The sequence below is a fragment of the Rana temporaria genome, chromosome 10, assembly GCF_905171775.1.
Source record: "Rana temporaria chromosome 10, aRanTem1.1, whole genome shotgun sequence".
NCBI lineage: Eukaryota > Metazoa > Chordata > Amphibia > Anura > Ranidae > Rana > Rana temporaria.
Window position 1 is genome coordinate 119,257,980 of NC_053498.1, and position 138,161 is coordinate 119,396,140.

At 45.7% G+C, this 138,161-nt stretch overlaps 2 protein-coding genes and 1 long non-coding RNA gene across 4 annotated transcripts; 1 reads left to right on the top strand and 2 right to left on the bottom strand.

The window, feature by feature from the left end:
• The first annotated feature begins 2,188 nt into the window (after positions 1 to 2,188).
• LOC120916097 lies at positions 2,189 to 4,224 on the top strand. The gene is made up of 2 exons (XR_005743960.1): positions 2,189 to 2,231; positions 4,012 to 4,224. It is a non-coding gene; the product is annotated as an uncharacterized LOC120916097 (long non-coding RNA).
• A 50,258-nt stretch (positions 4,225 to 54,482) lies between these two features.
• Positions 54,483 to 93,770, bottom strand: LOC120915519. 2 transcript variants are annotated; one of them, XM_040326090.1, is made up of 8 exons: positions 93,295 to 93,763; positions 88,947 to 90,036; positions 71,196 to 71,330; positions 68,581 to 68,755; positions 62,519 to 62,617; positions 58,917 to 59,008; positions 56,281 to 56,418; positions 54,484 to 55,095 (listed from the first exon to the last, which is right to left on the bottom strand). In XM_040326090.1, the coding sequence occupies exons 1-8, from the start codon at positions 93,447 to 93,449 to the stop codon at positions 54,826 to 54,828; spliced, it is 2,154 nt and encodes a 717-aa protein (XP_040182024.1). In that variant the 5' UTR covers positions 93,450 to 93,763; the 3' UTR covers positions 54,484 to 54,825. The 2 variants fall into 2 exon arrangements, with proteins under 2 accessions (XP_040182025.1, XP_040182024.1); XM_040326091.1 differs by lacking the exon at positions 62,519 to 62,617 and having other exon boundaries at positions 54,483 to 55,095; positions 93,295 to 93,770.
• Positions 93,771 to 104,840: 11,070 nt separating this feature from the next.
• KIAA2013 (KIAA2013 ortholog) lies at positions 104,841 to 121,228 on the bottom strand. The gene is made up of 3 exons (XM_040326092.1): positions 119,532 to 121,228; positions 110,806 to 111,659; positions 104,841 to 104,909 (listed from the first exon to the last, which is right to left on the bottom strand). The coding sequence occupies exons 1-3, from the start codon at positions 120,481 to 120,483 to the stop codon at positions 104,892 to 104,894; spliced, it is 1,824 nt and encodes a 607-aa protein (XP_040182026.1). The 5' UTR covers positions 120,484 to 121,228; the 3' UTR covers positions 104,841 to 104,891.
• Positions 121,229 to 138,161: the final 16,933 nt, after the last annotated feature.

Below are 138,161 nucleotides of genomic sequence, written 5' to 3' on the forward strand. Positions count from 1 at the left end.
CCTCAAGGCCCAAGGACGTTCGAATACATATTGCCCTTTAGATGTTGCAGAACTACAACTTCCAGCATGCCTGGGAATGCTGGCACTTCTAGTATTGTAAGTTCTGCAGGCCCCCATTTTTCAGGCCTTTATGCACGGGTCTCTAAACTGTGGCACCCTAGATGCAGCAAAAGTAAAATTCTTAGCATGCACTGACAGACCGTGGCTGATGGGAGTAGTAGTTTTGCAACAGCTGGAGGTGGACTGGTCTTGAAACCCAGAGTTAAGTAACAAACACGTAGTGTTTTGCAACCATTCTGCCTCCAGCTGTTTTTTTCCTGTTGAAAAGCCTGTGGCGTGCAAAACACAACCCAAAAACTCCACCCGGATGCAGTGAAAAATGTGCACACACCTAAAGAGTGACATCACAAAAAACTGCGACGGGTACATACGTCAGTGGTCCTCCGAAAAAGGTCCCGTCTCTGACCCCCCGGGGCGTTAGGCTCCTGACAGGGAAAAGAGTTAGCAACGCATATCTCCCCTATACGTGTATCCTGTGTTGTTAATAATATATTCATAATTATGCAAATGATAATGGCTGCTATATTTATGCAAAAAAGGTGGCGACCGAAATGGCAGGATATAAAATCTTTCATGTTACCCCTGTCATTGATTAATAAGGCGAGAATGCTTCCAATTGTTGAATAGCATACATTTACGTCATATATCCATAAGGCTGTCAACAGAAGTATTACAATATACTTTGTTCTTCATCTTGCAGAAGTTCCTGGAAACAGGATACGATGAGCTGCGGAGGCAGCCAGAGAAAAGGGCTGTGGTCAGCGCCCTAATCGCTGACTTTGGCGGCCAACATGACCACAAGGCCATTGTTAAGAAGTGGTCTGACATGAAGAGGCGCCAAATGGTTCATGTCAGACGTCTTCGGGCTAAATATCATCCAGGTAAGTTATTGTTGACAGTTATGTTTTTTTTTAAAAAAGTGTATTTTGTGCGTGAACTCGAAAGAGAGAGGAGCCGGCCTGCAGGAGTTGGGAGGCCTCCCCCAGAGGCAATCTGCCACCTTTCTCCATGCCCCGGTTGGCAATGGCGGGTGTGAGGGGGTCCTCCCAACCCAACCTCGCATAGCACACCCACCAGGGGCGGGGCTGAGACCACCAAACTCAATTCACAGGTAGCCGAGAGCGGGATCCGAACCCCTAGCTGCAGAGGTGAATCAGTTGTCAGTGCAGTGGCAATCGCGTGGAGCCACCGCAGCTCCTTTGGTGACAGTTATGTAAGGTCATATGTAATTCATGTAAGGTCAGATGTTGTTAACCAAGATGCCATGTTGTGCTAACATATATCACCACCGGCCAAGGTATTCATAGTACTGTTGAAAAAAGACATGGGGCAGCAGACAGGAACACAGAAGTTATGTGGGAACATAATTTTCCCATTGCTTTGCATGGGACTTTAAAGAAAAACCCCGACCATGGCAAGTGGGGGTGGGTAAGGTTTAAACCACCTATCCTATGTTTGTGGCTGACATATAAGTAACCTGTGTGCCAAGTTTCATATAAATATCTTTAGCCGTTTGTACGTGATGCTGGAACATACATACATACATACATACATACATACATACATACATACATTTATGCACACACACACGTTGAGTTTTATATATATAGATTACCACTAAATTCCTGTGTTAGGAGTGGGGTTGTTATAGTAATCCCGTGTGCTCCATCAGGCCCTTTTTTTAACATGAGATGGTCTGAACAAAACAAAGGAGACAAAAACAGCTCATTTTAACATGGTTGCATCCCAGCTCACGCTCAGTCCCCTGTAGTGCCCACAAGACCCTTTAATATAACATTGTCCCATTGGTTAACTGTCTATATAAATCAATTTGTATTCATATACAATACAGCAGAGTACACAGAATTTGCATACGTCATTAGAAAACATTTTTATAATATATGAACATTGTGTTATTATAGGAGCTCCAATGCCAGTTATCCGCGCCAAGCGCAGAAGGCGCCAGGCCGATGAGGAGGAGGAGGAGAATGCGGCAGAGGAGGATGCGGCAGAGGAGGAGATGGATGAAGAGGAGCAGCCAGGGCCCTCCCACTCCCCAACCCCAGCTCCTGCTGAGGAGCAAGCTGAGGAGATTCCCCCCCCCACCACCCCAACTTCTCAAGCGGAAGAGCAGGAGGAAGAGAGCGGTCCTGTGAGCCTCGCTCAGGAAGGTAAATATGTGCACAATGATTAATAACATTTCAACAACAAAATGTAGATATAAAAATGGACAACATATAAAGCGCACCTGTCAGATTGTAGAACCATAATATGGTATTGATGCTAGAAGTATACAGGTAGTGCATAATTATTAGGCAAGTTGTATTTTTTGAGGATTCATTTTATTATTGAACAACAACCATGTTCTCAATGAACCCCAAAAACTCATTAATATCAAAGCTGAATTTTTTTGGAAGTAGTTTTTAGTTTGTTTTTAGTGTTAGTTATTTTCGGGGGATATCTGTGTGTGCAGGTGACTACTATTACTGTGCAGAATTATTAGGCAACTTAACCAAAAAATAAATAGATACCCTTTTCAATGATTTATTTTTAACAGTGAAACCAATATAACATCTCAACATTCACAAATACACATTTCTGACATTTAAAAACAAAACAAAAACAAATCAGTGACCAATATAGCCACCTTTATTTGCAAGGACACTCAAAAGCCTGACATCCATGGATTCTGTCAGTGTTTTGATCTGTTCACCATCAACATTGCGTGCAGCAGCAACCACAGCCTCCCAGACACTGTTCAGAGAGGTGTACTGTTTTCCCTCCTTGTAAATCCCACATTTGATGATGGACCACAGGTTCTCAATGGGGTTCAGATCAGGTGAACAAGGAGGCCATGTCATTACTTTTTTTTATTTAATACCCTTTCTTGCCAGCCACGCTGTGGAGTACTTTGACACGTGTGATGGAGCATTGTCCTGCATGAAAATCATGTTTTTCTTGAAGGATGGTGACTTCTTCCTGTACCACTGCTTAAAGAAGGTCTCTTCCATAATCTGGCAGTAGGACTGGGAGTTGAGCTTGACTCCATCCTCAATCCGAAAAGGCCCCACAAGCTCATCTTTGATGATACCAGCCCAAACCAGTACTCCACCACCACCTTGCTGGCGTCTGAGTCGGACTGGAGCTCCCTGCCCTTTACCAATCCAGCCACGGGCTCTTCCATCTGGCCCATCAAGACTCACTCTCATTTCAGTAGTCCATAAAACCTTAGAAAAATCTTTCTTGAGATATTTATTGGCACAGTCTTGACGTCGCAGCTTGTGTGTCTTGTTCAGTGGTCGTCGTCTTTCAGCCTTTCTTACCTTGGCCATGTCTCTGGGTATTGCACACCTTGTGCTTTTGGGCACCCCAGTGATGTTGCAGCTCTGAAATATGGCCAATCTGGTGGCAAGTGGCATCTTGGCAGCTGCACGCTTAACCTTTCTCAGTTCATGGGCAGTTAAGTTTGCGCCTTTGTTTTTCCACACGTTTCTTTTGTTTGATGATCACGCTTCAGAAGCTTTGCAATTTTAAGAGTGCTGCATCCCTCTGCTAGATATCTCTCTATTTTGGACTTTTCAGAGTCTGTCAAGTCCTTCTTTTGGCCCATTTTGCCAAAGGAAAGGAAATTGACTAATAATTATGCACACCTGATATAGAGTGTTGATGTCATTAGACCACACACCTTCTCATTACAGAGATGTACATTACCTAATATGCCTAATCGGTAGTAGGCTTTCGAGCCTATACAGCTTGGAGTAAGACAACATGCATAAAGAGGATGATGTGGTCCAAATACTCATTTGCCTAATAATTCTGCACTCCCGGGATGTGTTAGACACATAACAAGTGTATACACATGATAATGATTGATTAATAAGCAAAAAAAATATTTTATTTATTTGGTAACGTTCTTTGAAATCCAAATGTTTTTTTATTATATCCTAACAGTAGCAAGAAAGATGATGCAGCAGCACGCGCTGCTAAAGAAGACACATCTGAGGATTAAGGGAAATCATCAACAAATTCGCTACCTGGTCCAGCAAAATACGCAGCTAGACCAGCAGCAATTAGAATATCTTGCTGAGCTGGAAAGGCTTCAGAAGCTCATGCTCAGCTATGTCTGAATTAATTTTTTGAATAAAAAATGTTATTTTTTGGAAATGTTTCATTTCTTTTTGAGATCGATTTTTAGGTTTTTCAACACATCTAACTTCACATCGAACAAATCAACATCAACACATCTAACTTCATAATAAGCAAAAACATTTTATACTATCATTTTATTTAACACAAACCTAGGACAAACTAAAGCACACGGACACAGACACGACGAACACAAAATAAACTGTTGAAAAATGAACATAACAAAAGCAACAATATATATATATATATATACAAAGAGAGAGAGAGGGAGAGCAAGAAAGAGAGAGAATGCAGATGAGCTCTTGCAGTCAGCCCAATGGTTGCAGTATAAATGCCGCAAAACAGGGTTTAACATAAGGTTCATTGTTAAAGTTACACTTGCTGTTTAGATCCGGTCTGGTAGTCCGGTCTGGTAGCTTGTAGCGGAGGCTGTTGGTGGATCCGCTGTGCCAGAAAGGTCATGAAGCTTTACTCAGCATGGAGGCAGCAGCAGGAGTATTAAAATATAATATAACTAGACAATGCATTTCCTGAGGAAAATGCGAGTGGGAATGCTGAATAGCTTAATTGGTGAGCCCCTTGCCAAAGACATTCACCATAACCACTACACTATCTTTAGGACACACAGCTTCTTTCTCTATCTGCAAAGTATAGAGTATGCTGACTTCCTGGTCGCCCCTCCCCCCTCAATAGGTTTCCCCTCCCCCCCAGGTCAGTGAGGAGGAATATTGTACTGAGGTCAGGAAAGTTATTTATGGAAAGAAATAACATTACAAACGCTTTTAATTCACAGATCTAATACATGATTTAAGCCTCCAAACAAAGCTTAATAAATCCTCAAACGTACATGCAATTGATACAACGACTACACCGTTTGAAATACACGGCCCTTGTAAACGCATCGATATGAAATTTATGTAGATAAACTTAAAAATGTGGCCATTTCTGCGATTTAGAAAAGAGCGTCTTTGTGAGTTCTGCAGCAACATTTTTTAGATAATTTCACATGAGAGTCTATGAGACATAATTTCTGGCTGTTGCTCCAATAATTAAAACTAAAATACGTATCGCAGAATTGGTCACATTGCCATAAACCAGACAAGCATAGCTACGTTTTAAAAAAAATTGTGTATGAAAAGTAGATCTTGTGGGCGTGAGACCAATTTGTTTCCCCTTTTTGTAAAGATATTTTTAATTACAAAGATCTCCAATGTTAAGGTCACATGACAGACTCTAAATCCCCTCCATAGGATTACATTATAACCTATTGCATTTTTGTGAAAAATTCGCAAAACGTAAATTGCGTTTTCACCAAAAAATTGTAAACGATAACGATCTGAAAAGTCATAGCCGGATAGCTAAATATTTTGTGACCGCTTTAAAGTTTTTTCAGTGTCTGTAAGTGAAAGTATGAAGTAGCTGAAACTTTTGGCATGGCATGTGAATTCAAAGGGGAAAAGGATGTTCTCATTGACTTCAATGTTTAAAAAAAGGGTCTAAAAGCTTAAAATTTATAAAAGTGTAAAAAGTAGAAAAAAACTTGAAGAAGTCCCATCATTAGCTGAACGAGACGAACATTTTTACAGTTGAATGGTCTCAATAGCTGAAAGTATGCCGAAGTTACGCAGAACCAAAAAACTTAAGGAATAATAAGATTACTAAATTTACGGATATCAATACTGGAAATGTTTATTAAAGCATTCACACTAATTAAGATTAATACATTTACGGGTATCCATACTAGGAATGCTTATTAAAGCATTCCCACTAAGTATCACACAGGCATGATTTACAAGCAGTAGTGGTAATAGTAATACATAGCATAAAAACACTTGGGGAATACTTTACAGCATCAGTAGTGGTCATAGTAGTCAATAGTGTACCAAAAAATTGGGACACAGGTGTCTTGACTGAGCTGTAATAGTAGTAGTAGACATTGACAATACAGTGTCAAATCACTCGGGCAAGAGGTGCCATGATGAACAGCAGTCTTAATAAGAGTATATAGGGTGTGAAATAACTGCTGACATAGGTGTCTTGACTGGGCAGCAGAAGCAGCAGTAGTAGTATTAACAGTAGTAGTTGATACAGAGTCATATCACATGGGCAGGAGGTGCCATGATGAACAGCAGTAGGAATAGGAGTATATAGAGTGTCAAATAACTGCTGACATAGGTGTCTTGACTGGGCAGCAGCAGCAGAAGCAGCAGTAGTATTAACAGTAGTAGTTGATACAGAGTCATATCACATGGGCAGGAGGTGCCATGATGAACAGCAGTAGGAATAGGAGTATATAGAGTGTCAAATAACTGCTGACATAGGTGTCTTGACTGGGCAGCAGCAGCAGAAGCAGCAGTAGTATTAACAGTAGTAGTTGATACAGAGTCATATCACATGGGCAGGAGGTGCCATGATGAACAGCAGTAGGAATAGGAGTATATAGAGTGTCAAATAACTGCTGACATAGGTGTCTTGACTGGGCAGCAGCAGCAGAAGCAGCAGTAGTATTAACAGTAGTAGTTGATACAGAGTCATATCACATGGGCAGGAGGTGCCATGATGAACAGCAGTAGGAATAGGAGTATATAGAGTGTCAAATAACTGCTGACATAGGTGTCTTGACTGGGCAGCAGCAGCAGAAGCAGCAGTAGTATTAACAGTAGTAGTTGATACAGAGTCATATCACATGGGCAGGAGGTGCCATCATGAACAGCAGTAGGAATAGGAGTATATAGAGTGTCAAATAACTGCTGACATAGGTGTCTTGACTGGGCAGCAGCAGCAGCAGAAGCAGCAGTAGTATTAACAGTAGTAGTTGATACAGAGTCATATCACATGGGCAGGAGGTGCCATGATGAACAGCAGTAGGAATAGGAGTATATAGAGTGTCAAATAACTGCTGACATAGGTGTATTGACTGGGCAGCAGCAGCAGAAGCAGCAGTAGTATTAACAGTAGTAGTTGATACAGAGTCATATCACATGGGCAGGAGGTGCCATCATGAACAGCAGTAGGAATAGGAGTATATAGAGTGTCAAATAACTGCTGACATAGGTGTCTTGACTGGGCAGCAGCAGCAGCAGAAGCAGCAGCAGTAGTATTAACAGTAGTAGTTGATACAGAGTCATATCACATGGGCAGGAGGTGCCATGATGAACAGCAGTAGGAATAGGAGTATATAGAGTGTCAAATAACTGCTGACATAGGTGTCTTGACTGGGCAGCAGCAGCAGAAGCAGCAGTAGTATTAACAGTAGTAGTTGATACAGAGTCATATCACATGGGCAGGAGGTGCCATGATGAACAGCAGTAGGAATAGGAGTATATAGAGTGTCAAATAACTGCTGACATAGGTGTCTTGACTGGGCAGCAGCAGCAGAAGCAGCAGTAGTATTAACAGTAGTAGTTGATACAGAGTCATATCACATGGGCAGGAGGTGCCATCATGAACAGCAGTAGGAATAGGAGTATATAGAGTGTCAAATAACTGCTGACATAGGTGTCTTGACTGGGCAGCAGCAGCAGAAGCAGCAGTAGTATTAACAGTAGTAGTTGATACAGAGTCATATCACATGGGCAGGAGGTGCCATCATGAACAGCAGTAGGAATAGGAGTATATAGAGTGTCAAATAACTGCTGACATAGGTGTCTTGACTGGGCAGCAGCAGCAGCAGAAGCAGCAGTAGTATTAACAGTAGTAGTTGATACAGAGTCATATCACATGGGCAGGAGGTGCCATGATGAACAGCAGTAGGAATAGGAGTATATAGAGTGTCAAATAACTGCTGACATAGGTGTATTGACTGGGCAGCAGCAGCAGAAGCAGCAGTAGTATTAACAGTAGTAGTTGATACAGAGTCATATCACATGGGCAGGAGGTGCCATCATGAACAGCAGTAGGAATAGGAGTATATAGAGTGTCAAATAACTGCTGACATAGGTGTCTTGACTGGGCAGCAGCAGCAGCAGAAGCAGCAGCAGTAGTATTAACAGTAGTAGTTGATACAGAGTCATATCACATGGGCAGGAGGTGCCATGATGAACAGCAGTAGGAATAGGAGTATATAGAGTGTCAAATAACTGCTGACATAGGTGTCTTGACTGGGCAGCAGCAGCAGAAGCAGCAGTAGTATTAACAGTAGTAGTTGATACAGAGTCATATCACATGGGCAGGAGGTGCCATGATGAACAGCAGTAGGAATAGGAGTATATAGAGTGTCAAATAACTGCTGACATAGGTGTCTTGACTGGGCAGCAGCAGCAGAAGCAGCAGTAGTATTAACAGTAGTAGTTGATACAGAGTCATATCACATGGGCAGGAGGTGCCATCATGAACAGCAGTAGGAATAGGAGTATATAGAGTGTCAAATAACTGCTGACATAGGTGTCTTGACTGGGCAGCAGCAGCAGCAGAAGCAGCAGCAGTAGTATTAACAGTAGTAGTTGATACAGAGTCATATCACATGGGCAGGAGGTGCCATGATGAACAGCAGTAGGAATAGGAGTATATAGAGTGTCAAATAACTGCTGACATAGGTGTCTTGACTGGGCAGCAGCAGCAGAAGCAGCAGTAGTATTAACAGTAGTAGTTGATACAGAGTCATATCACATGGGCAGGAGGTGCCATGATGAACAGCAGTAGGAATAGGAGTATATAGAGTGTCAAATAACTGCTGACATAGGTGTCTTGACTGGGCAGCAGCAGCAGAAGCAGCAGTAGTATTAACAGTAGTAGTTGATACAGAGTCATATCACATGGGCAGGAGGTGCCATCATGAACAGCAGTAGGAATAGGAGTATATAGAGTGTCAAATAACTGCTGACATAGGTGTCTTGACTGGGCAGCAGCAGCAGCAGAAGCAGCAGCAGTAGTATTAACAGTAGTAGTTGATACAGAGTCATATCACATGGGCAGGAGGTGCCATGATGAACAGCAGTAGGAATAGGAGTATATAGAGTGTCAAATAACTGCTGACATAGGTGTCTTGACTGGGCAGCAGCAGCAGAAGCAGCAGTAGTATTAACAGTAGTAGTTGATACAGAGTCATATCACATGGGCAGGAGGTGCCATGATGAACAGCAGTAGGAATAGGAGTATATAGAGTGTCAAATAACTGCTGACATAGGTGTCTTGACTGGGCAGCAGCAGCAGAAGCAGCAGTAGTATTAACAGTAGTAGTTGATACAGAGTCATATCACATGGGCAGGAGGTGCCATCATGAACAGCAGTAGGAATAGGAGTATATAGAGTGTCAAATAACTGCTGACATAGGTGTCTTGACTGGGCAGCAGCAGCAGCAGAAGCAGCAGTAGTATTAACAGTAGTAGTTGATACAGAGTCATATCACATGGGCAGGAGGTGCCATGATGAACAGCAGTAGGAATAAGAGTATATAGAGTGTTAAACAACTGCTGACATAGGTGTATTGACTGGGCGGCAGCAGCAGCTGAAGCAGCAGTAGTAGTATTAACAGTAGTAGTTGATACAGAGTCATATCACATGGGCAGGAGTTGCCATGATGTACAGCAGTCTTAATAAGAGTATATAGAGTGTGAAATAACTGCTGACATAGGTGTATTGACTGGGCGGCAGCAGCAGCAGAAGCAGCAGTAGTAGTATTAACAGTAGTAGTTGATACAGAGTCATATCACATGGGCAGGAGTTGCCATGATGTACAGCAGTCTTAATAAGAGTATATAGGGTGTGAAATAACTGCTGACATAATTGTCTTGACTGATCCAAAGGAGTCATGGGAGAAAATCATGTGGTCAGATGAGACTATAATATAATTTTTTGATCATAATTTCACTAACCGTGTTCGGAGGAAGAATAATGATGAGTACCATGCCAAGAACGCCATCCCTAATGTGAAGCATGGGGGTGGTAGCATCATGCTTTGGTGGTGTTTTTCTGCACATGGGACAGGGTGACTGCACTGTATTAAGGAGAGGATGACCGGGGCCATGTATTGCAAGATTTTGGGCAACAACCTCCTTCCCTGAGTTAGAGCTTTGAAGATGGGTCGAGGCTGGGTCTTCCAACATGAGAATGACCCAAAGCACACAGCCAGGATAACCAAGGATTGGCTCTGTAAGGAGCATATCAAGGTTCTGGCGTGGCCTAGCCAGTCTCCAGACCTAAACCCAATAGAGAATCTTTGGAGGGAGCTCAAACTCCGTGTTTCTCAGCGATAGCCCAGAAACATGACTGATGTAGAGAAGATCTGTGTGGAGGAGTGGGCCAAAATCCCTCCTCCAGTGTGTGCAAAGTTGGTGTAAAACTACAAGAAATGTTTGACCGCTGTAATTGCAAAGAAAGCCTACTGTACCAAATATTAACATTGATTTTCTCTGATGTTGAAATAGTTATATTCAGCACTGTAAATACATCAGGTCCGGGGCTTCATCAGGGAATGCATGGCAAGGGACCCTTCAGCGCCCTGAACCGACGACGGGTGCCAGAAAGTCACCGCCGATCCAGGACTCATTCATCTTTATGAATGTGAGTCTGTCCACGGAGTCTGTGGACAGACGGGTCCTCTTGTCCGTGACCACCCCACCTGCCGCGCTGAATGTCCGCTCAGATAGTACGCTGGAGGGGGGGCAAGACAATAACTCCAGCGCATACTGAGCGAGCTCGCGGCAGGTGTCCAATCTGGCAACCCAGTACTCCATGGGGTCGTCGGTGCTCATACTGTCAGAAGCACCGACGGACGCCATGTAGTCTGCCACCATGTGGGCCAGCCGCTGGTGGTGACTGCTGCTGCTGCTGCTGGTGGTGGTACTGGGTCGCTCGGTTTGAAAGAACATCCTCATCTCTTCCATTAGGTCCCCTGCTCGGCTGCAGCTGGGTGCAGCCACCTGCTGGGTGAGATGAGGGGGGACAACTGGAGGCCGGGGAGTTGCCTGCTCCAACCGTCTGACAATGGCTGCCTGCAGTTCCTCCATCCGGTGCTGCCTCCGGCTGGCTGGGATGAACTGCTCCAGTTTCCCCTTGCACCTGGGATCCAAAAGGGTGGCCATCCAGAAATCATCCCTCGTCTTGATGGTCTTAACCCGGGGGTCCCTCCTGAGGCATCTCAGCATGTGGGCAGCCATGGGGAAGAGCACAGCCCGCTGTGACTCCTCAATGCTGGCCAGGTGAATGAGGTGCGACTCTTCATCCCTGAGGCGCTGCTGGTCAAACTCAGACATGCCCAACCCCCGGACTATCGGTGCCCCCAACACCGGCTCTCCCTCCTGACCAGGCCCTGACTCCGGGACGACACCAGCAACCACCTCCTCCTCCTCTTCATCATCATCCTCCTCCTCCTCCTCCTCCTCCTGGTCCTGGCCCTGGTCTCGGTGGAGCATTGCTGACTCCTCCTGCTCCACCAAGGCACTCTCCCCAGCCTCGAGCAGGCGATCTAGTGTCCTCTCCAGCATGAACAGTATTGGCAGCACGCTATTGAGGCCAATTTGCTCACTGCTGACCATCTTGGTCGCCTGCTCGAAGGAGGACAACACTTGGCAGACCTGGTTTATCTGCCCCCACTGCGCACAGGCGATGAAAGGGAGTTGTGGTGAAGCCCTCTGAGTGCCTAGTTCCATCAGGTACTCCCTCACCGCCCTTTGCTGCTCCCACAACCTCTTCAGCATGTGGAGGGTGGAGTTCCACCGCGTCACACTGTCCACAATCAGCCTGTGAAGGGGCAGATTGTACTTCCGCTGCAATTTGGACAGGGACGCGGGTAGCGGTTGGGGAGCGCCTGAAGTGGCTGGCAATCCTACGCGCCTTTGCCACAATGTCACTCAACCCTGGATAAGTGCGCAGGAACTTCTGCACCACCAGGTTGAGGACATGTGCCAGACAGGGCACGTGCGTCAGACTGCCAGCATGGAGGGCGGCGAGTAGGTTGCTGCCGTTATCGCAGACAACCATACCTGGCTGGAGCCTTCGGGGTGTCAGCCACTTCTGGACCTGAGCTTGAAGTGCTTTCAGCACTTCTTCTGCAGTGTGTCTCCGGTCCCCTAAACTAACAAGCTGGAGCACGGCCTGACAGCGCACGTGCCCCACACTTGAGTAGCTACGGGGGCGCTTGCTGGGAGGCTCAGCAGCTGCGGAGACAGTGGCTTGAGGGAGACCAGCAGTTCTCCCCTGGACACCCCGGGGCGGCACCACAAGATCGGTTGCCGACGATCCCTCACCGACGCCTCGGAGGGAAACCCAATGGGCCGTGAAGCTGATGTAGCGTCCCTGCCCATGCCTGCTGGTCCAGCCATCCATTGTCAGATGAACCCTGTCGCTGACAGCGTGATCCAGCGACAGGGTTACATTCTGCACAATGTGCTGGTGTAGGGCAGGGACACCAGTCCTGGCAAAGAAATGGCGGCTGGGGACACGCCATTGGGGTTGGGCCTGCTCCAACATCTGCCTGAAGGGGTTGCTGTCAACTATGTTGAAGGGCAGCAGATGTTGGGCAATAACCCTTGCCAGGAGCCCATTGAGGGAACGCACACATCGGTCTCCAGGGGGGAAGGGAGTGGTGCGGTCAAAGGCGTCTGAAATCGACGCCTGGCGCCGGACGGCAGTGCGGGACACAGACGTGGAGGGTGCTGTGGAAGTAGAGGTCTGGCTGCCGGTACCAGTACCTCTACTAGAGGGAGCGGGGGGGCATGACCTGCTGGAAACAGATGAAGATGTGGCAGGGGCTGCTGTACCCTGCTCACTTGTGGTGGTGGCGCTGCTACCACCACCACGCTTCATCTCGTCATACAACGCCCAGTGGTTTATCCTCAGGTGCTGGTTCAGGGCTGTGGTACCCACCCGAGCCAAACACTTCCCTCTCTTCACCCTCACTTTACAAATCCGGCAGATGGCCACGGTAGGGTTGTCTGCCACCAGGGTAAAGAAATTCCAGACAGGTGACTTCAGCACCGCCCTCCTGTCAGATGGGGTGACGCTTACTTGCACCTGCTGGGATTCGGTGCGCACAGGTGGAGCTGCCTGCTGCTGCTGCTGCTGCTCCTCCTCCTGACACCTCCTGCTGCCATCACCAGTGGAGACCCTGACGATGGTCTCCCTGGTGGTGACCTGGCGCACCGTTTCACCAGGGTGCCTACCTTCCCCGTCGTCACTGACGTAGTGAGCCGACGCGTCAGATGGCAACCATGATGGGTCACCCTCTTCGCCCCCAGAGATGTCAGACCAAGGGCTGAGATGTGTTGGTCTGAGGGAACCACGTGACATGGAGCCTCTAGCCTGGCTCCGCTGTCCCCTCACCCACGCCTGGGTCTGACTAGGTGCTGCTGTTTCCTGCACCAAAACAGCAGCACCAGTTTGAAGGGATGTCTCTGGGATACTGCCAGCAGGTATCCCATCCTCCTCATCCATCCCTTCAAAAAGGTCCTGACCATCAGGACAGAGCTGGAGGTCTGCCTGATGCATGGCCTCCCCCAAGAGATCCCTATCACTGTCGCTGTCGAACAGTAAGATGCTGGACTCTTGGGGGCTGGGGGGGGGTAGTACAGGCAACGGTGTAATGGTGGTACTACTGTGAGTCGGGACCGACGACTCAGTGGCACTGCTGTGCCCCATGTAGTCCACCACTACTTGAGCCTGAGATGGCAATATCGGGCGGCTGCCCGATGGGAAGAACTCCCGGATCAGGCGTACTCCCCTTGCACCCGATCCTCTACCACTAGTAGGGGCACGAGAGGTACCCCGTGCTGGCAGCGATCCAGCACTGGGAGTAACTCCCCTACCCCTGCTGCCACGGCCACGGATGCCGCTCATTATTGCTGATATGTGTGTGGGGGGGTTAAACTTTATTGGGGGGGAAAATGTGAACAAAATGTGTTTTTGTGTTTTTTTTACAAGACAGGCACGCAGACAAAGACGTACACAGACAGCTACTAAACTATAAGAAAAGTAGTACACCAGACAAGGACTACAAAATTAAAGAAAAAAAAAAAAGCACTAAACAAACACTAACTTTTTTTTTTTTTTTTTTTTTTAAACACAAAACACAGACACTAAACACACACTAAGCTAAGCTAGATGAAATAAATGTACACTAACAGTGTGTACACTTACTACACAAAATTTAACTAAACTGAACACAAAACTTAGCTTTTATAAAAGCTCTTTAGGGAAAACTAAACAAAATTTGAACTGAGATGCCTATCAAATATCACTGAACAGCGAACCTGCAAGATCTAACAGTAACACAAGATGAACAAAACTTAGCTTTTAGAAAAGCTCTTTTATAAAGCTCAGCAAAACGTGTTCTGAAATCTCTTGCAAATATAACTGAACAGGGAGGATTGCAGGATCAAACAGTAACACAAATGAAAAAAACAGCACAAAACAGCACAAAACGTAGCTTTGAAAAAAGCTCTTGGGTCTATTGCTTTGAAAAAAGCAGTTGATATACTGGAAAAGATCCACTGGAATCACTAAATAGCAATGCTGGTGATGATCTAAATCAATCAAGAACAAAGACACAGGAAACCAGGAACACAGAAACAGCCTCCACACTCTATAGCCAGCTTCTGAATCTGCAATGAAATGGTGCTGGGAGTGAGCTTATATAATGTCCATGCAGGCAGGTTCCTATTGGTTGCTAACCTGTGACGAGTGTGGAAGGAGAACTCTGATTGGCTCTGATGCAAAAGGGAGGAGCAAATAATCGCGCAATATTCCTATTGCCGAATATTCGCATTGCGATTATTCGGCAATATAAAATGATCGCTTCAGCTACTCGGCCCAATGGCTCTAATCATACCAGCAATGCTTTCAGACGTCTATGGAGATCACTAGGATGTGATCTGTTTTAAAAATGAAACTGTAAAAATCGCTCTGATGCGGAAGATCGGGGCGAGGAAAATAATCGCGCGATATTGCGTTTGCCGAATAATCGCATTGCGATCTTTCTGGAAAATTCAATGAACGCTTCAGCTACTCGGCCCAGGGTCTCTAATGATACCAGCAATGCTTTTAGACGTCGATGGAGATATCTAGGATGTGATCTGATTCAAAAAAAAAATTGTAAAAAATCGAATATTCGGAATTGCGAATATTCACCGCGAATTTCGAAATATAGCGCGATTTCTCGAATATGCTATATTCGAGTCGAATATTCGCAATGCGAATATTCGTGAGCAACACTAGTACAGAATAAAGCTCATTACATCAGCAATCTGTGGAAAAGGAGACTTCTCATATCTGAGCGATACGAATGCATGTGAAATTTCCATTACAAGGGTTTCAGTGGAGGAATTTACAAAGGACATCCGTGAAAATCATTAAAATGAGGAGAATTCAGAAATGACGGCGCTGGAGTTCTAGGATATCGATGAGAAAAGAGTCCAAATGAGGCCTATTTTAGGGGGCAGATCACAACGAGCGCACGGAGGAAGAGACGCAGAAAATGACAGTCAGCCGGAATGAGAAAAAAAAAAATGGGAAAAAATTGAAACCTTTATCATTATGCTTCTGTTATTTCTACAAGATTAAAGAAAGCCATTTATTCCCATCAGATGGGAAATTCAGATAATTGGCGGGTGATCTTCGTCAGCTGTGTGCGGGGGGAGGGAGGCATTCACACTAAATGTCATGTGAGGATATTATTAACGGTCTTCTCTGTGATTTAAATGGAAAGTCTATTATCTTCTGCGTCTTTTTAGGGAAATTATATTAAAGCTGAACTCCAGGCAGATATAAAAAATGAATGTAGATATTAAAGTGGCCCTGTAATCTATTTTTCTTACTGTGTTTTTAACCACTTAAGCCCCGGACCCAGTGGCGGCTGGTGCTCAAAATATTTGGGGGGGCGCAAAGGAAAAAAAAAATTGCAGTCTCACTGTGCCCAAACGCAGCCACTGTTACATGCCATCAAACGCAGCCACTGTTACATGCCATCAAACGCAGCCACTGTGCCATCAATTTGCACCACTGTGCCATGCCATCAAATGCAGCCACTGTGCCATCAATTCGCACCACTGTGCCATGCCATTAAACGCAGTCACTGTGCCATGCCATTAAACGCAGTCACTGTGCCATCAATTTGCACCACTGTGCCATGCCATTAAACGCAGTCACTGTGCCATCAATTTGCACCACTGTGCCATGCCATTAAACGCAGTCACTGTGCCATGCCATTAAACGCAGTCACTGTGCCATCAATTTGCACCACTGTTACATGCCATCAAACGCAGCCACTGTGCCATCAATTTGCACCACTGTGCCATGCCATCAAATGCAGCCACTGTGCCATCAGTTTGCACCACTGTGCCATGCCATCAAATGCAGCCACTGTGCCATCAATTCGCACCACTGTGCCATGCCATTAAACGCAGTCACTGTGCCATGCCATTAAACGCAGTCACTGTGCCATGCCATCAAATGCAGTCACTGTGCCATCAATTTGCACCACTGTGCCATGCCATTAAACGCAGTCACTGTGCCATCCATTGTCACCACTGTGCCATGCCATTAAACGCAGCCACTGTGCCATACATTGTCACCACTGTGCCATACATTGTCACCACTGTGCCCTTTAATGGTCGCCGCTGTGCCAATTGTCCCCACTGTGCCCTGTAAATTGCTTTCTTCCCCCCCGGCCCGGCACTTACCGTTACTGGAGTCAGGCATCCACGTCCCACGATGTCTTCTCCCGCCCTCGATGACTGACAGGCGTCTAAGTCAATCAGGTTACTGGTAGCCAGAACCGGCCAACCTGATTGGCTGAGGCGCCTGTCATCTTATTCAAGGGGCGTACAGTCTGTGCGCTCCGAGAATAAGCTTCCGGGACCCGAGGGCTGTATTGGGAAAGCCTATCAGAGCTGTTGGCTTTGATAGACATTTCCCTACAGCCAACCAGCTGGCGTTATTCAGATGGCCGGACATTGAGCGCCGACCATCTGAATAAAAGCGGCAGCGGCGAAAATAACATAGATTCGTGCAATGGATGAATCTATGTTATTTCACTCAGTGGCGGTGAGAGCCAGAGGGGGCGGCGCTCCAGCGCCCTCTATGGACGAACCGCCACTGGGGGGGAGGGATGGTGGGATGAGTGCCTGGGGGGAGGGATGGTGGGATGAGTGCCCGGGGGGGGGGTGGTGGGATGAGTGCCCGGGGGGGGATGGTGAGATGAGTGCCCGGGGGAGGGATGGTGGGATGAGTGCCCGGGGGGGTGGCGGGATGAGTGCCCGGGGGGGGATGGTGGGATGAGTGCCTGGGGGGAGGCATGGTGGGATGAGTGCCCGGGGGGGATGGTGGGATGAGTGCCTGGGGGGAGGGATGGTGGGATGAGTACCCGGGGGGAGGGATGGTGGGATGAGTGCCGGGGGGGAGGGATGGTGGGATGAGTGCCCGGGGGGGGGGGTGGGATGAGTGCCTGGGGGGAGGGATGGTGGGATGAGTGCCCGGGGGGGATGGTGGGATGAGTGCCGGGGGGGGAGGGATGGTGGGATGAGTGCCCGGGGGGATGGTGGGATGAGTGCCCGGGGGGGGATGGTGGGATGAGTGCCTGGGGGGAGGGATGGTGGGATGAGTGCCTGGGGGGAGGGATGGTGGGATGAGTGCCCGGGGGGGGTGGTGGGATGAGTGCCCGGGGGGGAGGGATGGTGGGATGAGTGCCCGGGGGGGGGGATGGTGGGATGAGTGCCTGGGGGGAGGGATGGTGGGATGAGTGCCCGGGGGGGATGGTGGGGGGAGTGCCGGGGGGAGGGATGGTGGGATGAGTGCCCGGGGGGGGGTGGTGGGATGAGTGCCTGGGGGGAGGGATGGTGGGATGAGTGCCCGGGGGGGGTGGTGGGATGAGTGCCGGGGGGAGGGATGGTGGGATGAGTGCCCGGGGGGGGGGGGGTGGTGGGATGAGTGCCTGGGGGGGGGGATGGTGGGATGAGTGCCTGGGGGGAGGGATGGTGGGATGAGTGCCCGGGGGGGATGGTGGGATGAGTGCCGGGGGGAGGGATGGTGGGATGAGTGCCCGGGGGGGGGTGGTGGGATGAGTGCCCGGGGGGGAGGGATGGTGGGATGAGTGCCCGGGGGGGGGGATGGTGGGATGAGTGCCTGGGGGGAGGGATGGTGGGATGAGTGCCCGGGGGGGAGGGTGGGATGAGTGCCGGGGGGAGGGATGGTGGGATGAGTGCCCGGGGGGGGGTGGTGGGATGAGTGCCTGGGGGGAGGGATGGTGGGATGAGTGCCCAGGGGGGAGGGATGGTGGGATGAGTGCCCGGGGGGGATGGTGGGATGAGTGCCTGGGGGGAGGGATGGTGGGATGAGTGCCCGGGGGGATGGTGGGATGAGTGCCGGGGGGAGGGATGGTGGGATGAGTGCCCGGGGGGAGGGATGGTGGGATGAGTGCCTGGGGGGAGGGATGGTGGGATGAGTGCCCGGGGGGGGATGGTGGGATGAGTGCCCGGGAGGGATGGTGGGATGAGTGCCTGGGGGGAGGGATGGTGGGATGAGTGCCTGGGGGGGGGGGGGGATGAGTGCCTGGGGGCTGGGGGGTGAGTCCCTTAACATTAGCAGCCCCCCCCCCCCCCTTTAGAGATCCCATTAGCTGAGTGAATATCAGTGCTGTGGCGGCAGGACTCTGAGTGAACTGCGGGGGGAGGGGGGGGGCCGCTGCTGGATTGTAGCTGAGAGCCCACGGCCAACACAAACACAGGTATGCTGCTGGAATCCCCCCCACACAAACACAGGTATGCTGCTGGAATCCCCCCCCCCCTCCTCTCCCCTCGCAGCGCCGCATACCTGTGTTTGTGTTGGCCGTGGGCTCTCAGCTACAATCCAGCAGCAGCGGCGGCCCCCCCTCCCCCCCCCCACAGTTCACTCAGAGTCCTGCCGCCACAGCACTCACCAGTCCGGAGCACAGTGCGTGCTTGAAATTCCCCCCTCCATCTCAATGTGCCGCTGCTGGAAGAGAGCTCACGGTTGGCCACAAACACAGCTATGCTGGTGGTGGCGGAGCTGGCTGGCAGTACTAGCGGCGGCGGGACTCGGGAGTGCTGATGCGGGGGATGGAGACGGGAAGTAACACTTACCTTCTTGGCGCCGCTCCTCAATAATGCCCCCACACGCTACAGAGAGATGCCGCCGAAAGTCATGTGACGATCCGCCCACTGACCTCTGCTCCGGTCCTGCCAATCCCATGATAGCTAGCGGACATGCTAGCAAATCAAATGAAGTGGGAGTGTGTACGGGCGCACAGCTTGCGCCCTGCACACGCCCTAAACACGGGCAAATCAGCTTCCCAGCCTGCGATCAGCTGATTGCAGGCTGGGAAGCTTCCCATAGACCGCCGCATGTCCGGCGCCTGGTCACTCTTAAAGTGACATTTAAAAAAAAAAAAAAAAAAAATTTTTTTTTTCCTTCCACAGCTTGGGGGGGGCGGCGCCCGAGCGCCCCCTATGGGCGGGCCGCCACTGCCCGGACCATATTGCTGGTTAAAGACCAGAGCACTTTTTGCAATTCGGCACTGCGTCGCTTTAACTGACAATTGCGCGGTCGTGCGACGTGGCTCCCAAACAAAATCGGCATCCTTTTTTCCCCACAAATAGAGCTTTCTTTTGGTGGTATTTAATCACCTCTCCGGTTTATATTTTTTGCGCTATAAACAAAAATAGAGCGACAATTTTGAAAACAAAAACACTATTTCTTTTACTTTTTGCTATAATAAATATCCCACATTTTTTTTTAAAAGCCAATTTTTTTCTCAGTTTAGGACGATACGTATTCTTCTACATATTTTTGTAAAAAAATTGCAATAAGCGTATATTCATTGGTTTGCGCAAAAGTTATAGTGTCTACAAAATAGGGGATAGAATTAGGCCATTTTTATTATTATTATTTTTTTTTTTACTAGTAATGCCAGCGATCAGTGATTTTTATCGGGACTGTGATATTATGGCGGACAGATCGGGCACATTTGACATATTTTTGGGACTATTGACAATTTTACACCGATTAGTGCTATAAAAATGCACTGATTACCGAATTTATCAACGTATAACACGCGCCGGCATATAACACGCACCCCAAGTTTAGGAGGGAAGTTTAAGGAAAAAAAAACTTTTATAAAAAAAAAGGGGGGGTTTGCCACATGGGGCCCTGTGGACCTCTGAGCCCTTTAATAATAATAATAAAAAAATATATATATATATAAAGAAATAAATGAAAAGAAAAAAAAATAATAATAAAAAACACTATTTTTTTTTTATAAAAAAGGGGGGTTGCCATCCGGGGCCCTGGGGACCTCTGGGCCCTTTATTATTATTAATAATAATAATAATTATATATATATATATATATATATATATATATATATATATATATATATATATATATATATATATATATATATAAATAAAAAATAAAATAAATAAAAAATATATTAAAAAAAAAATTTTTTATGAAAAAATATGAAAAAAAGGGGGGTTGTCACCCGGGGCCTTGGAGATCTCTGGGCCCCTGGGGACCTCCAGACCCCTAAAATAAATTGGCCCTTTAATAAAAAATAATATAAAAATATATTAAAAAATCTCTGAGCTGGCCCCCTGGGGAACAGAACATTAGGCAACTACTTCCCCCACACTGGGAGTGGCATGTATCTTGCACCATAAACAAATCTTCTCAACCAACCCAGCCAACAACCAACTGTCCAACCCCAGGTTTGGCGCCAGGTGCTGGAACGAATATCATGGGACACAGCCCAAGTCCATGGGATGGCGGGATTCCTTTAAAATCCAGCAGAATCAGGGATAGTTTGAGAGGTAGGCCTGCCTGCAAGGCTCATAGCACTACTGGCAGAAGTGCCTGGATCACAAAGCAGGATGAACAGAATCAGAAATTCTTTAGCAGGTATAAATCTGTATAATAAGAATCTGAACAAGCTATATGGAGGGCATACCTGCAGCACTGCAAGGACACAATAACAAACACCAAGCGACCATGTTACCAGCTAATAATGTATTATTTACCACTAATAATAATTTACTGAAGAGATGTGAATTTGAGTTTGCTTCATTCATGCGCAAAAAGGAACTGCTATTGTTTTATATTCCCCTAAGTCTGATTGGATGCATTGACAGGTCCGTTTCCCTTCACTTCAGATTAGTACATCTCCCTCCATTGTGTAGAGCAAACAAACCGATTAAAGAGTTTAGCTTGTCAATAGAAAACTATTTGTAGTATTTGGCACCCTCAGTGCCCCTACACCCCCTCTCTGCGACAGGCACAGCAAATAACATCACGCAGCTTGTGACCGCAGACCCGAGTGCAGCACATGACCCCACGTGGGTGGACACAAACCTTGCCCTAGAGATAAGGAAATTCTGCCCGATAACCACATGAAGATACAAAGTGACAATGTTATGAGCGTATGCTCCTGAAATAGGACTGTATATTATTTTTATCGTTATTAGTCACTTTTTATCTGCCTAGAAGTTATATCTGGAGCAGCAGCATGTTCTGACACTAGAACTTAAGGCTTGATTCACAAAGTTTTAACACGGTTCTTTTAGCCACGTAGCTGTACCTTGAAGGGCCCATTCACACTGTGTTTTTGTAGTAATGCAAGTGTTAACACATGCTTTAGCATAACACGTAACAACGTACGTTAAGAGCATTGGTGCAAAGGGGTTGACTTTCATGCTGAACGGCACCCCAATGTACCTACAGGCTACTGTGCGTTGCGGTAAGTTGCCCTTTCACTCCATCTTTTTTGAGGTAACATGAGTGATACCTTGTGCTTTAGCACAACAATGCACACTAAGTACATTGGTGCAGTAGGGTTGTCATTCATTACAAATGGCACCCCAATGTACTTTCAGGCTGCTGAGCAACCTGACTCCAATTCACTACCAACTGTGGGGGGGCCCCGAAGCCAAGGGAATGCCAGAGCGTGGTTCACGCTGAAGGCCAGTGCATGGTCCACGTTGAAGGCCAGAGCATGGTCTACGCTGAAGGCCAGAGCATGGCCTACGCTGAACGCCAGAGCATGGTCTACGCTGAACGCCAGAGCATGGTCTACGCTGAACGCCAGAGCATGGTCTACACTGAAGGCCAGAGCATGGTCTACGCTGAACGCCAGAGCATGGTCTACGCTGAAGGCCAGAGCATAGTCTACGCTGAAGGCCAGAGGATGGTCCACGCTGAAGGCCAGAGCATGGTCTACGCTGAAGGCCAGAGCATGGTCCACGCTGAAGGCCAGAGCATGGTCTATGCTGAGGGCCAGAGCATGGTCTATGCTGAAAGCCAGAGCATGGTCTACGCTGAAGGCCAAAGCATGGTCTACGCTGAAGGCCAGAGCATGGTCTACGCTGAACGCCAGAGCATGGTCTATGCTGAGGGCCAGAGCATGGTCTACGCTGAACACCAGAGCATGGTCTACGCTGAAGGCGAGAGCATGGTCTGCGCTGAACGCCAGAGCATTTTCTACGCTGAACACCAAAGCATGGTCCACGCTGAAGGCCAGAGCATGGTCTACGCTGAAGGCCAGAGCATGGCCTACGCTGAACGCCAGAGCATGGTCTACGCTGAACGCCAGAGCATGGTCTACACTGAAGGCCAGTGCATGGTCCACGCTGAAGGCCAGAGCATGGTCTACGCTGAAGGCCAGAGCATGGCCTACGCTGAAGGCCAGAGCATGGTCCACGCTGAAGGCCAGAGCATGGTCCACGCTGAAGGCCAGAGCATGGTCCACGCTGAAGGCCAGAGCATGGTCCACGCTGAAGGCCAGAGCATGGTCTATGCTGAACGTCAGAGCATGGTCTACGCTGGGGGCAAATGATGGGGACTTTTATACTGCTTCTTTTTTCCTCCCACTAACACCGGTACAGTAAAAAACAAAATATGCCACTGACACCAATGCAGTGGCATTTTTTCTTTCAGTGATATCACTGACGCAACAGCATTTTGTTCTCTACTAACCCTGATGAAGCCGCATTGTATCTCTATTAATACTGACGAAGCAGCATTTTTTCCTCTACTAACATCGACACAGCAGCATTTTTAATGCTACTAGGCACAGCACAGCAGCATTTTGCTCTCTGCTAACCCTAACACAGCAGCATTTTGTTCTCTGCTAACCCTGACACAGCAGCATTTTGCTCTCTGCTAACCCTAACACAGCAGCATTTTGTTCTCTGCTAACCCTGACACAGCAGCATTTTTAATGCTACTAACCCTGACACAGCAGCAATTTGCTCTCTGCTAACCCTGACGCAGCAGCATTTTGTTCTCTGCTAACCCTGACGCAGCAGCATTTTTTCCTCTAGTAACACTGACACAGCAGTATTTTTCCCTCTACTAACCCTGACGCAGCAGCATTTTATCTCTACTAATGCTGATGCAGCAGGATTTTTTCCTCTACTAACCCTAACGCAGCAGAATTCTTTCCTCTACTAACCCTGACACAGCAGTATTTTTTCCTCTATTAACCCTGATGCAGCAGTATAATTTCCTCTACTAATCCTGACGCAGCAGTATTTTTTCCTCTATTAACCCTGACGCAGCAGTATTATTTCTTCTAACACTGATGCAGCAGTACAATATATATATATATATATATATATATACACACTCTATTTCATCTGCTCATGATTGGGTATTCAATGTCAACAAGAATTTGCTTTCCACATGCCTGGTTAATATTTACATAAATTTAAAGTGAAGATTCTCAACTCCTTTGGTAAGTCAGCCTGATTATATCAGAGCTCTGTACCATCTCTTGAATGTATTTTGGAGAATCTTCACACAATGGGGTTGATTTTCTAAAGGCAAAGGCAAATAAACTAATCTTCCCCAGAGCGTAGTGAATGTGGTGACATTTTTTAGTAAAGAATACCCAATTGTGTGCAAGGTAAAAAAACAGTATTTTTGCTTTGCACATGATTGGATGATGAAAGTCAACAGAGCTTCACCTCATTTACTAAGCGAAGTGTAAAATTCCCTTGCAAGGTGAACGGCCTATTTGCCTTTAGTAAATCAACCCCAATATATTGTGTGAATATTCACTTTAACCACTTGAGAACCACCCACCATACAGCAGAACGGCCGCTCTGCACCAGATGACGTATCTAGTATGTGATCTGACACTTCCGGACCTGGGGCGGGCGTGCGCACCGCCAGCAACTTGCTGCCACTGTGATCACACACAGCGGGATCCCAGTAGTGGGTACCCCGGACTCATTGTCTGTCGGCATGCACTGATTACACAGGACACAGGCAGAATGACAATCTGCCTGTGTAAACAAGGCAGATTGTCGTTCTGTCCGAAGGGAAGGTATTGATCCTTTGTTTCTGCAAAGCAGGAACACGGATCTTTGCCTTCCCCCAGTCAAAGCACCTCCCCCACAGTGAATAAGCACAGGCTAGGCACACAGTTAACCCTTTTACCGTCCCTGATGTTAACCCCTTCCCAGCCAGCGCCATTAATACAGTGGCAGTGCATATTTTTTTAGCACTGATCACTGTATTAGGGTCACTGTTCCCAAAAAAGGGTCAAAAGTGTCAGTTGGTGTCCGATTTGTATGCCGAAATATCACAGTCCCACTATAAGTCGCTGATCACCATCATTACTAGTAAAAAAAAATATCCCATAGTTTGTAGACGCTATAACTTTTGCACAAACCTATTAATATACGTTTGTTGGGATTTTTTGCTTTACCAAAAATATGTAGAATGCCTCGTACACATGACCATTTTTCTCGGCAGGAAAAAAAACAAAGTTTTTCCCGACGTGATTACTTTCCAGCCTGACTTGCATACACACGTTCATGAAAAAAAACGTTTGATCAAAGCGCGGTGACGTACAACACGTATGACGGGACTTTAAAGGGGAAGTTGCTTTCAAATGGCGCCACCCTTTGTGTAGCTTTTGCGCTGCATACTTGATTCTGAGCATGCACGTTTTTTCCCCCCGGAAAAGCATATACACAAGCGCCCAGAGGCGATTCAGTTCGCATGTGCAGCGCTATATACGTTTTTCACTCACTCACTCACTCACACAACCGTTTTTCGCGACGAGAAAAAAAGCAAACACGACGAGAAAAAAGAGAGCTGGTTTCAATTTTTTTTGCGGGCAGTTTGTTTGTCGAGAAAACTGCTAGGGAGCATACACACGACCGGTTTTTACGACCAATATAAAAAATGGCAGTTTTCTCGTTGTGAACAAGGCAGAAGAATACATATTGGCTTAAATTTATGAAGAAATTCGATTTTTTTTTATCTTTTTATTGGATATGTTTTATAACAGAAAGTATAAACATTGTTTTTTTTTTCAAATTGTCAGCCTTTTTTTGTTTATAGCGCAAAAAATAAAAACCAAAGAGGTGATCAAATACCACCAAAGGAAAGCTCTGATAAAATTAATAAAATGACGCACAATTGTCAGTTAAAATAACACAGTTCCGTATCGCAAAAAATGGCCTCCAGAGGTCAAGTAGTTAATTATCAAGTCATCTGAAAAGCATATTCCTGTTTATTTCATCCACATATTTTATTTATTTATTTTATTTTTAATCAGTTTGCATATTGCAGGTGCATTTGCCATTTTTCAATACATGTTTTTGATCCATTGAAGACTATTAGGTAGATTCAGAAAGAGTTAGGCCGGCTTATCAGTAGATAAGCCGACCTAACTCAGAATCTACGCCGACTTATGTTGAGCATATGCTCAAACAGAGATACGCTTAAACATATCTAAGATACGACGGCTTGCGCCGTCCTATCTTAGATTGCAACATTTTGGATGGCCGCTAGGTGGCGCTTCCATTGCGGTCGGCGTAGAATATGTAAATGAGGAGATACGCCGATTCACGAACGTACGCCCGGCCGACGCAGTACTTTTACGCCGTTTACGTTAGAGATAGGCCGCCTAAAGTTAGAGGTTAGCCCTAGTGGAATAGTAACGTCAAGTATGGCCGCCGTTGCCGCGTCGAAATTCGATTTTTTTACGTAGTTTGCGTAAGTCGTCCGTGAATCGGGATTTACGTCGTTTACGTCCACGTCAAAATCAATAGGCCCGTGGCCGCTAGGTGGCGCTTCCATTGCGGTCGGCGTAGAATATCCAAATGAGGAGATACGCCGATTCACGAACGTACGCCCGGCCGACGCAGTACTTTTACGCCGTTTACGTTAGAGATAGGCCGCCTAAAGTTAGAGCTTAGCCCTAGTGGAATAGTAATGTCAAGTATGGCCGCCGTTGCCGCGTCGAAATTCGAATTTTTTACGTCGTTTGCGTAAGTCGTCTGTGAATCGGGATTTACGTTGTTTACGTCCACGTCAAAATCAATAGGCCAGTGCGGCGTACTTAGCCGCAATGCACACTGGGAAATGTAGGCGCCTGGCGCATGCGCAGTAAAAAAAAAACGTCAAAAACGTAAGGTCAAGCCTTATTAACATAAAACACGCCCCCCTCAAACACATTTGAATTTGGCGCCCTTACGCCCGCTTTAGGCTACGCCGCCATAACTTAACAGGCAAGTACATTGCGAATCATGTACTTGCCTAGCTAACTTACGGCGGCGTAGCCTAAACAGGCTAAGCTACGCCGCCTTAACTTTGCTCCATTGTACCTGACTCTACCTATATGGAGCCAAAAACCAGAATGTCCCTCATTTTGGTCTGATCCATAGAGTTGTATATAAAATGCACTTTTTATCTATCAAAAAGTGTTTCCCAGTGCTAAAACTTTCATCTGATTTCTAAATTGCTGCATTTGTAAATCTCAACAGCCAATATAAAGGAATAGTAGTGGTAAAAAAAAAACACTTGTGGGTTTAACCAATCTTGTTTTTTGTACCATTCTCCTTTAAGAGGGCGTGGGAAGGGGTGTGTCCTATGCCTACATACTTTTGCCGATAGGTGTCCCTCATTCCCATCTCAAAAAGTTGGGAGGTATGTAGATGTGAACCAGGCCTTAGGTATGACAGGAGTGCTATGAGTTGTGCTTTACGGACTGACTAATAAACTGATTCCCCCTCATTATCCTCCACTTCCTACGGGCCTGTAGCAGCAGCCTGTGCAGTCCTTGGCGTTGGCGATGATTCGTCACTTGAAGCTGTAATCGCAGGGATGACAGTTCATTTGGCGCACAGAGTCTGCAGAGAGCTCCTGGGATTCGCTATCTACTGCTCTGAAGTGTTAATTTAAAGCTCTAGTGCCTTATCGGGCGGTGATGACAAGCTACACGGCATTCCTTGGTAGCACATGATATTTCACACTTACACTCCGCTAATGACCTGCGCGCAGCCTCAGCTACCGTTTCCTGGATAGAGGACGAGGCGGACAGTTTGTATATTCACATTACTGTCTGCGTCACATTATTATACAATGCACCAGCACAGCACGTCCTGTCTGCACGCTAACTTCCCAGTAAGACCTGTGATAATTCTGAGAAACGATGTTGGAATACTAAAGTGGTTGAGAATTTTCGCACAGTAAATTTTCGAAAAAATTTGCTTTAATTATCCATTAAAAGTGTGCTTAGCGCAATGGCTTGGTGCAGCCTAATTAGCTTCCTTTACCTTACTGCAGTCCTCCTTCACTTACCTCATCCTTCCATTTTGCTTTTAAATGTCCTTATTTCTTCTGAGAAATCCTCACTTCCTGTTCTTCTGTCGGTAACTCCACACAGTAATGCAAGGCTTCCCCCCTGGTGTGGAGAAAGCCTCTTGAGGGGGGAGGGGGAGAGCAGGCAAGTCAGGACACTCTCTACTTTGCAGATAGAGAAAGGAGCTGTGTGTTAGTGGGTGTCCTGACTCTCCTGCTCGCCCCCTCCCCCTCAAGAGGCTTTCTCCACACCAGGGAGAAAGCCTTGCATTACTGTGTGGAGTTACAGACAGAAGAACAGGAAGTGAGGATTTCTCAGAAGAAATAAGGACATTTAAAAGCAAAATGGAAGGATGAGGTAAGTGAAGGAGGACTGCACTAAGGTAAAGGAAGCTATTTAGGGGAAAAAATTACCTTTACAACCCCTTTAACCTCCTTAGCGGAATTCCCGAGTCTGGCTCGAGGTGAATTTTTTATACCAAAAGCGGTATCCCCGAGCCAGACTCGGGATCGCATTGCAGGATACAGGGGGAAGCTACTTACCTTGTCCCTGGATCCTGCGATGCATCCCCGCTGTGTGTGCGGGCGCCTCCACTGTGTCTCCTCGTTCGATTCACAGTGCCACTGAGCTCTGTTCCCTGCGACGTTACGACGCACAGGGACGGAGTTCGGCGCCAAATTCAAAAAGTGAAAAACACAATACACATACAGTATACTGTAATCCTATAAATTACAGTACTGTATGAAAAAAATACACCCCCCCTTGTCCCTAGTAGTCTGCCCAGTGTCCTGCATGTACTTTTATATAATAAAAACCGTTCTTTCTGCATGAAAACTGTACATTGTCCATAGCAACCAAAAGTGTCCCTTTATGTTAAAAGTGATTTTAGACCAGCAAGAAAACAGTGATAATAAATTAGAATCACTTGCAGAATTGTGCGATAGCGATTTGTGGGGAAATTCATCATCAAACAATAAAAGTAATGACAGCGACAATTCTGCAACTGAGAACATTTCAGTGATTTTGATTTGATTACATTATTGAATCATTTTTATTATAATTACATTATTATTTGTTATAATTATTTATAGTTATTTATTATTAGGGTTGTCTCGATACCACTTTTTTAGGACCGAGTACAAGTACCGATACTTTTTTTCAAGTAGTCGCCGATACCGAATACCGATACTTTTTTTAAATGTGTCCCCAAATGCAGCCATGTCCCCCCCATATGCAGCCATGTCCCCCACATATGCAGCCATGTCCCTCTAGCCATGTCCCTCACATATGCAGCCATGTCCTTCTAGCCATGTCCCTCACATATGCAGCCATGTCCCTCACATATGCAGCCATGTCCCTCTAGCCATGTCCCTCACATATGCAGCAATGTCCCTCTAGCCATGTCCCTCACATATGCAGCAATGTCCCTCTAGCCATGTCCCTCACATATGCAGCCATGTCCCTCTAGCCATGTCCCTCACATATGCAGCCATGTCCCTCACATATGCAGCAATGTCCCTCTAGCCATGTCCCTCACATATGCAGCAATGTCCCTCTAGCCATGTCCCTCACATATGCAGCAATGTCCCTCTAGCCATGTCCCTCACATATGCAGCAATGTCCCTCTAGCCATGTCCCTCGATGCGGCGGCAGCGGCGGGGGGGGGGGAAAGGGGGGGAAAGTATTCTATTTAGGTATCGGGGGTATTTGCGCGGTATCTGGACAACCCTATTTATTATATTATAATTTATGATTTTGTTTTTCAAATTTCATCATACCCGGGATGTCTACTAGACTCTTGTTTGGACAGATTTAAGTGAGTTATTCCTAAGAATTACAGGCCTACAATATAAAACGCCAAATTTCCATGCAAAATAATGGTGCTGCTTTCAGCACCTAAAATCTGAAATAATCATACTGCCAGGGGGATTAAAATATATTGTGACTGCAGTGATGTCATTCCTTTAACCACTTAAGGACCGCCTCCTGCACATATACGTCGGCAGAATGGCACGGCTGGGCACAAGCACGTACCTGTACGTCCTCTTTAAGTGCACAGCCGTGTGTCCGTGACCGCGGCCGCGGGACCCAATCGCCGATGGAGTCCCGCGATCGGTCCCCGGAGCTGAAGAACGAGGAGAGCTGTGTGTAAACACAGCTTCCCCGTTCTTCACTGTGACAGTGTCATTGATCGTGTGTTCCCTGATATAGGGAAACACAATCAATGATGTCACACGTCCAGCCCCGCCCCCTACAGTTAGAAACACATATGAGGTCACACTTAAACCCTTCACCGCCCCCTAGTGGTTAACTCCCAAACTGCAATTGTCATTTTCACAGTAAACAATGCATTTTTATAGATTTTTTTGCTGTGAAAATGACAATTGTCCCAAAAATGTGTCAAAATTGTCCGATGTGTCCGCCATAATGTCACAGGCACTAAAAAAATCCCTGATCGCCGCCATTAGTAGTAAAAAAATGTTTTTTTATGAAAATGCAATAAAACTATCCCCTATTTTGTAAACACTATAAATGTTGCGCAAACCAATCGATAAACGCTTATTGCGATTTTTTTGACCAAAAATAGGTAGAAGAATACTTATCGGCCTAAACTGAGGAAAAAAAACGTTTTTTTATATATTTTTGGGGATATTTATTATAGCAAAAAGGAAAAAATATTGCATTTTTTTCAAAATTGTCGCTCTATTTTTGTTTATAGCGCAAAAAATAAAAACTGCAGAGGTGATCAAATACCACCAAAAGAAAGCTCTATTTGTGGGAAAAAAAGGACGCCAATTTTGTTTGGGAGCCACGTTGCACGACCGCGCAATTGTCTGTTAAAGCGACGCAGTGCCGAATCGCAAAAACTGGCCTGGTCCTTTACCTGCATTTTGGTCCGGGTCTTAAGTGGTTAAAATGTATGTCATATATGGGTAGCAGAGATGTGGGATTACCACCAATCTGCAAAGTTACATTTTATGACAGCGATATCTCCGCTCTCAATGTTTGAGCTAGATTTGAAAAAAGTCCTCTAATTGCTTTCTAGATATAAATAATAGGATTTCAACTGTACTCCATAATTTTTTCATTTTTTACTGTTCATATATTGTATAATGTATAATATAATGTAACACACGTGATTAATACATCTAAAGGGTCAGGTTGACACCCAATATTTTTCTGTAGGGTGAGTCAGTGGAATTTATTGAAGGGTAATCTGAAATCTCCGAAGAGGTGAATGACCCCCATCTGCCATATTGCCATAGACGGGCTGGTAGCTGATAGGGGAAGTATTTCCCGACAAGTGTTGTCTGACAGAGGAAGAGCTCTGAAGTGTCAGATTCTCGGCAATGACTGAAATCTCTCACTTCGAAAAATTCTTCGCAAATCTGTGACCCTGAAGTGCGTGTCGCCTCTCCCTACTGCTCGGAACTCCGCTCAGCCACTTCGGCCACATGGGAGTCAGTGATATGTACAGTATATCTCTAATGAATGAATACAATTAAAGCACACGATCACTTTTAATCAATAATATATTGATTTGTTTCTGTAACATTGTGTGCCATTAACAATTTCCATTTCTTTAAAAAATAAAATACTTTTTTTCTAGCTTTTTTCACCCTTTGTTAACCTCTTCCCCACGAGCCATAGTAAAATGACGTCGGTGGGGACCTCTCGTCCTTCAGACTGGACGTCATATGACGTCCTGGCTTTTTTCGGCCACTAGGGGGCGCCGGGTCCCGCGCCACATTGCTCGGGACCCGGTGCACGTGCCCGGCGGCCGCGATGTCCGTCGGGCACCTGCGATTACCCGCCATTACGGCAGGACCATGGATCTGTGTGTGTAAACACACAGATCCATGTCCTGTCAGCGGTGAGGAGACTGATGTGTGTTCCCACTTCCAGTACAGAGGAACACACATCGATCTCCTCCCCTTGTGAGTCCCCCTAACAGTTAGAACACACTTTAGGGAACATACAGTATTTAACCCCTTCAGCCCCCCCTAGTGTTAACCCCTTCTCTGCCAGTCACATTTACACAGTAATCAGTGCAGTTGTATAGCACTAATCGCTGTGTAAATGTGAATGGCCCCAAAAATGTGTCAAAAGTGTCCGATGTGTCTGCCGCAATGTCACGGTCACAATAAAAAAATAAAAGAAAAACGCAGATCGCCGCAATTACTAGTAAAAAAAAACATAAAACATAATTCTATTTCCTATTTTGTAGACGCTAGAACTTTTGCGATCAAAAACGCTTATTGCGTGTTTTTTTTTTTTACCAAAAATATGTAGAAGAATACGTATCAGTCTAAACTGAGGGAAAAAAACGTTTTTTTTAAAGAAATTATAATATTTATTAAATCAAAAAGTAAAGGATATTGGGCCAGATCCACAAAAGGGATACGACGGCGTATCTACTGATACGCCGTCGTATCCCTGTTTCTATCTTTGGAACTGATCCACAGAATCAGTTTCACATAGATAGGCAGAAGATCCGACATGTGTAAGGGACTTACACTGTCGGATCTTAGGATGCAGTACCGCATCCGCCGCTGGGGGCATTTCGAGTCGAAATGCTGCTTCGGGTATGCAAATTAGCACTTACGGAGATCCACGAAGCTTTTCAGCTTCATTTTTTCTCCGTAAGTATTAGTTTGCAATCGTAAAATTAGGGCTGCTTTTACAAGGCCTAAACTGTTTAGGCCTTGTAAAAGTAGACCCTTCTATCCCGCGTCGCCGTCTTTTTTTTTTACGCCCGTCGCGATTCTCAAAACCCGGCGCAACGTAAAACCGCGCAAAGCACGTTGGGAAAATGACGTCGTGAGCATGCGCAGTACGGCCGGCGCGGGAGCGCGCCTAATTTAAATGGGACTCGCCCCATTTGAATAGGAACGCCTTGCGCCGGCCGGATTTAAGTTACACAGCCGAAAATTTCTAGGTAAGTGCTTTGTGGATCGGGCACTTAGGTAGAAATTTTCCGGCAGTGTAACTTAAATGGGAATATTTAAGTTACGGCGGCTGGCTGTGGATCTGGCCCATTGTGTTTTTTTTCAAAATTGTCGGATGGAGCGTACAAACAGTCGGATTTTCCGAAACAGCCTGTCATCACACAATTCCCATCGGATAATCTGATCCTGTGTACGAGGCTTAACATCTCAGTGCTGCTGATCTCCTGCAGACTCTTTTCGGCCAGTTCCTGTCTACATGAACTCTAGTGATGGCCATACCTGAGACCTTACCGTTTTTTGGCTGGAGATGCCGGCTTTTCCATTTATCAGCTCTCTGGCTTTTTAATTAAAATCTCAGGCTCCATCATCTGGGAGACCAAGGATTGACGATCGGAAATTCCGACAAGAAAACCGTGGATTTTTTGACAATGAAATGTTGGCTCAAACTTGTGTTGCATACACACGGTCACACAAAATTCCGACCATCAAGAACGCGCTGATGTACAACACTACAACGAGCTAAGAAAAATGAAATTCAATGATTCCGGGCATGAGTCGAATTGATTCCGAGTGCGCGTGTTGTTATGCGCATCGGAATTGCATACAGACGAACGGAATTTCCGACAAGAACTTTTCTTGTCTGAAAAATTGGGAACCAGCTCTCAAATTTTTGCTGTCGGAAATTTCGACAGAAAAAGTCAGATGGAGCCTACACACGGTCGGAATTTCAGACCAAAAGCTCACATCGAACTTCTCTTGTCGGAATTTCCGATCGTGTGTATGAGGCATAAGTGTTATTTATGTCTGCTGCTTTGTTCCTCTGCTATAAGTATGAATCACTTCTGACAAGTTTTCCTGACACCAAGAGAAAAATGGTGTAACGGTCAGGGGTTAACGCCGTTACGATATTCCATTCCACCAACCCACGACAGCTTATCCGACACTCCGACAATCCAGCAGACACGATCCATATGGATTTTCCCAGAATAAACGAGACACACAGCTCTGTTTCTGGTTCTAAAACAAATGAATGCTTTAATGGTAAACTCTCAGCTTTTTATACAGTTAGAAAGCATGCTGCAGTAATCACAGGGACAATTAAACACTCCACCCAAAACATCACACAATGGGTGCTTAACGAGTCCCCCTCAATCCACATCCCAGACAGACATTCTGGCACTGAATCTACATGAATCAATTACTATAGCTGACATGGCAGACATGACTTTTAGAGTGTGTTAACTCACAACACATATTAGCATCAATAGAACTTTCACACAATACAGGGTTAGTTAGCATAGCACAATGAAATATCTTAGGAGCCAGACTCAATTAACACCTCAACAGTATGTGTGTCCCCACATGAATGAGTCACTCTGCTATTGACCTGTTGGAGTCAGAATTAAATACCTGTAATATTCCAAGATATCCTGCAATACATGAATTATCATTATTGTCCCATCTCATGTAATCCGAGATATCATTTCTCAGTCATCCTATGCCCCTATCGGACATAGGATGACCCTAGACCCAAGAGTCATTAGTGAAGCTGGCACAGGAGTACCCCGCATCCTTCAAAAGTCTCTGGGTATCACGGGCCATTCTGTTACAAATGGTGACAGGGGAGGGATCTCCAGCTGATTGACAGCCTCAGCTCTGTTCCTGTGAGCTGTGTGAAGGTGGGAGGGTCCCTTCCCTCCAATCAGTTCTCAGAGCTCTTATCACTGATGTATCTTCAGCTCCCCGCCTCCTGCTTTATAGAGCTGAGAAATCATGTGTAAATTTGGCACTTTGAATGTAGGGGAAAGACAACTGCAGATTATTATTAAATTATGTAGGAGGATTTGTTTAATCTCTGTGTATCACCTGAGGCCAGTCATGCCACTGGGTATATGTAAGGGTTTACAAACACTTTAACCACTTCAGCCCCGGAAGGATTTACTCCCTTAATGACCAGGCCATTTTTTGCCATTCGGCACTGCAACGCTTTAACTGATAACTGTGTGACGCTGTACCCAAACAAAATTGATGTCTTTTTTTCCCACAAATAGAGGTTTCTTTTGGTAGTATTTGATCATCTCTGCAGTTTTTATTTTTTGCGGCTATTAAAAGAAAATTTTGAAAAAAAACCCCCATATAATACATATCCCCCCCAAAAAATAGCAATAGCCGTTTATTGATTGGATTGCGCAAATGTTATTGCATCTACAAACTTTGTGATAGTCCCTTTTTGGGGACCAGTGACATTATCACATTGGTCAGTGCATTTTTCTAGCATTGATCAATGTAAACATGACACTGGCAGGGAAGGGTTAATTCTAGGGGGCGATCAAGGGGTTAAGTGTGTTCCCTGGGTACGTTCTAACTGTAGGGGGGGTGGGCTGACAAGGACATGACAGAGATCACTGTTCCCGATCACTGGGAACAGAAGATCTCTGACATGTCCCCTGTCAGAACGGGGTTCTGCCTTGTTTACACTGGTAGATCCACGTTCTGCCTCAGTCTGTACTAGGCGATCGCAGGTCGCGAGCAGACATCGGGTTTGTCCAACCCGCAGGCACGCCATTGCCTGCAACTGCGCCAGCGCGAGCCGCCGTACAGGTACAGTAATTCTCGCAGAGCTGCCAACCTGCCGCAGTATATGTGCGTGAGCTGGTCTTCAAGTGATTAAGCTGGCCATATACTGCACACATTTTTTATCTTGTTCCTATTGAACTGGCCAAATTTGTTTAGTCTGTGTCACTGTCGTCCCCCTTCCAGGTGGAAAATTGTCAGCCAAACAGCAGCTGCATCAAAACACAAGCTATCGCTACCCCAGTATTTTGATAGGGCCAACTGTCAAAATACAATAGCCACAGCAGGAGATCCGTCTATCCACAGCCCCACCTCATTAGAAAGAAAATGTACAGTAAAACCTTGGATTGCGAGCATAATTCGTTCCAGGAATATGCTTGTAATCCAAAGCACTCTTATATCAAAGCAAATTTCCCCATAAGGAATAATGGAAACTCTGATGATTCGTTCCACAACCATTTATTCACAGGTCTTTCAGTTTATAGTCCATATAAAAATATTATAGCAATGTGACCAGGTTGTGCATCCACAAACGGAAGCCTCCACAAGGGGATTAGAAGCAAAATCCAGCAGGAGATACAGGGCCAGATCCACGAAGCAGTTACGTCGGCGTATCTATTGATACGCCACGTAACTTCTAGGTTGCTCTGGCATATCTTTGTTTTGTATCCACAAAACAAGATACGCCTGAAGCTGGGCTAGATCCGACTGGCGTACGTCTTAGTACGCCGTCGGATCTAAGGTGCATATTTACGCTGGCTGCTAGGTGGCGCTTCCGTTGATTTCCGCGTTGAGTATGCAAATTAGCTAGATACGCCAATCCACAAACGTACGTCCGTCCGGCGCATTTTTTTACGTCGTTTCCGTAAGGCTTTTTTTTTGGCGTATAGTTAGCCCTGCTATATGAGGCGTACGCAATGTTAAGTATGGACGTCGGGCCAGCGTCAAATTTTCCGTCGTTTACGCAAAACGTTCGCGAATAGAGCTTTGCGTAGAATTACGTTCACGTCGAAAGCATTGGCTTGCTGCGGGTTAATTTGGAGCATGCGCACTGGGATACCCCCACGGACGGCGCATGCGCCGTTCAGAAAATACGTAATTTACGTGGGGTCAAGTAAAATTAACATAAAACACGCCCACATCTTTATCATTTGAATTCCGCGCCCTTACGCTGGCAGATTTACGCTACGCCGCCGTAACTTTAGAGGCAACTGCTTTGTGAATACAGCACTTGCCTCTCAAAGTTGCGGCGGCGTAGCGTTACTATGATACGCTACGCCTGCCTAAAGTTACGATGCGCTACGTGGATCTGGCCCACAGAGTATAAAAGAGAAGAGAGGCGCCTCTAAGTGTAGCAAAATGGTTACATTTAATGAAGGTACAACTTTTATCAAATCACATGGTTGATGATTAAAAGAGGCACATCTAAGTATGCAGGGATCCGGGGTAAAGCTGTCCACGTAAATCATCCTCCGCACCGCCGGCTCTCACCTCTGTCAGTCTGCAATCGTGACCGGGAAGACTACCCTGCAGTAGAGCGATCCGAAAGCGATCACACTATTAATGTATGTACTCTAACGCAAGGCATAGTGTGAATAGAGCCTTAAGACAGACTTACAAGAAAAAAGAAAACACTTTGTCATTCTTGTGTTAGAACAAGTCTGGGAGGCCACAGATAAAATATTAAAATTTTATATTTACAAAGATATCTCACAAAGACAACTGTTACATTCACAGGTCAGCACCGACAGCCTTGATAAATACACAACATCTCTTGCCCACCGTCCGCTCCACCGTATCTCTGCCCGTCCTCAGGCTGGAATGCCCGCCACATTATTCTAGGTGACAATCGCCTGAAATAAGTCACAAGAACGGAGGTGTGAACTGGCAACTCTAGCGGCTTGTCAGCAGGCGGCTCTGGAATGGCTCACGGGGGGGCCGATATCTGCTTCCAGCGGACAGGTTTCTGCGCCCTGTCGCCTGCCTGAGTGAGACAACAGAACAGTTAACACAGTGTTGACGTGTTAGTGTAAATATAGCGTATGACATCACTCCAGCATCTGAGCAGACACACAAAATATGTGACAACATCGACTGTATAGGAATTCTAGGAATGTGTGCAAAAAAAGTTCCTGAAACTAAAGGGTAGGAGCTAACATATTGATGACTTGGTTGGCTAAAGGGACTCCTCTAATACTTTTCCTCTCTGGTTCCATATTTGCCAAGTGTTTGGGTACTGTCAGGGCCGCCATCAGGGGGGTAAAGGCATTAGGAATTTCTCCATTAATCCCCACTAAGCATATGGATAACAGGTCCGTCTCCGCTCACTGTGCAGAGACGGACCTGTCAGAGCCCCGCTGTTCTCTATGGGGAGATCGGCTGAAAGTGGACAGTAGACATGTGCAACTCGTTTAGTTTCTAATTTGTTTTTTAGCGAAAAATCGGAAATTCGTTAACTCCAAAATTTCGTATTAACAAATTTTTCAATTTCCGAATTTTCAGAGTTCCGAAATTTCGAATTTCCAAATTTTTTAATTTCCGAATCTCCGAAAATGTAATTTCCGAATTTACGTATTTCCGAATTTCGGAAATTCGGATTCTCGGAACTTCGGAAATACGAAAATGTTTTGTTTTTTTTAAATTTTAAAAAATTTTAGTTTTAGAAATTCTGAATTTTCGAAAAAATAAAAAAAACGAAAATAACAAACGAAAAAAAATGAATTTTTTGGCAGTGCGCATGTCTAGTGGACAGCCTGTCCATTTTTATCCGTTTCCATCCGATCGGATCCACTGGACAGATGGCGAATGCATCACCATCTGTCTGTTTTGAGAAGATCTTGTCGCATCGAATGGCAGACGGGTGTCAGCGGACACATCTCCGCTGGCATCCGCCTGCCCATAGAAGTCAATGGGTGGCTCGCTCGGACCTGCCTGAAAAACGGTCAGGCAGATCCTAAGGGGCCGATCCTGTGAAAGGGGCCATAGAGTGACAACACTGGCCCAGATTCAAGAAGCACTTGCGCCCGCGCAACCATAGGTTACGCAGCGCAAGTGCTTACTTGCTCCGGTGTAACGAGTGCTCCTGATTCAGGAACCTCGTTACACCGACTGCAGGCTAAAATCTGCGCGGCATAAGGCTCTTATGCCTCGCAGATTTTAGGCTGCATTCTTGCGGGGGCCGCTAGGGGGCGCTCCCATTGTGTATCAGCGTGTAGTATGCAAATTGCATACTACCACTGATTCACAAGCTTGCGCGGCCCCCGCGCAAGCCAGGTACGGAGTTTCCGTACGGCTACTTTTAGCGCAAGGCTGCCCCTTCTAATAGTAGGGGCAGCCAATGCTAAAGTATAGCCGGCCTTCCCGCGCCATGAAATTAGAATTTCACGGCGTTTGGACGCCATTCACGTTCACTTAGAAGCAAATGACGTCCTTGCGACGTCATTTGCCGCAATGCACGTCAGGAAACTTTCCCGACGGAGCATGCGCTGTACGCTCGGCGCGGGAGCGCGCCTAATTTAAATGATTCCCGCCCCCGGCGGGATCATTTAACTTGCGCACGCTTACGCCGGGCAAATTTGCCGGCGCGCCCTCGCAATTCACGGAGCTACTGCTCCGTGAATCGAGGGCAGCGCAAAATATTTGCGGGGGCGCAGGGCAAAATCGTTGCCCTGCTCCCCCGCAAATATCGCGCAATTCTACTTGAATCTGGGCCACTGTCCCTGCCTCCCAGTTGTACTTGTAGTTGTTTTGCAGTTGGTAGGATTGTGTGCACATTTCTGGTGTATTTCTTCCTTTGTCTCTTTATAGCGATATTTGTATCTTTTATTTATAAATGCTACAGAAATCCCATTGGGATTCATCTTCATAGTTTTTTTCCCAGACAGGTCAGAGAGCAAAATCCGGAAACAGCAGTCATTATCCAGACTAAGGAGACTGTGTTATGAAATTGGTCACATTATTCCGAGGTGTTCGGATCTGTGAAATAATTATGTAACGTTTGCGGAAGACTCGCAGGCAGAGCTAATTAAAATGTACTGTATGTCTGGGGAAGCCACGGCCCCTGAAATAAAGTTATACCTGCTAATAAGACAGCAGCGGATAACATGATCCATTTACTTAAAGGAACTCTCTGGCCAAGAATTAACATTTCTGCATCCAAATTAACACGGGGCTGCAGTACTATCCAGGGGCACTATGACAGGCCTCCTGAGTCCTTGAACAAATCTTTTGCCTAAAGTAGATGTAACCCCTGATTATTAAAGTCTAAGGCCCAGATTCTCAAAGACTTACGACGGCGTATCTCCAGATACGCCGTCGTAAGTCCGAATGGCCGCCGTCGTATCTATGCGCCTGATTCATAGAATCAGTTACGCATAGATTTGGCCAAGATACGAGTGGCGTAAGTCTCCTATGCTGTCGTATCTTGGGGTGCATATTTACGCTGGCCGCTAGGTGGCGCTTCCGTCGATTTCCGCGTCAAATATGTAAATGAGCAAGATACGCCGATTCACGAACGTACGTACGTACGTACGTATGCCCGTCGCAATTAGTTACGCCGTTTACGTAAGACATACGCCGGCGTAAAGATAAAGCAGGTCTCTAGGTGGCGCAGCAAGGTATGGACGTCGGAACAAGCGTATCTTTTTACGTCGTTTACGTAAGTCGTACGTGAATGGGGCTGTGTGTAGGTTACTTTCACGTCACAGGCATTGAGCCGGCGTATCTTTGGGCGTAAATACGACGTGATGCTGAGCATGCGCCGTTCGTTCGGCCATGCATCCACACGGGGTCACGCTTAATTTAAATACAACACGCCCACGACCTGCCTACTTTGAATTACGCGCGCTTACGCCGGCCGATTTACGCTACGCCGCCGTAACTTAGGACGCAAGTGCTTTGTGAATACAGCACTTGCCTCTCTAAGTAGCGGCGGCGTAGCGTAAATAATATACGCTACGCCCGCACAACGTAAAGCCGCCCTACGTGAATCTAGGCCTAAGTTTTGGCATCTTGGTGTAATTTCAACAGTTTCTTCAATCTCTTTAAATCTGCAGCTTTCATTGATATAATACCTGGTGATTGTTCAGGAACTCTTCTTTTACACGGGGCGGATCCGCTGGATGGACTTCGCTAGCTCAGCGGGGAATTTCTCCATTGATCCCCACTAAGCATATGGATAACAGGTCCGTCTCCGCTCACTGTGCAGAGATGGGCCTGTCAGAGCCCCGCTGTTCTCTATGGGGAGATCGGCTGAAAGTGGACAGTAGACATGTGCAATTTGTTTAGTTTCTAATTTGTCTTTTAACGAAAATTTGGAAATTCGTTAATTCCAAATTTTCGTATTAACAAATTTTTTATTTCCGAATTTTCGGACTTCCGAAAATTTTGAATTTCCGAATTTTCGTATTTCCGAATTTTTCAATTTCCGAATTTTCGTATTTCCTAATTTTTTTAATTTCCGAATTTTCGTATATCCGAATTTCGGAAATTTGGATTCTCGGAACTTCGGAAATACGAAAATGTATAGTTTTTTTAATTTTCAAATTTTTTAATTTTAGAAATTCTGCATTTTCGACTAAATAAAAAAAACGAAAATAACATAAACGAAAAAAAAGAATTTTTTGGCAGTGCACATGTCTAGTGGACAGCCTGTCCGTTTTCAACCGTTTCCATCTGATCGGATCCACTGGACAGATGGCGAATGCATCACCATCTGTCTGTTTTGAGCAGATCTTGTCGCATCGAATGGCAGGCGGGTGTCACATCTCCGCTGGCATCCGCCTGCCCATAGAACTCAATGGGTGGCTCGCTCGGACCTGCCTGAAAAACGGTCAGGCAGATCCTAAGGGGCCGATCCTGTGAAAGGGGCCATAGAGTGACAACACTGTCCCTGCCTCCCAGTTGTACTGGAAACTCTGGTGTATGGGGGGACTCTGCAGATCCTGTTGTAGAGGGGAAAGCTGGGGATTGAGGTCTCTTTGCAGCCACCTGTCTACGTGGACCCCAGTGATGGCTTTGTGGCATTTCGCAGGACGGGTTACCTACCAGTGTAATGTGCTTAGAAATGGCCACTTCTAGTCTTCATCAGAAGCCCACGTGACAGGGTGACAATGCAGGCATGCAAATGACAGACAGGATCAGAGCGTTGTCACCCCCATAACAGGAAGTGCTTGAAAAAGGACCCTCGTGGCAGGATCACCAAGAATTATTCTTAAAAAAGCTGCAGATTAAAAAAATAAAGAAAATGACTTTTTGAAAGGACATCAACATGTTAAAGCTTCTATAAGATATCAGTAATTAGGTTGACATCTACGTTAATTGCACATGAAAAATAAAAAAACACAAGTGCGCCAACTCACCAACCTCCATCAATAATTTAGCAAGCCATTATAATCAAAGGTTTGTTATTCATCTGACGCCCACAAAAACTCAGTTTGATATCGTTTAATTATGCTGAAGCCCTTTAATGCATTGTGTGCCGTGGCTCGGTAGCAGCTCTTGTGACGTGGTCCTTTGGGGTCCTTCTTTCTAACTACGCTCGTTCTGTTCATAATTGGACATTGAGGATGGGAATCCAGCCAACGCCAATAATGGATGACAACTTCCATGTACTAGCTGGAAGACGCCAGTGCTGGTCCATTGCACTCCACGTGTTCAGCCACTAATTAGCCAAGTCTCCAGGGAGGTCACCAACAGCCATTATTTTTTACCTTTAAAAATAAACTTCCATTAGAACAGCGGGAATTATACTAGGAGTCAAAGCAACCAGATACACTTCCATTCTGCAACCCTATGGTCCTCACACAATAGTTGGGTAAACAATACTCCTAATGGCCAAAGAGTTGGGGGGGGGGGGGGCGATCTTGTCACCTAATTTTGAGCTCTGGGTCCTTTTCAGATTCTTATATAAGCCATCTCTTAATCATTTCCGGTTTTGGGCAAAGCTCCGTTCTGCCTTCTTCTGATGGAACAATATGACGCCATGGAAGCCTCAAGGCAAGTCTTAATGAACCAGCAGGTCATCCATTATAACATCATCAAACTTGCTTTTCCAAAGACAATTTTTTTCTAATTAAGCACCTATAAATATGACATTACTGTGCTTTAGCGCTGTGCTTGTGTTCTAAGGGGAACATCGTTTATCGAAGCGGGAGGCACCGCGGGGGCTCTCAAAACTGTTAGAGCGCTAATTACCGGCGAGAGTTAAATGTTACAATATTGAGTCCTGTTTGGTATGTATGACATGTTTAGTTCCATGAAGAAAAAAACAATGGCTAATGACGCTAGCTGTTTTCTGATAGGTCAAATGGGTCATCCCATTAGAGCATTGCGTTTATGTCGGACTGTGTCAACCTAGCCAGGCTAATCAATGCCAAGTCTTCCTGATTGCTAGGGAGAGGAAATATTAATGCTTCATTAGACATTTAGGCAACATTTAGATGTACAGTCAATAATGGCCACACATATGAAAAATGCGCTCTGACAGGTGGTCTTCATCGCCTGTTTTAACCCTGTAAATGCAACACCACCACACCACAAGGTGGCACCGCCCCATTAACTTAAATGGGTTGCATTTGGCCAGCATTACTGCCCACCAAACGGAATAGAGAGAATCATTTTTGCCGGGGTAAACCCCCATCCGTCTGCCTTAGCAGCTTAAGGGGGAGCGGTAAAAACATGTTAGCCAGGTACAGTACTGGCACAAAGTCCATTTAAGTAAAAACAAACTGAATTACATCAACACTCTGCTCCTTCCCTGCTCCCCCTCCATGTCCTCCTCAGCTCCTTCTCCGCTCCCTCACCGTGTCCTCCATCGCTACTTCTCTGCTCCTTCCATGCTACCCCTTTGCGTCTTCCTCAGCTCCTTCTCCGCTTCTTCCCAGCTCCCCCTCCATGTCCTCCTCAGCTTCTTCTCCGCTCCCCCACCATGTCCTCCTCAGCTACTTCTCTGCTCCTTCCCTGCTCCCCCTCCATGTCCTCCTCAGCTCCTTCTCCGCTCCCTCACTGTGTCCTCCATAGCTACTTCTCTGCTCCTTCCATGCTACCCCTTTGCGTCTTTCTCAGCTCCTTCTCCGCTCCTTCCCAGCTCCCCCTCCATGTCTTCCTCAGCTCCTTCTCCGCTCCCCCACCATGTCCTCCTCTGCTACTTCTCTGCTCCCCCTCCATGTCCTCCTCAGCTCCTTCTCCGCTCCCCCACCGTGTCCTCCTTAGCTACTTCTCTGCTCCTTCCCTGCCCCCCCTCCATGTCCTCCTCAGCTCCTTCTCCGCTCCCCCACCGTGTCCTCCTTAGCTCCTTATCCGCTACTTCCCCACTCCCCCTCTGTGTCCTCAGCTCCTTCTCCGCTTCCCCACCGTGTACAGCTACTTCTCCGTTCCTTCCCCGCTCCCCCTCCATGTCCTCCTCAGCTCCTTCTCCGCTCCTTTCCCGCTCCCACTCTGTGTCCTCCTCAGCTCCTTCTCCGCTCCTTCCCCGCTCCCGCTCTGTGTCCTCCTCAGCTCCTTCTCCACTCCTTCCCAGCTCCCCCTCCATGTCTTTCTCAGCTCCTTCCCCGCTCCCCCTCTTTGTCCTCCTCAGCTCCTTCTCTGCTCCCCCTCCATGTCCTCCTCCGGTCCCCCCTGCCCCAGATCTGTCAGGATGGAGACCGGAGTAAGGAGCCAGTAAATAGGTAATTTACCGGCTCCTTCCTTTTATGAATGCACTGACTCACTGACACTGTTCATTCATAACTGAGCTTCGTAATCTGTGTTTACTATGCTTCAGTTTATGAAAGGAGAGGAGCCACTGTCTCCTCTCCATTCATCTTCAGTGCAGCTGAGACTACAGAGAAAGGGACAGTCCTCAGTCCCTTTCTCCATGTCCTTCCCTCAGCTACTTCTCTGCTCCTTCCCTGCTCCCCCTCCGCGTCCTCCTCAGTTCCTTCTTCACCCCCCTCCATGTCCTCCTCAGCTCCTTCTCCGCTCTCCCTCCATGTCCTCCTCAGTTCCTTCTCCGCTCCTTCCCCGCTACCCCTCCGTGTCCTCCTCAGCTCCTTCTCCGCTTCACCTCCGTGTCCTCCTCAGCTCTTTCTCCGCTCCCCCTCCATGTCCTCCTCAGCTCCTTCTCCGCTCCCCCTCCATGTCCTCCTCAGCTCCTTCTCCGCTCCCCCACCATGTCCTCCTCAGCTACTTCTCTGCTCCTTCCCTGCTCCCCCTCCGCGTCCTCCTCAGTTCCTTCTTCACTCCCCCTCCGTGTCCTCCTCCGGTCCCCCCTGCCCCAGATCTGTCAGGATGGGGAGCGGTGTAAGGAGCCGATAAAACTTCCTTTTATGAATGCACTGACTCATCGACACTGTTCATTCATAACTGAGCTTCGTAATCTGTGTTTACTATGCTTCCGTTTATGAAAGGAGAGGAGCCGATGTCTCCTGTCTTTTCATCTTAAGTGCAGCTGAGGCTACAGAGAAAGGGGCTGGGCAATCTGTGTCCTCAGTCCCCTTTCTCTGTCTCAAAGGGGAGATGTTGGGGGTTCTATTTAGACCCCTAATATCTCACCAAAGCCCCCCCCCCCCCCCAACAGGGTTGATAAAAAAAAAGGAAACATTTTAATAAATAAATAATTAAATGTAAAATAGAACAAAATAATAAACAATAAAAAAAAACACCGACAGTGTCCTCTGGGGGGTGGACATTGTCAGTGTTTATTTTATGTTATTTTATTTTTGCCCCCCGCCTCAAAAAAAAAAAAAGAAAGAATTATAAAAATAACAAAAAATATCTAAATTGTAAAAAAAATAAAGAAAAAAAAATGGTAAAAAATAAAATTGTAAAGAAAAAAAATAAATACTACACAGTCCACACCTCATCAGTGTCACCTATCAGTGCCCATCAGTTCTACTGTCACATGACATTAAAAAAAAGTATCAGTAATCGCCATCGGCGAGTACTTTAAAAAAAGTATGCAGTGCACCACAACACAAAGTATAGCAGTAATATGCATGGTATGCTGCATTCCAAACAAAAGTGTATGTTTTTTGTTGTTGGTGTGTTTAAAAAAATAAGCTGCCCTAACACAACGCATGTTGCATGCAAAGTATTGCATGTTAATGCACTGCAAGAGTGTGAACCCAGCCCTTGGCAGCAGATGTCTGATACCTATACCTCCCAACATTTGAGAAAGGAACAAGGGACACTTATTAGCAAAGGTATGTAAGCATGGATCACACACCACACCACGCTCCCTTCAATGAGAACTATACAAAAAAATGTATTTGTTAAACCCACAAGTGAATTTTTTTTTTTTTTTTTTTAGCACTACTATTCCATTATATATGCACTACAGTTCATTTATCATGGTTTCCTATGGAACACGTTCTGTAGTGCAAATCTGCAAAATGCAAAAAGCCCTAAAAATGCATAAATGTGAATCCAGCCTAAGAAACACTTTTTTAAAGCGGAGGTTCACCCAAAAATCAACTTTCTGTCACTAGATCCAGCATACTGCTGACATCTGCAGTATGCTGGATTTTTTTTTTTGTACTTATCGTTTTAGCGGTCTTTCTTCTCCGGCTCCGAGCGGGGAATCCTGCGGGGAGTAGGCGTTCCTAAATCAAGCGCAGTTGATTGACGGGCTTGGATAGCGCGTCACGCCATCCGAAAATAGCCAACGTGACTCTCGGCTGCTTACGGCGCTATACGGCGCCTGCGCCTGCCATGTAGAGCTGACTGCGCAGGCGCCGTAAATTGCCGAGAGTCACGTTGGCTATTTTCGGAAAGCGTGACGCGCTATCCGAGCCCGTCAATCAACTGCGCTTGATTTAGGAACGCCTATACCCGGAAGGATACGCCGCTCGGTGCCGGAGAAGAAAGACTGCTAAAATGATAAGTACAAAAAAATAAAAATAAATCCAGCATACTGCAGATGTCAGCAGTATGCTGGATCTAGTGACAGAAAGTTGATTTTTGGGTGAACCCCCGCTTTAAAAATAAATTGTGCATTTTATATACGACTATATAGCTCATGAATACCTGTATAGGCAATGTAAAAGGGCCGTCTTCTCTTTGCCTATTGCAACCTTTATCAATGTCATCTGAAGAGATGGGGGACCAAAGCTGCCCAACTTGCCCAGAGTCCCCATTCTGTCTCTGATCTTACCCAACAGAGTGACAGTAGTAGGGGTGAGCTTCGAGTTCGAGTCAAACTCATGTTCGACTCGAACATTGCCTGTTCGCCGAACAGCGAACAATTTGGGGTGTTTGCGGCAAATTCGAAAAGCCGCAGAACCCCCTGGAAAAGTCTATGGGAGAAATCTAAAGTGCTAAATTTAAAGGCTTATATGGAAGTTATTGCCATAAAAAGTGTTTCGGTACCCAGGTCCTGCCCCAGGGGACATGTATCAATGCAAAAAAAGTTTAAAAAAAACAGCCGTTTTTTCGGGAGCAGTGATTTTAATAATGCTTAAAGTGAGACAATAAAAAGTAAAATATTCCTTTAAATTTCGTACCTAGGTGGTGTGTAAAGTATGCCTGTAAAGCAGCGCTTGTTTCCCGTGCTTAGAACTGTCCCTGCACAAAGTGTAATTTCTGAACAATAAAAAGTCATTTAAAATCACTGCTCCCGAAAGAACTGCCGTTTTTAAAATGTTTTATTTTGCATTGATACATGACCCAGGTCCCAAACACTTTTTAAGACAATAACTTGCATATTAGCCTTTAAAATTAGCACTTTAGATTTCAAACGTTCGGGTCCCATAGACTTTAATGGGGTTCTAAAGTTCACACAAACTTTTGGTATGTTCGCAGGTTCTGGTGCGAACCGAACAGGGGGGTGTTCGGCTCATCCCTAGACAGTAGTAAAGGTAAGGTAAGAGGGGTTATGTCCAAAAGAAGGGCAGCTGGAAACTATGTATAAATGTTTCTATTTTAATCAATAATTGCAAACCCCTAAGAAAATACTACAGAAGATGAGCAGAGAAGACAGCTAACACCCAGGAATGCAGTAATATCACTTTCCACTCCACAGACACAGCTTGGGAAAGGTTTGCCAGCTAAAGGCTTAGTTAGACCCCGGTAGGTAATTCATCCTACAGTGCCATCTAGTGGAAATATTGGCTTATAGCAACTAGCAGGAACTACGTTCGCTCCATATGCGTGCGTACACCCTGTGCGCACGCATATGCTCTTTAGTGTAACCTTACATTTTTTTTCTCTAATGCCGCATACACACGATCGTTTTTCGGGTTGTAAAAAATTACGTTTTTTTTTTATGTCATTAAAAAAGATTGTGTTTTGGCTCCAGAGCATTTTTCACGATGTAAAAAAATGGGCATTAAAAATTTCGAACATGCTCTAATTTTTCACGTCGTTTTTAACGTTGTCGTTTTTTACGTCGTAAAAAATGGTCGTGTGCGGGCTTTAATGACGTGAAAAACATGCGCATGCTCAGAAGCAAGTTATGAGACGGAATCGCTGGTTCTGGTAAAACTAGCGTTCGTAATGGAGATAGCACATTCATCACGCTGTAGTGGGCACCTAAAGCTACTTGGTGTGTACTGCCCGTGTCCTCTGCAGTTTGCACCTAAAGCTACGTGGTGTGTACTGCCCATGTCCTCTGCAGTGTGTAGGCCATTAGTATGTCTGGAAGGACAGCAAGGAGAGGCAGAGAGTCACGCCGATAAAAGAGGGCAAGCAGGCTCTGCGTCTAGAGGCAACAGTGCTGGTCGTGGACACGGTGCATCCTCATCAGCACGTGGCCGTGGGACACGCTCGTCCTTTTTTCCGGCAGCTGGCCGTGTTGAGCCGCAACATGCTGAAGACTTGGTAAAGTGGATGACCAAGCCGTCCTCATCCTCCTCATCCTCTCTCACCCCGACTCAGGGTACTTTGTCTGGCAAAGCAGCTGCCAAGGCGGCCTCCTCCCTCTGCTCAATGGCATCAGTCACTCCTTCCCTAGCCCCACCATGTCCTCCTGAGGAGTCCCCCGAACTGTTTGACCACAGTGTTGGGTACATGCTGCATGAGGATGCGCAGCGTTTTGAAGGCTCCGATGATGGGGGGCGATCAAGGGGTTAAGTGTGTCCTAGGGAGTGATTTTTAACTGTGGGGGGGGGGTGGGCTACAAGTGACACAACAGTGATCACTGCTCCCGATGACAGGGAGCAGTAGATCACTGTCCTGTCACTAGGCAGAACAGGGAGATGCCTTGTTTACACAGGCATCTCCCCGTTCTGCAGCTCCGTGACACGATCGCGGGCACCCGGCGGACATCGAGTCCGCGGGATCCGCAGTCACACTCACGGAGCACGCGGCGGGCACGAGTGCCCACGATGTTGCGATTTAAAGTTACGGTACAGGTACGTCTCTTTGCACAGCCGTGCCATTCTGCCGACGTATATCATTGTGCAGTGGTCAGCAATCAATTAAAACAAATGGACATTACCAAACTCAAACCGCATACACTATTAGATGGCAGATTCTGAGGCCACATGGTCAGATAAGCCTAAAATTAAATTATTTGGCCTAAAAAAAAAACGTGTTCTAAGACCCAATGGGCCAGATTCACAGTGGAGATACGACGGCGTTTCTCCTGATACGCCGTCATATCTCTGTTTCTATCTATGCGGCTGATTCATAGAATCAGTTACGCATAGATATCCCTAAGATCCGACAGGTGCAATTGTTTTACACTGTCGGATCTTAGGATGCAGTACCGCGGCCGCCGCTGGGGGGAGTTTGCGTCGTAAACCAGCGTCGGGTATGCAAATTAGGAGTTACGGCGGATCCACGACGGTTTTTCGCGTTCACTACGTCGCTGCTAGTCTAGTTTCCCGTCGCAAAGTTAGTCGTCGTTTTTGGTGCCCTAACTTTAGTCAGCAAGTGTATTGCTGTCTAAAGTATGGCCGTCGTTCCCGCGTCGAAATTTAAATACGTTACGTTACGCCGCCGCTCTTCTATGTGAATCTGGCCCAATAATCTTTACAGATTCAAGAGAATTGGTGAGATATTAAGGCTGGGTTCACACTGCCGTGGGGAGCGGCTCACAGTAGGGGTCTGGTGCGTTCCCGTTCACCGTTTCAGGCATAGGTGTGCGCAGCCTATTGCATTAAGGTGTGCACCCCAAAGCCCAAACACAAACTACCGATCACTCACGATGTTCATTTAGAAAGGGAAGGGGCCGGTAAATTACATAATCCTTTTTTAATTTGTAACTTTTCCCTTTCCAAACTTCCTTTCACCATATGCAGAGGTTTCTCATGGTGTTTCCCTATCCCGTCTACCTGTTAGAGCCAGGGGGCCAGATTCACAGAAAACTCCGGCGGCGTAACGTATCGTGTTTACGTTACACCGCCGCAAGTTTTCAGCGCAAGTGCCTGATTCACCAAGCACTTGCGTGTAAACTTACGGCGGTGTATCGTAAAGACGTCCGGCGCAAGCCCGCCTAATTCAAATGGGGCGTGTACCATTTAAATTAGGCGCGCTCCCGCGCCAAACATTTTGCGCATGTTCCGTTTGCAATTTTCCCCATACGTGCTTTGCGCGAAATTAGGGCGCCCTGACGTGTTTGTGAATGGCGACGTGCGTAACGTACTTACGCCGTACTTACACCGAAAAACTGCCAACGCAGGAAAACGACGCAAACTCCACCCAGCGGCGGCCGAAGTATTGCAGCCTAAGATCCGAAGGCGTACGAAGCCGTAAGCCTGACGGATCTTAGCCAAAAGCCGTCGTATCTTGTTTGTGAATCACAAATTAAGATACGACGCGGCAAATTTGAAAATACGCTGGAGTATCAGTATACGCCGGCGTATTTCTTCTGTGAATCTGGCCCAGGGTTTTTATCATAGAAAGGTTGGCGTTACTATAATATAATGTGAGCGCCAGAGAGGCGAACAGAGCTCAGTGCCTGAACTAAGATACCCAACAGTGATTCTGACCATTTGATGCATACAGAACAAATCTAATGGGGAATTTCCTCCTGTCACAGCGCCAGCCGCAGCCAGTCGGTATTGTCTGATCCGGATAATTAGTGTCCTCATGGTAACAAAGCAATTTTCTGTAATTTGCTAAATTAAAATGCTGATGAAAGGCGCCTTGTGTTCAGAGAGCGGGGGGTCTTCTGTCTCATGGTAATCCGCTTTCCGAAAAATAAGTGGATGACCATCTAGCTGCTGGTTTAGAGAGAACATGTCAGCCCCTCATTTACCTGGCCAAAGCCCGAGCACACCACTGCAGTCCAAATATTAGCATTGCCAGCGGAGGTGGCGCAAAGATTTCCTCCATCTAGGGGTAGAGCCAAGTATATGAGGATCACTGGCCCTGTAACTGCATTCCTGAGAGTCTGGGGCAGTGGCGGCTGTTCCTCTTTTTTTAGGGGGGGGGGAGGCAAACAACCAACCCCCCATCCCCCAGCAGCCGATAGCATCTCAAACCCCCCTCCCCGCTCGCTGTCTGCGGGTCAGTCAAGCACTTGCCCCATCTAGGTGGCTGGGGGCGGGCATCGGGCAGCAGGCATCTAACACAGGCAGTGGCTCCTGTGTCCTCTCCTCCTCCTCGCTCCCACCGCACGTCTCCTCCTAGGCGTCCAATTCAGCCAAGCGGCCTGATTGGCCGGGGGGAGGATCAATGTTACAATAGCGAATATTCATTCGCAATTGTAATACACCTGGGTGGGTTCAGTTCGCATTCTCTGTGCCCCAAACCCATCCTGTTTTAAAGCCTTTTAGAGCCTCTGGCTCTAAACAGGTGCTTTAAACCCCCCTACCCCTAATGGAATTCATTCATCCGGTGTCCTGCAAGGGACCGTACACATGGATGGGGGGGGGGGGGTGCGGTGTTCGTGTGCCCTTAATGGATGGGCCACCCCTGGTCTGGGGGGTTTGCACTCCTACTGTTGGTTCCTCCGAAAAATAAAATCCAGTGTGGAGGTGGGAGCCCCCCATAATGGGCACAGCCCACCCAGAATCTGAAGCACTGAGATCGCACCACTGCAGTCCACAGGAGATATAAGAAAGATGTTTCAAGCCCAGCTCTTGCACAGCTGTACCAGCTCCTCTCCTGTATAGGCCATAAGGTGAACTAGGAAAAAACACAACCTGAGAAGTGCCAAGAGCTGATGACTAGGGTTGAGCGAACCTGAACTGTAAAGTTCGGGTTCGGTACAGACTTTTTTTTGTACCCGTACCCGGACATTTTGCTGAAAGTTCGGGTTCGGGTCCGGTGTTCGGCAATGTAATGGTGCGCTGCAGGGCAGCCAATCACCATTTGTTTTACCTAGAAGCCATCACATCCATGCCTACTATTGGCATGGCTGTGATTGGCCAGTGCAGCATGTGACCCAGCATGTGACCCGGCCTCTATATAAGCTAGAGGCACACAGCACAGCTCATCACTCTGCTTTAGCTAGGGTAGGGAAAGGCTGCTGCTGATCTGAGGGAGAGATTTAGATAGGACTATCCTGCTTCAGCACTGTTTCTTTTTGTGAGATACTCTGCATTAGATAGTTTAGGGCAAGGTTCCTGCTCGTTCTTATAGGGAGAGAATTATATAGGAGTCAGTCCTGGTTCACAAATCATATTGCAGCTGCACTGAATCTGTTCCTGTGAGATAATTTGCATATTGCAGCAGCACTGCATTTCTTTCTGTGAGATACTCTGCAATAGATAGTTTAGGGCAAGGTTCCTGTTGTTCTTATAGGGAGAAAATTATATTGCCATGCTCTTCCCGACATTTTGCTGCCATTTGCAGCCCTCTAGCCAACCCTAACCCTAACCCCCTAACCCCAACCCTAACCCCCTACTCCATATGGACCTTGTCCTCCTAGGTCAAGATTATTTTTATTTATGTTATTTTAAGTTATTTCCCGATCCACATTTATTTGCAGGGTACTTGCCATGCTCTTACCGACAGTTTGCTGCCATTTGCAGCCCTCTAGCCCTTTCCCTTCGATTTTTAGAGACATTTTAGTAGTCAAAAGTCCGGGTCCCCATTGACTTTAATGGGGTTCGGGTCAAGTTTGGGTTCCGAACCCGGACTTTTTTCCGAAGTTCAGCCGAACCCGTTGAACCCGAACATCCAGGTGTCCACCTTAACTCTACTGATGACACATTAGCTAAGTCAATGATGATGTTGCCCAAGTGTGGGAATGAAAATTATTTTTTTGAAAATTTTTCCTAGTGTTCCCTTTGGCCTAGTACTGAAATGACTAAAGGCCCATACACATGATCGGACTTTATGACAACAAATGTATGACGGACCTGTTTGATCGGACAATCCAGCCGTGTGTATGCTCTATCGGACAAACTTTTTCGCTTTTTCATCGGACAAATGTTCGCTGTGACAACTGAAAAACTTTCCTGCAACAAATAATCCTATCGTGTGTACACCAGTCCATCGGACTAAAGTCCAAAGTCCAAACACGCATGCTCAGAAACCAATGCTAAACATCAGACAACAATAGCAGAAGTTGCCCACAGGGTGGCGGTAAAGAGCTGAAAAACCACGTGATTTGGTGAAAGTTGGTTGAAAAAGTCCTGCCGTGTGTATGCAAAACAAGTTCACGGCCAACGCCCTTTGGACAGAAATCCACGGAAAAGTCCGATGGAAGTCCGATCGTGTGTATGAAGCTTTACTCTGATTTCACTGCACACTGTGATAATTTCACTGGGCCAGATTCAGAAAGATCAGCGGATCTTTCTGCTGGCGTAACGTATCTCCGATACGTTACGCCGCTGTAACTTTAGGGCGCAATTCTGTATTCAGAAAGAACTTGCGCCCTAAGTTACGGCGGCGTAACGTATGTGTGGCGGCGTAAGCCCGCCTAATTCAAATGGGGATGTTGGGGGCGTATTTTATTTAAATTTGACTTGACCCCCGCGTTTTTGTCGTATTTTTTGAACGGCGCATGCGCCGTCTGTAAAATATCCCAGTGTGCATTGCTCTAAAGTAAGCCGCAAGGACGTATTGGATTCGACGTGTACGTAAATGACGTACAGCCCTATTCGCGAACGACTTACGCAAACGACGTAAAATTTCAAAACTCGGCGCGGGAACGACGGCCATACTTAACATTAGCTACGCCTCATATAGCAGGGGTAACTATACGCTGAAAAAAGCCTAATGTAAACGGCGTAAAAAATTGCGCCGGCCGAACGTACGTTTCTAACTCGCCGTATCTACCTAATTAGCATATTCCTTGCGTAAACATACAGAAGCGCCACCTAGCGGCCAGCCTGAAAATGCAGCCTAAGATACGACGGTGTAAGACAATTACACCTGTCGGATCTTAGGGATATCTATGCGTAACTGATTCTCTGAATCAGGCGCATAGATACGACCTCCCGCACTCAGAGATACGACGGCGTATCAGGAGATACACCGTCGTATCTCTTTCTGAATCCGGCCCACAGTGTGTATTGGAAGCTGCAGCAAGTCACACAGAGCCTGCCTCGTTTCCTGGCCAGAGGATGTCCAGCATTATTAAAGTGTTACTAAACCCACAACAGTAAAATCGGTCTGTGTATGCAGTAAAGCATGCTTGTTATACTCAATGTGGAACCTAAGGGGTTAATCCTCTGCATTGTGGCTTCTCTTATCCTCCCAATCTTCCACTGTCCCTAATTCATCTGCTGATAGTACAGAGCCCTAGGGGGCACTCTGCACATGCTCAGTTTGGTGTTTTTTTTGGGGGGGGGGGGAGGGTGCATGTGATCAGTACAGGGCCAATCAGAACTGTCCAGACAGAAGATCAGGGGTCATGCAGCCTCATAGGACAGTCAGAGGAGAATGAAAACTCCTCCTACAAGCTGACCAGACACTGATAGAAGTCTTAAAACTGCTTTATACTGGTATTTAGCAATTTATATTTGATAAAACGATTGCATTTCCATGTTCTGTGTACTGTGAGAGTCTGAGAGACTAGATATAGTGAATGCAGGCTCCTGGGTTTGGGAACACTTTACGTTCTTTCCTCCCCACCCTGGACCATCCCTTCATTCATTGGATTTCAGTTCTTTCCTCCCCAGCCTGGACCATCCCTTTCATTCATTGGATTTCAGTTCTTTCAATTATGGAGGCTCAATATCACATGTGGGCATTACCTAGGGTGGTTTCCATGCAAAAACAGCCTGCCTAACACCTATTGGCATAAGAATCAGCCCACTGCTTGCATCAGGATTGAGGGCTGGAGAGGAGGCCGGGGGCTGTGATTTTTTCATGTACAGCACCCTACCGGTCCCCGTCCCCCCTCCATGATCTTCCTGCATTGTAGAGAGAAGCACAGAAAGCCAGTAATGGCATCAGTAGATCTAAAATAAGGTATGTAATGAACACAGAAATATTTTATTTTGTTGATGGGGGAGAAAGGAACTAAGGAAAACAAGATACAAGAAGAATAAAGTTCAGCTTTAACTCTTTATCACCCACCAAAACACTCCAATGTTATTTTTGAGTGGAGTGACCCTTTAGTTTATCCTGATTGGTGGAGACTTTCCTGTCTGGCCTCAGTATAGTATTTTCAGAGGGCAAATGTCTAAAAAACATTCTTGTATAAAACTCGTATTGTGTTCTTCTCCATGAAGGACCTCAGACAGATTCCTCCACAAAGCCAGGAAGAGGGAGATTCTTCTCCAGAGATATTTTCCTGGAGGTCCCCTGATCTGTCTTCTCGGGTAATTTCAGGGTCACCATTTGGTCACTTTTGGTATTTGCCCCTTTTTTGGCATCATGCAGAGCTTCCCCCATCTTTGTGGACAGTCCTGGAGGTGAGGTGGCACCATGTTCCGGAGCAGACTCCTCCAGGATCCGAGGTGTGGCCCCCCGGCTGGCTTCTGATGGAACGTTGCTGGATAAAGACTGAAAGATAAGGAAACACACAAATCCCACATTCACTAATAAAGCCAAACATTACAAAGAGACATCACTGTGTGTCACTCCGACAAGTATGTGCAAAACTCTCACAAAAAGTCACTAATTGTCACAATGACCATTGTTTATAAGGAGTCCTGCTTAGTGGCGGCTGATGCTCAATATTTTTTTTGGGGGGGGGGCACAAACTAAAAAAACATCAAGCGCAGCCACTGTACCTATCAATTGCCGCCACTGTGCCCCATCAATTGCCGCCAGTGTGCCCCATCAATTGCTGCCAGTGTGCCCCATCAATTTCCACCGCAGTGCCCATCAATTGCTGCCAGTGTGCCGCATCAATTGCTGCCAGTGTGCCCCATCAGTTGCTACCAGTGTGCCCCATCAGTTGCTGCCAGTGTGCCCCATCAGTTGCTGCCAGTGTGCCCCATCAGTTGCTGCCAGTATGCCCCATCAATTGCTGCCAGTATGCCCCATCAATTTCCACCGCTGTGCCCATCAATTGCTGCCAGTGTGCCCCATCAATTGCTGCTAGTGTGTCCCATCAATTTCCACCGCTGTGCCCATCAATTGCTGCCACTGTGTCCCATCAATTGCTGCCAGTGTGTCGCATCAAATGCTGCCACTGTGCCCCATCAGTTGCTGCCAGTGTGCCCCATCAATTTCCACCGATGTGCCCATCAATTGCTGCCAGTGTGCCCCATCAATTTCCACCGATGTGCCCATCAATTGCCGCCAGTGTGTCCCATCAATTGCCGCCAGTGTGCCCCATCAATTGCCGCCAGTGTGCCCCATCAATTGCCGCCAGTGTGCCCCATCAATTGCCGCCAGTGTGCCCCATCAATTGCAGCCAGTGAGCCCCATCAATTGTCGCAAGTGTGCCCCATCAACTGCTGCCAGTGTGACCCATCACCAGCCGGCGTCCCAATACTTTTGGTAATATAGTGTATATCAAAATTGGTTATTGTCCTATTTTTGGCACATAGATCGCCTTCTGCAGGCACATACATTGTAAATCATTGCTTATTTGCTGTACAGTATTAGTAGAAATGACAGAATGTGCGCTATTTTTCTCAGGACGTTTGTGTTGTATGTTGTCCTCTGTACTGTATATTGTATGATGGTCAGGTGTCCCCAGACATTTGCCCATGTAGTGTATTATGCGGGAGTGCCCACCTGTAACCCAGAGCCCAAGCTGCTGTCCACCTTCTTCCTGCGGGGCATGTTGGGGTTCCAGTGGCAGACCAGGCTGTCGTTCTGCACACTGTAGTTCTTGTTTCCCAGCAGCCAATAGGTCTTCATCTTACCTTTACCCTGCAAGACAAGCCAAGGGTTACATAAGGGGTGACAAAGGGGGTGAGCATTGTTTTATCATCTTATAAAGTAGGTGACCCCTTTATGGCATATTATTTATCGTTTCTGAAATGTCCCAATATATTTTATTTGGAAAAAGAACAATTTTCATTTTGTGTATCTCCGTCCTACACCCATCTTCCTTCCAACCCACTCAACTTTCTTTTTAAATCTAGCTCCTCCCCTAAGACCAAGACTCCACTCTTCCGCCTACCGACAGTTCTCCTCTCCTGCATGATGTTATCCTATTCACCCTCACACCACTCTTCTCCTGCCTCACACCACTCTTCTCCTGTCTGACATCACTCTTCTCCTGCCTCACACCACTCTTCTCCTGCCTCACACCACTCTTCTCCTGCCTCACACCACTCTTCTCCTGCCTCACACCACTCTTCTCCTGTCTGACATCACTCTTCTCCTGTCTGACATCACTCTTCTCCTGTCTGACATCACTCTTCTCCTGCCTCACACCACTTTTCTCCTGCCTCACACCACTCTTCTCCTGCCTCACACCACTCTTCTCCTGTCTGACATCACTCTTCTCCTGTCTGACATCACTCTTCTCCTGCCTCACACCACTTTTCTCCTGCCTCACACCACTCTTCTCCTGCCTCACACCACTCTTCTCCTGCCTGATATCACTCTTCTCCTGCCTCACACCACTCTTCTCCTGCCTCACACCACTCTTCTCCTGCATGATGTTATCCTATTTGCCATCACACCACTCTTCTCCTGCCTCACACCACTCTTCTCCTGCCTCACACCACTCTTCTCCTGCATGATGTTATCCTATTTGCCATCACATCACTCTTCTCCTGCCTCACACCACTCTTCTCCTCCATGACACCACTCTTCTCCTCCATGACACCACTCTTCTCCTCCATGACACCACTCTTCTCCCGCCTGACACCACTCTTCTCCCGCCTGACACCACTCTTCTCCCGCCTGACACCACTCTTCTCCTGCCTGACATCACTCTTCTTCTGTCTGACACCACTCTTCTCCTCCATAACACCACTCTTCTCCTGCCTGACATCACTCTTCTCCCGCCTCACACCACTCTTCTCCCGCCTCACACCACTCTTCTCCCGCCTCACACCACTCTTCTCCCGCCTGACACCACTCTTCTCCCGCCTGACACCACTCTTCTCCCGCCTGACACCACTCTTCTCCCGCCTGACACCACTCTTATCCCGCCTGACACCACTCTTCTCCCGCCTGACACCACTCTTCTCCTGCCTGACACCACTTTTCTCCTTGCTTGACACCACTCTTCTTCTGTCTGACACCACTCTTCTCCTGCCTGACACCACTCTTCTCCTGCCTGACATCACTCTTCTCCCGCCTGACATCACTCTTCTCCCGCCTGACACCACTCTTCTCCCGCCTGACACCACTTTTCTCCTTGCTTGACACCACTCTTCTTCTGTCTGACACCACTCTTCTCCTGCCTGACATCACTCTTCTCCTGCCTGACATCACTCTTCTTCTGTCTGACACCACTCTTCTTCTGTCTGACACCACTCTTCTCCTGCCTCACACCACTCTTCTCCTGCCTCACACCACTCTTCTACTGCCTCACACCACTCTTCTCCTGCCTCACACCACTCTTCTCCTGCCTCACACCACTCTTCTCCTGCCTCACACCACTCTTCTCCTGCCTCACACCACTCTTCTCCTGCCTCACACCACTCTTCTTCTGCCTCACACCACTCTTCTCCTGCCTGACATCAATTCTTCTGTCTGACACCACTCTTCTCCTGCCTGACACCACTCTTCTCCTGCCTGACATCACTCTTCTCCTGCCTGACACCACTCTTCTCCCGCCTGACACCACTCTTCTCCTGCCTGACATCACTCTTCTCCTGCCTGACACCACTCTTCTCCTGCCTGACACCACTCTTCTCCTGCCTGACACCACTCTTCTCCTGTCTGACACCACTCTTCTCCCGCATGACAACCAGGGCTGTTTTTCAGCGGGAACATAGTTCTGTCACCTTCAGCACTGAATGTATGTAATAGCAAAGGGTACAGGGGTAAGCTGGAAGGTAAGGTCTATTTTTTATGGGGGTCTATTGTTGCTGAGTATGTCTATTGTTGTATATTGGGGAAGGGGGGGGTCGATTGTTAAGGGAGAGGTCTATTGTATGTAGCTGGCTGCTGGAAAAATCTGTTGTTGTTGCTGGCGGATCTATTGTTACTGGGGTGGGATTTTGTATTATTCCAGCACTTCACTTTTATGGAACTTCTCTTTTAATATCCATAAAGCCGGAACGGAAACAGGTTAAGAGGTTTTTTAACTGCTGTGTTTTTTGTTTTGTTTTTTATCTTGGTTTTATTAGTATAGTGTTGTTTGTACATATTTGTGGACACTTTTTACTGTAAAATACTTTTTCTTGTCTAAATCAAAGGGAAGCGATGGGCGCGTTGTGGAATGAATATATTATAGAATACATCACCTTCACTTCAATCTCTCCGCGAGGCTCGATCTCGTAGGCGTTATCAATGATGAGTTCCTGGTAGGTAGCAGAGCTGATGTGGATTTTCTGTGCTGTAGAGCGGAACAATTATTAACTAGAAACTATCCCAATTCATTATTACATAGTTATCAAAAAAGACACCTTTGTGTCTCTAAGAAAAACACAAACAAATACCTGTGTAAGAAGCCTCAGATGGCAGCTGTCAGCAGAGTAAAACTGATTTTTCCATGAAAGTGCCAATTTCGACATTAAAAAATTTGAATGAACTAAAAACTCCCAATTTCGCTCTCGCTAAATGTGCTTGAAAAAAAAAATTGAGGATTTTTGGGGTGTGTTTGGTTTAGTTGTTTTTCATTGTGAGCCCGTCAACTTTTTTCTCCTGTGATGATGCGCGTTTTATTGAGTGCATTGAGTTAAGGCAGTCCATTGAAATGAAAGAGCTGCCAACGCACCAAAACATGCCAAAAATCAGCATTTATTGTAACAACTCACTTCTGTCTGTTGCGGTGTGTTACAACCAGGGGCGGACTGACAACTCATGGGGCCCCCGGGCATCAGGAAATTATGGGGCCCCCGGGCATCAGGAAATTATGGGGCCCCCAGGCAATAGGAGATTATGGGGCCACACAGTATACACACACAGACACACAATATACACACTCAGGGCCGGATTCAGCAAGAAATTACGCCGGCGTATCTATAGATACCCCGTGTAAATTTAAAGCTGCGCCGGCGTATCTTCTTTCTGTATTCAGAAAGCAAGATACGCCAAAATTAGGCTAAGATCCGACTGGCGTACGTTTTTTACGCCGTCGTATCTTAGGGTGCATATTTACGCTGGCCACTAGGTGGCGCTTCCGTCGTTTTCCACATAGAATATGCAAATGACCTAGATACGCCGATTCACAAACGTACGTGCGCCCGGCTGAATTTTTTTACGTAATTTGCGTAAGGCTTTTCCGGCGTAACGTTGCTCCTGCTTCTATGAGGCGTACGCAATGTTAAGTATGGACGTCGTTCCCGCGTCGAATTTTGAATTTTTTACATCGTTTGCGTAAGTCGTTCGCGAATAGGGCTGCACGTAATTTACGTTCACGTCGAAACCAATACGTCTTTGCGGCGTACTTTGGAGCAATGCACACTGGGATATGTACACGGACGGAGCATGCGCCGTTCTTAAAAAATGTCAATCACGTCGGGTCACCACCCATTTACATAAAACACGCCCCCCTCATCCTCATTTGAATAAGGCGCGCTTTCGCCGGCCCCATTTACGCTACGCCGCCGTAACTTAGGAGGCAAGTGCTTTGTGAATACAGCACTTGCCTCTCTGATTTACGGCGGCGTAGCGTAAATACGATACGCTACGCCGCCGTAACAATGCGCCCGGCTACCTGAATCTAGCCCACAGTATACACATACAGTATACATACACAGCATACACACACAGACACACAATATACACACACAGTATACACACATACAGTATACATACACAGCATACAGACACACAATATACATACCCACAGAACACACATACACACACTGAAAAGGTACTGGAGAGGCGAGGCAGCTTTAATCTTGGGATTTTTTTTTAAAAACACAGATTTTTACATACTGTCCCTGGTTTTACTGAGGCTGGTGGGGCCCCCTAGTGGCATGGGGCCCTCGGGCAGTGCCCAAATGATCAGTCCGCACCTGGTTACAACGCAGGTGCATTTTCCTTAGTGTGTTGGCTTGCCATTGAAAATGAATGGCACCATGACGCAATAATGCATGTTACGCTTTTTATGTAAATCAGCCCTTTGTGTTTTTTGTATTGTTTTCACCTATATTTTGTTTATAGTTTATTTATTTACTGTTCTTTCATGTTTTGTTTTTTACCATTTGTTTTATTCTTTCTGTGAAAAAAAAAAAAACATAAAATAATTCAGATGATGGTGGCTGTTTTTTGGCACAAGGATAGGTGAAAATAGGCTTCTCTAACGCTGAAACCCCATCATACCCCTATATACCAAAACAAAAAACTTAAAGCAGTATGGCCTAAGCTCTTTTGGTCATCCTTCTCCTGTGGTTCAATGGAGTGCACTTATAGCTAGATTCAGGTACATGGCCGCAACTTTGCGGCGGCGTAGCTTAAGGCATTCAAGCTACGCCGCCGTAAGTTAGCGAGGCAAGTACATGATTCACAATGTACTTGCCTGCTAAGTTACGGCGGCGTAACCTAAAGCGGGCGGGCGTAAGGGCGCCTAATTCAAATGTGTGTAAGGGGGGCGTGCTTTAGGATAATGGGGCTTGACCTTACGTTTTTTACGTTTTTTTTTTTAACTGCGCATGCACCGGGCGCCTACATTTCCCAGTGTGCATTGCGGCTAAGTACGCCGCACGGTCCTATTGATTTCGACGTGGACGTAAACGACGTAAATCCCTATTCACGGACGACTTACGCAAACGACGTAAACATTTCGAATTTCGAAGCGGGAACGGCGGCCATACTTTAACATTACTATTCCATCTATTAGATGGAATAACTTTAGGCCTGTTAATGCTTTACGGAAACGGCGTAAATGTACTGCGGCGGCCGGGCGTACGTTCGTGAATCGGCGTATCTACTGATTTGCATATTCTACACCGACCGCAATGGAAGCGCCACCTAGCGGCCAGCCTCAATATTGCAACCTAAGATAGGACGGCGCAAGCCGTCTTATCTTAGATATGTTTAAGCGTATCTCTGTTTGAGAATACACTTAAACATAAGTCGGCGCAGATTCTGAGTTAGGTCGGCATATCTACTGATACGCCGGCCTAACTCTACCTATTAGTTCTACACTCCTGTGACCCAGATTCAGCTGACAGCAGGTTAAAGTCCGCTGTCAGCTGACATCACGGAGCCGGTCCTGGCTCTGCAGGGCTCCCGACAATAATGTCAGGATCTGCCCAGATGCCTGACCGACAGCTGGCTCATCCTCAGAGTGCGCTGGTAAGAGTCTGAACCAGCTGCTCATGCTCTCTCCACAGTCCAGTGCTCCAGTGAGTGCTGAAGGGGCAAAGCGCAGAGGGGTGACTGACAGTCACTGCTCTATGCTCGGAGCGGACCAGAGAACTGAGCAATCAGAGGTCTTTGATCACTCAGTTCTTGGCATAGAACCACTGATGAACAACAGCAGCATCGGACTGATGCTGCAGATATCTAGGCGAGTATGTTGTTTTACATTCCCACACGTCTCTTTTAGTTTTGCCTTCCAAGTGACTCCAATGAATTTTGTCAAAATGGAGAAAGTTTAAAGATAAAGTAGAAACTTGGGAGAGGAGTAATTAATAATGTGGAAGAGTATAAAAAAAGTAGAATGAATGTATAAGATGGTATATTGTCAAAAAAATGTACTATGATTATCTTTGTGAAAAAGGAAAAGAATATTAAAATAAAGAATTGAAAAAAAAATGGAGAAACTTCCCCAAAATCTCTAAATTTTCACTAAATATTGTCAGGAAAATAAAAATTCTCAATTTTGCTCATCCCTTCTGGTGGCTTCTGCCTGAAGCTTCCTACACAGGAGTTATTGGCTTATTCAAACACGTACGTAGGCTGGTAGACTCCATCCGAGAAGCAGTGTTCACGGTGTCTCCAAACAGGCAGTAGCGTGGCATCTTATGCCCAACGACGCCGGCCACACAGGGCCCTGAAAACAGCAGCACATTGTCATCAATTTTCATTGCTAAATCTAAAATATACAATACATAAGAATGCAGTATATAATGATGTCCATAGTTCTCCATTATATCTTCTTCCTAAAACGCTGGCTGTATGTGGCGATCAAGGTTCGATACAGTATTATTACTTACTCACCTACAGTGAGGGAAAAAAGTGTTTGATCCCCTGCTGATTTTGTACGTTTGCCCACTGACAAAGAAATGATCAGTCTATAATTTTAATGGTAGGTTTATTTTAACAGTGAGAGACAGATTAACAACCAAAATATCCAGAAAAACGCATTTCAAACAAGTATTTGATCCCCTATCAATCAGTAAGAACTTTGGCTCCCAGGTGTCGTCTATACAGGTAACAAGCTGAGATTAGGAGCACTCTCTTAAGGGGAGTGCTCCTAATCTCAGCTTGTTACCTGTATAAAAGACACCTGTCCACAGAATCAATCAATCAGATTCCAATCTCTCCACTATGGCCAAGACCAAAGAGCTGTCCAAAGGTGTCAGGAACAGGATTGTAGACCTACACAAGGCTGGAATGGGCTACAAGACCATCGCCAAGCAGATTGGTGAGAGGGTGACAACAGTTTGTGCGATTATTCGCAAATGGAAGAAACACAAAATAACTGTCAATCTCCCTCGGTCTGGGGCTCCATGGAAGATCTCACCTTGTGGAGTTTCAATGATCATGAGAACAGTGTTGTAAGTAACGTCGTTTAAATAAACGCCGTTACCTAACGATGTCCCTTTTGAGGGTAAGGAGTAATCTACCTGATTACTCTTCCCCTCTCTGCAACGCCGTTCCCATTACTTGGGCGGCGTTATCGAAATTACATTTACCGCGTGCGGGGGGGCAGTCCGGGCAGAGGGGGTCATGTCACTGTCAGGGGGGTCATGTGGCCACAGGCCTGAGCTGGCCTGTGATTGGGTCACGGCATCGGCGGCTGGGTCATGTGACCACAGAGCTGGCCTGTCTCTGTAATCGTAGGTGGCGCATGCGCGCGCCTGGAGTCTCCTGCCCCCCTGCAGTGTCACGAGTCTGGCTCAGCTGAACCGACAGCCGCCGACATCTCCCCCGCGGAGGCTCCGCTACGGATAGTCAGCCAGCTCAGCAGCAGTGCACCGACCGTGGCCCTGCGCGTAGAAGAGGAGCGGCATCATGCATGTGTGGAGGATTGGAACTTGGAAGTGTCTGGGGGGGGGGGGGGGGAGAGCGGCCTAGTCTAGGGCTGGGGCTGGGCATGTTGTGGAGGTGGAGTAGTGTGACACTGATGAATCTGATATTGTACAGTATTGCTGGGCATGTGGAGGTGGAGTGTGATGATGATATTGTACAGTATTGCTGGGCATGTGGAGGTGGAGTGTGATGATGATATTGTACAGTATTGCTGGGCATGTGGAGGTGGAGTGTGATATTGTACAGTATTGCTGGGCATGTGGAGGTGGAGTGTGATGATGATATTGTACAGTATTGCTGGGCATGTGGAGGTGGAGTGTGATATTGTACAGTATTGCTGGGCATGTGGAGGTGGAGTGTGATGATATTGTACAGTATTGCTGGGCATGTGGAGCGGAGGTGGAGTGTGATGATATTGTACAGTATTGGGCATGTGGAGGTGGAGTGTGATGATATTGTACAGTATTGCTGGGCATGTGGAGCGGAGGTGGAGTGTGATGATATTGTACAGTATTGCTGGGCATGTGGAGGTGGAGTGTGATGATATTGTACAGTATTGCTGGGCATGTGGAGCGGAGGTGGAGTGTGATGATATTGTACAGTATTGCTGGGCATGTGGAGGTGAAGTGTGATATTGTACAGTATTGCTGGGCATGTGGAGGTGAAGTGTGATATTGTACAGTATTGCTGGGCATGTGGAGGTGGAGTGTGATGATATTGTACAGTATTGCTGGGCATGTGGAGGTGGAGTGTGATGATATTGTACAGTATTGCTGGCATTGTAGAATATTAAAAAAAATCACAGTTACTTTGCTGAGTAACTAATTACTTTTTCAATGTAGTAACTGAGTCACTAACGCAATAACTTTTTCGGAGAAGTAATTTGTAACTGTAACTAATTACTTTTTTAAAGTAAGATGAGCAACACTGCATGAGAATGGTGAGGAATCCGCTCAGAACTACACAAGAGAATCCTGTCAATAATCTCAAGGCAGCTGGCCATAGCGACCAAGAAAACAATTGGTAACACAATACGTCACGAAGGACTGAAATCCTGAATCGCCAGCAAGGTCCCCCTGCTCAAGCAGCACATGTACAGCCCGTCTGAAGTTTGATAATGAACATCTGAATGATTCAGAGGAGAACTGGGTGAAAGTGTTGTTTTGAGATAAGACCAAAATCAATCTCTTTGGCATCAACTCAACTTGCTGTGTTTGGAGGAGGAGGAATGATGCCAATGACCCCAAAAAACACCATCTCCACCGTCAAATATGCAGGTGGAAACATTATGCTTTGGGGGTATGTTTCTGCTAAGGGGACAGGACAACTTCTCTGCATCAAAGGGACGATGGAAAGGCCATGTACCATCACATCTTGTTTGAGAAGCTCCTTTCTTCAGCCAGGGCGTTGAAAATGGCTCGTGGATGGGTATTCCAGCATGATAATGACCCAAAACACACGGCCAAGGCAATAAAGGAGTGGCTCATGAAGAAGCACATTAAGGTGGAGTGGCCTATCCAGTCTCCAGACCATAATTCCATAGAAAATATGTGGAGGGAGCTGAAGGTGTGAGTTACCAAACGTCGGCCTCAAAACCTTAATGACTTGGAGAGGATCTGCAAAGAGGAGTGGGACAAAATCATTCCTCAGATGCAAACCTGGTGCCCAACTACAAGAAACGTCTGACCTCTTTGATTACCAACAAGGGTTTTGCCACCAAGTACTAAGTCATGTTTTGCAAAGGGGTCAAATACTTATTTCACTCATTTAAATGCAAATCAATGTATAACTGAAATACGTTTTTCTGGATTTTTTTTGTAGTTATTTTGTCTCTCACTGTTAAAATAATTATATTAATAATTTGTCAGTGGGCAAACATACAAAATCAGCAGGGGATCAAATACTTTTTCCCTCATAGTAAGACAGGGCAATAGAGCCTCTTCCCCTCTTCTCTTCTCATCTATATAACCTAACAGGGAGATGTTATGTAGTTCGCAAAGCGAAATAGGAAGGGCTGCAGGGAGCACCAAATCAGCTCACTGGATTTCTAGTAGAATCAACAAGTATTTTGTTGCACTTTTTCAGCAGATGTAACAAAACACTTCAAACTGTATATTATGAATTCATTGTTCATTGTTAGGATTTACATTGGAACCTCGGATTATGATCATAATCCGTTCCAGGAGAATGCTCGTAATCCAAAGTACTCGCATATCAAAGCGAGTTTCCCCATTGAAGTCAATGGAAACGAAAATAATTTGTTCCGCATTGACTTTAATGGCATGCAATACCGCATGCGGCCAGAGGCGGGGGGCGCCGGAGAACCTCGGAAACAGCCAGAAAGGCTCAAGGACAGCTCGGCTGACCTCTGTAAACCTCGGAAATGCTCGGGAACGTAGTATTTTCCGAGTCATTCCGAACGGCTCTGAATGGTGCCGATCTGCTACAATCAGCGCCGTTCAGCTCCGCTCGGCTCTGGCGCCCCACCACCTCAAATCAAACGCAGTACTGCACACCACTTTGGCCTGAATCCTGCTCGTTTTGAGAGACAACACTCGCAAACCGAGTCAGGATTTTACAAAATACAGTGCTCGTTTTGCAAAACGCTCGTTAACCGCGTTACTCGCAATCCGAGCTTCCACTGTACAAAAATTACCAAAATGTTATAACTCACAATGAGATCGGAATATGTGGAATTTTGCTGTGAGTTCTTGAAATATGAAGTTGGAGGAGAAAGACATTAAGAAAAGGGGCACATGCCAAATAAAGTACTAGATACATAGACGATGTGCAGGACAGGCTGCAGAAACTGACTGGGAACAATGACAGCCTGCAACGTCAGCAAGACCATACCGGCACAAACAGCATCCAGGAGATTGATATATTATAAATCCAAACAGGTATCATATAACAGCCACTGCCACCTCGCCTGCCAAGAGGATGATCGAGAAACCGTTCAGGGGAACAAAAACTCCTATTAATAAATCTCTGAGAACTGCAGAGGCTCCTGGAAAGAAGATTCATGGAAAGAGTTTTTACATATGATTAACGTTTAAAAGCCTATTTTATATGCAGAGAGGAAGAGAGAGGTAAAGAAAAAAATGAGAGGAGGGAGAGTGTATGAGAGAGAAGAGAGAGGGGAACAAAGAGAGAAAAGAGAGGCAGAGAGTAGGGAGCTACTGAGAGAGAGAGGGCAACAGTAGAGAGAAAAGAAAGGGAAGAAGAAATTAATAGGGAAAGCGAAAAGAGGAAAAAAGGAAAGTAAATGAAAAAGAAAAGGAGAGGAAAAGAGGAAAGAAAAAATATAAAAGAAAAGGAAAATGGACTTGAAAGAAAAGGGAAAAAGGAAAACAAAGCACAGAGGAAAGGAATGGAAAAGGGAAAGGAAAGAAAAGCAAAACTGGAAGGAAAGAAAATTAAAAAGTAAAGGATAGAGGAAAAGGAAAGGGGAAAGAAAAGCACAAAAACAAAGGAAAGGAAAGGAATAAGAAAAACGAAGGGAAAGAGAAAAAAAGGAAAAGAAAGAGAAAAGGGAAAGAAAAGGAAAGGAGAAAGAAAAGCACAAAATGGAAGGAAAGCAATGGAAAACAAAGAGCAAAAAAGGAAAGTAAAGGAAAAGGGAAAGGAAAGAGGAAAGAAAAGCAAAAAAGGAAAGGAAAAAAAAATTAAAAAGCACAGAAACGAAGGGAAAAAAAATGGATAACGAAAGGAAAGAGAAAATGGAAAGGAAAGACACAAGGGAAAGAAAAGGAAAAGGGAAATAAAAGCACAAAATGGAAGGGAAGGAATGGGAAGGGAAAAGGGAAAGGGGAAAAAAAGGAAAGAAAAGCAAAGAAGGAAAGAGAAGAAAGGAAAGGAAAGCTAAAAAAGGAAAAGTAAAAATAAATCAGGAAAAGGAAGAAAAGCAAAAAGGAAAGGGAAGGAAAGAAAGGGAAACAGAAAAGGGGAAGGAAAGAAAGGGGAAAATAAATGGAAGGAAAGAAAAGAAAAAAATAAAGGAAAGGGGAAAAGGAAAAGATAGAAAAAAGGAAAGAAAAGGGGGAAATTAAAGAAAATAAAAAAGGAAGGGAAAGGGAAAAAGGAAAGAAAAGGGGAAAATGAAATAAAATAAAAAAGGAAGGGAAAAGGAAAGAAAAGGGGAACATGAAATGAAAGGGGAAAAGGAATGGAAAGTAAAGGGGAAAAAGAAAGGAATGAAAAAAGGAAAGGGGGAAAAAAGGGGAAAAGGAAAGGAAAGGGGAAAATGAAGGAAAGGAAAGGAAAAATAAAAAAGGAAAGGGAAGAAAAGCAAAAAAGGGAAGTAAAGAAAAGGAAACAGAAAAGGGGAAGGAAATAAATGAAAAACAAATGAAAGGAAAGTGGGAAAAGAAAGAAAATACATTTAATTAAAGTAAACCTGTGCTGTAAGAAATACAGAGAATGCCGTTTCTGATCCCATTGTGGAAACTGCTAGTTGCCTGGCTGCCCCTGGCTATAAAACTTTCTGAGTAACTGACGCAGAATAAGCATTACAATTTCTAATTCCTAATTATTCTGCATCAGCAGCTCAGAAAAAAAGACTGCAGCCATTAGATCACCATGATAGCCATGTACAGGTGATATTGTGAATGTTGATGAGTACAGACAGGTTGGTTAGGTGTCTGACACATGGGTGTATTTGGCGGTTCTCCCCTGGCTGCGTCCCCTGTACACGTCTCACTTCTAGAAATCCTGGCTGGCACAGTACAGCTCGGCTCCATTTGTTATAGTCATCACACATACCGGTGTGGATTCCAGCTCTCAGCTGCAGCCTCTCGTTTGGCATGTGCGGGATGATCACTTGCCGAACGGCAGCCACCAAGTCCAGGGACATCTTAGCGATTTCATCTGCGTGCTTTTTATTACTCCTCTCCGGCAGACCGCTGACCACCATATAGGCATCGCCGATTGTTTCTACCTGTGCCAGAAATAGAGAATATAGATTGTTCCACTGAGCTTTCGTTATATCTGAACTGGCCACATAATAAATCACCATTAAACTGTGAAAGAAGCTTACAGCCACTCTGTATTTAGCTCAAAAGTGGACGTTAGAAGTCTGCAGAAATACCCAACATGTCCCAATATACAACAATAGCATTTTTTTTCAGAAGTGCTCCACCTTTTATCATTTAAAAGCCATCCTTGAGCTCCAGTCCAGTGACTTTGCCCAGGGGGCACTTTGAATATTTTTTTTTAAATATTTTTTATTTTTTTTATTTTACACTTTTTATACATATATTTTTTAATTTATTGCTATTACAAGGGGGCTAACAAGCCCCATATGTGATAGCATGGGGGGTTGACAGATACTCTTTATGGATACACTGGGGGTCTCTATTAGACCCCCAATGTTTCCCCTGTCCTTCAATGCAGCTATTCAAACACAGATCATTTTTCAATAGCTGCATCCTTGGCAGGGGCGGACTGACCATTCGGGCACTCGAGCACTGCCCGAGGGCCCCATGCCACTAGGGGGCCCCATCAGGGTTGCCAGCCTCAGTAAAATGAGGGACAGTATGTAAAAATCATTTTTTTTACATCTTCCCCTGAAATGTCCCTTACCAACATCCTTTTGGTCTAAAAATCCCAAGATTATATCTGCCCCGCCTCCCCAGTACCTTCTCAGTGTGTGTGTGTGTGTGTGTGTGTATATACTGTATGTGTATTCTGTGTGTATGATACTGCATAGCTCCCAACTGTCCCTGATTACGAGGGACTGTCCCTGATTTGGAGCAATGTCCCTCCGTCCCTCATTCCTCCTCATTTGTCCCTCATTTTGGTCTGATCCATATAGATGTATATAAAATTCACTTTTTATCTATCAAAAAGTGTTTTCCAGCACTAAACCTTTCATCCAATTTCTAAATTGCTGCATTTGTAAATTCCAAAAGCCAATATAAAGGAATAATAGTGGTAAAAAAAAGCACTCGTGGGTTTAACCAACCTTGTTTTTTTGTTTAATTCTCCTTTAAGGGGGCGTGGCAAGGGGTGTGTCCCATGCCTGCATACTTTTGCTGATAGGTGTCCCCCATTCCCATCTCAAAAAGTTGGGAGGTATGGATGAATGGGAGGTATGGATACTGTGTGTGTGTGTGTGTATACTGTATGTGTGTGTGTATATAAACTGTGTGGCCCCATAATCTATTGCCTGGGGGCCCCATTATCTCCTATTGCCCGGGGGCCCCATAATCTCCTATTGCTTGGGGGCCCCATAATCTCCTATTGCTTGGGGGCCCCATAATCTCCTATTGCCCAGGGGGCCATGACATGTCAGTCCGCCCCTCATCCTTGGCTATACTGGCCAAGGACTGACAGCTGTTCCCCCGGAGATGACGTAATACACATCACTTTGGGGGTCATTAACAGATGGGTTTGGTGAAGGGTATTGAACTGAAAGCCCTTCGCCAGCTCTTGAAGCCGGTACCAAGCTCACATTTGTCTACCATGATGTTTATAAATGTACCTTGGTAGACAAGAGGTTAAATTCTCTTCAGATTCCCCTGGAGCCCCCAAACGAAAGCAAAATATGAATCCTGTTAGCTTGCTATTGGTCAGTGAGAGGGCTTATCACACTGAATTGATAAAAATAAGGTTAAAGTGACTGTAAAGTATGAAGCAAATCACTAACTTCCAAAAGGTGGTCATTATTTCAGCCACAGAGCGCCCCCTAGTGAAGAGATCTCAAGTTATCCTTTCATGTATTCATGTAATTCCTGTGAACATTTTAAGGATCTGACCTTTACTTGAGCACAGGTACAATTTAGTGCAGTGGCTCTCATCCTTTTTCGAGACCAGGGCCCTGTAAATTCTTCCAAAACCTTCCAAGCCCTACAGTAAAAGGGAATGGGGGGGGGGGGGTTGGGTGGATGGTGGTGGAAGTAGTGTGGATTGGCAAACTGCAGTTGGCTTGGTGGCCCTTTTAGAGATGAGGTTTCTTGAGTTGGGTGGGAGCACTGTGAGAGGTTTGGGGACAATGTGGGACACTGTTGGAGTTGGAGGCAGGGGTACAATGGAGGTTTGGGGGGCACTGTGAAGTATGAGGGCTCTCTGAGGACCTGGGGACACTGTGGGCTACTATGGGAGGTTGGAGGGTGCTATTGGAGGCTGGGTGGCTGAGGGTTGTCAGAGGGCTTTGTAGCACTGTGGGCCAGTATGCAAGCTTGGGGGGTACTAAGGGAGCTGGGAGGCAATGCATCTGCAGCTGGCTGGAGGCCCAGGAGATAGGAGACCATGACCCGTGGTTGAGAATCACAGCTTTAGTACATATATCATCTTAGTGACTTTAACTGCAAGTACCGTTTCCTTAAAGCAGGTTCCCTATACAAGGTATATTAGAACAGCTGTATGTTAAGGCGCACCTTATAGACATTGAATGATTCGATCCTGGTGTCAAAACAGACATACAGATTATTCAGCATTTCTACCACCTGCAGAGGCGTGCACGAGGCCGATATAGAAGTGAAGCCAACGACATCTGAAAAGAATATGGTGACCTGGGGGGGACGAGAGAGACCAAATATTCAATGCTTGAAAATGAAAATAGAATATAAAGCAGAACTCCAGCTAAACAGTTAAATGTACAGATAATTCACACACATGGGCACTTCTTTTCCTTCTGTGTTCTATATTCCATGGACGGGAGGGTGGCCGTGACACCATGCAGACAGTCCTAGTTAACCACTTAACCCCCGGACCATATTGCTGGTCAAAGACCAGAGCACTTTTTGCGATTCGGCACTGCGTCGCTTTAACTGACAATTGCGCGGTCGTGCGACGTGGCTCCCAAACAAAATTGGCGTCATTTTTTTCCCCACAAATAGAGATTTATTTTGGTGGCATTTGCTCTCCTCTGCGGTTTTTAGTTTTTGCGCTATAAACAAAAATAGAGCGACAATTTTGAAAAAAAATTATATTTTTTACTTTTGCTATAATAAATATCCCCCAAAAATATATAAAAAAAAAAAATGTTTCCTCAGTTTAGGCCGGTACGAATTCTTCTACATATTTTTCGTAAAAAAAAAAAAAAAAAAATCGCAAAAAGCGTTTATTGATTGGCTTGCGCAAAAGTTATAGCGTTTACAAAATAGGGGGTATTTTTATGGCATTTTTATTAATATTTTTTTTTTACTAGTAATGGCGCCGATCAGCGATTTTTTTTCGGTACTGCGACATTATGGCGGACACTTCGGACACTTTTAACACATTTTTGGGACCATTGGCATTTTTATAGCGATCAGTGCTATAAAAATGCATTGGATTACTATAAAAATGCCACTGGCAGTGAAGGGGTTAACACTAGGGGGCGGGGAAGGGGTTAAGTATGTTCCCTGGGTGTGTTCTTACTGTGGGGGGGGTGGTGGCCTCACTAGGGGAAACACTGATCCTCTGTTCATACATTGTATGAACAGAAGATCAGCATTTCTCTCCCTGACAGGCCTGGGAGCTGTGTGTTTACACACACAGCTCCCGGTCCCCGCTCTGTAACGAGCGATCACGTGTGCCCGGCGGCGATCGCGTCCGCCGGGCACGCGCACGGGAGTCGGGGGAGAGCGGCCCTAGTGGCCTGCGCGAGAACTGATGTATAGCTACGGGCTCTCGTGCAGGGGAACCGACCTTCCGCCGTAAAACGACGACGGCTGGTCGGCAACCAGTTAACATAGTTTTCTGAAAACAGGAAGAAGTTGTACATAGGATCTTGGAAACAGAAAGCTGTAGTCAGGCCTCGTACACACGACGGTTTTCCCGATGAGAAATCTGCCATTTTTTAGATTGGTCGGGAAAACCGGTCGTGTGTATGCTCCATAGCAGTTCCCGACGAGAAAACTGCCCGAAAAAAAAAAAATTTGAACCTGCTCTATTTTTTCCCGTCGTGTTTTCCCGTCAGTCTTTTTCTCGTCTCGATAACCGCTCGTGTATGCTTTTCTGAGGGGAAAAAAAAACGCGCATGCTCAGAATCAAGTATGAGACGGGAGCCCCCGTTCTGGTAAAACTAGCGTTTGTAATGGAGATAGCACATTTGTCGCGCTGTAACGGAGTGAAAAGCACGAGGCTGAAAAGTGAAAGGCGAATCGTCTCACACCAAACTTTTACTAACACGAGGATCAGCAAAAGCAGCCCAAAGAGTGGCGCCATTTGAATGGAACGCAGGGGCGGACTGACAACTCATGGGGCCCCCAGGCAATAGGAGATTATGGGGCCCCCGGGCAATAGGAGATTATGGATCCTCCAGGCAATAGGAGATTATGGGGCCCCCGGGCAATAGGAGATTATGTAGCCTCTAGGCAATAGAAGATTATGGGGCCCCTGGGCAATAGGAGATTATGGAGCCTCCAGGCAATAGGAAATTATGGGGCCCCCAGGCAATAGATTATGGGGCCACACAGTATACACACACACACTGAGAAGGTACTGGAGAGGAGGGGCAGCTATAATCTTGGAATTTTTAGACCAAAATCATGTCGGTAAGGGACATTTCAGGGACAGATGTAAAAAAAACACATTTTACATACTGTCCCTGGTTTTAATGAGGCTGGCAACCCTGATGGGGCCCCCTAGTGGCATGGGGCCCTCGGGCAGTGCCCGAGTGCCCAAATGGTCAGTCCGCCCCTGATGGAACGTCCCCTTAAGAGTGCCGTCGTTCGTGTTGGACGTCACTGCGCTTTGCTAGAGCATTTTTTTGACTGCACGTGTGTATGCAAGGCAGGCTTGAGAGGAATCACGTCGGGAAAGAATTCGGGTTTTGGCATGTTGGGAAAACCGGTCGTGTGTACAAGGCATAATGCCCACATGTGATGCTGAACCTCTAGAATTGAAAGAATTGAAATCTAATTAATAAAGAGACAGTCAGACTGAGGGGGGGGGGGGGGGTGGAGGGTGTCGAGGGTGAGGCTAGGTGATACTGGACGTCCCCCATCCAAGAAATGAGACAAGCTCTATGTGACCTGCGGCAGCTTCCAATGTACACTGTGAAAAGATCACAGTGTGCGATGAAATGAGAATTCGCTATTTTAGTACAGAAGAGAAGCCTGTAAAACTGTACAAGACAGAAGGGAAGGCTGGAGTACAGATTTAAAAATACAGCCAATTTACAATATTTATTGCTAATCAAACCTAATTACCCCCCAAAAAACATCATTGTCTCATTCCCTGTGTATGGTAGAAGTGCCTCTCAGAGGAGTGCTAATCAGGCTTTGTCATTAGATGTGAGCATTGAGACTTGTACTAGACATTGTATCCTGATTATTGGCAATTACACATACAGTCACCCAAGTACAATCACCGCGGCGCACAAACACGGCGCATTGTGGAGACATCGCCAGGGGTGGGAGTGAGCAATTATCTGAAGTGGCAGAAAAACAGATGGTGATTCCCTTGAAGTTTTTATTTAAAGTGATGCCCCACTATTTGTTACAGAACAACGGTAAGCTTTGCCTGGAAAAGTCAGGACTTGTCTTTAGAAGTCGAGCTCAGCCATTTGTCCACATAGACACACCAATCAATCAGCAATCTATGTATAAAAAGTTGGCTGAATTTTTCACATTTTACAGAGCTAGGTTATCAATGTACATAGAAGTCTTTGTCCATCAGGGGCCATATTAATGTGATACTAAACTCAAACAACTAATTAAAGTGGAAAAAAAAAATAAACCTTTAGGCCCAGATTCTCGTATCTGGGCGTAAAACTGCGGTTTTTACAGGCAAGTGCTTTATTCACAAAGAACTTGCCTGTAAAGTTGCGGCGGCGTAGCGTAAATCCCCCGGCGCAAGCCCGCCTAATTCAAATGAGCCAGGTAGGGGGGCGTGGATCATTTAAATTAGGCGCGTTCCCGCGCCGAACGTACTGCGCATGCGCCGTCCCTAAAATTTCCCGATGTGCATTGCGCTAAATGACGTCGCAAGGACGTCATTGGTTTTGACGTGAACGTAAATGGCGTCCAGCCCCATTCACAGACGACTTACGCAAACAACGTAAATTTTTAAATTTCGACGCGGGAACGACGGCCATACTTAACATTGGTTGGCCCTCATATAGCAGGGGCAACTTTATGCGTCGCAAATCTAACGTAAACGTCGTAACTTCACTGCGTCGACCGCGCGTACGTTTGGGAATTTGCGTATTTTGCTAATTTGCATACTCGACCGGGAAAACGACGGAGGCGACACCTAGCGGCGAAAAAAAAAATTGCATTTAAAATCCGACAGCGTAAGAGCCTTACGCCTGTCGGATCTAATGGTTATCTATGCGTAGCTGATTCTAAGAATCAGTCGCATAGATACGACGGCCCAGATTAGGACTTACGACGGCGCACATTGCGTTTCGCCGTCGTAAGCCCTTTGAGAATCTGGGCCACAATACTTACCTGTTCTGTGCAATGTTTTTGCAAAGAGCAGCCCCGATCCTCCTCTTCTTGGGTTCCCGTTGGTGCTCCTAGGTCCTCCTCCTTGACCATTGTCCCCGTCAATGGCACCTGCTGCTGTGTCTCAGCCAATGAGAGAGACCCAGGACAGCCAAGGCTTCCATGCACATCACTGGATCGTGAGGGGGCTCAGGTGAGTATTGGGGGGAATGCATGAAGGTAAAAAACCTTCAGCCTTCACAACCACTTTAAACTAAAACATTAAAAAGGCCCAAGGCCACCCCCCGACTGGGGAGCTCCCTCCAAGGCCACGACAGCCTAGCACTCCATCTCCAGCTTCCTCCCGAACAACTCCTCTCCAGCTGGGCTGACCCTGGGTATTTAAGGAGGCTTGCCACCTGCCAATCCAAATTGGGGATTGGTCAGGGCTCCTCAGAACACCCCAAGCAGCTACACCTCCCTTCCGCTCCCTACCACATACCATACCAGCCAAGCCTGGAAATTGACTAACTCGCACAAAACATGCACTATTCTTCGAACACACTAGAGGGCTGAAGGCACAGGTGCACTGTCCAATTCGACTGATGGCAACCTGTAAAAGTCTATCAGAGGCTGATAGAGCGATCAATAATAGAAGCTGCTGGACCAGGCTAACATTTAGGGCAGCATGCGCTCAGAGACAAACGGCATCCCGTCACCATCCAGCCCCATCCAGATGCAGCAGCTTTCAGCCTCTCATCGAGTTTTATAGGCTGCCGACAGTGGGGCTGGATGGTGTGCGCCTGTGCTTTCCGCAGGGATCTTAGGCACCAGGACTAAATGCCCAGTGTGTATGAGTCCTAATACTTTGAGTCCACCTTCTGGGTTTCCGTTTATATCCCTTAAGCCCTGATATATACATTGTGGATTCACATGCAGATTTTACTTGAGCCTGGAATAAACAATTTTAGACTCCAACTTTTCTGGTGTGATTCCTCCCTTTTGCTCCAGCAGTATACCGGGCAACAGCAAAGAACACATAAAAGGGTTTATGGAAAATAAATATCATATCTAAACAAGAGAGGAGAATCTGTGGGTGGAATTTACTGAAATGTTACAACTACAAGGGTAAAACTTGGAGACGGGATTTATGACACCTTTTGTAAACTGACTTATATAAGGCAATCCACCCTAGTGTGATACCGTTTGTTGGACCATACAAATAAAAACTATTAGCTATTGCACTCACATTTTTAAAGCATAAAAAACAGCTATGTAGATTGGTAGAGTCCCCTCTCCTGGATTGTCACTGCAAGATGTAGCGGGACATCCAACCAACGTGTAACCCGATAATAGCTTACAAACCTCCAGGACACAGCTGCGGTGTGCCCGGACTACAGCGCATGCACCCGGACCAGCTGGCGCTGCGCATGCATCTTACAGTACGCAACACTGGGGAGAGTCTCACTTTTTTTTATGTTTTTATGCTTAAAAATTCGAGTTTTTAGCTAATAGCTATGGTCCAATAAATGGTATCAGACTAGGGCGAATATGCGCTCTCTTACTTCCCTTTTTTTTGTTTTTCTTTGGAAAATTATTTTTATCCCTTTTGTTTCTTTGCCTAGATATATGTCCACCACCCAGTGGATCACCATGAGCGCTACACTGCCGTATCCATTGAAGATCTGAATACATAGGACCACCATAGAATATAAATAGAGGGCGCTAGGCCCATACAAAATAAGTATAGTGCCGTGATAAAGTATCTGTTTAGCAATGAAATTGCAACATAGATAACACAAATGGTATATAAATAAGTCCCAACAGTTGCAGTCGGAGCTGCACTTGAAACCACACACAGTGAATTCAAATATGATCAAAAAAAAAAAATAATAAAATAAAAAAAAAAAAATAAAAAAAAACAGTGAACAAAGTCCAATTGTATTGATACAGTAGTTCTGTGAAAGAAGAAATGCCACCACCGCTTCAGTATAATTTTCAATTCCACCCAAGGTGCTTTAGATAAAGTTTGCTCTTACCAGAGCTCGTTGACCCCTTTAATGAAAAAGATGGTCAACTAAGCTTATGCAGGATTGTGCCTGCAACACATGGAGATACGGACAGACCACTTTGCAGATTCAGGAACCTCACACGGGATTGTATGCAAAAGAAGAGAGGCCAGGAAGCCAAATAGCGTGATACCGTTTAATTTAAAATTTTAAAATATACATAAAAAACAGCCAAATGGCTCCTTACATTGGGGGGTGCCCACCCGGCACTGAGGCTGCGGACCTGTCACCGCTCAAAGCGGTTCCTAGAGTGGGATTCGCTGGGGAATGAAAGCCGCCGCTCACATATGTAACCAAACGATCTCTCCGACAGTCCAAAGCACGGGGGGTACGTCACGTGACCAAGCTGCCTCCGACGTACGTTTCGTTATGTTAACGTCATCAGGGGGGCGTGCCTAGTCACAAAGCATGATGGTAAATGTAGTCGAGAAAACGCAATGATTGGTGGACTGAAACTAATTGCAAATACAGCCTCGGTGCCGTGTGTCATCCATAAAGTACAACACCGTAGGTAAATAACATTACATTAAATTAATCATATTTGAACAAGAAATTAGAGAGATGCACAAAAGTTTAGGATTGCCAAACAACATTAATTCAAGAGTATTACACTGTTGAAATACATATTAGATAAAATACAGATCTCGCATCCCTCCGGACGTGCAGATTCAATAATCAGTGCCAAAAAACAATATAACTTAACTCCACAAAAATTAGATCGTGGTCACTAGAGGTGATTAATAATGGAAAATCAACTTAATTAAACCAAAAATAAATATATATAAATATAAAAAATATATAAAAAATATATATATATATAAAAAAAAATAAAAAAAAATTATATATATATAAAAAAACCGGACTCAAACAGGGTAAAAAGGATTATCTCACAATAATTAGTGATGTATCACAAATGTCACTGGATCCCTCCGGACATGTAATGTGGGTGAATAGAGATTATAAAAGTATTCAAGATGATTGGGTCTTATCTACAATTAGGGTATGGAATACCTAGATATAATGATGATCTCTAAAAAAAGGGATCTCACTATTGGGTAAGCCCAGCCGAATTCCAGCGTGCAAGAATGAATTATATAAATGAAACCATTAATAAATATCTAACAATCCTAAATTGTCACTAGCGACTATAGATTATTAAAAAATAAATATAATTAGAAAAATTTGTGCATAAATAAGGAAAGGGAGATGAATTGGAGGGGTAAGGAACCCCTCCAATTCATCTCCCTTTCCTTATTTATGCACAAATTTTTCTAATTATATTTATTTTTTAATAATCTATAGTCGCTAGTGACAATTTAGGATTGTTAGATATTTATTAATGGTTTCATTTATATAATTCATTCTTGCACGCTGGAATTCGGCTGGGCTTACCCAATAGTGAGATCCCTTTTTTTAGAGATCATCATTATATCTAGGTATTCCATACCCTAATTGTAGATAAGACCCAATCATCTTGAATACTTTTATAATCTCTATTCACCCACATTACATGTCCGGAGGGATCCAGTGACATTTGTGATACATCACTAATTATTGTGAGATAATCCTTTTTACCCTGTTTGAGTCCGGTTTTTTTATATATATATAATTTTTTTTTTTTTTTTTTATATATATATATATTTTTTATATATTTTTTATATTTATATATATTTATTTTTGGTTTAATTAAGTTGATTTTCCATTATTAATCACCTCTAGTGACCACGATCTAATTTTTGTGGAGTTAAGTTATATTGTTTTTTGGCACTGATTATTGAATCTGCACGTCCGGAGGGATGCGAGATCTGTATTTTATCTAATATGTATTTCAACAGTGTAATACTCTTGAATTAATGTTGTTTGGCAATCCTAAACTTTTGTGCATCTCTCTAATTTCTTGTTCAAATATGATTAATTTAATGTAATGTTATTTACCTACGGTGTTGTACTTTATGGATGACACACGGCACCGAGGCTGTATTTGCAATTAGTTTCAGTCCACCAATCATTGCGTTTTCTCGACTACATTTACCATCATGCTTTGTGACTAGGCACGCCCCCTGATGACGTTAACATAACGAAACGTATGTCGGAGGCAGCTTGGTCACGTGACGTACCCCCCGTGCTTTGGACTGTCGGAGAGATCGTTTGGTTACATATGTGAGCGGCGGCTTTCATTCCCCAGCGAATCCCACTCTAGGAACCGCTTTGAGCGGTGACAGGTCCGCAGCCTCAGTGCCGGGTGGGCACCCCCCAATGTAAGGAGCCATTTGGCTGTTTTTTATGTATATTTTAAAATTTTAAATTAAACGGTATCACGCTATTTGGCTTCCTGGCCTCTCTTCTTTTGCATACAATCCCGTGTGAGGTTCCTGAATCTGCAAAGTGGTCTGTCCGTATCTCCATGTGTTGCAGGCACAATCCTGCATAAGCTTAGTTGACCATCTTTTTCATTAAAGGGGTCAACGAGCTCTGGTAAGAGCAAACTTTATCTAAAGCACCTTGGGTGGAATTGAAAATTATACTGAAGCGGTGGTGGCATTTCTTCTTTCACAGAACTACTGTATCAATACAATTGGACTTTGTTCACTGTTTTTTTTTTTTTTTTATTATTTTTTTTTTTGATCATATTTGAATTCACTGTGTGTGGTTTCAAGTGCAGCTCCGACTGCAACTGTTGGGACTTATTTATATACCATTTGTGTTATCTATGTTGCAATTTCATTGCTAAACAGATACTTTATCACGGCACTATACTTATTTTGTATGGGCCTAGCGCCCTCTATTTATATTCTATCATGTCCACATATCACTTGTGTTATTGAGGAGCAGCTTATAATTTATTTTATACACTTATAAATATTTGTATACACTTATAAATATTTATATATAATTTTTTTATATATAGTTAGGCGCGGAATTTCACTTTACACACATAGGACCACCAGCCTAGCTCAAGGGCCTCTGGATCAGTGCAATGTCTGGGTGTTTTTATATGTTGACCTATATGAGGACCTTGGTATGGGGAACATCAAATAAAATTCACATTGCAGTGATCATGAGTTTACCTCTGAATCTTTGTGACAGTTTGTTGACCGATTTGAATTTGTTATTGTCCCAATACCAAACGATATGCTTCTATAAGTAGGTAAGAAAAAGGAGGAGAGAGAAGCGCCAAGCCAATCCTTTAAACAGCTTAGGAATTTATTCAGTATATAAGTTAAAAACACTAAAAACTTGCATGAAAAATGTTGGAGCACTTGCAGAGTGCTAGAGCGGGTGGGAACTTCCACGTGCAGTCTCACAGGAGCACAAGAGGACCGCCGGGAAGTCTCTATTGAGGGATCCATGAGCGGTGTGTGTTAGCCGCAGCTGAAACCTTGGTAGGCCTCATGGAGATGTCAGCTCTGTGTCACTGGGTGGGAGTGGTCCAGGGCTGTCAAATTGGGGAGCCACCCACACGCTGTCTGGCCAATCAGAACACATTTCAAAGGCATGGTCTAATTTTCTTCATGCAATAAGTAGGTATCTTCTAATTCAGGTGAAAGAAACAAAAAAACAAAAACCAAGGAAGGTGGCAACTCACCAGAGGTAGTTGACCCATTTTTACAGGATGGTCAAAATGCGCATTTTGGAAAGCCAGATTGGTACCACTGCTAACATCACTCCACTCCAATGTTCCCTCAGGATAGAACTAGGATATGTGAAATGACTCCACAGGAGACACAACTAAAAGGTCTTCATAATGTAATATATTTATTGTAAGTATAAAAGCAAGTAGTAAAAGGTTGCACTCACATGTCGCTGTGCCTGAATCCCGAGACTAGGTGTTTACAGCATGTGCAGATATGGCTTATTCCTTCGGCACTAGTATGCAATTCACGCCTGGGTAATAGGCCAGATGGATTATCACACGGGACCCAGAAGTGACGAATCCCCCACTTTAACGTACGTGTCACTGTACTTGGCATCTTCAGGAAGTGATGAACCCCCATTTCCGTTTTACATTTATGTTGATAGACTGGTTTCTATTGGCTAGGTTCCTCCAATATGGAGGATGGGGACAAATATATGGGGGAAATTTTTCCTCAAGGAATGCCGATCTGCTCATGCTGACCGCACCATTCAACATTAATACACGTGTATAAACACGGCAATAAAGTATGGTTTTCTCCTGAAGCAACTTGATTAACATTCATGTCCAGTTTAGAAGCAAGCATTGTAACAAACCCAGATTTAACTGGTATGTTTGAGCATACCAGTTATGGGAAATCCCCTTCTGTGGCACCTCTACTGGGAACCAACTATATTACACCCCCGTAGTGGAGTGCATATAATGGAAACTATATGGAGAGTTCACAAAAGATGTTAGTATTAACCCATCCCTGGGGATAGACATGCCTGGGTAAAGTGATATATATGGATAAACACGTTTTTAATTGGTTGGGAAACCTACTAAATGGAAGTAATATTGAATGATATAAAAATGTTATTCCAAAGTGCTAGACAACTAGGAATGAACTGGATTGTAGCCAGAACATGGATATTAAAAAATCTATATACCAATACAAGTAAATATATATATATATATATATATATATATATATATATATATATATATATACTAGCTGAATACCCGGCGTTGCCCGGTCTTCCTATCTTAACCTTTTGGGGAGGAAAATCATAGTAATATAAATATACCCATCTTTTATATAAGGGTGTAGGTAAGGGTTAATTTAACTGTCATGATTTGCATGGGACTTTAAACAAAAACCCCGACCCTCACAAATGGGGGTAGTTAAGGGATAAATTAACTATCCTATAGTTTAAGTGGACATATAAGTAACATGTGACCAAGTGTTATGGAAATATGTACAGCCGTTTGGAAGTTATGAAGTAACATGTATTTCCCATAGAGTTGAATGGGACTTTAAAGAAAAACCCCGACCATGGCAAATGGGGGTGGGTAAGGGTTAACCCACCTATCCTATGTTTGTTGCTGACATATAAGTAACATGTGTGCCAAGTTTCATGTTAATATCTTTAGCCGTTTGGACGTGATGCTGGAACATACATACACACACGTTGAGTTTTATATATATATATATATATATATATATATATATATATATATATATATATATATATATATATATATATATATATATATATATATATATATATATATATATATATAAAAAACAATTGGTACATAGAAAAGTTTGAAAAAAATATCTAACTAAAAAATAATGAATAAAAAATTGATCTGTATATAAAAACATTTTTTTTGTTTTATAGGAAAGAGAAGGGAGGGTCATCCCCATAAATTCTGCACCCAATGTCAACTGATAGCATAGTCTTACAGGAAACAGAAAAAGAGGTTGTCAGTAATTGGTAATGAAACATTTTAGATCTATACCCATGTTTAATCCTAAAGGATGTAGTGATTGAAGTCTATTAATCCGTTGTGTCTCCATTCAGGAAACCCTTTTGGTCATGTCTGTACCTCTCCAGTGCTGGCGATCCCTATCTATATCCCAGAAACTAAGAAGCGAGGGGCTCTTGTTATGCGCCAACCTGGTTGGACACGCTGTGATGTCTGTAACCTTTCTTTATATTGTCTATGTGCTCACCCACCTGCTTGGCCAGCGTCCTAATAGTTCTTCCAACATATTGAAAATTACAGGGCACATCAACAGGTAGGTTACATATCTGGTATCTCAGGTGATGAGCTGTCTGATGTCATATTCTTCACCTTGGTTGTTTTTTCAAACTTTAACTATAACATTTTCTCTATATGCCAATTGGGACGGTGATAATAATGGGTGATTTTAACTAACCAGAAATTGACTAATAATGGCACTGCTGGGACAGTTAAAGGACAAAAATTTAAAAACCTATTGCAGGACAATTGTATGGTCCAGTTTATTGAGGCCCCAACTAGGAATGATGCTCTGTTGGACCTGGTAATCTAAAACCATGCAGAGCTTATTACTAATGTTCAGATAAAAGAACACCTGGGTAGCAGTGATCATAACATGATTTCATTTAATGTTAACTATAAGCAAGAAATACATACAGGAAAGATAAAAACACTCAATTTCAAGAGAGCAAATTTTCCAGGGATGAGGGCTGCTCTCCATGACTTAGACTGGGAGGGAATATTGGCATTAATGAACACAGAACAGAAATGGGAATTATTCAAAAGGGACTCATTAATGACAAGAATAGTACCACTGGATTGGCGCAGGGCCAATGTGGTGCCCATATTTAAAAAGGGAACAAAGTCTTTACCAAGTAACTATAGACCTGTTTGTTTAACTTCTATAGTTGGAAAGATACTGGGAAGTTTAATAAAAGACCACATAGATGAGTTCTTGTTGGAAAAAAAATATTTGAGCAGCAGACAGCATGTATTCATGAAAGACATTAGTTGTCAGACAAACCTGATTTCTTTTTATGAAGAGGTAAGTATAACCTTGGACAGAGGCGTGGCTGTGGACGTTATCTACTTGGATTTTGCAAAAGCGTTCGATACAGTTCCACACACACGGCTTATGTGTAAGGTAAGGTCTACAGGATTGAATATATCAGTTTGTAAATGGATAGAAAACTGGCTAAAAGACAGAATTCAGAGAGTCGTGGTTAATGATTTTTACTCTGAATGGTCTAAGGTTATCAGTGGTGTACCCCAAGGTTCAGTGTTGGGACCCTTACTTTTTAATATCTTTATAAATGATATTGGGTCTGAGATCAAAACTACCATTTCTGTCTTTGCAGATGACACCAAGCTATGCAGTGGAATAACGTCCTTGCAGGATGTCTCCAATTTACAAGCCGACCTCAGTGCTCTGTCTAATTGGGCGACTAAGTGGCAGATGAGGTTTAATGTTGATAAATGTAAAGTTATGCACTTGGGGGCTAAGAATATGCATCATACATACTAGGGGGAGTACAACTGGGGGGATCAAAGCGAGCAAAGTCCTTTCTTGTATAAAGAGAGGTATGGACGCCAGAGAGAGAGATATAATTTTGCCCCTGTACAAATCATTAGTAAGACCTCATCTGGAATATGCAGTTCAGTTTTGGGCTCCAGTTCTCAAAAAGGATATCAGAGAACTGGAGAAAGTGCAGAGAAGGGCAACCAAACTGATAAGAGGCATGGAGGAGCTGAGCTATGAGGAAAGATTAGAAGAACTAAATGTATTCACTCTTGAGAAGAGGAGAATAAGGGGGGATATGATCAACATGTACAAATATATAAGGGGTCCATATAGTGAACTTGGTGTTGAGTTATTCACTTTATGGTCAACACCAAGGACAAGGGGGCACTCTTTACGTCTAGAGGAAAAGAGATTTAATCTCCAAATACGGAAAGGTTTCTTCGCAGTAAGAGCTGTGAAAATGTGGAACAGACTCCCTCCAGACGTGGTTCTGGCCATCTCAGTAGATTGCTTTAAGAAAGGCCTGGATTATTTCCTAAATGTACATAATATAACTGGGTACTAAGATTTGTAGGTAAAGTTGATCCAGGGAATATCCGATTGCCTCTCGGGGGATCAGGAAGGAATTTTCTCCCCTGCTGTGGAAAATTGGATCATGCTCTGCTGGGGTTTTTTGCCTTCCTCTGGATCAACTGTGGGTATGGAGTTGGGTGTATGGGATTGTACTGTGTTTTTTATTTTGTTTGTTTATTTTTTGTGGTTGAACTGGATGGACTTGTGCCTTTTTTCAACCTGACTAACTATGTAACTATGTTTTTCATATATATATATTTACTTATATTGGTATATAGAGTTTTGGGTTTTTAATATCTATATACTGGCTACAATCCACTTTATTCCTAGTTGTCTAGGACTTTGGAATAATATTTTTATACCATTCAATATAACTTCCATTTAGTAGGTTTCCCCACCAATTAAAAACGTGTTTGTCCATACATCACTTTACCCAGGCATGTCTATCCCCAGGGATGGGTTAATACTAACATCTTTTGTGGACTCTCCATAGAGTTTCCATCATATGCATTTCACTACAGGCGTGTAATATAGTTGGTTCCCACTAGAGGGTGCTACAATAGGGGATTTCCCATAATTGATATGCCCAAACATGGGTTTGTTACAATGCTTGCTTCTAAACTGGACATGAATGTTAATCAAGTTACTTCAGGGGACCCTGTACCTGTGACCCCAGGTTTTTTTAATTTTTATGTTCATGGCAGGCCCTGCCTCCCCTGACTGCATGTCCCCGTTTTATTGCCAGGTTTTGTCCATCCTGTACAAAGAGGTCAAACACCTCTGGTGAGTTGCCACCTTCCCTTTGAGCACCCATGGTGAAAGAATTAGAAGATACCTACTTTTAGAAGCATGTCGTTTGGTGTTGGGACTTGTAACAATGGACTTTTTATGTTTGCATATTATGTCACTGTTTTGGATTGAGCTTTGATGTCATCCCTCATGGTTTAAACTGTATTTGTTTTATTGATACACATTTCTATGAGCACAGTAAGCGTCATTTCCTTTACACTCGTTTTTTTCAAGTATTCAGGTGACAGGTTCACTTCTTAAAGGAGCAGCTACACATTTCCTTATATTTTTTTTTTTCCCCTCTTTTTGTTTTTTCTTTTTTAATCGTTCATTTTTATTTGTTTTTCTTAATTCAGTAGTTGACAGGAACAGTTAACATTGTTGCAAAGTGACATAGTATAGAAAACAACCACCTTGTACCATAAGGAGAGAGTATACAATTGCTATTAACACACAAAAAATAGAGAAGAAAAGCTGACTTCCTTCTACTCTTCATCCCAATGTCTATTCCCTTGTGTCTCCCTCCCCCGCCTCCCTCCCCCTATCCTAAGGAGCGTGCCACCCTCTTCGTTTCCTTACCTAGGAAGTGGACGGGTCGGTCTAGAGACCTCGCTACCTCCAAGAGTCATTGACGAGAAAGGTCTGGCTGACAAGCCTTCTAACAAGGCCCCTCCCCCAGGGGTCTCCCCATTGAGAACGGTTGGGCAGTTGGGCTGTGGTTATCCCTTGTTGTCAGAGGAGATTAAATCCTGATGGACAAGGGCATCTCCGCCACTATGTCCCCCTAGGAGGGATCTCCCGCAGCCCTCATCCAGGGTCCCCAGAGTCTCACAAATTTCCCACATTTCCTTATATTTAACACATTTTTTGGGCGCCATTCTTTGGTAATTTGACACATGTTTTTTTATTACTTTGCCACTCAAAGGAGAAGTATGGCCAAAGGTCTTTTCACCATACTTCTCCTATAGGTCACAGGAGTACACTTCATTCTCCACTCCTGTGACTTAGATCAGCTGATAGTGGGCTAAAGTCCACTGTCAACTTCTGTCCCTCAGCCAGTTCAGACTCGGGAGGGATCCCAACCTTAATACACAGCTGAGAACCTGAGCCAGACGCTCTTGCCCCCTGCACAGCCAAGCACTCCAATGAGTTTTGGAGGGGGCAGAGCACAGAGCCGTTGCCTGGAGGCCAAGAACCGAGTAACCAGCGGTCTAAAGCCCCATACACACGGTCACACTTTTTGCCAACCAACTTCAAAATCGTCAACTTTTCTAATTTGTGTGACTGTGTGTACGCTCCATCGGACCAACTTTTTCGGGTTTCATCCGACAAAAAGTTGGGTCTGCAAACGGACCAAATTTTCGGCAACAAAAGTCCGATGGTGCCTTGTCTGACCGTGTGTACAGCAAGCCAACCAACTTTTGGACAAAGTGCAAATACGCATGCTCAGAACCATTGTTAAAATCAACCAACAATAGCAGAAGTTAACCAAAGAGTGGCAGTAAAGAGCAAAAAGGAGCAGAAAAACCACGTGATGTTGGGTAATTTTTAGAAAAGTTTGCAGAAAAGTCTGACCGTGTGTATGCTATGGGTGTGACCGGACAAATCAATTAAGACAAAAATCCAAGGGAAAGTTTGTTGGATGTGTGACTGGGTGTATGAGCCTTTAGAGGTGGCAAGGAAGAGATGCAGCATTGGATGCAGCATTGGACTGATGCTGCTTCCACCTAGGTGCATATGTGTGTGTGTGTGTGTGTGTGTGTGTTTTTTTTCTTAAATCCCCAACTTCTCTTTTAAAGCCTAAGTGCAGCCAAAATAAAAAACAGTAGGGTGTGTCCCTTCTGCTGACACCTCTTCTGTTAAGTGAAATTCCATATCCCCCCTCCCAACCCGCACTGCCATCATTTTCTGATGCAGCAGGGGTTAAAAGAACACTGGGAGCTGTCACAGGCTCTCATCAAGTGTGCCCAACTATGCCCATCCTTTCTGCCCAGCTGCTTTATTCATAGAAACCAGTGCTACAGCTTCAATGAATGTAAAAGAGTCTCTGAATGGAGGGAATGGACCTTTTAATCACCCGCCTATCCTCCGTTCATAGATGGTGTTTCATTCATAGGCTTACAGCAAAATTAAAATCTAAAACTAAAAATGTAATATAATGCAGCTTACCAATTCTTAGATGTGGTTTTCCTTTTCCTTTCTTCGTCTTTTTTTCCCCCCTTATTTTCACCTGGTTATTCATTTTAGGGATAAAAGTGAAAAAAAAGCTGACCATTGTAAGCAATTAATCAGTGTTAAATGGCTTGTCTAAACCAGTGATGGCGAACCTTGGCACCCCAGATGTTTTGGAACTGTGTTTGCCATGATGCTCATGCACTCTGCAGTGTAGTGGAGCATCATGGGAAATGTAGTTCTAAAACATCTGGAGTGCCAAGGTTTGCCATCACTGGTCTAAACACTCTAACACTCTGCCATTTTTGCTGGACAACTTGGACTTACTGGCCAAATCACGAGGTTGAAATAAAGTGAAAAAACAAATGCAGCCACCACATCCAAGAACTTGTAAGCTGCAATATATTACAGTTTTGTTTTGTTTGTTTTTGGGTTTAAAACCACTTTAAAGTGGTTGTAAAGGCTCAAGGTTTAATAGAATGCATAAAGGTAAATAACCTTCTGTGTGCAGCAGCCCAGCTAATACTTACCTGATTCCCATATTGATCCAGCAAAGTGCATGAGAGCAGCGGCTTTCACATTGGCTCCTGCTACAGTCAATCACAACCAGTGAGCCAATGAGGGGAGAGCGGGGGAGGGGCCGAGCCATGTGAATGGACACTCAGAGCAGCTGCTCAGGAGCGAGCCTGCTCTGGTGCCCCTATAGCAAGCTGCTTGCTAAGGGAGCACTCGGCAGGAGGGATGGGCCAGGAGCGCTGGCAGGGGACCCGAGAAGCAGTGGACCTGCACAGGAAAGGTAAGTATAACATGTTTGTTATTTAGAAAATAAAATTGCGTTTAATACCATGTTAAGGTTTTTTTCTGTCCACTAGGGAAGGGGTTAAGTATGTTCCCTGGGTGTGTTCTAACTGTAGGGGGGTGGCCTCACTAGGGGAAATGACCGATCTTCTGTTCATACATTGTATGAACAGAGGATCAGCACACAGCTCCCGGTCCCCGCTCTGTAACGAGCGATCGCGTGTGCCCGGCGGCGATCGGGCCCGCCAGGCACGCGCACGGGAGTCAGGGGCGACGCCCCTAGTGGTCTGCGCGAGAGCCGACGTTATATTACGTGCTCTCGCGCAGGGGAGCCGACTTGTCGCCGTAAAACGACGGTGGGCGGTCGGCAAGCAGTTAAACAAACAACACTTTCCCTTGAAGATCTGCCCATTTTTTCATACGCTTACCTGATCGTAGCTTTCAGCCTCCACGTGACTTTTCTTACGAAGTTGCTTGGCTACAGATTTTGGCAACATTTGATGGAGAAGCTCCTCCGCTAAACGCCTCTCTTTTTTCAGGTCTTCTGTCCTTTCCTTGAGGTTTTGAGCATAGTTCTGAATCCACTCGGTCATCTGTTTAAAGGACACTAGGACAATGGGGTATATAAGACACGATACAGTCAGGAGAGTCACCTTCAGGCTAAGGGTGGACAAGATGTCTTTGGATTTGTTGCTGAGCTTTTTATAACCCTCCGGATAAAAACATTCTTGAAGAGACGCTAGACCATCGACCAAGGCACGATGGCCAAATACTGATACATTTGAGAATGGCGTTAAAAAATATATATTGTGGTACTTGATTAAAAACTTCGATATATTGTAGCTATTTATCCAGCAACTGCATAGAGTATCTGAGGTATACAAGGCATAATTAAGCATAGTACGAGTTTCGAACTCTAGAGGTTGAAGATCTGTAGAAGATGATAGAGTAGAACCATTTGTGCGAAGTATCTCTTCCTGGGCTCTTATCAGAATATGCAAAGATAGCACATCCGCCCAACCATGGTTTGTTTTTATGATGTTTAGGTCTTCATTTAGGTCTATAAAGTTGTCCAATATCTCGGAAATGATTGTTGACAACCAATCCCTAAAGTCGCCCTCTGTAATGTTTTCAGACATTAATAGTACTTTATCTAGTAAAATCTCACAGATACGACTAACCTCAGTTGTGTCCTCACAGTTCTCTTCATATAAATCCTGTGCCTCGTCACAAAACAATCCCATGTTATTCAATAGCAGGGTTCGACGGCCTGTCAAATTCATGTGGTTCCAACAGCAGAAGGTCCTCTGGTCTTGAAGGAACTGTATGAATTTTATGGCTATTAAATCTGTGCAAGATGAAAAAGCTTGAAGGGCGGCTTCTGTGTTCCTCCACTCCATTATACAGTCTCGTAAATCGATGGTGATGGAACCGAGAAGAGTGAGCAGGGAAACCATACAAGCCCCCAATATTCTTCGGACCGTTGGACTGCTACCAAACATACATGGGGGTGGGTACCTAAAACGTTGTACATAAAAGGGTATTCTCTTATATAGACTGGGTGGACAAACATTTCTAAAATAAAAACGTTATTATTTCATATCAGCCAACCAGGCCAGATTCAGGAGTCCAGCTGCCAACTGCCTCCGTTTCCTCCTTTGTCACCCACAGCAAAAGTTGGTGAAAGCAAATCCCTTTTATAATAACAGGAGATGGGGAATTGGCATGGCTTTTATTGAAAATATATAGTTACATAAAAAAAAAAAACCACACATATCCATTGAGTTCAACCAAATGAAAAATATATTTAAAAAAATGCCTCCCGTCCTCAGGACACCAAACAAAAGGTGACACATAAAATCCTAATACCAGTCTTTTAAACTTTTAAAAATGGTAGAACTTGAAATAATTTTACGGAACAAAAAATATTACCATATCTCAGGGAAAGAATGCACAATGGCATATAATTTATACTTTTGACAGTACAAAAAAAATCCAATTTTTTTTCAAATGAGGTACATAGTGTCACCATACATATTTAAGGGCTTGTCACAGCATATGTCACCTGTATAGTATCCGCTAGGCATGTGCATTTAGTTTCGTTCCGAATCGAAATCCGGACAAATTTTTCATTATTCGGATGCATACGAATTCCCGAATTGCAATATTAACGAATCCGAACGAACGTTTACGATTCCGAATCGAAAACCCGCGGACGAAATTCGATCTAAATTCGAAAAAAAAATTCTATTCGAATCGAATTCGAAAACAAATTCTATTCGAAAAGAGACTATTTGTTTTCGAATCCAGTCGAAATTCGGATTTTTCGAAATTCGGTCGAGAACAAACGAATTCCGAAAATGAATTTAACACATGTAACGAATCTAACTTAACTAAATTAATTAAATAACAAATTAAAACAAAACAAATTTTTCCCTTTTGCACATGCCTAGTATCCGCTGACTTTCCAAGGGATGCTTGGTTTGGTGTTCAGACCGTGGTTGGGACATCCCTTGGAAAGTCAGCATGGCAAATGGTGTGGTAAGCCCTTGAATATGTATAGTGACACTTTGAGGTTTATTTATTAAAGCTGGAAAGTGAAAGCTTGTACAATTAAGCTTTGGCAAAAAAAACAGTGGCAGTGTGTCCATAAAGAGTGCAGGAGCGCCGCCCCCTCTGCACCGTTCTGTTACCATAGATCGATTCATGCATTGCATGAATCGAGCTATGGTCGCCGCTGTCACCCCCTTTTCGGGGCGCCAGGCACCTGAATTACACCGGCAGCGGTGTTTTTTGGAAGCGCCTGATTAGAGCCGTTTTTAACGAGATGTAATAAACTTTTATTTTATTTTAAAAGTGTCATCGGTTTTAGTACGATGCCCTTTAAAGTCCCCTGGTTTTTGAAAAAAAAATGTCCTTGTTTGTTGAAATGATTTTACAGTCTCATGGAACCCACTGCTAATAATTAATATATCTACACCTCACTGTATATGAATGGGATGGTCCGTGGGAAGAATACCCCCTTCTACGGATCATTGGTGTCAATGGGAACTGATGTGAGAGGCAGATGTTGGTCAAGGAACCCCCAGCATGTTCTGGAGGAACCCTAAAGTTCCATAGAACCCTGGTTGAACAAAGTCTGCCTTATACAGTGTGATCTAATTTGCTCTAAAGGGTGAAAATTCCTTTCTCATCCCCAAAGGCAATCGGATACTCTTTGGCTAAACGTTCTGCAGCGGAGATCAGCCATAAAGTCCTGAACGTTTTTGCATTGAGGTTTCTATGCCAAAGAGAAAAATTGAATTTTCAGTACTGTGCCAATGCAGCAAAGCAAACTCAGAATTTGCACCGCCATCTCTGGCAAATTAATTTAATACAAAATAATATCTGTATTTTTTTATTTTTTATTTCACATCCTAAAAAAACATCTGGAAATATTTAGGGATAGTGGCCAAAAAAACGTACACGTTTATACTGTTGCTTTTTCCTACATAGCTGGCAGTTAAATAGCATTTCATACAAGAGAAAGTTGGATTTATTATGTTACAGTTTACACTGGAGCGGGAATACAAATAAAAAAAACAATAAAAACAATTTAAATAAAAAAATAAGCAATGGTGACCTGGCAAATTTTGTGTTAAAAAAGCCCCAAGTAATAGGCATGCTACAACCATACACGGCCTGAGCAGTACATCCTAAGACTTGTAGTTCTATATTGACCAGGGGCGGACTGACAACTCATGGGGCCCCTGGGCAATAGAAGATTATGGGGCCCCCAGGCTTACAGATGGCCACCACGCCAGAAGGCATTGCATAGGCAGGGCAGCTAAAATCTCAGGGGCCGGATTCAGATACAATGGTGTATCCGTCTGGCCGGCGTAACGTATCTTAAATTCTAACTTTGGGCGCAAGTTCCGTATTCAGAAAGAACTTGCGCCCTAAGTTACGGCGGCGTAACGTACGTGGGCTGGCGCAAGCCCGCCTAATTCAAATGGGGATGTTGGGGGCGTGTTTTATTTAAATTTGGCTTGACCCCGCGTATTTTACGTTTTTTTTTAACGGCGCATGCGCCGTTCGTGAAAACATCCCAGTGCACATGCTCGAAAATCCGCCGCAAAACGTCATTGCTTTCGACGTGAACGTAAATTACGTCCAGCCGCATTCGCGAACGACGGAAAAAGCCGAACGCAAACGACGTAAAAAAAAAGCGCAGAGCGGTCGTTCGTTTCTGAATCGACGTAAATAGTAATTTGCATATTCCTCGCGTAAACAAACGGAAGCGCCACCTGGCGGCCAGCCAGAAAATGCAGCCTAAGATACGACGGTGTAAAACACTTACACCTGTCGGATCTTAGGGATATCTATGCGTAACTGATTCTCTGAATCAGGCGCATAGATACGCCCGACCGCACTCAGAGATACGCCGTCGTATATCTTTTCTGAATCTGGCCCCGGCATTTTAACATCAAAAGCATGTCGGTTTTGGACATATCAGGGACAGATGTAAAAAAAACACAGATTTTTACATACTGTCCCTTGTTTTATTGAGCCTGGCAACCCTGATGGGGCCCCCTAGTGGCATGGGGCCCTCGGACAGTGCCCGAGAGTCCCAATGGTCAGTCCGCCCCTGACATTGACTAGACAGCCTTAGCTTGCTCCCCTCAAACAGACACAGCCATGCAAATCACATCAACTTGGGAGCCTCTACGCTACAAATTGTATGAATATAATAGTTGAGGGGCCACAGCAAGCTCAATGCTTATAGGTGGCCCTTACCTGCAGTCCTGGCAGACATTCTCAATGTTGCTCTTTTTCTGTCCCTTCGTAGACATCTTGCTCTGTATCAGGTTGATTTTGCTCTTCAGGGAGGCAGAGGACAAGGCAGCGGAGGGGAAGAGGTCACTTTTCTCACTCCTATGGGCTCCAGACATGGCAGTTGAGTGGGGATGTTTCAGAGTTTCCTAGAGGGCCTGCAGTTGGAAGCGTCTGTATGAACTACAAATGTAGCGCACACCACATATCCACAGCTGATATAGACGCAGCTCTGTCCTAGAGTACAAAGAAGAATCACTGCATACGCTCATCACAGGGCACTTCATTATCATCAGCCCCGGGCGTAGAGTACCGGTGTATACAACCAAGGGCAATTAACAACAACAATAACACAATAAAAAAAAAAAAACATTTTATAAAGCGAATCATTTTTCTGGATAATGGAAAACCAAAAACTTTATTTCCTTTTCAAATTGTTAAAAATGAAAGTTTACTAACATATGTGCCTTTGTGTAAAAAAAAAAAAGAAAAAAAAAAGAACATAATTGATATTTATCTCCTTTGGATACTTCTTGCTCAGCAGCTTGCAAAGCCGAAACCACTAATCTACAGAATCTACAGCATCCAGCAGCTGGATGTATAGGCTTAAAGTTAAGCTCCGGGCAAATAGATTTTCTTTTGAAAACATTCCTCAATAACTACAAAGTATATAAATCCACTTTGTGTTCACTAAATGGCATTACAAACCTAGATACTACCTTGTGAAAGTAGCAGTGACAGGGCCGCCATCAGGGGGCTACAGGCATTACACCTGTAAGGGGCAAGATGGTCCCCATGGTATCTTACAGGCCCGACTGGCCCCCTCCCATTTTTTTTTATATATATTTTTTGCATTACACTTGTAAGGGGCCCAATGGTCCCCAGCCCCCCCCCCCCCCGCTTTTTTTCCTCAGCACCCCCCCCATCGGTTCCCTGCTCCAGGGGGGCCCTGCCTAAAGCTGTGTAAAGGGCCCCAAAATTTTTGATGGCTGCCCTAAGCTGTGACATCATGACTGTGGTGTTCATAGCCTGTGCAAGGAGCAGAGCTGTAGGAGGGGCCCCCCAGGTCCACCCCCTACAGGCCACTACAGGAGGGGGTGGAGACAAGACCGGTCACCCTACACAAGACGAGAGAGCGGCAGAGGCCGGTCTTTATCGTGAAAGCCAAGGCTGGGACAGGGGGAAGGGGAGGGGCAACTGCCCTGGGTGCAGTTTACTGTAGGGATGGGGTGCCATGAGTGCCTTTTGCTACAAGGCTTACAGACGTAGTGACAGCAGTATCATGACTCCTGTCAGCCCAGAGCTGGAAGTGGAGAGGAGAAGAGAGCTGGGAGAAGGTGTGGGCTGGAGAGAAAGCAAACACAACCGACACAGATCAGTGCTAGAGGTGGGCAGGAGAGGAGAGCCAGGAGGAGGCACGGTGGAGTTCTGTTTCCCCCTCCAGCTTCTCTTTAAATCCAGTGCAGTGATCCCCGTTGATGAGGTCAGAACAGACGAAACATGTAGGGGCGGAGCTTGACGATCGGCATAAGTAGGAACTGTGCTTTTTCATTTTTGCTCTTTCTGTGACCTGGGAAGGATTGAGTGGCTTGTTTTAACTGATTTCGTGAGCACCTTGAATACTTGTGTTAAATAAATTAAGATGTTTAAGATACTGCACTATGGAAGTCTGTTTATTTTATTTTATTTTTTTTCGTGCTGGCTATGAAAACTACCAACTGTATTAGTGGTGATAATTTTGGATGATTGGTGGTGGTCGTTAAATATTTTTCTACACTTGGAAGACTCATATTGGTGATGGGAATTTATGCGTTATTGAACCATAGGATTCTTTAATTTGAACATATTTCATTTGATATTAAAGTGATTGTAAACGATAACCTTGTAAAAAGAACACAATCAGTTTAAAATAGAAATGAGAGCAGCAGCACACTGAGTTTCCCAATAAATGGCTGTGCAGCGGTGGCATGTCAGGACATGTTTGATCATTGGAAAAGAGCATAACTAAGCCCTGGGGGGTGGCGTGAAATGCGTTGGGGGCATGTAGCGCTCCTGCTCCTCATTCCAGCATCCTGGTTTTGGCTGTGGCATTCTCCATGTCTGTCTGTCCACCAGCACAGTGATTGATGTGGCCAGTCTCTGTGTGGAGACCAAACCTGATTTAGGCCAGCCAAGCCTGCAGTCTTATGCTTGTATTAGCGAGTGTAATAGGTGCTCCAAGCTCTCTGTCTGTTTGTCCTGCTCTGCTGTTTGGATCCCCTTGTTATTGACCTCGGATCGGATATCAACTACTCTCTGAACTATGAACTCTGAATCTATTATCCACTGTTATTACTGTTTATCAGTCACTGAGGATTTACATTTCTTCTGGTGGTAGTTTATTGATGCTCAGTGGCACTATCTTCTCAGTTGTCATTATTTAAATTCATATTCACTGTTATAGAGTCTTGATATGTACATCCATTTATAATATTTTTGGTTCACGCTTTTTGCCTATGTATGTATCACGGTAATTTACTTTTCTTTTATACTCTCTGAACTATGCCTGCCTATTGCATACGGATTGACCCAGGTTATTTTGAATGTTGCCCGCCTTGTACCTGGACTGTCAATAAACCACTCCGTCTGTCTGCCAATCGCAAGTACCTGTTTACTTTGCACAGATGGCGTGGTAGCCAGGCACTATAGCATTGTGTATAAGACCTGGGGCAACGGAGTCTCTGCTTGCCTTGTGGAAAAGTATGTCTGACCACCTGCATTAGGAGAAAGGTAACTGATGAATATTTTATATTATTAAACTAGCGCTGTAATTATTAATTTATTTTATCAGTGCAGTGATCCTGTCCTGAACGCACAGCTGCTGGCTTCTTTAACCCTTTGCCAACCGCCTGCAGTACATCAATACAAGCATGTCCCCAGTGTTCAAATTACAAAACCTGCTATTTTCCCATCCCTTTTTCCTCTACCGTATTAGCTACTAAGGGCCAGATCCACAGCCAGCCGCCGTAACTTAAAAATTCCCATTTAAGTTACACTGCCGGAAAATTTCTACCTAAGTGCCCGATCCACAAAGCACTTACCTAGAAATTTTCGGCTGTGTAACTTAAATCCGTCCAGTGCAAGGCGTTCCTATTCAAATGGGGCGAGTCCCATTTAAATTAGGCGCGCTCCCGCGCCAGACGTACTGCGCATGCTCCCGATGTCATTTTCACGACGTGCTTTGCGCGGTTTTACGTTACGCCGAGTTTTGTGAATCGCGCTGGGTAAAAAAAGTTGCGTCGGGAAAAAAAAAAAAAGTTACGGCGGGCAAAAAAAAAAAAAAAACAGCGTCGCGAGAAAGAAGGGTCTACTTTTACAAGTTGTAAACAGTTTACACTTTGTAAAAGCAGCCCTAATTTTACACATGCAACTTAAAACTTACGGAGTAAAAACGAAGCTGAAAAGCTTTGTGGATCTCCGTAAGTGCTAATTTGCATACCCGTAGCGGCATTTCGACTCGAAATGCCCCCAGCGGCGGATGCGGTACTGCATCCTAAGATCCGGCAGTGTTAGTCCCTTACACATGTCGGATCTTCTGCCTATCTATTGGAAACTGATTCTGTGGATCAGTTCCAAAGATAGAAACAGGGATACGCAGGCGGAACAGCAGATCCGCCTGCGTATCTCTTTTGAGGATCTGGCCCTAAATACTTAATTCATAGCTAGGTGATCTGACATAAACAACCAGTTGCTTCTCCCTAACCCGGGCAACCACATATGCCACTGCGACCACCGTGCTCTGCCTTTTGTTTTTGGCTCTGGTACAAGCTGACCAGTAGAGGCAGAGAACACAGCAGGAAGGTCCCACTACATGGCTATGCAGTACGGGATCCATGCAAAACCTAAAGGACAGATCTGGAGCTGCGCTGTGATTTTGAGATAAGCGTGTGACTGCTTGGACTGGGATCGCCTTATTTGAGTAGATAAAATTCACTGATCATTCCACAAGATGGTTTTTCAGCATTAGCAAAATTGTTTAGATATTACTGAATTTAGGCTTAAGATAAAAAAACTTCTGTGTGCAGCAGCCCCCCCCAATACTTACCTGAGCCCACCTAGATCCAGCGATGTTGCAGGAAAGACTCGGCTCTCCTCCTCATTGGCTGAGACAGGGGAACGAGGCCTAGCTGGGGCTTCATGTCTGAATGGACACACAAAGCTGTAGTTCATCTCGGGCGACCCCATAGCAAACTGCTTGCTGTGGGGGCACTCATCAGGAGGGAGGGGCCAGGAGAGCTAAAGAGGCACCCCGAGAAGAGGAGGATCTGGCCTGCTCTATGCAAAAGCACTGAACAGATGAGGGAAGTATAACATGTTTGTTATTTTGAAGCAAAAAAACTTTAGTATCACTTTGGCTACATTCACACTGGGAAAGGGGGGGCAATAGCGGTAAAGCGCCGCTAGTTTTGGAGGCACTTCACCACTGTTATGGCAGCGCTTTTCGGACGCTAGCGGCACTGCCCCAAAGATGCTGCTTGCAGGACATTTTTTCCCGTTCTGAAAGCGCACTGCCCCAGTGTGAAAGCACTCGAGCTTTCGCATTGAGGAGGCTTGATAGGCGCTTTTCAGGCACGTTACAGGTGCTATTTTTAGTGCTAAAATGCCTGGAAAGCACCCTAGTACTCAAATGAATGCTTGGTATCAGTTTTTTGCTCGTCCCTGTGCAGCAGCTCTCAGATTGGGAGAGGGAGGACTGGGAGTCAATCAGGTATGCTGCATTGAAATGTGCTGGCAAAGAACATGCTTACAGGAGGAGAGAGCGGAGGGATGATCTCACTGTTCATTGAGGAGACTGGGGATAGACAGAAAGCACCAATGCTGTTAACTAGATCTATCTGAATAAACTGATTAATGCATAAATGCATTTAGATAAAAAACCTTTTGCCTTTACAACCCCTTTATATAGTACATGTAAGGATGTTTTCATGAATACAGTTGCATGAATTTTTTTTAGAGCTGCTTGAAGTTGTTTTATTTAGACTGTATGAGGAAAGATGGGGAGGTGTGTTACATCCAGAGTTTGCGGAAAGGAGAACAGTTTCTAGCAATGATTTGCTATTTTCCTATTAGTGATAAATATAGAGAGAATTGATTGTTCCTGTATGTCTAGAAGACAAAGCAGGGGATATAATTGCACATGACAGGCTTTGAAGTTGAAATGATAGGACTATAATTCCGTGAAATGACAGCTGAGCTGGAATCCCAAAAGCCGGCATTGCAGAGAGGGTTGGCTTACACAAACTGCCCATCGTTCTGTTTGTTATACTCTCTAAACAAGTCTCTCTGAGGCGCCAATCATTTGGAATTGCAGGCAGAATTGTGGAGTTTCAAAATCTCACGGCAATCGCTGCACAATGTGCGACACGCGTTTGGCATTCTGAACATGATGCGATTCTGCCGAGATTGTTCTGTGGCAATATGCGCCTTCAAAAATCACGCGCCGATTGTTGTCTGAAAAGGAGCAGCTTCTTTTCGGGTGACAAGGGCCCATAGGGAAGCCCATTAAAGAGAATGAGTTGGCTCTATGCAACACGCAAAATTGCATGGGAAATTTAGCTTCACGGAAGTGTGAATGGCGCATAAATCAGGGTTCCTCTCCAGAGGTTGCTGTGTGTTCCTTCAGCAGTGATCAGTGCTCTCTTCTAAATAAACTTGCCAACGACCCTATTGAGATCCTTAAAGAATTTTGCTCACATCTCTCACAAATCTACAAGAATACATCTACATTTTCTGCTAAACACTTCTTGCACTACGTTGATCTACTTATTCCTCCTTTAAAGAATAAAAATAAAAAAACAACACTTGACTCGGGGATCACATTACAGGAAATTTCTATTAATTCTCCTAAATCGATGCAAGCTTGTTGTCAGAAAATCCGACCGTGTGTCCATCGGATATTTGCTGTCTGAATTTCCGACAACAAATGTTTGAGAGCTGGTTCTCGAATTTTCTGACATCAAAAGTTCTTGTTGGAAATTCTGACCATGCGTACACATTTCAAAACGCACAAAAATCCTACGCATGTTCCGAATCAATTCGACGCATGCTCGCATTGAACTTAATTTTTCTAGGCTCGTTGTACGTAACCGCGTTCTTGACGTTTCCAACAACATTTGTGCGACCGTGTTTATGCAAGATAAGTTTGAGCCAACATTCCTAAAAAAAAAAAAAAAAAAATCCACGGTTTTGTTGTCGGAATGTCCGATCGTGTGTACGCGGCATAAGGAGCAAAAGGGAGAGAGCGCTTACCGTATTTATAGGGGTATTGCGTGCTCCGGCGTATAGCGCGCACCCCTAATTTTGACCCATAAAACCTGTAAAAAAACATTTTATTACTTACAGTTTTGGCGTCTTGCCCGGCATCCATCGGCGGCCTCGTCCGGTACGGCTTCCGTCTGCGGCCTCAGTGGTGTCCTCCCGGATTCTCCCGCGCTGTCTTCATGTCGAATCCCCGCGCTCAGTTTGAAGCCTCCGCCGACGTATACCGAGCGCAGTACACTCGGGTATATTCGGCCAGGCTCGGCTTCTCACGCATAAACGTCACAGAGCATAACTACCAGCGAAGCCGAGCCTGGCGGAATCTACCCGAGCGTACTGTGTTCGATATATGTCGGCGCAGGCATTCAAACACGGCGCGGGAAGCGGGTATCGGCGTATATCGCACACCCACGATTTTGCCCTGATTTTCAGGGCAAAAAAGTGCGCGGTATACGCCGATAAATACGGTATCTTCTACAGGTGGACAAGGACTTTTGGATTCACACAAGAAACCATTTTCTCAATATCCTTCACATTCACACCAAAAAGCACAAACCAAGATTTGAAAGGTGAGATTTAATTAGAAACAAAATGTACAAATCCACTCTTCAATCAATATCTGTGTGAATATAAACAAGCATTCCCCCGATTAAACGCTAACCCACCATATTGTGTGAAGATAATCCTTGGCATGTGGACAAAACCTATAGGCCAGTTACATTATCTGTAATTTAAATATTTACAACTATTCACATAATAAATTAAAGAGCACACATCACAAACAATAAGAGATATTGTAATAAATCCATGAAAAGGTGTTCCCATCTACTGAATAGATTAGAGTGGCGCCATTTTGCAGGTTAAACAAATATTGGGGCTACTAGTGGTTAAGGATATCTCTTCTAGCAAGCGACAAAAGGCGAGACACATCGCTGAGGACTGATCCTCAAACGGAAAAGAATCCCAGGGCCTAGTCAACTGATTGTAACAATGGTAAATAAATGGACATGAGCAAACTGACCAACCGGCTGGTTGTAGAAAAGTTGATTGATACATTCAGCCTGTCCATACATGGTTTAAATCTTATCCAGTTCTTGTTGAACCAGCCGAGATTCAAACAATCTATGGCTGGTTTAAGGACGTCCAAATGAGAGGTCTAACCAAGAACCAAGTGTGGGGGAGACAGGTTTAGCCATCCAAGTTCAGGTGGTTGAAAATGTGTGCTATTGCCAATTATCACAGTGACTAAGTGGTTAGCACCTCCGACTGGGCAGAACTGGGGTCGTTGGTTCAAAATTCCCACCACAGCACTAGCTGCCTGGAGTTTGCATGTTCTTCCTATGCCTGCACACTCCAAAAACATGCTGGCAGGTTTATTGGCCCTAATATGTTAATGGGAGTTAGGGACCTTAGATTGTAAGCGCCTTGAGGGCAGGTACTAATACAGTGGAACCTTGGATTGCAAGCATAATCCGTTCCAGGAAAATGCTTGTAATCCAAAGCACTCGCATATCAAAGCGAGTTTCCCCATAGAAGTCAATGGAAACGAAAATAATTTGTTCCACATTAACTTCTATGGCAGTGTTTCTCAACTCCAGTCCTCGAGGCGCCCCAACAGGTCATGTTTTCAGGATTTCCCTCAGATGAAACAACTGTGGTAACTGCTTAGGCAGTGAAACTGATCAAATCACCTGTGCAAAATAATGGAAAGCCTTAAGGACTGGAGTTGAGAAACACTGTTCTATGGCATGCAAATGCTTGTAATCCAAAGCACTCGCATATCAAAGCGAGTTTCCCCATAGAAGTCAATGGAAACGAAAATAATTTGTTCCACATTAACTGCTATGGCATGCAATATCGCATGTTGCCAGAGATGAGGGGGCGCCGGAGAGACTCAGAAATACTCCGAGACCTTTCAGCTGCATTCGGAAATGGAGTATTTCAGAATGGCTCCCCCCGCACCTCTGGACAAATGTGGTACTGCCCACTGCAGAGGCTTGAACCCTGCTTGTTTTGCGATACAAAACTGGCAAACAGAGTCAGGACTCTAAAAAAAATAACTGCTTGTATTGCGAAATCCGAGGTTCCACTGTATATGTAAAGCACTGCAAAAATGGTGGTGCTATACAAGTACCTATAATAAATAAATAAAAATAGCAGTGTGGGGGCCGGATTGAGCCATGGTTCATACCAACAATGTCATGGCGATGGGTAGAATCATGCAGTCCTTACCCATGATCTCAGAAGGGAAGGTGTACCACATGGTTTAGAAAACCCTCTTGGGTTCCTTGAGATAAGTCAGGGTTGGAAGTGTCCAACTGAGCCAATTCTTACTTTCTTTCAAAAGGTATACACATGAAAGGTTTTTGCGCATGCATGTCTATGTGCAAATCTGCTGAAGATCTCATTTTGTAGTTGGATTGTTTGCATGCTCAACCATCCATGGATGTCTCTTTTAAAGGGAGACCTGGCATAGCGTTAAAGCGGAGCTCCACCCTAAAGTGGAACTCCCGCTGATCGGAACCCTCCCCCCCTCCGGTGTCACATTTGACACCTTTCAGGGGGGAGGGGGGGGTGCAGATACCTGTCTAAAGACAAGTATTTGCATCCACTTCCGGCCACACAGTCTCGGGCAGACTGCGGGCATGACATCACCTCCCCCCCCCATTGTGTTCTGGGAACACTCTGCTCCCAGTACACAGCAGGAGCCAATCGGCAGGCGTAGCGCAACTCGCGCATGCGCCGTAGGAAACCGGGCAGTGAAGCCAGAGCACTTCACTTCCTGGTTCCCTCACAGAGGATGGCGCGGTGGGGGGGGCAGCAGAGTGACAAATGATCGCTCGTCCTCTGCTGCGGACGGCGCTGGACTCCAGAACAGGTAAGTGTCCTAATATTAAAAAAGTCAGCAGCTGCAGTATTTGTAGTTGCTGGCTTTTAATCGTTTATTGGTTATGCTGAAGGGTAATGTTTCACATGTTCAACCACCTAAACTAGTTGGGGCATCTTTATAGAACAAGACAACCTCTTTGTTTTTGCCATCTTCAAGAGACAAGGGACTGCCCACTGATGCCTAGATATCTCCCCACTCTTGGCTCTTGGACTTCTCCCCAATTGTAATCAGTTGATAAAGGTTAGGCACACTGCTTCTAACAAAAGACATGGGGGCTTAACATTGCTACTGTCAAGAGATATCCCTATAACCCAAGCACTAAAATCTCATTAAAAGTGTTTGTTAACCAAAAATAAATAAATAAAAATACAGCTCCTGGTCCTTTAAAGCAGATTAAACAGCGCAGTGCTTGTGCTGTGTAATCTGCCCCCCTCTAAACTGTAAAAAAAAAAAACTCCCTGAACCTGCCACTTCCTGTATGCCCCTCTCAAAACTGACCACAATAACCAGGGCTACTCAGCCCTGATCACCATGGTCAAAGTGCATCCCTCCATCATATGCTGCCCTGCTCTCCTCCCCCCCCCTCCTTCCTGCCTGTCAGCGCCCCCTCTGCTTCTGCTCTTTCCCACCACTATTATTAAAAAAAAAAAAAAAAAAAAAAGGAGAACTGTCACTGCCTGTGAGAACTGTAAATCCTTTCTAAAAACAAGCAGCGTAAATAGCTATTTAGAGCCGTCTTCAGGCCGGTCACGTGACTCATGGCCGCTTTACAGCTCCAAGACTGGGCTTCTGTGGAAGGAGCCGAGTGGCCACGTGATCTCCCCGGCTGATGTCAGAGGGAGATCACGGTCCCTCCTGCAGTAGCCATGTATCGGAGCTGAAAAGCGCCCGCGAATCACGTCACCAGTCTGAAGACAGCTCTAAATACCCATTTAGAAGGCTCGTTTTCAGAAAGGATTTACACAATGTGCTATACAAAGCCTCTAATAGAGCGGCTGGCAGTTTATTTTTTTAAAAAAAGCTTCAAACACTTAAAGCTTTTTTTTTTTTTTTTGATGCCACAATGTAGAGTAAAAGATTTCCTATCATCTGTGTCCAGTCTTGCCACACAGAGTTAATCCAGCTCTGAGCAATCCTCTTTTATTGTTCAGTGAAAATTAACAGACTTCCAGATAAAACCCTGTCTAAATAAAAAGTCCTTTCCTCTCTCCTTGCTTTGAGCAACAGGTTATTTACATATCTAGCTTGGACATGTTTATCATCATTTGAGGTGATCCACAGTATAAAAAGTGAGAAATCCACCCCTCCCCCACATAACACATCCTGGTAATATACAATGAACTGTGGATCACCTCATATTATGATAAACATAACATATGATAAACATTTCCAAGCTAGATATGTAAATAACCTGTCACTCAAAGCAAGGAGAGAGGAAAGGACTTTTTATTTAGACAGGATTTTATCTGGAAGTCTGTTAATTTTCACTAAACAATAAAAGAGGATTGCTCAGAGCTGGATTAACTGTGTGGCAAGACTGGGCACAGATGATAGGAAATCTTATACTCTACATTGTGACATCAAAAAAAAAAAAAAAAAAAATATGTTGGGTTTACATCCACTTTAACATGTCAATGTCATTACTAAAGTGGTCTTTAATCTTCTTAAAATCTGTAGCTTTAATTAAATGATCCCTGGTGATCCTGCCCTGAAGGACCTTGTTTAGACACTTCCTGTTTTGAGGTAACGCCTCAGCTGTCACCCGATCACATGCACCCGTGGTGGAGATTATAAACTGACACTAATTGGTCACTAATTGGCCTACCGTTGCCACTGTCAGGATGCCAGTCTAATGCAATGTTGTGTAGATGATGCTGGAGCGGGTGCATGTAATAAGCGGCTGAAAGAGGTTGCAGGCGATCAGTAGCACTGGGATGGGAAAAAAACATATGGCAGTGCTCTATGAGAGATTGTGCTTTATTAAACAAAATGCTATTCAATTTGGGTTTACTTCTACTTTAATTCTTGCCAGGAGAACAAAGAAGTCCCTGGCTACCTGTAAGTTGAAAATAAGGATTCCTCAATATCTTCGTTCTCATGAATGGCGGTTTTGGTTGCAAACTGGCTGCCTCTGGCGATTGGTCAGTGTAAAAACCTGGTGCTGATTTTCATATATTTAAAATCTTGACAATACATAACAAAGAATAACTCACACCAGCACTGCTCTGTGCTCAAGTCAGGTACTTTGGTTATAAGAATTCTGTCAGTTTAACGTCCAGTCTCCACCCAAACCACAGCTTCCAGTGGCAGTCCATCACTTTTCCAGTTGCATAGGGTGGTTTTCATATGACCGATATTTTTTATTTTTTTTTGCTCATACAGTGTCATTTTCCTGTTCAACCAATAAGATATTTTGTTATTTATCAGCTGTGATTTTTTACTATGCAGATCTATACTTAAAATATATATATATTTCTATAGCTGGAACTGCTGATTGTGTTTGGACCAAAAAAATATACTTCAATCACTTTCCTACGGACATACATTCATAAACAGCAAAGCAGTGTATGTTTATTTCTAAACCAGTTACTATAGGCGCATGCAAGCGATTGAGCGGTCATTAGCTCAGATCACAGGCAAAATGTACAGAGCCAATGAATATGGCTCTATACCTGTGATGGCCAACTACAGCATAAATGTAAACACGGCTAAATCAGAAAGTGATGAAAGGAAGATTGAATGAATAAAAGGTCAGTAGCTGATATATATGTACTTCAAAATTAAATTTATTAAGTTTTCTCTTTTTTTAATCCTTTCACCTCTCAACCTCCCCCCTAGAACATCTTATCCGCACCCCGTCTCTGTAGTGACCTGTACATTATTGCCTTCACCTCCCGTATCCTGCACATCAACCCTCCTATCTTCATCCTCCCACTGTGCATTAACCCACACATACTCCTCAAGTGGTGGCTCTCAGGGACAGATGTGTCATATAAAACTAATAGTTTATTTTCCCAGTGCCCATAGAGTCAAGTCACTTGTATGCAAAAAAACAGATATATTATGGTTCCACAGGGAGGTAACGAGCGAGATTGATATGTAGGGTGACAGTTTTCTTAAAATTACTATCTAAAAGCCTTAAAGCGGGGGTTCACCCCAAAAAAATTTTTTTAAATTGCATCTAGCAGAGCCAACATACTAAGGTAATTACATTTCGGCATTTTTTTTCTCGGTACATACCTTTATATCCTGATGTTGTCCAGGGCTTCCCGGTTCCGATGACTGCATGACTGGGCGTTCCTATCCTTCCGTTCGATGATTGAAGTCTTGTGAAACAGGTGACCTGTCGCACAAACACGCATCACCAGACGTTGGGAAAGAGCAGAGCTGCGAGTGCGCCGTATAGTGCCGACTCTTAGCTTCCGGACATCTGGTGATGCGCGTTGTGCGACAGGTCACCTGTTTCACAAGACAACAATCATCGAACGGAAGGATAGGAACGCCTAGTTCCGCAGTCCACGGAACCCTGAGGCTGGGATAGGAACGCCCAGTCCCGGAGTCGTCAGAACACGGAAGCCCTGGACAAAATCCGGATATAAAGGTAAGAACAGAGCAAAAAAAAAAAAAACCCTGCCAAAATGAAAATGTCCTTACTATTGTACTTTTAATGTAAAAAAATCGTTTTTAGGGTGAACCTCCACCAAGATGATCTATTCTACACTATGGCCAAAAATATGGCGTCACCCCTCCCAATGAAGGATACAGCTAATACAGCGCAGAAAAACATTTTGGACTATTGTGCCCCCGTTCCCCCCTAGTGGTAACAGTTTGGGGAAGACCCTTCCAGCTCTGGTTTGACCAGTTTGGTGTGGAGGAATTTGAGTGTCCTCTACTCAACCCTACTAAATACCTTTGATATCAACTGGAATACCCATTATGAGCTAGGTCCTCCTCTTCCACCATCAGTATCTGCCAAATGGGCACAAATTCTCACAGACACGGTCCAAAAACTTTGGGAAAGCCTTTCCAGAAGAGTAGAGGCTGTTATAGGTGCAAAAGGAGGACCAACTATTAGTAACGGACATGGATTTGGAATGGGATGTCCAACAAGCCCATAGGAGGTGTGACGGTCAGGTGTCCACACGTTTGGCCGTACAGTCTAACTCGGGGTTGTAAGGGTTTAAAAAAAAAGATTTAAACATACATACTATACTTACCTCCACTGTGCAGTTAGTTTTGCACAGAGTGGCCCTGGTCCTCGTCTTCTGGGGTCCCTCAGTGGCTGTCTCTCCTCCCCGCGCTCTCCCAAGGGGGTTAGCTTGCGGGCACGCTCCTGTGTAATACCGTAATACTGTGGCCATAGCCGGCAAGTGTATCACTCGGCCCCGCCTCCCCCGGCGCGCCTCGTCATCAATTTGATTGACAGCAGCGGGAGCTAATGGCTGGGCTGCCATCAATCCCCAATGAAGAGCAGCCTCAAGCTGGGGGAAACCATCGCGGGATCGAACACATGGAATTTCATGGCTCAGGTAAATAAAACGGGAGGGACTGGGGGGCCCGAGAGTGCAAAGTGTTTTTTCACCTTCATGCATAGGATGCATGAAGGTGAAAAAACACAAAGCTTTACAACCACCTTAAGACTTATATTTGCCTTCATGATCTATTTCCATTTTCAGAGCCCGACACTACATGTGGAGAGGCAGGAATCAGAGATCTGAAGTCTGTTGCTGTCCTCTTGTCTGGTGGACCTCACACAAAGTTTCTCAGCTTTTGAGTCTGCAAATCTGGTACTAACCAACGCTGATGAATGTAAAAAATACAAGGTTATGTAATTAGACACCAGCATGTACTCTCTACCAGGGGTGGAGGAGGGAGACTACAGGGGTACTGCTGTCACAGAGGTGTGTGTGGGGTGAGAATCGGGCTACAAGTTCCTCCCTAAAAGCGGGTGGAACATGTGACATGTTCCCAAGGGGGAACTTATCCTTTAATTCCCAGTCTTCAGGTGACCTCTGACACGCAAGCTGAAGTGTCAGATACAGACAGGCAATGTAAGCATGACCGGTTCCCTTTAAATATAAAGAATACACAAAACTAATTAAAAGAATATATACAATTATAAATAAGCAAATCTAAACCTTCCACTGCAAATTTATTGAAGAAAATGAGAAAATTAGGGGAAACCGCAAACACACTGAAAAAAAAGTTTCCAGAGAAAAGCAGAGCCTGACAAGAACAGTAATTATGGTCATTGCAAAGATGCCGCTATAGTAATTTTTCAAAGCAGGAAAAGGTAGTAAATTGTAGCCAGACCACATCAAAGAAATGTAGCCACCTTCCTATATCAGTGGTAAATTCGGGGGCTGTGGTCATCTTAGTGCGGCTTTCTGCAGATGTAGGACACAGGCAACCATGTTGACATGTTTGATGAAGGCTGCAGCACTTAAAGCGGGAGTTCACCCAATGATGTTTTTTTTTTCTATTTCCCCCTTCGATTCCTGCTCGTTTTGTAAAGGGGAATCGGCTAGTTGTTTTAAAATATGAGCCGTACTTACCGTTTTCGAGATGCATCTTCTCCGTCGCTTCCGGGTATGGGTCTTCAGGAGCGGGCGTTCCTTCTTGATTGACAGTCTTCCGAAAGGCTTCCGACGGTCGCATCCATCGCGTCACTAGTAGCCGAAAGAAGCCGAACGTCGGTGCGGCTCTATACTGCGCCTGCGCACCGACGTTCGGCTTCTTTCGGAAAATCGTGACGCGATGGATGCGACCGTCGGAAGCTTCTCGGAAGACTGTCAATCAAAATAGGAACGCCCATTCCCGCAGCCCATACCCGGAAGCGACGGAGAGGATGCATCTCGTAAACGGTAAGTACAGCTCATATTTTAAAACAACTAGCCGATTCCCCTAGACAAAACGAGCAGGAATCTAGGGGGAAATAGTGTCATGTACGGGTGAACCTCCACTTTAAAAAAAAAAAAAGGGAGTCCTGGGCTGCCAGAGAGGCGAGTATATTACAGAGTCACAGTCTTACACTGGATTACTGCACAGATCTAGACTACACACAGCACCCGGGGGGTGATTTTTCTAAGGCTGGGTTCATACTAGTGCGACTTGGATGCAGATTTCTCTCTATGGAGCCGGCTCACATATCTCCACAGCGGCTCCGGTGCAATTTGCACTGGAGTCCTGGGTGTCTTTTGGTCCATTTTAGGTCCGAATGCAGCCCAAAATTTGTGCTGAAACCCTCCAGGCCATTTCATGTGGCCCTTGCACCTCTCCTGCAGCTGAAGAAGAACTCCAGCCCTCCTCCAGATCCTTACTTTCTGCTTTCAAGCAATGCATCCAGCTTCTTCCCAGCAGCAGCATAAGGAAAGGGGGGTACACTGATGTAAGGGAGAGTGGGAGACAACTTCTGATGGAGGGGTGGCGCTGGACATCCAATGTAAAGGGGAGGGGATGCGCTGCACATCCAATGTAAAGGGGAGGGGATGCGCTGCACATCCAATGTAAAGGGGAGGGGATGCGCTGCACATCCAATGTAAAGGGGAGGGGATGCGCTGCACATCCAATGTAAAGGGGAGGGGATGCGCTGCACATCCAATGTAAAGGGGAGGGGATGCGCTGGGACATCCAATGTAAAGGGGAGGGGATGCGCTGGGACATCCAATGTAAAGGGGAGGGGATGCGCTGGGACATCCAATGTAAAGGGGAGGGGATGCGCTGGACATCCAATGTAAGGGGAGGGGATGCGCTGCACATCCAATGTAAAGGGGAGGGGATGCGCTGAACATCTAATGTAAGGGGAGGGGATGTGCTGGACATCCAATGTAAAGGGGAGGGGGATGCGCTGGACATCCAATGTAAGGGGAGGGGATGCGCTGCACATCCAATGTAAGGGGAGGGGGATGCGCTGGACATCTAATCTTACAGATACAAAAGGCCCTTTTGAGAGCAATCATAATGCTAATGCGGCACACAATGAAATTGAGTTTGAAACCTGTGTTATAAAGAAATGACTCCATGTCCTATAAAATCTTTGTAATATGTATGTTCAGTAAACTTATGGTGTAAAGCCTCATACACACGATCAGATTATCCAACAGGAATTGTGTGATGGCAGGCTGTTGTCAGAAAATCTGACCGTTTGTACGCTCCATCGGACAATTGTTGTCGGATTTTCTGCCAACAAACGTGGGATAGCACGCTTTAAAAATTGTCAGCCAACAATTGTGTGTTGTCGGATTTTCCGATCGTGTACAAACACGCATGCTCAGAAGCAATGCTCACCATAACACAACATTAGCAGAAGCTGCCTAAAGGGTGGCGCTAAAAAAACACATCATTTTGTGTTTGTTGCCCGAGAATTCTTTACCGTTTGTACGCAAGACAAGTTCACGACCAACGCCCTTCGGACAAAAGTCATACGCTTTGTCCGCAGAAAATCCGATCGTGGGTATGAGGTTTAAGATGTCACTGCTGTTAAAGCGAGCAACAAAATCCTTATATGATCAAAGCTCTATTATTTTTCCTGCATATTGGTAAATATTGTTGGCACACTAAAAAACAAAAACACACTGCCTGAAATCTTTCCTCCATTCTCAGTTTTGAATTAGAATAATTTAGTTTAGCAAATATTCCAAAAGTCATGAACAGATTCTCGTCACCCATGGCTGTATTCAGATGGGCCTGCACACCGAGAAGCCAATGTTCAGTTTCTGTCCCAGTGTCAAGGAACCAATCGCCTTTAGCTAATCAGTTCAGTGCAGATTGGTCATTGAGGCCCCCCTTTAGCTTTTTGGCTCTTCCCTCTCAAAATGACCCCATTTCAGTGCCCTAACCCAAGGATCTCCAAACTACGGCCCTCCAGCTGTTGCAGAACTACACATCCCATGAGGCATTGTAAAACTCACAGACATGACCAGGCATGATGGGAATTGTAGTTCCTGAACTGGAGGGCCGTAGTTTGGAGACTACCAATTCAGAAACACTAAAACATACCAAAAAAAATATATATATCTTGACTTCATTTCTTTACAAAATTTTATAGCATGAACTTATTAAATCATCATGCCGGAAGAACTTGTAAAAATAATGTCTTTTAGCAAAACAAAAAGTTCTGTAGCTCTCAAGGCTTTTCATCAATGGAAAGAGAGGAGAGAGAACCCGTCACCACAAGCAAACACCAAGCAGGTTTCCTTAGCTACTTATTGAGTATCTCAAGCTAAGCACAAGCCAGCAGACAGAACAAGCTCTGACCTACGCGGCGGCGGCGGCAGTGGGTTTTATACCTTACTCCGGAAGAGGGGCTTAGCCCCGGGGCCGCAGTACTCATTGTAGATCAGCTTAAACAAGAAGAGATGGAAGAGTGTGATCAGAGAGGCCACGCTGAACCAGAAGAGGAAGGGAAGCCCTGGATACTGCTTGGCCATGTGCTCCTCGTGGGCCAAGATCTCCTTCAGATGCAAGGTGTGCCTCAAATCCTGCAGATGCGTCAGTTCAGTGGAGATATACAGCAATGGTGTCAATGGCTGAGTCACCAGGACGGGAAATATATGCCCTTTGATCTCCGATGTCAGCTCCACCGGCTCATTTAAACACCCGGCCTCACAGGCATAAAGTTTCACCAGCTTATCCTGGAACTTCACCGACACGTGAAGGAATGGCTTTTCATCCAGATCAAGCAGGACAGCGAGATTGATGAGGTCTTTGTTGTAATGAATTCCTCTGAGGGCATAGCTGTTGTGAAGGACATGCGGGTCGGACTGGAACTGTAGGTGGTTTTCTGTGAATTGTAGACCACCAAAGCTAAGCATCATCCCCTGCATGAGCCCGTGGGCACCAGCCACCACGAGGCTTTTGCACCCTCTTTTTTGTAAGGTCAGTTTCCAAAGGTCCCAGAGCTGGAGAAGCTGGGCGATCCCCCCAAATTTGCTCGGCCAAAGATTCTCGGCATGCATGCTGGCGTGACCGCTAAAACAGTGGTCGGCATAATTTAGTGTCAGTTCCATCTTTTCACGTTCTTCATTGTTTATAAGAGGGTCCACAAGAGGCGCTAAGGAGCAGGACAGCATGTAGTAAAGAGTGATGTTGATGGTGTCACTGGTAGGAGTGTGAGCATCTTTGATCTTTCTCATCTCAATTCCTAGGAAGAGCAATAGATAACATTAAGAAATATAACGTAAAACACCAACATTCCTTTATTTACACCGAACGTTGCCACAATTTACTTTGCTATAGTGCTGGACAAACAAGCGAGAACAGAAGAGATGCCTTAGGCCGCATACACACGGTCGGTCAAAACCGATGAGAATGGACCGAAGTTCAGTTTCATCGGTCCAAACCGAACGTGTGTACGGTCCTTCGGACCAAAATTTTAAAGCTTGCTTTAAAATCGAACCGATGGACCGCTGACCGATCGGTCCAAACCGATGGCGAGTACACAAAAGCATCGGTTCAAAACCTGCGCATGCTCAGAATCAAGTCGACGCATGCTTTGAAGCATTGAACTTCGTTTTTTTCAGCACGTCGTGTGTTTTACGTCACCGCTTTCTGACCCGATCGGATTTTGAACTGATGGTGTGTACGCATATCAGACCATCAGGCCACTTCAGCGGTGAACCGATGAAAGCGGTCCGTCGGACCATTCTCATCGGTTTGGATCGACCATGTGTACGTGGCCTTGGAGCAGGGGTGTCAAACTCAATTTCATTGTGGGCCGCATCAGCATGATTGCCCTCAAAAGGGCCAGTTGTAAGTGTAAGATTAGATGTCCAGCGCATCCCCTCCCCATATATTAGATGGCAAGAGCCCCCCCACCATCAGAGGTTGAGGCCTCCACTCTCCCTTACATCACAGTGTACCCCCTTTCCTTATGCTGCTGCTGGGAAGAAACTGGATGCATTACTTGAAAGAAGAAAGTGAGGGTCTGGAGGAGGACTAGAGGAGGGCTGGAGCTCTCCTGCATCTGCAGGAGAGGTGCGAGGGCCACATGAAATGGCCTGGGGGGCCAGATTCGGCCCGCGGGCCTCGAGTTTGACACCTGTGCCTTAGAGAATTCAGCACAATGAAAGTGGCTCTAAAAGGTAGACGTTTTTCTCAATGCATTCTCTGGATTAAGGAAAAAACCTTCTGTGTGTAGTGCAACCCACAGCACCCCATTATACTTACCTGAGCCCCATCTAAATACAGGGCTGTGCTCAAGAGAAGCAGCGTTCTCAGCTCTCCCTCTCCTCACTGGACAGAACAGCGCGAGCCATTGGCTCATGCTGCTGTCAATCACAGTCAGTAAGGAGACAGCGGGACCATATGTTAGACACTCCAATATGGTGCTCTACTTTTCCTAATTTTATTCTTGGAGCAGCACTCAAAAACAATGAAAAACCATCCACACGGGGCAGATCAGATTTCTAAAGCAGCGAGTGTGACTTTCATCAAGTACTAACTGGTGTTGAATCAATCACTTGAAAAGAAGTAAACCCTAATGGGTTTTACTTCCTCTTCTTTACCCTGCAAAGTAAAAGCATAATGGGCTAGCATCATACATGCATAGCATACTAGCCCATTATGTGTCACTTGAAGCCCGCAATGTCCCCGCATCCATCTTCACTCCTTTCTTCTAGGGCAATGGACTTCGGCTCTGTGACTGCCTGAAATCGCATGCGCCCAGGAGCCACTGGTCACGGCACGATCGTGCCCCATCTTTAGTGCATGTGCGCTGATGTCGGCAAAAGCGTATATGGCAGGGCTCGACAATATCCGGGCGCCCGGTCGCAATTGCGACAATTGTGACCTGGCGCCTGCCGGCAATTGAGGCCGCGGCTTTGTGGCCTGCAAGGCCACAAAGCCGCGCCCTCAATTACCGGCTGTGGCGGGGGTGCACGGAGACACAGGATCCTGTGTCTCCACCACGCGATTGCGGCGGGACGACGGCCGGTAATTGAGGCCGCGACTTTGCAGACTTGTGAAGGCCCAAGCTTACTTCTGTGACCTCACGCCATCTGGTGGTGGCTGTTGGCATTACAAGTAAAACAGCAGTTCTAATGTGTTTTCTTCACTGTTTTCACTGCCATCTCCTTCCCTTTAATAAGAACCCCCAAACACACATACATACATATATATATATATATATATATATATATATATATATATTTTTTTTTTTTTTTTAATTCTAACACCCTAGAGAATAAAATGGCGTTTGTTGCAATACTTTCTGTCACACTGTATTTGCACAGCGGTCTTACAAGCGCACTTTTTTTGGGAAAAAATACACTTTTTTTTTTATTAAAAAATAAGACAACAGTAAACTTATCCCAATTTTTTTTTTTTTTATATTGCGAAAGATAATGTTACGCCAAGTAAATTGATACCCAACATGTCACGCTTCAAAATTGTGTCCGCTCGTGGAATAGGCAATGTTTAAAAAATTCTACAGGTTGCATGTTTTGAGTTACAGAGGAGGTCTAGGGCTAGAATGATTGCTCTCAATCTAACGATCGCAGCGATACCTCACATGTGTGGTTTGAATACCGTTTACATATGCGGGCGCTACTCAGGTATGTGTTCGCTTCTGCGCGCAAGATCGGTGGGACGGGCGCGTTTTCTGGCTCCTAACTTGTTTTAGCTGGCTCCTAGATTCCAAGCAAATTTGTCAAACCCTGGTATATGGTAAATATCTCCTAAACCGTGCAGGTTTGAGATATTTCCAGTACTTACAGGTAAACGTTTTTATATGCTTACCTGTAGGTAAAAGTGGTGTAACAGGGTTTACAACCACTTTAATCATTTAAAAACACATGCACCAGGAAGATTCCTGTAGTAAATGTTTGATAAAAGGTCAGATTCTCTGTTTAATAAATATACCCCATGGTGCTGCGGTCAGTATACTGTATACACAACAGACAGATTTTAACACGTTTGCGGAAACAGACTGTACTGCAAGTTGTTCTCGTCATCAGTCCAGCATGACCTTCCTTCGCAAAACAAACGATCGCCAGCTCTGTCCCAGAATCTGCCTGCCTTGCTACTGAGAAAGACTCAAACAAACCTCCTACAAAATGACCCAATACAATGACAAAAAAATTACACTTATATTGGCGTTGCTCTCTGAAAAACAATTTGCATTCAGAATGCTTTTCAGAGGGCATTTGACAGGCAGCCTATTTTATCCCCTTATACCCTACACATTGTATGTGGTTAAGGGACACTCCCCATTCAGTTGAATCAGTTGTGTTCAGAGGGCAGTAATAATTGGTGGGGGGGGATAATTTTTGCTGCAGCACGATGCAAAGAATTGCGGGATATGTATTCCCCACTTTGCTTACTTAGCAGCATAAGGGGAAGCAGTAAAAATTGTGAGCTTTCACCACTCCACAAACACAAGTGCAAACAAAGCCTTTATGGTTCGCAGTCTCTGAGCACATTCACATAACCCTTTGGTTGCCAAAAGAAACCAGGAATTCAATGTTGAACAGAAAAAGGTAGCTGAATATATGTCCTCCAGGACAGAGACATTTACAATGTGGCCCTGGAGACTAGGGATCGACCGATATCGATATTTTGGTCACCTCTCCTGCTGATTTTTTATACATTTAAAAAAAAAAAAAAAAAAAAAAAGATTTTACACTGTCATTTTACATTTTTAATCATAGTTATTGTTGTCACAAAAAAATGTAAACCTCTCTTGTGACAGTAATAGGCAGTGACAGGTACTCTTTATGAAGAGATTGGGGGTCCAAGACCCCAAACGCCCCCTTTGCACTTCAAAGTATTCAAAACATCAGGATCTGCATTTTTGAATACTTTATTTTTTAAAACAAGCGCCTTTAATATGCCAGTACTCCAGGAAGTGATGTCATGACACCGCTTCCGGAGTACAGGATCCGAGACCCAAGCATTGGCTTTGTTTGGGTCTTCGGCCAGCTGGTTGCTCGAGCCTCCCGATGGGATGGGAGAGGCCGGGCGATCGGCAAACGTCCCTTCCCGTTGCTTGTAATAACAGCCAAGCAGCTGCTGAGCTGCATCGGTTGTTATTACAATAAAGCCAACCGTCCGCTCTAAAAACGGTAAAACCCCTTGATGCAATATCGGTCTAGTTTGAGACCGATACAGATTTTTTCGAAAATGCTGATATCAACCGCCGATAATCGGCCTTCCCGATAAATCGCTCGATCCCTACTGGAGACACAAGCACTACAGAAATGCACCAGAGTTTGATAATGACATTTTTTTTAGCTAGTAGAATTTCAGCTTTACTATTACTTTACCCCAAACCATTTCCTTTACATAAGTATGTGGCTGTGGTGTGCCCTGTATATATACTGTAGTAGAAGTATGATGGGACTGTAATGCCGGCGGCCTGAATGTGTCTCTGCCATTTCAGGGAGCCCTTGTATTTTGCTGAATGATTAAATAAGTGGCGCTAGATTGTACCCACCTTCTATGCTACTATAATTACCCCCCAAGAATTATTCTTGGGTGATAATTATAGTAGCACTGTAGGTAGGTACAGACCAGCACCACTAATTTAATCATTCAGCACTTTATTTCATATATCAAAGTCAGGGTGGCAGTGGTCTGTTCTATTGGCACTCATTTTTCTGTGGCGCTGTTTTTATAAATTTTTAGTCCTTAAAGTGGAGGTTCACCCAAAAAATCTATTTTTAACATTAGATTGAGGCTAACTGTGGGAAGCACAATCGGGTGTTTTTTTAAATCAATGCATTACGTACCGTTTTAGAGATAGATGTACTCCGCGGCTTCCGGGTATGGGCTGCGGGACTGGGCGTTCCTATTTGATTGACAGCCTTCCGACCGTCGCATACATCGCATCACGAGTTTCCGAAAGTAGCCGAACGTCGGTGCGCAGGCACCGACGTTCGGTGACGCGCTGTATGCGACCATCGAAAGGCTGTCAATCAAATAGGAACGCCCAGTCCCGAAGACAATACCCGGAAGCCACGGAGAACATCTATCTCTAAAACGGTACGTACTGCATTGATTTAAAAAAAAAAAAAAAAAAAAAAACACCCGATTGTGCTTCCCACAATTAGCCTCAATCTAATGTTAAAAATAGATTTTTTGGGTGAACCTCCACTTTAAATCAAAATGAATACAAGGCTTCCCCTGATTGTCCGAGGTGAAAATCATGACATCATCCATCCTGCTCTCCACCTTGGATCATATATGAAGCCTTGTATTCACTGGTGAACACAAGGCTTCTCCTGAGTAGCAGAGAAGCTTTTAGCCCAACTCCGTTTAGCTCCGGTGTTCCATCAGATTAGATGACCCGTCAAACCTTGTAATGGAAGGGACGTTCTGTCACGGCCATCTTGGTACACCCTGCACTCAGCCGCATTAAGCCTACAGTCTGAAATCACCAAGTGGACATCTTTTTACACCCACCGGAATCTTGCATCTCACACTTATTTTTACACTATACTGAGCTTATATTGTGAAATACAGTATTTAGAAGTCTAACACTGTTTTGAAGTTGAATTTTTAAATCAGAGGTGTTCTGTCAGATTAGCAAACATGTCAGATCAGCAAGATTGCCGCTGCTTTTAAAATTCAACATCAAAACAGTGTCATAGTTTTCTAAATACTGCATTTCACTATAGTGGTAAAAATAGGTGTGAAATGCAAGATTTCAGTGTGTGTAAAAAGATGTCCGCTTGGCGACTTCAGAGTGTAGGCTTAGTGTGGCCGAGTGCGGGGTGTACCAAGATGGCCGTGACGGAGCGTCACTTCCGTTACGAAATCTGACGGAACACCGACAGCAGACAGCACGTCACTATGTACTACGGAGCACAGTACTGCATACTGTATGTAGCTAAAGCTACAAGATATATTACAGGGCACACAGCGGACGCATAGTTATGTAAAATAAATAGTTGATGTTGGCCAGCCTGTCCCAAACCAACTAATTATAGTCATAGCAAAGCTGGCATTCTACTTAAAGCAGAAGTATCACCAATAATGTTTTTCCTAATCCTGCTCCAATGGCACAGGGTTCATTCTATTGCACCAACTTCAGTTGGTGCAATAGGATCAGAATTAAATAATTTGTGCTCATTGACAGTGCTGGTCCTAGGCACCAAGCATTTGCTCAAGACCAGCCCTGTCTTTGTGCGCAAACAAGAGAGCTCTTCTTCAGCTCCACATTAAAGAATTTTGCAGGGGGAAGAGGAGTGCCCATGCTCTCCTCTGTTTCTCCATTACTAAACTGACATGAGTCAATGACATCAGCACTCAATATCAGAAACACCCACAAATTGGCCTTCTGGTAGGGAAGGAACCTACTATCCCAGGGATATGCAATAAGCAGACCTTTAAGCTGTTGCAGAACTACATAAGGCACAGCAAGACTGACAGCCACAAGCATGGACACCCAGCGCCAGAGGCATGATGGGACTTGTCGTTTTGCAACAGCTGGAGGTCCGTAAATTGCATATCCCTGTACTAGATTGAGGGAGATTTACTAAAACTGAAGAGTGCAAAATCTGGTTCAGCTCTGCATAGAAACCAGTCAGCTTCCAGGTTTTATTGTCAAAGCTTAAAGGGGTTGTAAAGGTAAAAGTTTTTTACCTTAATGCCTCCTATGCATTAAGGTAAAAAAAACATCTGACAGCACCGCCCCCCCCGAGCCCCCCCATTTTACTTACCTCACCGTTCGAAAGTCCTGGGCGCGTGCTTGTCATCCTGTTCGGTTCCCAGCCTGGCCGTTGATTGGCTAGGCTGGGCAGATTGATAGTAGCGCAGCCATTGGCTGGCGCTGCTGTCAATCACAGCGGATGACGCGGCGCGCCGGGGGGCGGGGCCGAGTGATACAGTCGGCGGCTATGGCCGCCGCTGTATCACGGGGAGTGCGCTCGCAAAAGCTTTCCACTATGCGAGGGAGCTCGCATGAAGGTGGAAAGCTTTTGCGAGGAGGAGCCGAGACAGCTGCCGAGGGACCCAAGAAGACCGGATTCGGGGCCACTCTGTGCAAAACTAGCTGCACAGTGGAGGTAAGTATAACATGTTTGTTATTTAAAAAATAAATAAATAATTCTGCCTTTAGTGTTCCTTTAATTGAACAATTTGACGTCAGAAGCTAATTGACTACCGTGCACAGCTGCACCAGATTCGGAGTGCTCCAGCTTAAGTAAATCTCCCCCAATTGTTCAGCATTTCTTTGAAGAACAAAGCAAATCATTTCTAAATAAATCCACAGGCCAGCATTTAATTTTTCAAAGCTAAATGGGACTTCTTTAGGTTCTGGAAAAAGTAGTGAAGGATCAGAGACTCCTTGGACTCTGGCTGTTTGTTTCTCTGTTGGGGAGAGATCACCTTGAGTCGCTTCTGTACCACACAAGGGGAATATTTATAAAGCAGTGAATGCGACTTTCACCAAGCATTCTCTGGTGGGGAATCAACCACTGTCATTTAAAACATGCATTAAGAAGATTCAATTGCAGTAGATGTTGTTTGCATGTAGGCCGGTGTGAAGAACCATTACAGGGGAATGCCCCTCACTTCGTAAAGATTTCAAACCACCACTTCCATCAAGGCCCTTGGCTCGTTCAGAGGACAGCAAAAATTGCCATTCTTGAACCTTTGCAAAACTGCTGGAAAATTTGGCCCCAGCAAGTGGCTTGCTGTGTCTCTGAGGCCCCGTACACACGACCGAGTTTCTCGGCAGAATTCAGCCAGAAACTCGATGGGAGCCGTATTCTGCCGAGAAACCCGGGCGTGTGTACACTTTTGGCCGAGGAAACCGACGAGGATCTCGTCGGGCCAAATAAAGAACATGTTCTCTATTTCCTCGTTAGTCAATGAGGAAACTTGGCTCACCGAGATCCTCGGCGGCTTCACAAGGAACTCGACGAGCAAAACGATGAGTTTTGCTCGTCGAGTTTCTCGGACGTGTGTACGGGGCCTTAGAAAAAAAAAAAAAAAAAGGGAAATCTGCCTGGGACAAAGACAGCAGAGCGGAAACAAACCCCTGAGCTTTATATATAATTATATCCTTAATTACCTGAGACAAACAAATCAGACCATATCTGCTGATGCTCATTAAACAAGTCCTCCACCCTCATCCGCATCACTTCCACCATCTCTTTCTTGGCAGCCTCCCGTAACTTGCTAAAAGTCTCTTCCAGTTTTCCAGAATCAATTGGATCGGATGTGTAAATAACAGACACAAACGTCTCATCAAACTCAGATTTAGGGCTGACTTGCACCCTGCTGACCACCTTTTTGGTGGCAACCACCACCAGCATACTTTTTCCATCTTCCAACGAGACCCGCCCAGAGGCAAGGAAGAATTGTCGATCTTGGACCTTCTCGACACTGCTGGAAAATTTGGCCCCAGCAAGTGGCTTCTGAGTAGCGATATCAAAAGCCACAACTCTGTCACTGGGGTTGTTGATATGGATCCTCTGAACATACACGTGAGGTCGGCTTCTGTGGGCAAAGTAGTCCTCCCGGACAGAAACACAGTCCCTGGCGGAGTCTGACTTCTCAATCTGCATGCAACGAACCGTCCGTATCAAACCCTCTCTAAGGAAAACGGCAGTGGCGTGGACTTCTGACGAAGTACCTGAATGCTTTACAAAAGTCAACAGGGGATAGTCCGTCAAGTGAAAAGATACAGATGAGGAGGATACCCATAAGGAATTTTTTCCAACATCAACAACAATATGTCCATTGCCAACCGCGGCTGGGCCCTGCAATTTGGCTTCTTCATTGGGATGTGCAACTATCATCACATCTCCTTTCTCTGCAAGTGCTTTCCATTGCTTAGTCTGTGTCTGAAGGCAAGCTCCAGGAGCACCGCGAGGCTGACCCGAGGACCAAAATCTGTACATCGGTCCCGAGGACATATACCAGTAGATGATGAAAAGGAACCCCAAGACTGCGAGGACCCTGCGAGCCCAACTGCTGGACAGCAGCCCTGGGAGTCCCTTAAGCCTCTGCTGCAGCCACATCGAGGATGCTGATTTCTTGGACAGCTTGTGAGAAAAAAAAATTCAAACTGGTGCAGGAAGTCAATTCCGAGAGGCAGAAGACACCTCTTCCCGTCACACTATGTCATTGTTGGGAGGACAGGCTGCACATCCTACCAACCAAACACAACATCGTCCTCTATAACCCGCTGCACATTGTAACAAGTAGGTCACCTGCACGCCTGTCTGGTCTTTATGATGGATACAAACATTTAAACTGAACTACCCTGAAGCAAGTCACTCGCCCGGATCTGCCCTGACCTGTCTGAGCAGATTCTAAACTCGTAAACTGAAATCAGGTCAGCAAGATTCCTAGCGTCAATGTCACAATTTACAGGAGCTTAAACCCGACTTATTCCTCCACCCTGAGCATGGGCCCACCTCTAGTTCAGTCACCTTGCCCTCTGACCTTACTCTGAGACTGCCTCACCTATTATAGAACCCAACTTGGATCTTCCTCGTACACCTACCTCTTACTCAGACCACGATCACCTATCTATTCCTTTTCAAGTCTGGGCAAACCTCGCTCCGATCTTCCCACTAGTCAGAGCTTCCTCATCTACACATACAATGGTGAGCAGAGCCCTTACTTCTGTATTATGATCTCCCCCAGAAGCCTCACCTTCCTTTATACCGGGGTTCTTTACTCACTTTTATTCTAAACTGGCGGCCCAACTCAACCCAACGAGACCCCCCAACTCAACCCAACGAGACCCCCCAACTCAACCCAACGAGACCCCCCAACTCAACCCAACGAGACCCCCCAACTCAAACCAACGAGACCCCCAACTCAAACCAACGAGACCCCCAACTCAAACCAACGAGACCCCCAACTCAAACCAACGAGACCCCCAACTCAACCCAACGAGACCCCCAACTCAACCCAACGAGACCCCCAACTCAACCCTTCTGGACTCCACTTACAATTATTCAGGGGGAGAATGCACCCAGCCCTTCCCTGTGGATAATGAGCAAACTCCACTCAGCACATCTGCCCACCCACTATTATTCCGGGGGGCAAATTGTGTCGGGACCTTCTCTTTCGAGGGTCTAACCACACACTGACACAACCTCACCAAGCGTCCTCACTGAGCCCTCTTCACCCACACAACCCCACTGACCCTCAGTTCTGTCCTCAGGTGACCCCCCCCCACTCAGTCCCTCTCCGGTCAGATATCCGCTCTCCTTCCCTCACACCCCGTCCTCCGCTCACAGCCCCGATCTCTCTCTCTTTCCTCACAACACGGAAGTGTCAGCTCAACAACCTTCTCGTACAGTCAACTCTCGCGAGATCTTTTCCTCGTGTCACCTGTCATTTCACGTCATGTGACCGAGTCACGAGCGGACGGGAGAGAGGCGTGGTTCAGTCATGTGACGGGAGAGATGTACTTGTGCGCCCCTAGCGGCCGGCCTGGATATTGGTGGCTGACACGTGTGTTGCCCCTGCGATTTATCACCCAGGGCTGGAAACACGTTGCAGCTGGTGGGAGTGTGGGGGGGGGGGGGGGTTAGAAGGGGGATTGGTGGGGGCGCTTGGAGCAGCCAAGTCCCATCACGCTTGAATCTGATTGTTTTTTTTTCTGGCAGCTCAGGAGTTTTATAAGTGTGACCCCTGTAGGTGCCTCTTTGTTAGGGTGATCACACATCCCTGGTTTCCTGTAACAGTCCCGGGATCGGGGACACTGTCCCCAGACCAAGTCTGTCCCCGGATTGGAGACACTGTCCCCGGACCAAGTCTGTCCCCGGATTGGAGACACTGTCCCCGGGCCAAGTCTGTCCCCGGATTGGAGACACTGTCCCCGGATTGGAGACACTGTCCCCGGATTGGAGACACTGTCCCCGGATTGGAGACACTGTCCCCGGACCAAGTCTGTCCCTGGATTGGAGACACTGTCCCCGGATTGGAGACACTGTCCCCGGATTGGAGACACTGTCCCCAGACCAAGTCTGTCCCCAGATTGGAGACACTGTCCCCGGACCAAGTCTGTCCCCGGATTGGAGACACTGTCCCGGACCAAGTCTGTCCCCGGATTGGAGACACTGTCCCCGGACCAAGTCTGTCCCCGGATTGGAGACACTGTCCCCGGACCAAGTCTGTCCCTGGATTGGAGACACTGTCCCCGGATTGGAGACACTGTCCCTGGACCGAGTCTGTCCCTGGATTGGAGACACTGTCCCCGGACCAAGTCTGTCCCCGGATTGGAGACACTGTCCCCGGACCAAGTCTGTCCCCGGATTGGAGACACTGTCCCCGGGCCAAGTCTGTCCCCGGATTGGAGACACTGTCCCCGGATTGGAGACACTGTCCCCGGGCCAAGTCTGTCCCCGGATTGGAGACACTGTCCCCGGATTGGAGACACTGTCCCCGGACCAAGTCTGTCCCTGGATTGGAGACACTGTCCCCGGATTGGAGACACTGTCCCCGGACCAAGTCTGTCCCTGGATTGGAGACACTGTCCCCGGATTGGAGACACTGTCCCCGGACCAAGTCTGTCCCCGGATTGGAGACACTGTCCCCGGACCAAGTCTGTCCCCGGATTGAGGACACTGTCCCCGGACCAAGTCTGTCCCCGGATTGGAGACACTGTCCCCGGGCCAAGTCTGTCCCCGGATTGGAGACACTGTCCCCGGGCCAAGTCTGTCCCCAGATTGGAGACACTGTCCCCGGGCCAAGTCTGTCCCCGGATTGGAGACACTGTCCCCGGGCCAAGTCTGTCCCCGGATTGGAGACACTGTCCCCGGATTGGAGACACTGTCCCCGGATTGGAGACACTGTCCCCGGGCCAAGTCTGTCCCCGGATTGGAGACACTGTCCCCGGACCAAGTCTGTCCCTGGATTGGAGACACTGTCCCCAGACCAAGTCTGTCCCCGGATTGGAGACACTGTCCCCGGACCAAGTCTGTCCCCGGATTGGAGACACTGTCCCCGGACCAGGTCTGTCCCCGGAATGGAGACACTGTCCCCGGACAAAGTCTGTCCCCGGATTGGAGACACTGTCCCCGGACAAAGTCTGTCCCCGGATTGGAGACACTGTCCCCGGATTGGAGACACTGTCCCCAGACCAAGTCTGTCCCCAGATTGGAGACACTGTCCCCGGACCAAGTCTGTCCCCGGATTGGAGACACTGTCCCGGACCAAGTCTGTCCCCGGATTGGAGACACTGTCCCCGGACCAAGTCTGTCCCCGGATTGGAGACACTGTCCCCGGACCAGGTCTGTCCCCGGAATGGAGACACTGTCCCCGGACAAAGTCTGTCCCCGGATTGGAGACACTGTCCCCGGACAAAGTCTGTCCCCGGATTGGAGACACTGTCCCCGGATTGGAGACACTGTCCCCAGACCAAGTCTGTCCCCAGATTGGAGACACTGTCCCCGGACCAAGTCTGTCCCCGGATTGGAGACACTGTCCCGGACCAAGTCTGTCCCCGGATTGGAGACACTGTCCCCGGACCAAGTCTGTCCCCGGATTGGAGACACTGTCCCCGGACCAAGTCTGTCCCTGGATTGGAGACACTGTCCCCGGATTGGAGACACTGTCCCTGGACCGAGTCTGTCCCTGGATTGGAGACACTGTCCCCGGACCAAGTCTGTCCCCGGATTGGAGACACTGTCCCCGGACCAAGTCTGTCCCCGGATTGGAGACACTGTCCCGGACCAAGTCTGTCCCCGGATTGGAGACACTGTCCCCGGACCAAGTCTGTCCCTGGATTGGAGACACTGTCCCCGGATTGGAGACACTGTCCCTGGACCGAGTCTGTCCCTGGATTGGAGACACTGTCCCCGGACCAAGTCTGTCCCCAGTTTGGTCCACGGATTGGATTTGAACAGGGGCTGGGGCAATTTCAAAGACAGTCAGTGCAGAATAAAAAAATAGTAATTCCTAATTACACATCATCCCCCCCCCCCCCCACTCTGCCGCGCCTTCTAGCTGGGGGTGTATTTTTTTCTATTATCTGTGCCCCTTTCTGATGATCATGTGCTGGTCAATATTAGTGTGTGCTGTAAATTGTCTCCCGCATTGCTCCTGTCTCTCCTTGCTGAAGGTCGCCATTTTGCTGAAGACCAGAGCCCCTGAGCAGCACTAAATCTTTAGGCTGTCAGCAGATCGGCCTCCTGTCTCTCTTGTCGCTCCAGCATCGCTACTGTCTCGTCTTGCTGGAGGTCGCCATTTTACTGAAGCCCAGAGCACCTGAACAGCAGTAAATCTTTAGGCTGTCAGCAGATCGACCTCTACATTTTCAGCACAATGCCAAGAAAATACAGAGCTACTGAGCATGTGCAGAGCGGGCTGATTACTGGCTTTTGAACAGTATAGACACTTATGTTTTACACAGCTATACCTGCAAAAGGGCCAGCCTAAAGTGATCTAGCAGGACTTAAAGCGGGGTTCCACCCGCAATTTTATTTTTTTTGAAAGTCAGCAGCTACAAACACTGTAGCTGCTGACTTTTAATAAGGACACTTACCTGTCCTACTCGCCCACGATGTCGGCTGCCCCGAGTCCGATCCCTCGATGCTAGCAGCTCCTGGCGCCGCCATCCTCAGTAAGGGAAACAGGCAGTGAAGCTGTGCGGCTTCACTGCCCGTTTCATACTACGCATGCGCGTGCCGCGGTGCTCTTTGTGAATGGGCCGGCTGCTCTCTGGAATACACACAGTTCCCAGAAGGCAGTGTGCCCCATTCACAGGAAGACACCGTAGGAGGACAGAGGAAGAAGACCCACTGCGGACGATGAAGAGGCGTGCCCGCCACGTTACTGAGGTGCCGATGCGCGTGTCTGGCGGCCACGATGGCCGCCAGGTACACAGACAAGGACGTGGATCTGTGTGTGTTAACACAGAGCTCCACGTCTTGTCAGGGAGAGGAGACTGATGCTGTGTCCCTTGTACATAGGGACAACCATCGGTCACCTTCCCCAGTCAGTCCCCCTCCCCCCACAGTTAAAATCACCTAGTAGGAAACACATTTAACCCCTTCCTCGCCCCCTAGTGTTAACCCCTTTTCCTGCCAGTCACATTTATACAGTAATTAGTGCATATTTATAGCACTGTTCGCTGTATAAATGTGAATGGTCTCAAAAATGTGTCCGATGTGTCTGCCATAATGTCGCAGTCCCAATAAAAATCGCAGATCGCCGCCATTACTAGTAAAAAAAAAATAATAAAAAAAATGTCATAATTCTATCCCCTATTTTGTAGGCGCTATAACTTTTGCGCAAACCAATCACTATACACTTATTGCGATTTTTGTTTTACCAAAAATATGTAGAAGAATAAGTTTCGGCCTAAACTGAGAAAAAAAATATATATAAATAAATTGGCATATTTATTATAGCAAAAAGTTAAAAATATTGGGCCAGATTCTCAAAAGAGATACAACGGCGTATCTCCAAATACGCCATTGTATCTCTGAGTTGCGCCGTCGTATCTATACGCCTGATTCTTAGAATCAGTTACGCATAGATTTCCCTTAGATTCGACAGGCGTAAGTCTCTTACGCCGTCGGATTGTAACTGCATGATTACGCTGGCCGCTAGGGGCGTGTACGCTGATTTACGCGTCAAAATAGGTAAATCAGCTAGATACACAAATTCACGAACGTACGCCCGGCCGACGCAGTACAGTTTACGTTAGGCTTTTCCCGGCGTAAAGTTACCCCTGCTATATGGTAGCGTAAGTGCGGCGTACCAATGTTAAGTATGGTCGTCGTTCCCGCAACGAAATTTGAGAATTTTACGTTGTTTGCGTAACTCGTCCGTGAATGGGGCTGGGCGTAATTTACGTAATTTACGTTCACGTCAAAACCAATACGTCCTTGCGGTGTATTAGGAGCAATGCACACTGGGAGATTTCCACGGACGGCGCATGCGCCGTTCGTGAAAAATGTCAATCACGTCGGGTCACAGAACATTAACATAAAACACGCCCCCCCGTCCCACATTTGAATAAGGCGGGCTTACGCCGGCCGATTTACGCTACGCCGCCGCAACTTACGGAGCAAGTGCTTTGAGAATACAGCACTTGCCCGTCTAAGTTGCGGAGGCGTAACGTAAATCGGATACGTTACGCCCGCGCAAAGATACGCGAATCTGGCCCATTGTGTTTTTTTCAAAATTGTCGCTGTTTTTTTGTTTATAGCGCAAAAAATAAAAACCGCAGAGATGATCAAATACCACCAAAAGAAAGCTCTATTTGTGGGGGAAAAAGGACGTCAATTTTGTTTGGGAGCCACGTCGCACGACCGCGCAATTGTCAGTTAAAGCGATGCAGTGCCGAAAGCTGAAATTTCACTTGGGCAGGAAGGGGGTATATGTGCCCAGTAAGCAAGTGGTTAAACAATCTCTCTCAATCGCAATTTTCCATCTAGGCCGCTGTTTAGTCTTCAGCTTATAAATAAATACATTATTATGTCTTTATGATCCGTGGTGAGGAATGTGTGTAAATATCCTCGGTGTGATCAGTAAATTCGAAGCATATGTGTCTGTTTCCTCGGCGTAGTAACAGGAAAAGGACAATGCAATACAAACTATCACAAGTCCCCAGCACACTCTACACTCCTCTGGATTGGTGATGCTTTAAAGCGGAGCTCCACCCAAAAGTGTAACTTCCGCTTAATCCACTCCTTGCCCCCTTACATGCCACATTTGGCATGTCATTTTTTTGGGGGGGGGAGTGGGGGTTTCAGGAGGAGTGGGACTTCCTGTCCCACTTCCTCCTTCTGCCCAGGGACCGCTTAGGCCAGGGGTGTCCAAACTTTTCTTAAAGAGGGCCAGATTTGATGAAGTGAACATGCGTGAGGGCCGACCATTTTGCCCGACATTCTTCGAACCATTAAAATTAAATGCAATGTAACTAATACACTGCCCAACAAGAATTCTCTTGCCTTTGTGGCTGTGTGTGGTGAAGAGTCTAAGGATGAGCTCAGGCGTGTTATTTGGATATACCGTATTTATTGGTGTATAACACGCACCTTCACTTTATGTGGGAAGTTTCAGGAAAAACTTACATTTTAAATCAAGAACTGTGAAGCAAAATAAGTCAGGTCAGTGCCCAACAATGCAGCCTAATGAGTGCCCATCTGCAACCTTGCCATTGCCATGAATGCAGCCTCGCCATTGCCATGAATGCAGCCTCAAAAGTGTAATAAATGCAGCCTCAAAAGTGCCATGAATGTAGCCTCAAAAGTGCATGAATGCAGCCTCAAAAGTGCCATGAATGCAGCCTCTGAATACAGCCTTACCATTATATGAGTACAGCCTCACCATTGCCATGAATGCAGCCTCACAAGTGCCATGAATGCAGCCTCTGAATACAGCCTTACCATTGCCTTGAGTACAGCCTCACCATTGCCATGAATGCAGCCTCACCATTGCCATGAATGCAGCCTTACAAGTGCCATAAATGCAGCCTCCCTATTGCCATGAATGCAGTCTCACCATTGCCATGAAGTACCATGAAAAAGAGATATATGTCCAAACCGGAACGTGGGCCGCAATTGGCCCCTGGGCCGGACTTTGGACATGCCTGGCTTAGGCGATACGTCATATCGCTTTCAGCGGCCTTTCCCTGTAGGCAATCGCCTGGGACACGTGAGATTCCAGATCTTTATGAAAATAATTATGTATATAATGTAATAAATAATGCATGTTTTAATTAAGTAGTGAATTTTTTTTTTTTTACAGTGTTGATCTGCATGACAACCTCTGTTTCATTTGTGCACATTTGACCATTTAATATATTGAGGTGATCAACACTGCAAAATCAATACATCCAATGAGTGCCCGGCCGTGAAGCCGAAAGCTGTCACGGCCGGGTGCCCACACTAAGAATGAAGACGCCGGCCGGAGAAGGGGGGGGGAGAGGAGAGGAGCTCCGGGCGGCGCGGCGCTGGACCATGGAGCAGGTGAGTGTCTGTTTATTAAAAGTCAGCAGCTCCACTTTTTGTAGCTTCTGACTTTTAATAAACATAAAAAAAGCCTGGAACTCCCCTTTAATGTGTGTTATAAGCCTAGGCTTTTTACCAGACAAGAAACAGGAAGTGTGCTGTATAAGGTATTTGCTGGCAGAAAAAAAAATGTTTTACTATCCAAAGTTAAAACAACAAGAGCAGAAGATTTAATAGAGGGAAAGATGAAACAATGACTGAAGTAGGGTCAGCTACTTTTTTTGCCATTTATGTCCATTTAGGGAGATTTTCTCTCACTTCCTGTCCCATAGCCAAAACAGGAAGTGAGAAGAGATTTCCCCTCTATTCCTCTTCTGGTGATATCTTAAAATTTGGAATACTCTTTTACTTTTACTTGTGGTGATAATGGTAAACAGGACAAGGAGGGGGGGGGAGAGGTGTCCCCAACAGGGGCATAGACAGCAATAAAAACCTGACAGTGTTCTAATTACCACTTAAGGACCGCCTCCTGCACATATACGTCGGCAGAATGGCACGGCTGGGAACATGCACGTACCTGTACGTGCTGTGCTGTTGTCCAGCCGTGGGTCCGAAGCTCCGTGACCAGGACCGCGGCACCCGCGGACCTGATCGCCTCTGGAGTCCCACGATCGGTCCCCGGAGCTGAAGGACGGGAAGAGCCGTGTGTAAACATGGCTTCCCCTTTCTTCACTGTGGCGGCGTCATCGATCGTTTGATCCCTTTTATAGGGATACATAATCGATGACGTCACACCTACAGCCACACCCCCCTACAGTTAGAAACACAGATGAGGTCACACATAACCCCTTCAGCGCCCCCTGTGTTTAACTCCCAAACTGCAACTGTCATTTTCACAATAAACAATGCATTTTAAATGCATTTTTTGCTGTGAAAATGACAATGGTCCCAAAAATTTGTCAAAATTGTCCGAAGTGTCCGCCATTATGTCACAGTCACGAAAAAAATCACTGATCGCCGCCATAAGTAGTAAAACATTTTTTAAAAAAAAAAAAGCAATAAAACTATCCCCTATTTTGTAAACGCTATAAATTTTGCGCAAACCAACCAATAAACGCTTATTGCGATTTTTTTTTACCAAAAATAGGTAGAAGAATACGTATCGGCCTAAACTGAGGAAAAAATAATGTTTTTTTTATGTTTTGGGGGGATATTTATTATAGCAAAAAGTAAAAAATATTGAATTTTTTTCAAAATTGTCGCTTTAGTTTTGTTTATAGCGCAAAAACTAAAAACCGCAGAGGTGATCAAATACCACCAAAAGAAAGCTCTATTTGTGGGAACAAAAGGACGCCAATTTTGTTTGGGAGCCACGTCGCACGACCGCGCAATTGTCTGTTAAAGCGACGCAGTGCCGAATTGCAAAACCTGGCCGGGTCCTTTAGCAGCATTTTGGTCCGGGTCTTAAGTGGTTAAAAATGAATGTCACTCCTGTGCGTCTGATAAAGTGCGTCTCTGTGCGGGTCAGAAAAATAAATGGTTATGTACGCCTTTCAGACCCGACCCGCACTAGTGTGAACCTAGCCTTCTAAAATCTATAGAAAAGTAATAGCAAACTGTTGGCGCTATATAAAACCTGTATAATAATAATAATATTAATAATAATAATAGCTATGGTTACAACTGTATACTCAAAAGGCATGTTCTGATTCTGTTTAAATTAAGATTGAAAAAAAAAATGATAGTAGCCCTGACCTTTTCACGCTCTAAAAAAACGAAACGGGTCATGCGGAACATGTCACTAGTGAGAAAACAAAGGATCCGATTCCCAGCCAACATTGCAGTTGATTTACTGCGCACTTTGCAATTGCAGTTGCTCCGGGGCTTAGTAATTTTGGGGAAGATCTACTTCCATCATCCAATCATGTGCAAGCAAAAATTATATTTTTTTCCTTGTATGCGATTGGGTATTCTTCACCTCATTTATTAAGCTCTGGAGAAACTGCACTTGCAAATTGCACAGTCAATTTGCCTTTAGTAAATAAACCCCATTGTGTTATATTTACCTCCAGGGCAATGTAACGCTCTGTACAGCTGAGTAAGCACTCTGGTGGTGTGAACACAATAGGGGGTATTAGAAGGGTGTTATATACAGTAGATGTCATCTTTGGGTCTCAGGGAACCCTTGCTGAAAATAAATGAACAGCTCACAATATTTTGGTGGATTGTGCTAGAGATATAATAAGAAATAAGAAATGTAGTGTAAAAAAAATAAAAATAAATGATATATATGAAGGACTTCCCTTATATTGCTTGTCAAAGGGAAGAAGGACCATGAACATTAGTGGTACTTGGAGCAGGACACCCCTACATCAGTGCAGACAACCCTGCTTATATTGGGGAGCTGTAGGGTAAATATATTACTATATTGATGGTCAGTGAAAGCATATCCCCTAACATTGGTGGTCAGAATCACCCTGGTTGTCAGTGATGAAGTGCCCCTTACATTGGTGATCAGCACAGAAGTGCCCCCTGTGCAAAAGTGTCTTTGGGAGAAGGATCCCCTTACATTGGTGGTCAGCGCAGAAGTGCCCCCTGTGCAAAGGTAGTCATTGGGAGAAGGATCCCCTTACAGTGGTGGCCAATAAAAAAATTGTACCTTACATTGGTGGTCTGTGTGTAAATGGGGTAGGAGCGAGATGAGGTGTGGTTGGTCATCACGTCCTCCATGTTTCCCTCCTCGTTGCACGCCAAGCAAAGGTCACATGAGAAGCCTACCCTGGGGTGGGTTCCTGCGGGCTACACTAGGCACTTTTGAACAAAACTTGCCACATGTACACGTTTAGGACAGGCTGCTAGAGACACGTTCCTTACCCTTGGTAACCACTTGTATCTTCATACAGTATTAACTCTGATACCCTTATCTTCATACTCCGATGTGCATAGTGATTAGGGATGTCCCGATACCGATACTAGTATCGGTACCGATACTGAGCATTTCCCCGAGTACTTGTACTCAGGGGAAATGCTCCGATGCCTCACCCGACACCCGATACCTGGGCAGGCAGGGGAGTTGCAAGTCTTCTCCCCCGCGCTCCGTGCAGTCTTTCCTCCCCCCGTGCTCCGTGCAGTCTTTCCTCCCCCCCCCCTGTGCTCTGTGCAGTCTTTCCTCCCCCCGTGCTCCGTGCAGTCTTTCCTCCCCCCCGCGCTCCGTGCAGTCTTTCCTCCACCCGTGCTCCGTGCAGTCTTTCCTCCACCCGTGCTCCGTGCAGTCTTTCCTCCACCTGTGCTCCGTGCAGTCTTTCCTCCCCCCGTGCTCCGTGCAGTCTTTCCTCCCCCCGTGCTCCGTGCAGTCTTTCCTCCCCCCCGTGCTCCGTGCAGTCTTTCCTCCCCCCCGCGCTCCGTGCAGTCTTTCCTCCACCCGTGCTCCGTGCAGTCTTTCCTCCCCCCGTGCTCTGTGCAGTCTTTCCTCCCCCCGTCCTCCGTGCAGTCTTTCCTCCCCCCCGTGCTCCGTGCAGTCTTTCCTCCCCCCCGTGCTCCGTGCAGTCTTTCCTCCCCCCCCGTGCTCCGTGCAGTCTTTCCTCCACCCGTGCTCCGTGCAGTCTTTCCTCCCCCCGTGCTCCGTGCAGTCTTTCCTCCCCCCGTGCTCCGTGCAGTCTTTCCTCCCCCCGTGCTCCGTGCAGTCTTTCCTCCACCCGTGCTCCGTGCAGTCTTTCCTCCCCCCGTGCTCCGTGCAGTCTTTCCTCCCCCCCCGTGCTCCGTGCAGTCTTTCCTCCCCCCGTGCTCCGTGCAGTCTTTCCTCCACCCATGCTCCGTGCAGTCTTTCCTCCCCCCGTGCTCCGTGCAGTCTTTCCTCCCCCCCGTGCTCCGTGCAGTCTTTCCTCCCCCCGTGCTCCGTGCAGTCTTTCCTCCCCCCCGTGCTCCGTGCAGTCTTTCCTCCCCTCCCGTGCTCCGTGCAGTCTTTCCTCCCCTCCCGTGCTCCGTGCAGTCTTTCCTCCCCCCCCGTGCTCTGTGCAGTCTTTCCTCCCCTCCCATGCTCTGTGCAGTCTTTCCTCACCCGTGCTCCATGCAGTCTTTCCCCCCCCCCCCCTGTGCTCTGTGCAGTCTTTCCTCCCCTGTGCTCCGTGCAGTCCCCCCCCCTGTGCTCCGTGCAGTCTTTCCTCCCCCCGTGCTCCGTGCAGTCTTTCCTCCCCTCCCATGCTCCGTGCAGTCTTTCCTCCCCTCCCATGCTCTGTGCAGTCTTTCCTCCCCCGTGCTCCATGCAGTCTTTCCTCCCCCCCCCCGTGCTCTGTGCAGTCTTTCCTCCCCCGTGCTCCATGCAGTCTTTCCTCCCCCCCCCCCTGTGCTCTGTGCAGTCTTTCCTCCCCTGTGCTCCGTGCAGTCTCCCCCCCCCCCCGTGCTCCGTGCAGTCTTTCCTCCCCCCGTGCTCCGTGCAGTCTTTCCTCCCCCCGTGCTCCGTGCAGTCTTTCCTCCCCCCCGTGCTCCGTGCAGTCTTTCCTCCCCCCGTGCTCCATGCAGTCTTTCCTCCCCTCCCATGCTCCATGCAGTCTTTCCTCCCCCCCGTGCTCCGTGCAGTCTTTCCTCCCCTCCCATGCTCTGTGCAGTCTTTCCTCCCCCGTGCTCCATGCAGTCTTTCCTCCCCCCCCTGTGCTCTGTGCAGTCTTTCCTCCCCTGTGCTCCATGCAGTCTCCCCCCCCCCCTGTGCTCCGTGCAGTCTTTCCTCCCCCGTGCTCCGTGCAGTCTTTCCTCCCCTCCCATGCTCCGTGCAGTCTTTCCTCCCCTCCCGTGCTCAGTGCAGTCTTTCCTCCCCTCCCATGCTCCATGCAGTCTTTCCTCCCCCGTGCTCCATGCAGTCTTTCCTCCCCCGTGCTCCATGCAGTCTTTCCTCCCCCGTGCAGTCTCCCCCCCCCCCCCCCCCCCGTGCTCCGTGCAGCTCTTCTCTCCCCCTGTCAGTGCCACTATTCTCCTCCCCATCCGTGCCGCTCTGCTTTCCCCCCTCAATTTGTGAGGATGGAGAGCGGAGGTAGGAGCTGCTAAATCTGGCTCCTACCTTTTCCGAATGGACAGAGTCAGTGATCACTGACTCTGTCCATTCACATAACTGAGCATCGTAACCTGTGTTTTACGATGCTTCAGTTTATGAATGGAGGAGCTTCCCTCCATTCATTTCAGCTGAGGCTGCTGAGAAAGGGACTGGGGAATTGGTGTCCTTAGTCCCTTTCTCTGTCTTAAAGGGGAGGTTTCAGAGGTCTGTTAAGACCCCTAATATCACACCAAAGTCCCCCAACAGGGCTGATAAAAAAAAAAAATTGCAATAAATTTTAAAAATAAAATGTAAATAAAAAAATAAAAAAAAACAAACACACTGACAATTCACCCCCCCCCCAAAAAACAACAACAAAAATAGTAAAAAAAATAAAAAATTAAAAAAAAAAATTGTAAAAAAAATACCGCCACTGTCACATGACATTAAAAAAGTATCGGTATTCGGTATCGGCGAGTACTTGAAAAAAAGTATCGGTACTTGTACTCGGTCTCAAAAAAGTGGTATCAGGACAATCCTAATAGTGACCCAAGCTGTAGACAATGGGGTGGATTCAAGAAGCAATTGCGCCGTTACACAGCGCAATTGCTTACTTGAATGAATGAATGAATGAAAAACTTATAAAGCGCGGCGCATGCGAACTGAATCGCTTTTGCCCCGGCGTAACGAGTGCTCCTGATTCAGGAACCTCGTTACGCCGACTGCAGCCTAAGATCTGCGCGGCATAAGGCTCTTATGCCACGCATATCTTAGGCTGCATTCTTGCGATGGCCGCTAGGTGGCGTTCCCGTTGTGCTCAGCGTATAGTATGCAAATTGCATACAAACACCGATTCACAACGTTATGCGAGCCCTGCGTACGCAATTTACGTCGTTTCCGTACGGCGGTTTTTGCGTAAGGCTGCCCCTGCTATTAGCAGGGGCAGCCAATGTTACGTATACCCGTCGTTCCCGCGTCGCGAAATTTGAATTTTACGTAGTTTGCGTAAGTGATTCGTGAATGGCGCTGGACGCCATTCAAGTTCACTTTGAAGCAAATGACGTCCTTGCGACGTCATTTGCCGCAATGCACGTCGGGAAAGTTTCCCGACGGAGCATACGCTCTACGATCGGCGCGGGAACGCGGCTAATTTAAATGATTCCCGCCCCCTACGAGATCATTTAAATTGCGCGCGCTTGCGCCGGGCATTTTGCCTGCGCAATTTACGGAGCTTCTGCTCCGTGAATCGAGGGCAGCGCAAAAAAATTGCGGGGGCGCAGGGCAACATCGTTGAATCCGGTCCAATGTGTGCAGGTTACTTGCATTCCCCCCTTTTAATAAATTCAGACCCGGCAAAATTTTAAAAGCTTTACTTGAATAAATTAACAAGATGACAAAAACAGACGACAGCCTGGAATAAAGGGCACACATTTCCCTAATGTTATAGCCGCTAACTCAGGCTTGGTGTTGGTCAATGGAAAGGAGATCGAAAAAGCGAAAGCGTGATTCTATAGTGCTACAGTTCCCTACAGCAAATCCCTTGTGTCCTGCAGACCTTTCCCAGATTTATTTTATTATATAACAAAAAGGGGTTTGTTTAGGAAGTGTATGTCCCTATCCTGGGACCTGCTAATAAACACAGCGTCCTATGGGGGATAAAATCTCTGCTATAGGACACTAGTGGGCTCCTGTGGGAGCTGTGGGGTTGGTAGTAGGTGTTGGATTCCAGGACTGATCCAGAGCTCCAGCAGGGACAGTGCAGTCCGCTCTCTGCCAGGACAGGGATGAATAATACAAGCAGTGTATTTACAGGAAAGACTTCCCTGGAAGGAGACTCTGCACACAGCTCACGTGTCGCACGTACTCACTGTAACATCTGGACTGTGCAGTGAGTGTGAGCAATCAGGGGGCAGTGCAGCTGGAGGGCAAACCTGAGGGTGGTGCAGGGTGGGGTGGTGCAGGGTGGGGTGGTGCAGCTGGAGGGCAAACCTGAGGGTGGTGCAGGGTGGGGTGGTGCAGGGTGGGGTGGTGCAGCTGGAGGGCAAACCTGAGGGTGGTGCAGGGTGGGGTGGTGCAGCTGGAGGGCAAACCTGAGGGTGGTGCAGGGTGGGGTGGTGCAGTGTGGGGTGGTGCAGGGTAGGGTGGTGCAGGGTGAACTCACTGCAATGATCTGGTTGGGTTTAAGGCTGAATGATTCCCCTGTCTGGGCTGACTTGGCTGTGTGCTCACTCCATCTGCACACTGTACACTCCACACCTGTTGCTGGAACTTGTAGTTCTTCTAAACTAGCCGAAAGCAGACTTTTATTCACCTCTGTGTCCAGTATATGGAAATGATAGCATGTGCCACTAGATTTGTCCATCATAAACTAACATCCCCCCCCCTCCCCCCACCGAAATACTTTGTACAGCTCCCTAAGGCCAGACGTAAAACAGGGACACAGACCACAGACATGTAATGTCAAGTCCAACCTCAAGAAAGATCATGTGAGCTGTCCTTTGTAAAATGACCCATGCAGCCCGAGATGACAGAGGAAGGAGAAGAGTCCCCCAGCAGGGCAGAGGATTTGAGGAGAGGAGAGTTAGATAAAGGAAGAAGCAGCGTCCTCCAGCAGAGTAGAGATTTTCAGGAGAGGAGAGTTGAATAGAGGAAGGAGCAGAGTCCTGCAGTAGTGCAGAGTATTTCAGGAGAGAAGAGATAGAGGAAGGAGCAGAGTCCCCCAGCAGAGCAGAGCATTTCAGGAGAGAAGAGTTAGTTAGAGGAAGGAGCAGAGTCCTCCAGCAGAGTAGAGATTTTCAGGAGAGGAGAGTTGAATAGAGGAAGGAGCAGAGTCCTGCAGTAGTGCAGAGTATTTCAGGAGAGAAGAGATAGAGGAAGAAGCAGAGTCCCCCAGTAGTGCAGAGTATTTCAGGAGAGAAGAGATAGAGGAAGGAGCAGAGTCCCCCAGCAGAGCAGAGTATTTCAGGAGAGGAGCCAGAGAGCAGGAGGAGTTGGGAGGAAGGAAGAGGACGATTAGGTTGGTATGTTGAGACTAGGCTAGTGATGTAGCTGGGGACTAAATTGTGGATAACTTTGTTAGTATTTTGAATTAAATTTGTTGGGTTAGTGGCAGCCAATGGAGGGGTTGGCAGAGAGGGGTAGCAGACGCTGAGCGGTTGGTAAGGTGAATGAGTCTGGCAGCAGCATTCATGATAGTCTATTTGAAGATAAGCCAATGGGGAGGGAGTTGCAGTAGTGGAGGAAAGAGGTGACCAGGGAGTGAATTAGGCACTTTGTGGTTTCATTGGTTAGGAAGGGATGTAGTTTGGAGATGATCACCTTGAGCTACACACAATACATACAGTATATTATATACAGTAGATACATACTGTACTATGTGTGCCTGTATGTTATCTATACATGCATATACACATACATACTTAAACAATACATACATAAATATAATGCAATACATATATAATAAATACATAAATATAATGCAATACATATATAATAAATACATAAATATAATGCAATACATATATAATAAATACATGAATATAATGCAATACATATATAATACATACATAAAATACATACACACAATTAAAAAATATATATACATAGGTGTGCGCAGCCTATTGCATTAGGATGTGCACCCCAAAGCTCCAACACATATGCATTTGACATATTTACTGGCCTCTTTCCTGCTTTCCATCCTGAAACAATGGGGGGAAGGGGGAGCAAGAGAGCACATGGGGGATCCAGACAACAGAAGGAAGAGTAACAGGGAAAGAAGCGGTGGCATATATTAGTACCGATCCCCTATATTTAACTCCTGTGGCAGCTGAATATTGACAAAAGGGAGAGGAGGAGAAGCCTACTTTCAGCTGCTGCAGGAGGGAAATACAGATCGGTTCCACTAAATTCCTCCTCCGCCACCTCTCCTCTCCAGGTTCTGAGGGTCAACAAGGAAGGATTGCGGTTTACATGTCACCTGCCCACCATTGACAGGTTGCCAACCCCAGGATTAGGGTGTGCCCAGGCACACCTGGCACACCCCTTGCGCACACCTATGTATATATATATCTATATCTATCTATCTATCTATCTATCTATCGATCGATCGATCGATCGATAGATATATATTGATATAAATATATCTATCTCTCTCTCTCTCTCTCTATATATATATATATATATATAGATAGATGTATATCTATATATATATTAAATACATGAACACATACATACACATACATATATAATACACATATACATGTAATATACAATTGTACAATAATTACACACATACAATAATATATATAATATACAGTACATGCATGAACACATACATATATAATACACACATACATGTAATATACAATAATTACATATAATACATACATAAAATATATACATATATATTGCACACATACATGTAATATACAATAATTACATATAATACATGCACATAAATAAATAAATATATATATATATACAAGCATACACATACATATATAATGCACACATACAATAATTTATAATACATACATGAACACATACATATATAATGCACACATACATGTAATATACAATAATTCCATGATATGATACATACATGAACACATACATATATTATACACACATACATGTAATATACAATTATACAATAATTACACACATACAATAATATATATAATATACAATACATACATATATAATACACACATACATGTAATATACAATAACTCCATGATATAACACATACATG

Bases quoted from the DNA above. Each gene is read 5' to 3' on its own strand.
- LOC120915519 (XM_040326090.1), bottom strand. From the start codon at position 93,449: ATGTCTGGAGCCCATAGGAGTGAGAAAAGTGACCTCTTCCCCTCCGCT. The intron at 71,331-88,946 runs GTAAGCGTATGA...CGTCCCCCCCAG, and splicing joins AGGCTGAAAGCTACGATCAG to GTCACCATATTCTTTTCAGA. The intron at 55,096-56,280 runs GTGGGCACTCCC...CTTATCTTTCAG, and splicing joins GCTTGGGCTCTGGGTTACAG to TCTTTATCCAGCAACGTTCC.
- KIAA2013 (XM_040326092.1), bottom strand. From the start codon at position 120,483: ATGTGGCTGCAGCAGAGGCTTAAGGGACTCCCAGGGCTGCTGTCCAGC. The intron at 111,660-119,531 runs GTAATTAAGGAT...TGCTCTTCCTAG, and splicing joins GTCTGATTTGTTTGTCTCAG to GAATTGAGATGAGAAAGATC.